Source organism: Electrona antarctica (assembly GCF_951216825.1).
Source record: "Electrona antarctica genome assembly, contig: scaffold_151, whole genome shotgun sequence".
Taxonomy (NCBI): domain Eukaryota; kingdom Metazoa; phylum Chordata; class Actinopteri; order Myctophiformes; family Myctophidae; genus Electrona; species Electrona antarctica.
Genome location: NW_027637735.1, coordinates 83646 through 210000, shown reverse-complemented (window position 1 = coordinate 210000; position 126355 = coordinate 83646). Strand labels below are relative to the sequence as shown.

Genomic DNA, 126355 nt, shown 5'->3' with positions numbered 1-126355 from the left:
TTTGTAACTCAAATTTGCCCCATTTCAGATGGGGGTCCGCAGCCAAATACAGATAATTCTGGGGGTCCTTGACATGAAAAAGGTTGAGCACCACTGACACATAGAAACATGGGTTTTTCAGACAACTGTTAGGATTTAGAAGACATTTTGTAGAATCTAGTGTCAGGTATACGAAACACCATGCGGATCAGCGTGGCAGGGACGCGGCAAGCGAGCGCTTGATGGAGAGACTGTCACGAGGAGGATGAAGTCGATAGCGGTCGACAGACACATAGAGATGATCTGACAGTAATTGGCTGCCCGGCCGGCTGGACCGTTGAGCCCCTTGGTGGGGCGTTAGAGCCCCTCTGTGTTATTCATACCATGCTAGAGGAGATTGAGGTGACTCGTTATATAGTTGGGGAAGTGGGCGGAACAGATGGAGGGATGGAGTGGATGGAGGAGGGGATGGATGGATGGACGGACGGATGGATGGAGTGGACGGAGGAGGGGATGGATGGATGGATGGATGGATGAGGGGGTGGATGGATGGATGGATGGATGGATGGATGGATGGGGGAACGACAGAGAGGGAAACGGACCCGGGGGTATAAGGGACACTCGGTCACGCTCACCGCGGCAGAGACCAGTGGGTGCTGCTGTGGCATTTAGACGCGCCGACCCGAAACACGCGCGGCGACACGATGTGACGTTGTTGTTTTTTTCAATTTCATTCCTTAGTATCATGAGCTCCTCCTGGTCACGGCAATGTAGCGGTGAAATGGAAAGTGGGAGAGGGGGAACGCAGGTGGCGGGCGCACGCGGTCGAGGATGGGATGGTTACATGAGGAGGGGAGACAATCAGGAGAGACAAATCTCAGAGGAGATGAAGCATAGAGGAGTATAAAGGAGATGAGCTGGGAGGTGACGCTGAGCCACGGATAATGAAAGAGAGGCCGACAGCCACAGACAGACAGACAGACGACTCACTGCTGAAATTGAGAAGACACACACACACACACACACACACACACACACACACACACACACACACACACACACACACACACACACACACACACACACACACACACACACACACACACACACACACACACACACACACACACACACACACACACACACACACACACACACAGCTGTTACCAGCAACAGGTCTGACTGGAGGGTTCAATACAAATGGCTCATTGCTATCTGTTCAGGAAGGCACCATGCCGATGCTCCTCAGTGCCAATATCTCTCTCTCTCTCTCTCTCTCTCTCTCTCTCTCTCTCTATTCAATTCCAATTCAAAGGAGCTTTATTTGGCATGAGAAAACGTACGTTTACATTGCCAAAGCAGAAGTGAAACAAGACAATCAAAATAAAAACAATGTATTTGCAAATAAATATTGGATATAAATATGAATTAAATAAAGGTGTAAACAGAGCTGTGTTACATTAACACTTTGGGTAATACTAAGTATCTTGTGAAACAGAGACAGAAAAAGATTGTGCATTTTCTGTCTCTCTCTCTCTCTCTCTCTCACAAACAAAACAAAACAGAACAGAACAAAACAGAATTATGCATCAGTAGCAGTGTCTGTCAAGCCATCACTCAATAGGACAGGCTCTGTACTGTAGAGTCTACTACACACACACACACACACACACAGTATAAAACAATATATATAAATTATCCATATTCACCTGCAACACAGATGTTGCATCTTACGGAGGAGTTACGACATCGGTCACTTAGTCTTAGACTAGACTGTGCTTCGGGAGAGAAGAAATAGAAAAGTTTCAAACAATCCTGATCTTCCATTACCAGAATACTAGCTTTCTCCTGGCTGAATGGTAGGGGGGGCTTCCTCCTACCTCATGCCTAATCTATGTTCTGTTGTTGTTGCACCAACAGTAGCAGATATACAAGCTCACAAGGCGCCGCACCAGCGTCTCGTTGTGAGCTTGTAGATCTGCTATTGTCAGCACGCGCGACACCGCCATAGGACTAAGTATGGAGCGATATAGCGTGGCTGCATGGCCAGGTGCCACAGGATGCTCCCCAGGCATCAGACAGTCTCTTTCTAGCCCACTACAAAGGCTCTGCCATGGCCACACCACCAGCACCAGCACCCGTGGACTGACAAAGGTCACATTTAATGATCTTAGTTACTTGGAATCATGCCATATAGCCAGCACTTATCTTACAGGAAATATTGGGGATGGTGTGCCATTATGCCTGTGCGTGCGTGCGTGCGTGCGTGCGTGCGTGCGTGCGTGCGTGCGTGTGTGTGTGTGTGACAGGGACGACCCATGGTCTCCGTTCCCTAATCATGGCAGGCTGAGCACCAGACAGAGCCAAGGCGAGCGAGGCCAGGTTGAGGACAGACCAACTGGTGGTTCCCAGGGCTTGGCCTGCGTTATGAATAAACATGTTTGGCTTCCCAAAACGCTCCCCAGAATTCTATTAATAATGCATTCTGACTGGCTGGCGATTCCCACTGAATAAATGAGGCAGGCAGCAAAGCGGGGGCAAAGATGTGCAAATGGGGAGTAATGCAGACTGAATTTAGCATTGTGTGTCTGTGTCTCTTTGTATAGGTCTCTCTCTATCTCTGTGTGTGTGCGCGTGCGTGCGTGCGTGCGTGCGTGCGTGTGTGCGTGCGTGTGTGCGTGCGTGAGAGTTTCTTATCCGTCTCCTCCGTCTTCCCGTCACTAGCGTCTACCTCTATAGTGTATAACTGTATATCTTCAATAGAAGCAGAGTCCCTGGAGGTACCTGCTGTATTCTACACACAATGGCAGATAACACAGTTCTCACCAGCTCACAGCGGGCCGGGCACCCCCTGACAGTCACCACACAGGGCGCCTTTCTTCTCTGTGCTTATTTGAACATCAGTGCGTCACAGATATCCTCCGTAATGCTCAGGTACGGGAGCACTTTACGGCCCCGAGCGATTATCTCAGAGTCTACTGGGTCGTCAGCCATTGTGCAAATTAATCACGCTCGATTGTAGAAGAAAAGCCGTATTTGAATTTCTGAATTTCGGTGAGTCGCGAACACAATGTTGTGGATGAGGATATTATTTGCAGGGGTTATATTAACAACTTCCCTGGATTTACATATTAAAATGTTTAGAAATAATTAGCCTGCAAATGCACATGCATTAATGACTCCCTGACTAATTTGTTTGGTGAATAGAGCAAAGAGGGTGAGCCCACTTGACCCTGATGAGGAAACAAATGGTCACAATTAGTGAAAGAGGATTAGCATGCATTCACCCACGCACACACGCACTTACAGGCGCACACACACATGCACACGCAAGCGCACGCGCACGCACACTCACACTCACACACAGAGAGAGCTATCTCAGTCACCACTTCCCTAGATAGTTACACAACAGAAATCCAAGTATGTATGCACAGTGTATAGGGACACACACAAGTATGTATGCACAGTGTACACACACAAGCCATCCTGCATAATATGCCATCTACATTATTTACACTACATATCTGCTGCATTTACTACTGCATATCCTGTGTGTGTTATGCAGTTTCTTTTACATACATGTTTGTATGTTTATTCCCGACGAGAAACTCCAGAGCGTTGTACCTGTCACTTACTACCTGCTCCCTAAAGAGAAACTCCAGAGTGTTGTAACTGTCACTTACTACCTGCTCCCTAAAGAGGAGAAACTCCAGAGCGTTGTACCTGTCACTTACTACCTGCTCCTTAAAGAGGAGAAACTCCAGAGTGTTGTACCTGTCACTTACTACCTGCTCCCTAAAGAGGAGAAACTCCAGAGTGTTGTACCTGTCACTTACTACCTGCTCCCTAAAGAGGAGAAACTCCAGAGTGTTGTACCTGTCACTTACTACCTGCTCCCTAAAGAGGAGAAACTCCAGAGTGTTGTACCTGTCACTTACTACCTGCTCCCTAAAGAGGAGAAAATCCAGAGCGTTGTACCCGTCACTTACTACCTGCTCCCTAAAGAGGAGAAACTCCAGAGTGTTGTACCTGTCACTTACTACCTGCTCCCTAAAGAGGAGAAACTCCAGAGTGTTGTACCTGTCACTTACTACCTGCTCCCTAAAGAGGAGAAACTCCAGAGCGTTGTACCTGTCACTTACTACCTGCTCCCTAAAGAGGAGAAACTCCAGAGTGTTGTACCTGTCACTTACTACCTGCTCCCTAAAGAGGAGAAACTCCAGAGTGTTGTACCTGTCACTTACTACCTGCTCCCTAAAGAGGAGAAACTCCAGAGTGTTGTACCTGTCACTTACTACCTGCTCCCTAAAGAGGAGAAACTCCAGAGTGTTGTACCTGTCACTTACTACCTGCTCCCTAAAGAGGAGAAACTCCAGAGCGTTGTACCTGTCACTTACTACCTGCTCCCTAAAGAGGAGAAACTCCAGAGTGTTGTACCTGTCACTTACTACCTGCTCCCTAAAGAGGAGAAACTCCAGAGTGTTGTACCTGTCACTTACTACCTGCTCCCTAAAGAGGAGAAACTCCAGAGTGTTGTACCTGTCACTTACTACCTGCTCCCTAAAGAGGAGAAACTCCAGAGTGTTGTACCTGTCACTTACTACCTGCTCCCTAAAGAGGAGAAACTCCAGAGTGTTGTACCTGTCACTTACTACCTGCTCCCTAAAGAGGAGAAACTCCAGAGTGTTGTACCTGTCACTTACTACCTGCTCCCTAAAGAGAAACTCCAGAACGTTGTACCTGTCACTTACTACCTGCTCCCTAAAGAGGAGAAACTCCAGAGCGTTGTACCTGTCACTTACTACCTGCTCCCTAAAGAGGAGAAACTCCAGAGTGTTGTACCTGTCACTTACTACCTGCTCCCTAAAGAGGAGAAACTCCAGAGTGTTGTACCCGTCACTTACTACCTGCTCCCTAAAGAGAAACTCCAGAGTGTTGTACCTGTCACTTACTACCTGCTCCCTAAAGAGGAGAAACTCCAGAGTGTTGTACCTGTCACTTACTACCTGCTCCCTAAAGAGGAGAAACTCCAGAGTGTTGTACCCGTCACTTACTACCTGCTCCCTAAAGAGAAACTCCAGAGTGTTGTACCTGTCACTTACTACCTGCTCCCTAAAGAGGAGAAACTCCAGAGTGTTGTACCTGTCACTTACTACCTGCTCCCTAAAGAGGAGAAACTCCAGAGCGTTGTACCTGTCACTTACTACCTGCTCCCTAAAGAGGAGAAACTCCAGAGTGTTGTACCTGTCACTTACTACCTGCTCCCTAAAGAGGAGAAACTCCAGAGCGTTGTATCTGTCACTTACTACCTGCTCCCTAAAGAGGAGAAACTCCAGAGCGTTGTACCTGTCACTTACTACCTGCTCCCTAAAGAGAAACTCCAGAGCGTTGTACCTGTCACTTACTACCTGCTCCCTAAAGAGGAGAAACTCCAGATCGTTGTACCCGTCACTTACTACCTGCTCCCTAAAGAGAAACTCCAGAGTGTTGTACCCGTCACTTACTACCTGCTCCCTAAAGAGGAGAAACTCCAGAGCGTTGTACCTGTCACTTACTACCTGCTCCCTAAAGAGGAGAAACTCCAGAGCGTTGTACCTGTCACTTACTACCTGCTCCCTAAAGAGGAGAAACTCCAGAGTGTTGTACCTGTCACTTACTACCTGCTCCCTAAAGAGGAGAAACTCCAGAGTGTTGTACCTGTCACTTACTACCTGTTCCCTAAAGAGAAGAAACTCCAGAGTGTTGTACCTGTCACTTACTACCTGCTCCCTAAAGAGAAACTCCAGAGTGTTGTACCTGTCACTTACTACCTGTTCCCTAAAGAGAAGAAACTCCAGAGTGTTGTACCTGTCACTTACTACCTGTTCCCTAAAGAGAAGAAACTCCAGAGTGTTGTACCTGTCACTTACTACCTGCTCCCTAAAGAGGAGAAACTCCAGAGCGTTGTACCTGTCACTTACTACCTGCTCCCTAAAGAGGAGAAACTCCAGAGTGTTGTACCTGTCACTTACTACCTGCTCCCTAAAGAGGAGAAACTCCAGAGCGTTGTACCTGTCACTTACTACCTGCTCCTTAAAGAGGAGAAACTCCAGAGTGTTGTACCTGTCACTTACTACCTGCTCCCTAAAGAGGAGAAACTCCAGAGTGTTGTACCTGTCACTTACTACCTGCTCCCTAAAGAGGAGAAACTCCAGAGTGTTGTACCTGTCACTTACTACCTGCTCCCTAAAGAGGAGAAACTCCAGAGTGTTGTACCTGTCACTTACTACCTGCTCCCTAAAGAGGAGAAACTCCAGAGTGTTGTACCTGTCACTTACTACCTGCACCCTAAAGAGGAGAAACTCCAGAGTGTTGTACCTGTCACTTACTACCTGCTCCCTAAAGAGGAGAAACTCCAGAGTGTTGTACCTGTCACTTACTACCTGCTCCCTAAAGAGGAGAAACTCCAGAGTGTTGTACCTGTCACTTACTACCTGCTCCCTAAAGAGGAGAAACTCCAGAGTGTTGTACCTGTCACTTACTACCTGCTCCCTAAAGAGGAGAAACTCCAGAGTGTTGTACCTGTCACTTACTACCTGCTCCCTAAAGAGATGCCACCAGTCCAGAACACTATTGACCCAGAGCAGCATTATGCATTCCGTTATGGATTATGAATATATTTATTGCGTCATGCTCCGAAACCACAATGGAGATCTGAATAAAGCGAGTGATGTATGCACGGCTAGACCTACTATATAGGCTGTCTCTATGGCTACCCATCGCAGTAACCTTGAATCTCCCCACTGGAATTAAATTAAGCCATTCCTTTGAGTGACTGCTTTGAAAATTAAATGTTCACTTTAACCCATTTTGGGCGGGAACCCCTTTTGGTGTTTTAAGCATTATGTTATAGTTGAAAAATCGTAAAAATGTGGCTCAAATCTTTGAATATATAATATTCTTTCAGAGTGAACGTTTTTAACTCCAATCTTCTGTTCTGAGGGGACCCTGGAACAACATATTATCAGATGGGGGTCGGTGGCCAAATACAGATAATTCTGAGAAAATGTTTGAGAACGACTGACATAGAAACATAGGTTTTTCAGAAAACTGTCAGAATTTAGAAGGCATTTGTAGAATTGTTCTCAGACCTAAATGGGTTAAAAGACTTCACTGCGGGGTCTATCCAGAAAAGGCTTATTATATTCTTGTTGACATCCCTGGTCTCTACGCTGCTAGTATAGCCTATAAGTCATGGAGTTTGTGGCTGAGAAAACAATCTTCTTGTAATAACTAATCATTTTAGTAATGTCCTCGAAATTTTGAGGACGGAATTGGCGCCCTTTGAGGAGCCGAGAAATGCCCATGTGTGGCGTCGAAATTGGCGCTGTGATTGGCTGGGAGGTGTTCCATTCTGCGCTGTGATTGGCCTAAGGGGTATAAGGGGTGTGTGGGGGGATATAATGGATATAATGGATTTTCCTTTTAATTGAGTGATTATGTACCGATTTTGAATATGTTAATTTAAGAATTTACTTTCTGGCCTATCAAGTCGTCTATCCTACAAACCCACCAACAATTGAGGGAGCACATTGCTCCTTTAAAGGGAAACTTCACCCTTTTTGCAAAAAAAATTAAATAAATGTTAACGACGTTTAGAAGATTTAGAACACTTTCCTGGGGGTCTTTGTGTGTGTAATATGTGGTTTTAGATATTTTACATTTTAGCAGTGAGCCCAGTGTCATCGACACTGGGCTCACTTCCTTCCTGGACTACATGTTGTCTCAGTAAGACAGCCCTCCCCCTATCCACAAGGAGGAGCAGTGCACCAAAGCATTATGGGAATTGTAGTATCTAAAACCAAATATTACACACTACATCTTCTAAATGTCATTAACATATATTCTGTGTCCCTTTAAGTTCAGTAAGGAGTAGAGTAACATGGGGCTATATCTTGCCCTTATCCCTACATTTATTTGCCATTTTTTACTATTTAAAAAAACCTTTTAAAATAGTTCAAATAGCTGATCTACAAGCTCACAACGTGTAGATGTAGATTGGCTAGTTGAACTATTTTAAAATGATTTTCAAAATAGTAAAAACAAAAAAAAGGCAAACAAGTTTAGGGATAAGGGATAAGGGTGGCGCAAAGATGGAGCCCATGGTCCCTGCTCAGGAACTGCACTGACAACACTGACACAATTAAAAAAGAAACCAATGGAGATAGAAAAGAGATAAATAGAGTGAGAGACAAAGAGAGAAAGAAGTAATGGATAAACCAGCCAATCCTCAGTAGTCCATTATAGGGCTGTGTTTGAGTGAATTGGCCATTATGTCCCAGATTGGTTATTGGGCAGCATTGATTTTTCCCATTGAGCTGCAGTGAGCTGCGGGGAGGGTGACCCATGCAAGCTGTCCACCCACTGCCCCGCTATAGAGCCTCTCGCCTGGGTATATACTCTCTCTCTCTCTCTCTCTCTCACAGCAGCACCACACCCACGCACAATGAATCCACATGCACACCACATGGACAACTTCATATATTTCAATCATAGGATGTCATAGAAACTTGCCACACGACTAGTCCAGTGGTATTGATTTCACATCGAGGCCAAAACGACAAAGATGTGTCAACGGCACGTATATCATTTAAAGATAAATAACCATGTGTTGTGACCCCTAGGAACCGGCGATAACAATGTGTGGATAAGTTTTGTCTTTAACTTTCTAAATGATCTTCAAATCAGCCTCTGTATCTCTCTCCATATCCTGGCTTAAACACATTCATCCTGGTGGCCCTATTTTGGGGCAATATTAAAAAAAAAAAAAAAAAAAAAAAAAAACGTTTTCTTTTCAAAAAGAGTGAAAATAGCAGATCTACAAGTTTGCTATTTGTTGGACGACAAGTAATGTATTGAGGGATGAAGTGGTTAAGAGAGAGTGGTTCAAGGATTCTAAACATTAGGCATTGGTTTGTGGCATTGATAACAGATTAGTGTAACTATCGCAATCTCATTTTCTCCCCAGTTTGGACTCCTGGAGTGAATCAATGCACCCTAAAGATCTTAGCGGCTGAAACAGGCTTCAGTTCTCACACTCAGAGATCTAGCAAATTATACTGTAGGGAATATGAAGCCGAATGATAAAGAGGCAGGCCTGTGTATATAATAAGTCCATCGGTCTGGACTTTGTTACACATCAGATAGGTTCTTCTCAAAGGATTCATTGTTCCTCTGCGCCTCTGCTCACTTTCTCATCGCCCCCCTATAGATGTGAGCAGTGAATACGCACCCAATCTGCACTCCATTAGAGCTTTGTGATGAGACAGAGGGAGGAGTGAGGTGTGAGTGTGGCACGGTTGAAATGAGAGAGACAGTAAACTAAACATTACTGATACAGCAACCACCAACCACCACTGTGATAAGCCGCTTATCGAGGGGGCCCACAATTTCAAAGGAAAGATGTGTTTGAGAAGGTGCGACCCCCTCCTCCCCCTCCTCCTCCTCCCCGACACGCTCATCATCACGCCTCCACAAGCGTTCATAGAATGAAGCGCGGCGCTTTTCCCCCAACGCTCAACCAGAGAGAGAGAGAGAGAGAGAGAGAGAGAGAGAGAGAGAGAGAGAGAGAGAGGAGAATGGAAAGAGAGAATTAAAGAAAGAAGATGGGAGATAAAGAAGGTGGACAGAAAGAAAGAAAGAAAGAAAGAAAGAAAGAAAGAAAGAAAAAGATTCCCAGGTCTCTCAGACAACCTTCAGATGTGACAACTCCAGACATCACATGAATATGTTCCATACACCTGACCATGATGTGTGTGTGTGTGTGTGTGTGTGTGTGTGTGTGTGTGTGTGTGTGTGTGTGTGTGTGTGTGTGTGTGTGTGTGTGTGTGTGTGTGTGTGTACTGTAGCCATGCACACCGTTCATTGGTATGCACTGACATGCAGACAAAGCTAGGGTTCTCATTAGGGGAGGCATCAAGGTGATCCCTTGACTTAACTCCACCCTACACACAATCACATGGCCGCGCACACACACACACACACACACACACACACACACACACACACACAGTACACACACATTCCTTCCTTACCCATGCCATTACCTCAACCAGACGTATAAGACACAGCAGGGACTCTCCCATTACATTCTGCGTTAATGAGCATCTCTATTCTCCAGCCACACATTAAAACTTCTACCCTGACGGAATACATTATGCATTCACACACACACACACACACACACACACACACACACACACACACACACACACACACACACACACACACACACACACACACACACACACACACACACACACACACACACACACACACACACACACACACACACACACACACACACACACACACACAAAACATGACTTATCACAAATAGACCACTGGCTTCAGGCAGGCTGAACTAAGCAGTGACAGGATGGAGTCAGGAGTCACAGAAGGGGAAAAGCACAGCAGCAAACAGACGTTAAGGAGATGTGGCGGCGCCGGGTCGCTCTCTGTGACAGCAGACCACTTCATTTAACACACCTAGCAGGCAGCTGGACGTGGTTCGTCTCCCTGGAAAGTTTCACTAGTCTCAACCTCGTTGATCAATCATTCATCATGATAGGATATTTCAAATGGACATTAGTTGATTTATTTCACACTTAAAGTACAAATAAGATGTTTTTTTTAAACGCTCAGTTGGATTAGTATTGTGGCCTTTCCTTCCTGCACACTAAGATCGTTCAAAATATGAGATTATTATCTGCATTTAATATTTATCTATTATCTACAGATTTGAAAATGTTTGTATGGTAAATTTGGTAATATGATTTTTTTTACTCTCAAAGTAAGTAATAAGTAAATACATTTTACTTTTGTCAAAGTGTTGTATAGTTAAATCTACATTTCCCCCCCAAAACCTTCTGTTGCCATAACATTTGGCACATTTCAAACGCTGCCTCTTCATCATAAGTCATGTCACGGAGGTTTTCTGAGGTTTTCTTGCTCTCGTGACAACTCCGATCCACTTTCCCTTTCAAGTCCTTCTCTGGCACAGTCCCACATTACCATTACAAAAGGCACCCCCGTTCTAAGTGGTTTCAAGTCCTTGCAAGGAACGTGTGTGCCTTGCATCGTGCTGTCAGAGGCAGACAATGATAAAGCGCAAAAGCCACAGAGATGAATTTGATCAAAAGAGGGGCTCAAAGCAGCAACAAAAAGAAACGAATAAAAAAGCGATTCGGCGACACACTCACCGTTGGCGCCGGTGAAGTTCCCCCAGTCGAGCAGGGAGCTGTTGAACGAAGGCAGGGACATGTTGAAGAACACATCGCTGCTGTTGGACGGACTGCGGATGGTGTCGGTGAACAGGTTCATCTGGAGCAGGGTCTTGATCAGATACCGCAGCATCTTGCCTCTCTGTCTGGCTGCTGCACAGAGGGTCCTGCAGTCCCTGTCAGCCTCTCTTCCCCTTCTCTCTCTCTCTCTCTGTCTATCTCTAGTAGAGTGAGTCTGTTCCCTGCTCAGAGTAACCTACCTCCGTCCTATCTGCGTCCTTGGTTGGTGGGTGTGTTAAATGAGCAATAGATGCTTCACCGATGAGCTGTTAGTCCTAAGTTGTTGGCTCAAAGACAGTTCATAGCATTTGAAGTACAAAAAAAAAAAACCCTCAAAACTCAAAAACTGTTTTTGGATGGGGGAGAAATTCCACCAAAGGCCTTGAATGGTAAAACATTTAATAAATAGAAAGCCGAGGAAAAGCGTTGAATAAAAAATTAAATGAAGAACAGCTTCATTGATTAATTGGTCAGGGAACTGTTCATTCCCTCCTGTTCCTGCCTTCCCAGCATCGGATCGTAGTGTTCATTCCTCCCGGGTCCTTTTGTTCTGGAATGACATAACTTCACACACACAGTCTGACACTACAAACACACAAAAAAAAAAGCCCAAACCTCTGGCCGGTGTGAAAGAATCCAGAGATCTGGTGACCCCTCCGGATTCGCTGTGCTATTTTTCGAACCCCTCCCTCTGCATGGCTCCTCCTGTGTCCCTCCCTCTCCTCCTCCTCCTCCTCCTCCTCTGTGTGTGTGATGGGGTCCCCAGGGGAGCAGGTCCTGGAGAGAGAGTGAGAGCAGGTGCTGTTGGCAATAAATGTTTAATTATTATATTAATAATCATCCCTGGAGGTTTTGAGTTTAACACCTTTTGGTGTTTTAAACATTGTTATAATTTAGCTATTTTCGAAAGATCGTGAAAATGTGGCACAAATCTTTATATATATTCTTTCTTTTTTAACTCATATATTTGCTTCTGGGGGGGGGGGGGGGGGGGGTCTCTGGAACAACATATTTTCAGATGGGGTCGGCGGCCAATTACACATAATTCTGGGGGTCCTTGACATGAAATATTGAGCACCACTGATATAGAAACACAGGTATTTCAGAAAACTTTTAGGATTTAGAAGACATTTTTAAAATGTCGCCGTCAGGCCTAAATGGGTTAACCGTACATACTGTACAACCACAATAACCAGAGAACTGTGCACACGTGTGGTAGTGACAGTGTGGACAACAAACACACACACACCAAAACTCCTGCTGTTTGATCTGCTTTGGTTCCAAAGCTGAAACCATTTTCTTTCCTGCAGCGTCAGCTTCTTCAACCTGAAGCCATTATTTGCTTCCTTCCTACACAGTAAAATCCTCTTAACTCTGAAGAATGTATAAATGGAACCAAATTATGGACCCATATTATAACACTAAAAGAACTAAACTTAAACTTAACATAATCTACACATGCACAACTTGCATCCGATTATTAAATTATGTATTATAGAAGTTATAACGTTTAAAAATGCTGCAGATGTGAAGTGGCATATAGACAAGATACAAATATACAAATGATACCGAAATGAATGGACATGCTATGATTTTGCACTCCCATTATGTGTCCGTGTACATGTTTGTGATGAATGTGTCAAGTCAACCCACATACCTTCAATATAATGTTGAAGCATGCATGTGATAATTTATAGTCTGCACATAAACAGTGGCATGCACGTGCATGTGTGGTACGGTGGTCCCATTTGCCGTCAGGAGGGACCCCCCCCCCACCCCCCCCGCTGACGGCCACAGTGTGATTCTTATTAGCGAAGCCCGTCCCCCCCATCAGGGCCGTGTCCTCCCGCTCGCTCACTGCTACAATGGGGGACAAAGTCGCCGTGACGACCCCCGCCCTGCACCCCATTCTTGGGGATCTTTCCGGACTTCCTCATTTTGGGGGGTCTTCCATTCATGGGGCATCTGTGCCAAGCCATTTCAGCACACTATAGTTAGTCACATACGGCCGCTAATGGGCGTACAATATGGGAGTGGTATGGAAGGAGGTGTTGGTGTTTATATCGACCGCCACTCCGGCTGTGATATACGCACGCATGTTATCATGCATGCCTCCAGGCCCCCAACCCTACTCCTGGCCTCCAGGCCCCAACCCTACGCCTGGCCTCCAGGCCCCCAACCCTACGCCTGGCCTCCGGGGCCCCAACCCTACGCCTGGCCTCCGGGGCCCCAACCCTACGCCTGGGCTCCGGGGCCCCAACCCTACGCCTGGCCTCCGGGGCCCCAACCCTACGCCTGGCCTCCGGGGCCCCAACCCTACTCCAGGCCCCAACCCTACGCCTGGGCTCCGGGGCCCCAACCCTACGCCTGGGCTCCGGGGCCCCAACCCTACGCCTGGCCTCCGGGGCCCCAACCCTACGCCTGGCCTCCGGGGCCCCAACCCTACTCCTGGCCTCCGGGGCCCCAACCCTACTCCTGGCCTCCGGGGCCCCAACCCTACGCCTGGCCTCCGGGGCCCCAACCCTACGCCTGGCCTCCGGGGCCCCAACCCTACGCCTGGCCTCCGGGGCCCCAACCCTACTCCTGGCCCCCAACCCTACGCCTGGCCTCCGGGGCCCCAACCCTACGCCTGGCCTCCGGGGCCCCAACCCTACTCCTGGCCTCCGGGGCCCCAACCCTACTCCTGGCCCCCAACCCTACGCCTGGCCTCCGGGGCCCCAACCCTACTCCTGGGTTGTGTGCTCCAGGCTATTTCACCTGTTTGCAACATGTGCTCTTAGTTGGAACCAGTGTTGATTTCGTCGACTACTAATACTATGACGAAAAATCTCAGTGAGAGGTAGATAATAAATCATGGCATATGGGCAGTATAGTGAGACAGAAGCTGTGTGAGGCCTCATTCACACCTACACAACAAATGTTCGGTCCGTGTGTGATGCCTGATTGCTGTTTGATTGCTGCTCCAATTCATTTTCAATGGGAGTCACATGGTTTGACCAAACATTTTTGTTTGATGAGGGGGGAGCAATCAGCAATCAAACACAAATGTTTGATCAAACCATGTGACGCCCATTGGAAAAGCATTGTAGTGGTCCAAAAAAACAAAAAAACGACCAAACATTGCTTGATTGGTGTTTGGTACGTGTGAATGAGGCCTCAGTGAGTGTGGGCATGCCGCAAACGACCGCACAGGGTGGGCGAGTGAGTACATCTGGTAGGCCAAGGGAGGAACCAGACGCCGAGGACAGGCCTACATACCATACATACAGTACCATACATACGCAGCCAACCACAGTACGTGCACGCTCTGCTTGTGCAAGTAAATAGAAAGAAGAATGACAGGCAGCCACAGTGATCTGTTGCAAAGCAACTCCCCATCGTGTTGCATCAGCATGTAAGTAAGTGATGTTCACGTTATCAAGGTTTCAGTATGCATCCTTGACAGGTGTACTGTACGTACGGTACGATTGAACAGGCAATTCTCCTCCTGCCTCCTAACTCCGGCGAGGCCTTGTCAGTGCCAAGCTGGCGGCCTGACAACAACAACAACAACTAGAAAAAGTGCCCTTCTGGGCACAGGTCTCCACCAGGAGGATAGGACTGTGTGAGATGTTTGGCAAAATGTTTAGTAGTAATATAAACATGTTTGCCTTGTATGGCAATTGGATGATTTGAGGCATTTTGTTCCAATCAACCTGTTTTGCAAAAATCAACCTGTTGGTGGCGCTATAACAGGCCAATGTGAAAAGGGTGGGATATATTCCTCAGCCTAGTAAGAAAATGTGTGAAAGATTTCACGTAAATTGCATGCTGTGTTCATGATTTGAGGCTTTTGTTCAAAACGGGGCAATCTTGCAAACTGTGAAAGGCAATTATAGCCAATTAGGGTGGAATATGAAATATCGGACAGATCCGACTTGAGCACATGACCATAGAGATACTGTGTAACGATTTGTGAGATTTTTGGACAGAATCTGGAGGAGTAATATCCAAAAATGTGTTTTACAAAAGTCGGCCTCCTGGTGGCGCTATAAAAGGCAGATGCGGAAAATGCAGGTCAAAGGTTTGTCCTTGGCCTCTAGGGAGTGTGCATGCAACGTTTCACGCATATCGGTGCAGTTTTAGGTAACAAATGTGAAAAGCTGCCTCATGGTGGCGCTATAACAGGCCGTTCTGGGAAATGCGGGGCAGAGGTTCATCGTTGGCATCTAGGGAGTGTGTGTGCAAAGTTTGGCATCGACCGGGTTAACGGTGCCGGAGATTAGCTGGTAACGGACGGACGGAAGGACACACGGACGGACACACACACGGACGGACACACACACACACGGACGGAGTGCAAAACATACTCTCTCACCATGCCTTCGGCCTGGTGGAGACAACAATGATATCAAAACTACATTCTGGCCTCGACAGCCCATACATCCAAACAGAAAAGTCCTGATCTGAATCTGATTGCATTAAATGACGTTAACCCATTTTGGGCGGGAACCCCTTTTGGTGTTAGCGTTATGTTATGCTTTTGCTATTGAAAAATAGCAGATCTACAAGCTCATAGCGCGCCACCGAGTGGCGCGCTACGAGCTTGTAGGTCTGCTATTTTTGAAAAATCAAAGAACGACTGACATAGAAATGTAGCTTTTTCAGAAAACTGTCAGGATGTAGAAGACATTTTTAGAATCTGATCTCAGGTCAAAATGGGTAATGACGTTAAACTCACTTTGTCACTCTATTTGCCACTCACTTTATGCATGCGCATACCCTCTATTGCTCTCTCTCTCTCTCTCTCTGACATGGTCTCTCTCTGACATGGTCTCTCTCTCTGACATGGTCCCTCTCTCTCTCTCTGACATGGTCTCTCTCTCTCTCTCTGACATGGTCTCTCTCTCTGACATGGTCTCTCTCTCTGACATGGTCTCTCTCTCTCTGACATGGTCAAGGCAGATGGACACCATCCTATAGAGGTTTCTTCAGGGGGGAGTTTTTCCTTTAGCCACGGTTGTTCCAGGGTGGGGGGGGGGACTGGTTGTAATGTCAGGTGGTCCCTGCTCTATATAAAGTGCCTTGAGACCAACTGGTTGTGATTCGGCATGAGAAAGACAATCAAATTGAATTGCCAATGAATAATACAAATGCATTCGTAACTCTGCTGCAAGCCTGGAAAACAACAAATCATAGCAGATGCCGTGTGATATTGTTATTTCCAACACAAATTGTGTTCCTTCGATCATAAAGCAGCAGTAATGAGGCAGATTGTGCCACTGCAGAGACGTATGCAGTTATCTTGAAATTAACGCGTGTGTGCCAGTTTCGCTCCTCAGCCACTCATAATTCTTAATTATGAATCTCCGTGGCCACATCATTTGCCATTAAATGAGGGTCATAGTCTCTTTATTGTATTTTTAACTGCATTACAAGTGTTATGACTTTCTCCCAACTGAGTCATTCTCATGTTGGGTATCCCAGGGAGCTGTACGTACTGTACTGTGAGCCAAACTCCTCATTGATAATTCAACACAGAGTGTGCTGGAACCAAATGGACCCGTGAGCGGAATTTGTTTCCATTTTTGGAGGGGCGCTATACAGCTTTTGTCCCCACAAAATGTCTGCAACACAAACATTATAAAAGCCATTGACAATGAAGGGAACATTTACGTCATTTTGTCCCCACACGTCTCATATTTTGCCATCGACAATGGAAGGAGAAATTAGGTCAAAAGTCTGCCAAATATGATGTAAAATGTCCGCAACACAAACATTAAATGCCTTTGACAATGAAGGGAAAATGTACGTCATCTTGAAGGAGAAATTAGGTAAAATGTCTGCAAAATATAACGTAAAAACAGGTAACAGGCATTCTGATTGGCCAGTATGAGATGAGATGATTCATGATGATGTATGATGATAAGAGCGCCCCTCACCCAAATCACACGGGTGTGATTTTTACACACTCTAAGTTACAAATGAACACAGATGTGTCTGTGTGCCTATACAGGTCAACTCTGACATACTGTACTGTAGGGAGAATCACAACACAAACAATCACAACACATTCTAGAAGGGACCAATGCTTTCTGAGAACCCAACCAAACACCACATATGTGACCAGATTTGCCAGATTTGCCATCGCGCAAAATCCAGCTTTTCACCAGAGGAGAAAAACTATATATATATATATATATATATTTTTTAAATGAGTTAATAGAACAGGCAGACTCTTCACATACTAGAGCATGTCTGAAATAAGTGTCAGGGCTGAAATGGACATATGAAATAAATGCTTAAACATGTAGCTAGGTGTAATGTTAGAGACCACAGAAGTGAACCTTTCAAGCCCGTTTTCTCAACTCGCTGTTTTCTGTAAGACATTACTCTAGTATAAGCCATATCTCCAAAACTGGTGGGTCAAACTGAACAACCAATATGTCAATTTGAAGCTATGATTCCCTGCTTTCAAATGACATGAAAAAAACGAAAATTAAAAAAAATCCAAAACGCAGTCCCTCAGTCAAATTTAGTCAGTTAGGGGGGGGGGGTGCATCGTTCCCAACTTGCATCATTCCCCAGTAGGCCAGAGCCTGTGGTAACTGTGGCAACTTGGATCGTTCCCAATTTACATCGTTACCGACTTGCGTTGGTTCCTGACTTGGCTGGTGCCCAGTCATTATAATCTCCATTGGCATTTGCAGTATAGTACAATGGTTTCATCTCATATTTAGATTTTGGACTGGTTTTCAAGACTCGGTATTACTTTATTTGTCCCTCAGGAAACCTTTCCGTTTGTGTATTTGGGCCATTTGTACTCGATATGTACGTATATGTTTTTTACCTTTTTCTATTTCATTGTTTTCCTCCTTTTAATAGGTATTAACCCATTTCGGGCGTGAACCCCTTTTGGTGTTTTTAAGCATTATGTTATGCTTTAGCTATTGAAAAATAGCAGATCTACAAGCTCATAGCGTGCCACCGAGTGGCGCGCTACGAGCTTGTAGGTCTGCTATTTTTGAAAAATCGTGAAAATGTGACGTAAATATATATATACTATATTCTTTCAGAGTGAACGTTTTTAACTCAAATCGTTGCTTCTGGGGGGTCCCGGCTGGAACTACATATTTTCAGATGGGGGTCCACGGCCAAATACAGATAATTCTGGGGATCCTTGACATGAAATAGTGAACTCCACGGATATAGAAACATAGGTATTTCAGAAAACTGTCATGATTTAGAAGACATAACATCTAAATGAGTTGCAAATCAACGCCTGCAAAGCCATGTCTACGACACCAGGACCTCTACTGGAAGCATGCATAACCAATTTCATGCAAATCCATCAAGGGAGGGCGGGGGGGGTTGGTTTAGTTTAGCCATTCATAGTAGTTATGAAGATGGATGCATAGGCCATGTAAGGTCAGAATCACTCTGGATGTCTTTTTCATTATGAAACTTGTTGTGAGTTTCACAACCAAAGCTTACAATAAAACGTTTGAGCCCTGAATACATATTGCAATTCTTTTTTTTTTGTGGCTTTCGCCTTTATTTTATATATTTTATGGAGGGACAGACAGTAGGCGGACAGGAAATGGGGAGAGAGATGGGGGGGGGGGGGGGGGGAAGACATGCAGTGAGGGCCGTCGGGATCGGGAGTCGAACCCGCGGCACACTGCCAGACTGGATTACCAGCCAAGGTGCCTTGTTTTCCGTTTAAATGACAAATACAAACTATTTAGCATTATCCTCTTTTAACTTGCTGTGTACAAAATGGACAAAGCGGAAAAAAAAAAACATTTTAAACAACCCAACAAGCCTTATCTTGGCCATCTTATTTATTGTAATGAAAATGACTGTAGAACCTTGATTTGTGTTATATTGTAATAATAATTGTAAAATGCAGACCACATGAACGCAGCATTTTGACATGGGACAAACGGTAACCATGTCCAAAACCTTACCAATTACAATTTACAATTTAGGCATTTAGCAGACGCTCTTAATCCAGAGCGATTTACAATAAGCAATAACAAAACGCATGGCATACATCACATATATAAAAAGTAGTTATCATGAAACATGCGTAAGCTAAGAACGTAACAGTGGAGTATCTATGTAAACTATACATACTATACTATATTATATATTATACATGTGTACTATAAAGTGCTATGACTACAAAAAATGCAATTCTAGTGCTGTCTACGTAACATGCTATAAGTCTGTTTAAAATACTATCCAAGTCTACATAAAGTGCTATATTTAAAATACTATCTAAGTCTACATAAAGTGCTATCTAAGGGGCTAGTGCTACGGGCCATGGTGGAGTCTGAAGAGGTGGTGGAATGAACTTCCCACTGATGTTAGGACAGCAGAGTCACTGCCCATATTTCGCCGCAGGTTGAAAACCCACCTCTTCAGGAAACACTACCCTTCCTCTCTGCCTGACCTACTTGTTGTTAACTAGTTGTACGAACGCTTGTTTTCTATTGTTGTAGTGTTTATTGGATCTTGTTTAGTCGATACACTTAATTGTTTTAGCTCATGCTCATTTGATTTAGCTATTTTGTCTCATCTGTTTAAGGAAATAGGTAGCTGATATATTGCACTTTTACCTTAGCGCTAGGTATACTCTTGGTTGCTTGTTTTTGCAGAAAATGCACTAAAGACTTCTGGTGATTAGTAGTTTTTGTTCCCTACCTATGTTGAATACACTTATTGTAAGTCGCTTTGGATAAAAGCGTCTGCTAAATGACTGTAATGTAATGTAATGTGGGTTTTCAGACTACGGCGGAAGATTGGGAGTGAGGCTGCAGTTCTGATTGTGATGGGGAGTGCATTCCATAGTTTAGATTGGGAGTGAGGCTGCAGTTCTGATTGTGATGGGGAGTGCATTCCATAGTTTAGATTGGGAGTGAGGCTGCAGTTCTGATTGTGATGGGGAGTGCATTCCATAGTTTAGATTGGGAGTGAGGCTGCAGTTCTGATTGTGATGGGGAGTGCATTCCATAGTTTAGATTGGGAGTGAGGCTGCAGTTCTGATTGTGATGGGGAGTGCATTCCATAGTTTAGATTGGGAGTGAGGCTGCGGTTCTGATTGTGATGGGGAGTGCATTCCATAGTTTAGATTGGGAGTGAGGCTGCGGTTCTGATTGTGATGGGGAGTGCATTCCATAGTTTAGATTGGGAGTGAGGCTGCGGTTCTGATTGTGATGGGGAGTGCATTCCATAGTTTAGATTGGGAGTGAGGCTGCGGTTCTGATTGTGATGGGGAGTGCGTTCCATAGTTTAGATTGGGAGTGAGGCTGCAGTTCTGATTGTGATGGGGAGTGCGTTCCATAGTTTAGATTGGGAGTGAGGCTGCGGTTCTGATTGTGATGGGGAGTGCATTCCATAGTTTAGATTGGGAGTGAGGCTGCAGTTCTGATTGTGATGGGGAGTGCATTCCATAGTTTAGATTGGGAGTGAGGCTGCAGTTCTGATTGTGATGGGGAGTGCATTCCATAGTTTAGATTGGGAGTGAGGCTGCAGTTCTGATTGTGATGGGGAGTGCATTCCATAGTTTAGATTGGGAGTGAGGCTGCAGTTCTGATTGTGATGGGGAGTGCGTTCCATAGTTTAGATTGGGAGTGAGGCTGCGGTTCTGATTGTGATGGGGAGTGCGTTCCATAGTTTAGATTGGGAGTGAGGCTGCAGTTCTGATTGTGATGGGGAGTGCATTCCATAGTTTAGATTGGGAGTGAGGCTGCAGTTCTGATTGTGATGGGGAGTGCGTTCCATAGTTTAGATTGGGAGTGAGGCTGCGGTTCTGATTGTGATGGGGAGTGCATTCCATAGTTTAGATTGGGAGTGAGGCTGCGGTTCTGATTGTGATGGGGAGTGCATTCCATAGTTTAGATTGGGAGTGAGGCTGCAGTTCTGATTGTGATGGGGAGTGCATTCCATAGTTTAGATTGGGAGTGAGGCTGCAGTTCTGATTGTGATGGGGAGTGCATTCCATAGTTTAGATTGGGAGTGAGGCTGCGGTTCTGATTGTGATGGGGAGTGCATTCCATAGTTTAGATTGGGAGTGAGGCTGCGGTTCTGATTGTGATGGGGAGTGCATTCCATAGTTTAGATTGGGAGTGAGGCTGCGGTTCTGATTGTGATGGGGAGTGCATTCCATAGTTTAGATTGGGAGTGAGGCTGCAGTTCTGACTGTGATGGGGAGTGCATTCCATAGTTTAGATTGGGAGTGAGGCTGCGGTTCTGATTGTGATGGGGAGTGCATTCCATAGTTTAGATTGGGAGTGAGGCTGCAGTTCTGACTGTGATGGGGAGTGCATTCCATAGTTTAGATTGGGAGTGAGGCTGCGGTTCTGACTGTGATGGGGAGTGCATTCCATAGTTTAGATTGGGAGTGAGGCTGCGGTTCTGACTGTGATGGGGAGTGCATTCCATAGTTTAGATTGGGAGTGAGGCTGCGGTTCTGACTGTGATGGGGAGTGCATTCCATAGTTTAGATTGGGAGTGAGGCTGCGGTTCTGACTGTGATGGGGAGTGCATTCCATAGTTTAGATTGGGAGTGAGGCTGCAGTTCTGATTGTGATGGGGAGTGCATTCCATAGTTTAGATTGGGAGTGAGGCTGCAGTTCTGATTGTGATGGGGAGTGCGTTCCATAGTTTAGATTGGGAGTGAGGCTGCAGTTCTGATTGTGATGGGGAGTGCGTTCCATAGTTTAGATTGGGAGTGAGGCTGCAGTTCTGATTGTGATGGGGAGTGCGTTCCATAGTTTAGATTGGGAGTGAGGCTGCAGTTCTGATTGTGATGGGGAGTGCGTTCCATAGTTTAGATTGGGAGTGAGGCTGCGGTTCTGATTGTGATGGGGAGTGCATTCCATAGTTTAGATTGGGAGTGAGGCTGCGGTTCTGATTGTGATGGGGAGTGCATTCCATAGTTTAGATTGGGAGTGAGGCTGCAGTTCTGATTGTGATGGGGAGTGCATTCCATAGTTTAGATTGGGAGTGAGGCTGCAGTTCTGATTGTGATGGGGAGTGCATTCCATAGTTTAGATTGGGAGTGAGGCTGCGGTTCTGATTGTGATGGGGAGTGCATTCCATAGTTTAGATTGGGAGTGAGGCTGCGGTTCTGATTGTGATGGGGAGTGCATTCCATAGTTTAGATTGGGAGTGAGGCTGCGGTTCTGATTGTGATGGGGAGTGCATTCCATAGTTTAGATTGGGAGTGAGGCTGCAGTTCTGACTGTGATGGGGAGTGCATTCCATAGTTTAGATTGGGAGTGAGGCTGCGGTTCTGATTGTGATGGGGAGTGCATTCCATAGTTTAGATTGGGAGTGAGGCTGCAGTTCTGACTGTGACGGGGAGTGCATTCCATAGTTTAGATTGGGAGTGAGGCTGCGGTTCTGACTGTGACGGGGAGTGCATTCCATAGTTTAGATTGGGAGTGAGGCTGCGGTTCTGACTGTGATGGGGAGTGCATTCCATAGTTTAGATTGGGAGTGAGGCTGCGGTTCTGACTGTGATGGGGAGTGCATTCCATAGTTTAGATTGGGAGTGAGGCTGCGGTTCTGACTGTGATGGGGAGTGCATTCCATAGTTTAGATTGGGAGTGAGGCTGCGGTTCTGATTGTGATGGGGAGTGCATTCCATAGTTTAGATTGGGAGTGAGGCTGCGGTTCTGATTGTGATGGGGAGTGCATTCCATAGTTTAGATTGGGAGTGAGGCTGCAGTTCTGATTGTGATGGGGAGTGCATTCCATAGTTTAGATTGGGAGTGAGGCTGCGGTTCTGATTGTGATGGGGAGTGCATTCCATAGTTTAGATTGGGAGTGAGGCTGCGGTTCTGATTGTGATGGGGAGTGCATTCCATAGTTTAGATTGGGAGTGAGGCTGCGGTTCTGATTGTGATGGGGAGTGCATTCCATAGTTTAGATTGGGAGTGAGGCTGCGGTTCTGATTGTGATGGGGAGTGCATTCCATAGTTTAGATTGGGAGTGAGGCTGCGGTTCTGATTGTGATGGGGAGTGCGTTCCATAGTTTTGGAGCCAGAAGGGAGAAGAGTGTGGAGCGTTGTCCCGGCGTTTTACCAGAAACGTAACCAAAATGTATCCCAACCCTAAAACAAACAACTTTAACTAACCTTAAAATAAAAAATAAAAAACACATTGTCAACATCATTGTTTTGATGAATTGAACATGGTGGACCCTCTTGTAAACAAAGACAGTGTAATGCTTTATTGGGTCGTCCACTCACAGCTTGAAATGTACTGTAATTCTGCAAACTGTTAATAAATATTTCAATCAATCAATCAATAACCTCACTCACTCAGACAAATCATGAATTATGTTCATGACTATGAAGATCAAATTCTTTAGTTTAATAAGAACAATGTTAACCACACATGAACTCTTTCGAATAATAATCATGTGTGAAATAAATTCCACGTGAAACGGAGGAAACACAACCACCTCCAAAGTCGATTAGGATTCTCTCCATGAGATGGACGTATTGTAGGCTGCGCCCATACCACTGGAAAACACAATATTTAAAAAATCCTTGAAGATTAGTTTTATATTCAGTGACAGCCGAGCACCACGTTGATAAGTCCTGCACGTTTTCTCCTCTTATTCTTTTTCTCCTTCCTCTAAAGCCTCACAATATGACAGCCTGACTGCTATTACCAATTCCTCTCCCACAGAGCCTTCCGACAATTAGCTGGACTCAATTAAAACGAGAAGCACAGAGAACTAATAAGGCTATACTGACAGAACTCTGCATGCAGAAAAGCTTGCAGACAAGAGCCATTCTTAGGGTATTTTCACATCAGGTGTAACAAACGAAGCCCAGCATTAACGGAGCTGGAAGGCAAACAATCAGCGAGATATTCAGAGGTTGCGAACTGCAGATCTACAATCTCACAATGCATCACGTTGTGATACTTGAGCCTAGTGTAGATCAGCTATTTTCATCAGAGATTTGATGTATAGAAACGAAGGGGCTAATGATAGACCCCTGGGGGAGCCAGGTCAACAAAGTATAAAACAATAGAGTTATATTGTTATTGACTCATGCTATGAAGATTAGGGATGTCCCGATACACTTTTTTCGTACCCGATCCGATCCCGATATTCCAATTTCTGTGTCAGCCGATACCAAATACCGATACCAATGTTGTGATCTCCTGTTGTGTTTACAGCTATCCAGCTATATATCTCGTGTTGTGTTTATAGCTATCTAGCTATATATCTCGTGTTGTGTTTATAGCTATCCAGCTATATATCTCGTGTTGTGTTTACAGCTATCTAGCTATATATCTCGTGTTGTGTTTATAGCTATCCAGCTATATATCTCGTGTTGTGTTTATAGCTATCCAGCTATATATATATATCTCGTGTTGTGTTTATAGCTATCCAGCTATATATATATATATCTCGTGTTGTGTTATTAGCAGACTCCTCACTCATATGTGCACTTGCAGTTTGGGCAACTCCAAAGAAAACTCCACATGATGCCCCAACATTTCATTTACCTCCCATAGTGTCAATCCCTTACGCCTGTGTCGGATCGGTGGTTAAATTGGCATATTCGCCGATACCGATACGACCCGATATGAACAAATAAGGGCCGATACAGTATCGCGACATCTCTCTCTAATGAATATGCATGTTATTAGAACATTTACATAAAAGCCGTGTTGATGTTTGCAATAAAAAATGCCCTTAGTAGCAGCCAGGCCAGTGCAGGATTGTATAATAACATTCAAAGAAAAGTTTCATACATTTGTTCTTTATGGGAGGATATTAACATTTAAGGCATATTTCAATGCTTTGAAACTTTCACTGTGCATCTCTAATGATACCGCCACTAATGACTCATTTCACTCCCATTAATAATGAATTGCATTTTTATAGAGCTTTTCCAAGTGCTCAAAGTGCTTTACAATGGTTCATTCATTCATACATTGGGAGGTGAAGCGGCGAACAGTCGACGCCAGCGTCCTCACTTCCCACATTCACACACCAATGGTGGCGAGCTCACACCGACCGACTCATTGGAGGCAATTTAGGGGTCGCCAAATTATTTTGGCGGGTCCCCACATTTTTGAAAATGGAAATGAAGAGTTTACATAGTACACATAGTACATGCATACACCTTCCCTAATGATTATATCTGGTTTCAGTATTCATTTAAGGTGTATTGTCTATTATTAAGGTTATTGTAGCAGTCAAGGGGTGGGGAGGGGGCGGGGCAGGGCGGGGGTCCCGAGACATTGCCAAAGCATTTCCGGGGGTCCCCGGCCAAAAGCGTTGAGAACCCCTGCTGTAGAGCTCTGATGATAATAATAAAGATAATATCCTCCGTTAATTTAACTCAGAGAAAGTAAAAAACCCTTATATGGTTCCATTTGTACAGAGTTAAATGAACTGCTTAAACCTGATGTACTTCACTGACCGGAGTCCCCCAGGGCTCTAAACTAGATCTGCTCTATATCTACAATACATTGTGAGCTTGTAGTGAATCTATTTTCACCAAATGTTCACCCCAGAATAAATTGTACATTTTACATAGATTGCGCATTACATTCACTAATTCACACACACACATTCATACACCAATGGCGGAGGAAAACCATGCAAGGCATCACCACCGTGCACATCGGGAGCACATCTACAAGCTCATAGCAGATCTACAAGCTCATAGCGCGCCACCGAGTGGCGCGCTATGAGCTTTTAGGTCTGCTATTTTTGAAAAATTGTGAAAATGTGGCGCAAACCTTTGAATATATATTCTTTTAGAGCCAACGTTTTTAACTCAAATCTTTGCTTCTGGGAGGTCCCTGGAACAACATATTTTCAGATGGGGGTCGGCGGCCAATTACATATAATTTTTGGTGTCCTTGACATGAAATCGTTTGAGAACCACTGATAGGAGGTTTTTCAGAAAACTGTCATGATTTAGAAGATTTCTTTTTAAATCGTTCCCAGGTCTAAATGGGTTTAATTGTAGCGTGGGCAAAGCGTTTCCGTTACATTACAAGTTGAAGCTGCGCACTAGCTCATAACAAAATAGAACCGATCCTATTTTTAGAGCATGCGTATCCCGGGGCCCGCGCTATCCGTGCGTCTGGTGATGTAGCAGTATCATTGACACACTGGATCTTTACAGACGCGCTGTACGCGCCCGTGCAGTCAATTCCACGCACAGACGCGCACACAAACGCGCTCGGTGTAGCAGCTCGGCCGTTAATCCATTTGGAGTTTTTAAACTGTTACTGTACTGCTGTACTCTTAAAGATGTCAATAAACTATTGAAGAATCAATCAAGCTGGTCATGCTTGATGCCTGGGTGTGAAATGAGGTGTGGTTTATGATGACTGAGTTGTCTTGAACAACGAGGATCTAACAGTACAGTAACTGGATCTACAGTACAGTATCTACAGTACAGTAACTGGCAGCACCTGCAGACAGAGCAGCATCAGAGAGGTAGTGATGTGTCACAGTCACTCCACACACCCACAATGCACCAGTTTGGAACATCTGGTCCAGGTCTGGCTGTGAGGTCTGCTCAGTTTACCCCTGTGGGAGCATCTAAAGCTCACACACACACACACACACACACACACACACACACACACACACACACACACACACACACACACACACACACACACACACACACACACACACACACACACACACACACACACACACACACACACACACACACACACACACACACACACACACACACACACACACACACACACACACACACACACACACACACACACACACGCACGCACACACGCACACACGCACACACGCACACACAGAGAGAGAGCTGGGTAAAGTGGGGCCAACTAGGCAGGCAATCTCCGGCCAGGGACCCTACCAGGCTGCAGGTGTATGAGCTCAACCCCCCCCCCCCCTCTCACAGCTACATCCACAACTGCCACAGGGGGAGGGGGTGTCAGTAATTGGGAGTGTTTTTTGGCAACAAACAGTTGGCACAGTCCATCATTAGACCTGGGCATCCGCCACTGCCCATATGCCAACGTGGCGTAATTGGTGGTTCCTTCCCCACATTCAAGTCGACGTGTAGGGCTGTGACAGGCAGCCCCTCTTCAGCGGGACCAGCCACTGTCTCTGTCTCCCCATGGGCAGCTGTGTGTCCAACTGTACCTCACAAAACTAGCACTCCAGGAAACCCTCACTGACCCCCCCCCATTCCCTCCCAATGAACTAAGGTAACTCAACCCAACAAAACACACATGCATTGAGCGGCGGTGGCTCAGGGGTAGAGTGGCCGGATGGTAACCGCAAGGTTCCCGCAGTTCGAACCCTGTGGGCTCCCCCTGATATGAGTTAGTGTCGAAGTGTCCTTGAGCAAGACACTGAACCCCTAATTTCTCCCGATGTGCTGGTTGGTGCCTTGCATGGTTTCCGCCGCCATCGGCGTATGAATGTGTGTGAAAGGGGGAATGTGATGCACAATCTATGTAAAGCGCCTTGGATAAAGGCGCTATATCCATTTACCATTTTACCATTGAAATCTGGTGGCCAGAGCCGGTCAAAGGCTCACGCAATGATTGGTCAGGAGGTATTTCCGATCACATCTGCAGTCTGATAGTGAGCGGGGTAACTGGGAAGGACGGGGCCAATATGCTTTTAGTCAGGGGGATTAGCTGATCTTCAGAGAGGCCCAGCGGATAATAGTCAGGGGAGAAGAAGTCAAACAAAGCACTAACTGCACCCCTCAGCCCAACACAAAACCCAAAGCAAACTTGGAATAATTGCTTAACAATTACACAATTAGCCACAACCTCATGGATATTAAGCAGGACATAATTTGCCCCCCATCAGACATTTGCATCTCATGAATTCCTCTTTACGCTTCCTCTCCTACTCACTTCAACATCTCCTTATTTTAATAAAATGTTATATACAGATAAAATGCAGATGCATGCAAAGTATTCATTTAAATATGCATTAGAATCTCCTTCCCCAATTCAAATCAGAGGGGTTAATTTTGCAAGGTCCATATGTGTATGTGTGTATGCGTGTGTGTGTGTGTGTGTGTGTGTGTGTGTGTGTGTGTGTGTGTGTGTGTGTGTGTGTGTGTGTGTGTGTGTGTTTGCGTGCGTGCGTGCGTGAATGCCTGTGTGCGTATGTTTGCGTGCGTGCGTGCGTGCGTGCGTGCGTGCGTGCGTGAATGCCTGTGTGTGTGTGTGTGTGTGTGCGTTGGGTCAGTATTATCCAGTCCTACGGCAAATCTGTGCAAGTTTCAAGTACCACTCCAACACTGACCCTTTGTACCTCACTACAGAGAGACATTGCTGTGACTTGCCTGTGAAAAAGAGCTCATCATATCCCACTCAATGGGATGGGTTCGCATTCTCACAATCAATGCATGGGGACCTTCACAAGACTAGCCCATTTTGGGCGGGAACCCCTTTTGGTGTTAGCATCATGTCATGCTTTAGCTATTGAAAAATAGCAGATCTACAAGGCTCATAGCGCGCCACCGAGTGGCGCGCTATGAGCTTGTAGGTCTGCTATTTTTGAAAAATCGTACAACTGACATAGAAACATGGCTTTTTCCGAAAACTGTCAGGATTTAGAAGACATTTTTAGAATCTGATCTCAGGTCAGAATGGGCTAGAGTTCATTCCAATCAGTGCTTCAGAGAGAAAATATTGCAGTTCAAGAGCGAAGAGGACTGTGTTATATTGATTGGGGGTGGGGGGGAAAGATGGGTTATTTGTCAGCCTTGATATTTGAGGGAGGGGAGAACTTGATTGCTTTCCCACTGTGCAGTTTGCCGTGCAGCAAACTTCAAAGTGCCGGCCAACCCATTCCAGGTGGAGGGAGGGAGTCTGGGAGAGAAATCAATGACAAGCTCCAATCACAGCTTATCACCTGCAGAGATTTGGCCTGTTTTCCATTCAGACTTCACAATTAACTATGCAATAATAAACTTGCCAAAATGTCATGCAAATAAGACGGAAACTATTTTGAACTAAACTGTTGATAAATAGAATATCTGCACACCGTGATGCCTTAGGAAGGTTGTAGTGACTGAAACGTTGCTTCCTGAAGTCTTGCTTCTGTACCGTGCAGGCTGGCAGTATTTTTATTTTTATTATTAACGTTCACTGTACAGAGGATCTTGCCTACGCACGTGCTAAAGACCGTGTGAACTAAACAATAGATAAAATTGCAAGCAAACTATATTTATAAAACTGCAATTTGTTCCATTTTTGCAGGTGAAACCAGGTAAACATGGATGGGTGAAAGAAACCCCAGGTGTTTGTATGTGTGCTGTGCATACGCACTGAGGTGTGTCATGCGTCAAACATCTGCAGATGTTGCTAAACCAACGTGGCATCGTGCGCCAGCGGCCACGGGCCCCGCCCCATCCCTAACCAGCCAGCTGGGTACCTCTCCCCATCCCCTACGCGCCCCCCCTCTTCTCCCTCTGCAGGGTTTGATGAGCCAGGCACAGTAACAGGTAGTCTCCCCAGGTGCTGGGGGCGTCCTCCCAGCTCACTAAGCTATCACACACTGGCCTGACAAAGCTGTGCTTAATTAGCCAAAAGGGGGGGGGGGTTACCGTTGGCCAATGAGGGGTCAGTATGAGAGCGATGTATGGAGGGATGTTAAGGTGGGGGTCTGGATGGGGGCCGCTGAATTATGGATTTAACCATCTGGCCGCGCAGGGAGGAGTGGGGAGAGGGAAATGATACGTCTGACGGATGCCTTTAACAAAGATGTGGGGATGTGGGGGGGCGTGTCTGCGATCACAAGCTGAATTACAGCTAGCGTGACTGAGCTATTGTGTGGCGTGATGGGCTGGCTATTCACAGCTGGGGCAGCCCAAATTGTTCTTTTATACTCTTTTATTCTTCTTTATTGAAGCCGGAGGGGCTTGAGGAATGATTAACAGATATCTGAACAAGATGGACTCACTGTTAACCTCTTCCCTCTTCATTTAGTCCAGTCCACTGTCTCTCTCTCCACACAACACTGGGCACGGCTATAAGGCCTCGCTTGGTTAACTGTGTCAACAGTGGGCAGGCTGAGGGGAATTAGTTGGGATAACATAGGTTGGTCCTCCTGTATGCCTGGTTATGTTGTCGAGCCAACAGAGGATTGTATGGACGGTCTGCTTTCACACCCGTTTCCACTGTTATCAATAGACGAGACGCAGTTATCAGTTCGGATCAGTACGATTGTTTTCGACGAGTATGGGCATGCTCTGCCGACTGATAAAAAAACCCGACAGGATTAAGGTTGGCGAACATGCGTTAATATTAGGACCACGCTGCGACATGCTTGTGGTTATATGTTTAGGTGAGGGTATGAGGAGGCTTGTCATTTTCAGTAGGCTCCCAGCATGTCCAGTAGACCTGAGTAGACCGATAAGATCGGTTAACGTGTCATCAACGGCAATCGCAGCCAGTAGGCTCCAGACGAGCCGATCGGCTAGATAAGATCGGCGTAATAAGTAACCTACTGGGAATTATCGGTTGATTTTCGGTGGAAACAGCTGGCTTTCGCAGTGAAAGGTAAAGGACAAGCAGAACACAGTGGCAGTGCCAACAGCATCCTAAACTTCCTGAAAATTCTTCAGTAACTTTAAAGCAATCCATAAGGGGGGGAAACAAGATTGATAGGGTATAATAATAATAATGGCCTGCATGGCTCCCACGTGATCTCTGACTTCAGGTTCTCAGCCCATTTAGGCCTGACGTCGAAATTTAAAAGAAATTCTTCTAAATCCTCCAGTTTTCTGAAATAAATATTTTTCACGATTTTTCAAAAATAGCAGACCTACAAGATATTTTCAATAGCTAAATTACAACATAATGTTTAAAACACCAAAAGGGGTTCCCGCCCAAAATGGGATAACTATGAAGTATATCTGATGTATGAGGAAGAGCCTGCAGTGGCTTGAAACGTTACCAATACATTCAGCAAATGAGAGTATTATACTGGTGTGCGCCGCAGATTTCATTTTTTTATATATCTACAGTATTATGTATGATATATGACACCAAATGTGGACAACATTTCGGCCTGATCCGACCAACCTTCACTTCCACTATAAAAATGTAAGATAATGTTTTTGTAAAAAATATAAAACATATGTGGAAGGAAATACAGTGCCGATCGGTCCAGCCGTTTGCGAGATTAGCCCTATAGACAAACAACTAAACAGACCCTCTTCTAGATGGCTCGGAGCCAGCTACAGAGACACGCCTTTTAAAATGTATCAACCCTTGCTTTTCTTTATCCTACTGACATCTCCGACAGTGCAGCAGCGCTGTTAGCCCAATCGACTGACGGAACAAAAAAGAAAAAGTTGAGCGAGCCAAATCTCTCACCACATTCAGCCCACCAAATCGCCACTGTGCTCAGCCTGTGTTATTCTTTCTCCATCTGGTGTCGATTTTGCGGCCTGCCGCGCTTCTCCCCCTCGGGGAGGCAGGGGGCAAGAGAAACCAGGGCCTGCTTAACAAAGCCTCTCAAAAGGGGCACCAGTCCCTTGCCTATACTGCCTTTCCATAAACTCAACGTGAGGGCGTTTGCATAGCAATTAGGGCCGAGAGATGAGTGAGTCTTTTGCAGCCGCCCCGCTGGCCTTCCTGTGGGCGAAGGCTGAGCGGCAGCTACTACTCTCTAAGATCTCTCAGACTGGAGTCATTACCTCGGCCAGGCCGCTGGCAGAGGACTAATCGTTTGTCAGGAAATGACAGTAGTAAATTGGCGGTGAAAAGCACTCTTTTTGATGCTCCTGAGATCAGAGACAGACAATTCACAGCAAACCGGAGGTGTTTTCAGGTTTAAGAAGGCAGATGGCCAAATGCAAAGAATTTTACGAGGTGATGTAAAGATGATGTCATTACATGTTTGTTGTTTGTTCAACTAATAAGTAGACACTTTGATATTGTTAAATAGAATATGGCCTGAACTGCTTTAGGTTAACCAGTGCAGGCCAAATAATGGCTTTCACTATTCGATCAGTAGTTCTCAAAGTGGGGTCCCGCCAGGGGGTCCTTGGTGAGGTTCCAGGGGGTCCTTGGTGAGGTTCCAGGGGGTCCTCAGCTAAATGTATTTAACCAGTCACTGTAATCATCGTTTTATACTTTGGCAACTCAGAAGAATGCACATAAAGTGCACAAAGACCCTCACACCGTCTGCACTTGCAATACGAACTTTATTTTTAGGCAACGTTTTGGTCAAAGACCTTCTTCAGGCGTCTGGCTGATGCCTGAAGAAGGTCTTTGACCGAAACGTTGGCTATGCACTTTATGTGCATTCTTCTGCCTCAGAGCATACAGGTGTGTATAAGACTTTGTTTGCCTATACTAAAGCCCACAACGCGTTGCATTGCGACATGGTGTGGGAAAACAATTTAATGAAATCCAATTATGGATAATAATATATTGCACCTCAACTTCTATACCCAAGAAAATCTTTGCTACATCTTTCACCGATATTGTATTTCACTTCTTCCAAGTTCCACTTCAGCAAAAGCTTGATTTCACTGAAAAGAAGCTGCTAGGTTTGCATTGCTGTAGCGCTCAGTTCAATATACCACGGTAAAAAAAGTTTAATTCTGAACCAAAATGTAATAATGTGTTTTCTACACATTCCGCTAGTTCTGTGCATCCAGACTTGAGTTCAACGGACAGGCGCGCGCGCGCGCGCGCACGCACGCACGCACGCACGCACGCACGCACGCACGCACGCACGCACACACACACACACACACACACACACACACACACGCACGCACGCACACACACACACACACACACACACACACACACACACACACACACACACACACACACACACACACACACACACACACACACACACACACACACACACACACACACACACACACACACACACACACACACACGATGGCATTTGATACACTCATTATAGAACAAAGAGAATGAAGATCCCCCCCCTTTAGTGACCCTTCCCAACAAGCGCCCCATATCTTCCCAGCATGCACAACACTAACTCTCCCTGACACAATGCAAGGCGCAAAACCTAATTAAGCTGCAGAGCGTTTCATTGAGATCATTATGACACCCTTGTTAACCCATTCTGGGCGGGAACCCCTATTTTTAAGCCTTATGTTATACTTTAGCTATTGAAAAATAGCAGATCTACAAGCTCGTAGTGCGGCACCGAGTGCCGCGCTACGAGCTTGTAGGTCTGCTATCGCGAAAATGTGGCGCAAATCTTTGAATATATATTATTTCACAGCGAACGTTTTTACGTCAAATCTTTGCTTCTGGGGGGGTCCCTGGAACAACGTATTTTCAGATGGGGGTCCGTGGCCAAATACATATTTCTGGGGGGCCTTGACATGAAAATGTTTGAGAACCACTGACATAGAAACATGAGGTTTTCAGAAAACTGTCAGAATTTAGAAGCCAATTGTAGAATCGTCCTAAGGTCTAAATGAGTTAAGATTTGATGCTCGATCAGCTCTCAGGCATGCGTGTGGTGGTAATCCTCTCAGAGCATACAGATTAGAGAAGCAGAAGTATAGGGATGCATGATATTGAAATTTTTGCCCAACATAATGATGATGACTGATTAATATCGCATGGTGAAATTGAATGATGATCCATATTGAAATACAAAATTGAATAAGTTTCCAAATATACATTTGCTACGTAGTAACTGTGATTCTGGGTGTAGACTTTTAAAAGACAGTATAGGCCTAAATTCTTTATAGTATAATTTAGTAGGTATTTTTACTTAACATTTTTCCAACTTCCAACTTAGAAAACACTGATTGAATCATACACTGCCTTCATTATCACAAAAGTATTTTTCTTTTTTTTAATGTTTTTTTTTTTGTGGCTTTCGCCTTTATTTTATATTTTTTTATGGAGGGACAGACAGTAGGCTGACAGGAAATGGGGAGAGAGATGGGGGGAAGACATGCAGTAAAGGCCGTCGGGATCGGGAGTCGAACCTGCGGCACACTGCCAGACTGGATTACCAGCCAAGGTGCCTGGACCACTGAGCCATGGCCCAGGCCCACTGCCAGACTGGATTACCAGCCAAGGTGCCTGGACCACTGAGCCATGGCCCAGGCACACTGCCAGACTGGACTACCAGCCAAGGTGCCTGGACCACTGAGCCATGGCCCAGGCACACTGCCAGACTGGATTACCAGCCACGGTGCCTGGACCACTGAGCCATGGCCCAGGCACACTGCCAGACTGGATTACCAGCCACGGTGCCTGGACCACTGAGTCATGGCCCAGGCACACTGCCCAGACTGGACTACCAGCCACGGTGCCTGGACCACTGAGCCATGGCCCAGGCACACTGCCAGACTGGATTACCAGCCAAGGTGCCTGGACCACTGAGCCATGGCCCAGCCACACTGCCAGACTGGATTACCAGCCAAGGTGCCTGGACCACTGAGCCATGGCCCAGGCACACTGCCAGACTGGATTACCAGCCACGGTGCCTGGACCACTGAGCCATGGCCCAGGCACACTGCCAGACTGGATTACCAGCCAAGGTGCCTGGACCACTGAGCCATGGCCCAGGCACACTGCCAGACTGGGTTACCAGCCACGGTGCCTGGACCACTGAGCCATGGCCCAGGCACACTGCCCAGACTGGACTACCAGCCAAGGTGCCTGGACCACTGAGCCATGGCCCAGGCACACTGCCAGACTGGACTACCAGCCAAGGTGCCTGGACCACTGAGCCATGGCCCAGGCACACTGCCAGACTGGGTTACCAGCCAAGGTGCCTGGACCACTGAGCCATGGCCCAGGCACACTGCCAGACTGGATTACCAGCCAAGGTGCCTGGACCACTGAGCCATGGCCCAGGCACACTGCCAGACTGGGTTACCAGCCACGGTGCCTGGACCACTGAGCCATGGCCCAGGCACACTGCCAGACTGGGTTACCAGCCACGGTGCCTGGACCACTGAGCCATGGCCCAGGCACACTGCCAGACTGGGTTACCAGCCACGGTGCCTGGACCACTGAGCCATGGCCCAGGCACAAAAGTATTTTTCAGCTTCACATTCCAACAGAAATGTTGATATTTTAATATTGGTTTGATACAGATACAGTATAGCAGTTTTAAGGTCTACCGATATGACAGATTAATTGTGCACCAGTGTCGATTTCGTCGACTAATACTATGACGAAAAATGTTCGTCGACTACCCTTTTTCACTGACGAAAACTAGATGGAAACTAAATGAAAACTAAGCTATGATGACTAAAAGTAAGACTAAATATAGACAAAAAGTAAGACACAAGTCATTTTACACTTGGTTGCATGCTGAAAATAGCCGATCTACAAGCTCACAATTTAGATTTAGTCGACTAAAATCTTATGATATTTAGTCGACTAAAACTAGACCAACACTAAAACATTCCAGGTGACAAAAATATGACTAAAACTAAATGAAGTTTCATTTCAAAGACTATGACTAAACTAAAGCCAAAAACAACAATATTGTACATCCCTAATTAGAAGTAATAATGTGTACCAGCTTCAACCTCTTGTAGAGAATACAGATGGATAATAGTGGCCAAGTCCAACTTTTAGCATTCTATGTCTATGTTTTAATTAAAGGTAAGCTCCCCCTTTTATGCGTTTTAATTTATAGGCCTCCTAAACTTTCTGGTTTTATAGATGAATTCTCAGAGCTTTTATCAGTTATTATGGCCCAGCATGACAGGGTGCAGATCCTGGGTGACTTCAACATTCACAGTACCTGTTGTCCGTCCTCCTCGGTTTTAGCTAGAGATTTTATTAATCTTTATGAGTCTTTTAACCTTGTACAATCAGTTAAAGGTCCTACCCACATAAAGGGACATACCTTAGATCTTGTGCTCTCTGCTGGTGTCTCCTTAAACAACCTAGAGCTAGAATCATTTCCACCCTCCGACCATAAGGCTGTGCTATTTAAGACCCTGATCCCTCTCCCAGATCCTAGGCCTCGTACCTCTATCCGCTCCCGTGTGTTCAACTCTAGTTCCGGTCAGCGTTTCTCCCAGGCTTTTCTAGACCCCCAGCCCCATGCGAACACTTCCTCCCTCCCCCTTCACTCTGTGAATGACCTAGTTGACGACTTTAATAAAACATGCACGAATATCCTAGACTCCATCGCACCATACAAAGTTAAATTCCCCAAAACAACTGGCCTGCACTGGCTCAACGACCATACCAGGGCAATCAAAAAGCAGTGCAGGAGAGCAGAACGGAGGTGGAAAAAAGACAAGTTAACTTCTTCCTTAACCTACCTAAAAGATCTCATGTCCAACTATGAATCAGCTGTGAAAGATGCCAGAAACCAATATTTCTCAAAGCTCATTGCTTCACAATCACATAACCCTAGAATACTATTCCAGACAATTGAGTCCGCAATGGGCCCTCCTCCAAGTCAGCCCTTAGAAGCCTCCCCAGAAATGGTCAACAACTTTGTCTCCCACTTCGTGGAAAAAATAGAGGGCATCAGGCTGAAAATCTCCTCTGCACCCACAGTCTCCTCGGATTGTCCCCTATTAACAACCAAATTCCCCCAGTTTCAACAGATCTCCATGACAATCCTAGAAGATATAGTCTCTCACATGAGCGCCACCTCCTGCCCACTCGACACCATTCCCACCAGATTCCTCAAAGAGATTCTCCATACGGTTGGTCCAGACATATTATCCATCATGAACTGCTCTCTGTCCACTGGCTCTTTCCCAGCAAGTTTCAAGAAGGCCTTGGTCCAACCACTACTGAAGAAACCCTCCCTTGATCCCCTGGTCCTGAATAATTATAGACCAATTTCTAAACTCCCATTTTTATCTAAATTGTTGGAGAAGATCATGTCCATTCAATTGCTTGATTTTATGACTTTTAACAGTACGTTTGAGGTTTTCCAGTCTGGTTTCCGAGCACTCCACAGCACAGAGACAGCGCTTTTAAAGGTCACCAATGATTTACTGCTCACTGCGGACTCCGGTAACTGCTCCTTGTTAATTCTTCTTGATCTTAGCTCTGCGTTTGACACTGTTGATCACTCCATTTTAATTGACCGCCTAGAAACCTGGGTTGGCATTGAGAGCGTAGCACTGAATTTATTCCGCTCCTATCTAACGGACAGATCATTCTCAGTGGTGATCGGAGAAGCCTCTTCCTCTCCAGTCCCCCTCACCTGTGGTGTACCACAGGGATCGATACTTGGCCCCCTCCTTTTTTCTATTTACATGCTCCCCCTTGGCAATATAATCCGTAACCATAATATTCAGTTCCATTGCTATGCAGATGACACGCAACTATACATTCCTCTACAACCCGGTGTCTCAGGTAATCTGTCCAGTCTCCTATCATGCCTTTCCGATATTAAAAACTGGATGTCAAATAACTTCTTACAACTGAATGAAACCAAGTCAGAAATCATATTCTTCGGTCCCCCTAATTCCACTCAGCCATTCATCTCAGAACTCGGTAGCCTATCCCCTAACGTAAAAGAGGTCGCCCGTAACCTGGGTGTGCTTTTTGACTCCGGCCTCACTTTTAACCCCCAAGTAACACGAGTAGTGCAGACCTGCTACTTTCAATTGAGGAACATAGCCAGGATCAAAAGCTTCCTGACACCCGCAGATCTAGAAAAGGTAATCCACGCTTTTATCTCGTCTCGTTTGGATTACTGTAACTCGATTTATTCTGGCCTGTGTAAGAAGGCCATATCCCGTCTCCAACTCGTTCAGAATTCTGCTGCCAGACTGCTAACTAATTCAAAAAGACGGGACCACATCACCCCCATTTTAGCCACCCTTCACTGGTTACCGGTTAGCTATAGAATTGATTTTAAGATTTTACTTTTTACTTTTAAAGCTGTAAATGGTCAGGCCCCCCAGTATGTCTCTGACATGCTGGCTCCTTATAAGCCTATATGTTCACTCAGGTCCTCTGACAAAGCGCTCCTTGAGACCCCCACAGCCCATCGTATCACAAAAGGTGGCAGGGCATTTGCAGTCCGGGCTCCCAAACTATGGAACGCCCTACCTATTCATTTAAGACTTGCAACATCTGTGTCATGTTTTAAATCCCTTTTAAAAACCCACCTTTACGTTAAGGCCTTTTCTTAATTTCTTTTTATATATCTTATTCTATTTTTGTGTGTATGTTATCGTGTTGTAGCTGTGACTACGTTGTTGTTTATTTTTTACCCTGTTTTGTAAAGCACTTTGTGACTATGTCTTGAAATGTGCTATACAAATAAATTCATTATCATTCATTATCATTATCATTATGTCGTGTTAACACTCCCATCGCCCAGGACGAAGTTCTTTGTCCTTTCTATTAGTAACGCCCGACGCTCAGGACGAAGTATTGTCCAAAAGACGAAGTTTATTGATACGAGAACAGATCGCATGGGCTCTCCTCGGTGACGCGCAAGAGTGAGGCGTCATCGAAAAACTCCCTCCCCTGTTTAGCTGATGAAAACTAAAATCTTAAAACGTTCATAAATCGCGATCTAAATCATCCCGTCTTTTTCTGAAAAAAGATCCTGTGTTAGACGGCGCTCCGCGGTCCAGTCGCTAGTCTCGATAGATTTATTCTTGTCTCCCGTTGTTGTCGATCGACTCTATAGTGCTGTGGCTATTGTTAGCTGCTACACAACATCATGAACTTCCGGCCGGTCCGTCCGGAAAAGGCGTCCGTGTTTATAAATCGACTGGGCGCATTAATGTAATGGATTAAATAGTTCCGGGCAATTAAAGTGTTTTAATATGTCGTCTCTGTCGGGTGGAAACCTCATATATATGTCCATAAAACCCAGTTATAATATGAAGTTAAGAGGTTTCTGCCAGACAGCAACGATGTGTTTTACACATACTGTACATGCCAACCACATATTTACAGCAGTGGTTCCCAAAGTGGGGTCCGGGGACCCCCAGGGGTCCTTGAGGGAGTTCCAGGGGGGTCCCCAGCTAAATGATAAGTTTGGAACCAAATGGACCCCTATGGCTCTGTAACTCTTGAGAGTGTACACATGTTTAAGGAAATAGGTAGCTGATATATTGCACTTTTACCTTAGCACTAGGTATACTCTTGGTTGCTTGTTTTTGCAGAAAATGCACTAAAGACTTCTGGTGATTAGTAGTTTTTGTTCCCTACCTATGTTGAATACACTTATTGTAAGTCGCTTTGGATAAAAGCGTCTGCTAAATGACTGTAATGTAATGTAATGTAATGTAATGGAACCAAATGGACCCGTACACTCTCAGAGTTAAATTAACATTGATTTTACAATATAAATTGGGGGTCCTAGAGATAGAAATGCCATTAAATGGGGGTCTGAATAGACTAATATGCATGTCAAACTGGGGGGTCCTTGGAATTAAAATGGTTGAGAATCACTGCTAGAGCCGTAAGAATCTTCTCTTATGGGGGTCCCTGGCATATGTTTTTAAATGGGGGTCCACATGGGGGTCCGCGGGCTAATTAGTGTTAATGTGGGGGTCCTTGACATGAAAAGGTTTGGGAACCACATATTTCGAGGATATACTACAAGGTTATACAGAGATCATTGTTTTGCAATGCAGGCACAGCAGCCAGACGTTATAATATTTGATTAATCGTCCATCACCCGTGGTTTTGTACCAGGAAAAAAGGTTTTTGTTTTCAGAAACAAAATGCTGTCTGTAGCCTATTCCCCAGAATTAAAATGGATATATGATAAATTAATGATAAAAGTTTGTCTTCAAAATAAAATAAAAAAAGTTTCTTTTAAAAAAAGCCTATTTGGAACCATTCTCAGAACATTGCAATCTGAAGCAGCATTCTATAAAGCATACAGTCATACATACATATTTGTCTGGTCTAAGCAATGAGTGACTCCTGTTCATTGGACGGGGCAGGCCTTTAATTACCCAGGAATCCTCAGGGGAGCCATTTACTGCGGGGAATCTCGCCCCCTCTTTATTAGCCCATTTTAATATTGGCTGAGAATAGGGATACATAGGGCTGTTGGGGCAATTTGGTTCCCTCAGTAGGGGCACTTTTATCTAAGCATAGCACCCACCAGCATGGTGAACATGCATGCTGGGCTAGCTGTGGGTTGTGGGCTGGTCCCAGAGTGTGTGGACGTGTGACAGGGGGTGATGTGGGTTGTGGGCTGGTCCTCCCAGAGTGTGTGGACGTTGTGACAGGGGGCTGTGGGTTGTGGGCTGGTCCCAGTCAGTGTGTGGACATTGTGACAGGGGGTGATGTACGACCCAGGCCGGCCGGCTGGCCAGCCCGCCCGGGCATCATCTGTGGTTCCTCACAGGCGACAAAAGAGACTGAAAGGTCCATAGAGGGTTTAATGATCAGAATGTGGCAACATAGCAATGGAAGATGGAGAAAGCTTTTGTTGACGAGGAGTGGACCACAATGCACATGAATCCTAGTTGACTTCATTAAAAGTTTGAAGTTATGTCACTGTTCACGCCACATGTATATATATTGGAACAGTATGATGGATGGTATATATATATATAATGTGGTATATAATGTTGTGGGGAAAGTCTATGCACATTATTAAGACCAGCCTGTAATCTTTGCCTCCACGGTTTTCAGAGGGAATGATTGTCTATAACTTTAAACCTACACATACCGACTATAATTATTTTAACAACAATGTGCTCTTTCCCAGGAGTCACTAATACAATGGGCATATTAAAATCTAATTTGAATGTGACATTGGAAGTACGATTTATGTTATCCTATTTTTATTTTTTTAATTCATTTCATCTTCTCAAAATGAATAATGGATCATTTCTATCAAAGTCACTTAATTCTCTCCATACTGTACCTATACTGTATGTTGGTGAAGGGTGAACAGTAACACACGTCAAAGTAATCCCTCCAAGGACAAACCTGATCTCGCCAAATCTCCCCACACGCCATTTTAAAAGCCATTTAAATTAAAAGTGACACAGGAAGGAGCTGGGAGGGCATTTCACTCCAAAACTTCTCTATCCCTCTATATCCGCCTTTATCCCAGCAAACATTTACAACGTGGCTTCAGTTGGACCATCTTTTTTTGTGTGACTCAGCTGTTCATTTGAAAACAAGCCAAAAATCTTTTGACAAGAATTGGCTCATTATTACCAGCCCTGATTAATGTATCTCAGCGATCCACGTTGTGGATAGTGTGGATTAAGTGTGGATTGGAAAGACTGTGGCGTAACCTTGTGGAGATGCTTCCTCTGGTTGTTAACCCATTTATACCTGAGGACCATTCTAACAAATACCTTCTAAAATCCTGACAGTATTCTGAAAACCCTGTGTTTCTATGTCAGTCAAGGACCCGCAGAGATATATGTAATTGGTCGCAGACCCCCCCCCCCCCATCTGAAAATATGTTGTTCCAGTGACCCCCCCAGAAGCAAAGATTTGAGTTAAAAACATTCACTCTACAACGATATGCCTGGGAGTATATGATGTAACATGCAAAGTTTTTAAACGCAATGTCGACTATATTTTAATTTATTTTCTTTTTTTCATGTTTGTTTGTACTGTATGTGTTTTTCTTCTTTTTGTTATTGTTCAGAAAATATATAAAAATGTAAGTGACAAAAAAACAAAAAAAAAGGTTCGCTCTAAAAGAATATATTCAAACATTTGGGCCACATTTTCACGATTTTTCAAAAATAGCAGATCTACAAGCTCGTAGCGCGGCACTGTGCCGCGCTATGAGCTTGTAGATCTGTTATTTTTCAATAGCTAAAGTATAACGCTATAAAGTATAATGCTTAAAACACCAAAAAGGGGTTCCTGTTCAGAATGGCTTAAAGTGTCTTCCGGAGGGCTATCCACTCAGATACACAGTAGCCTAACGTCTCCCAAATGCAATTACATCAGGGGATTATATTCTTACCGGCTACCCGGATATAAGCTTGAGATTCCCCTTATTTTCTTCTCTCCCCCCCCCCTCCCCCCCTATTTTGTGCAGAAGAAGTGGGAAATTATTGATAGCTGGTTACGCTGTTCACTGGGGCTCTGTTTTGTTTCATCTCACATGCCTGGTTGGTACCGTTTCCCGTGTTTCAGAGGCATAATAGCATGCTTTAAGGAATATGGGAATCTGTTTTTGTCGAGAGGATCTACTTTGTTCGCATTGCAGGGTGTTTGTTTGGTGATGATGTGTAATCTCTCAAAACAGATTCAAGTAATTCAAAGGAGAGGGGGGAAAAAGTTTTTTTTTTTGCTGATGTTTGTGTTCCCAGATTGGGTGACGTGAGACATGGTTTCAAATAACTGTGCTGCAGCAGGATGGTACAATGTTAAAGCCCCCCTGTAGCAAATAATATTGAAAATCATGGTGATGACAGTTGAGTTTAAGGCAGCGGTGGCCGAACGGTTTGCGGAGCGGTCTTGATACCGGTCGCCAGTTTGAATCCCCGGACCGGCACGTTAAAATTACCACCGCTGAAGTGCCCTTGAGCAAGGCATTGAACCCCTACCATGAAATGTTCTATGAGCAGGGTGTGGCTGTAAACAAGCATCTCGAGCTTAGTCCACTTCCCTGGGTAAACAAAGAACTTTGCTTTGCTTTGCTGAGTTAACTCTCTGCAAGCAAGTTCTGGCGCAGAGAACAAAAGATGACAAAACAAGGTAGTGCCACACGGCATGTTCTGATGTTCCTTAAGGACAATTAAGGCCAGACTAAAATAACATATAGCCTTTTTTTCCTATACTTATATTGATCTCAAATGACTGACTGGCCATGGGGTCTATTTGTGGAATTGCCCCCGTCTTCCAGTTTCCCCAGCAGACCCCATAGCATTGAGTGGAGCCCATTCTTATTGCTACTTACTTTCGAATTGCAGCCGTCCGTAGGTGCCCTTTGAGAGCGGTTTTGAAGGAGTCAAGGGATGCGCATGTCTTAATGACTGTTGGTAGGGCGTTCCACATTTTGGTGGCATATGAGCGAAAATAATTTAGGACCACTTCACCACTTTTCAACATCTCATTAGGCAGATTTTTTTTTAAACAAGATTTGTATTATCGTGAGAACGATGGCTTCAACCTTTGCATTGCAACTTTTCAGGAAAAGAAAGCCTGTCGTTTCTATTAGCTTGGATTCACCATCGATGATGTCACTGGTGGATGGGTTTCTGAACTGCCCACAGCCTTCCTATGAGACACAGACTGAGTAGGAAAAAATGGTGGTATTTTATCATGAACATTAGTTAGGACCAATTATAGGAAGAGAAGTTGAAAAGTGGTGAAGTGGTCCTTTAACCAAAAACATGATTTACAAGACGGCTCGTGTGAGACAACCAAGGCATGGATGTGTGTGTAATGACAACTAATAACAGAAAAAAAATAATAAAAAAATAAAAAAAAACACATTTGACCGCAACAAATAGCGTAAGTAGCGATATGCTTATGGGCTCCACTGTGCTATGGGGTCTGCTGCTGGGGGAACCGGACGACAGGTGCAATTCTGCAGATCTATAGACCCCTGCACGGCCAGTCATTAGGGATCAATATCAGTAGAAAAATCACACTTCTCGTCATGGTGCACAGCAAATTACTGATATTGAGAGAACATGTTGGACAGACGGACATTACAGATGGAAGATGGTCAGACAGACAGACAGACAGACAGACAGACAGACAGAGTAAATGAGCAACCTTCAGAACTTCTGATTTAAAGTCTACCTGTGTACCAAAGCTAGAATCCATTCCAGCATTTATCCTGGAATACCCGACAGCACCTACACACAGCTTGACCATAATGGGAAAGGTGCTCCTATTCCTCCTTCCACTTCTCTGTCCACATGCAGTGAGTAAAGGGGAGAGGAGGACACATGTGTGGCTGCATTTGAGGGGGCATTAAGAGACCCGCGTTAATCAAAGGCAGAGGCTAGAGCAGGATGAGGGGGCAACACAAAGGAACTCCGCTGGGCGCCACAGAAGCCCCTCTGCTCCTAACCCCTTTTAATTAGGCTCACAGCGGGGACACGGCCCCCGACACCCGTGTGCTGCTCATCACTCAACAGAGACACACAAGCACTTATATGCATGCACAGATACTCATAAATTGACAATCGCGCACATTGTCTACTTCATTACCCTGATGTATAAATAGGCCGATTTTATTTCCATGTCCTTTGGCTTTGAGGTGCGCTCCCCTGTAGTCAGACCCTGTAAGTCTCCCCTGTAGTCAGACCCTGTACGTCTCCACCAGCCAGCACAGTGCAGGGTATAAGATGTGCCACAGTGTTGTTTTTTGGCAGCAAATCTTTATTTCAGTTTTAGTCGTAGTCTCTTGAATAGTTTATTTAGTTTTAGTCACATTTTAGTCACCTGGAATGTTTTAGTTCTAGTTTTTTTTTGTGTGGCTTTTGCCTTTATTTTATATTTTTATGGAGGGACAGACAGTAGGCTGACAGGAAATGGGGAGAGAGATGGGGGGGGAAGACATGCAGTAAAGGCCGTCGGGATCGGGAGTCGAACCCGCGGCACACTGCCATTACCAGCCAAGGTGCCTGGACCACTGAGCCATGGCCCAGGCCTGTTAGTCTAGTTTTAGTCGACTAAATATCATAAGATTTTAGTCGACTAAATCTACAGTTGATTTAGTCGAACAAAATGTATTTTGGCGGGCCTTGATGCCGTCGTAATGACAGGTTTTTTTCACTTGCTGAAAATAGACGATCTACAAGCTCACAACGTGTCGCGCTGCGACGTGTTGTGAGCTTGTAGATCGTCTATTTTCAGCATGCAACTAATTGTAAAATGACTTATACTGGATTGTCCACTAGTCCCTTCTTAACATTTTAGTTTAGTTTTTATTTGTTGACGAAATTGTCAGTATATTTAGTCTTAGTTTTAGTCATCATAACGTTTTCGTCAGTGAAAAAAGGTAGTCGACGAACATTTTTATTTTAGTCGACGAATGAAAAGCAGCTCACCATCTGACTTGACTGTTGTGAAGGCTAACATTTGGTCAGTGACCCGACCTTTAAGCCGACAAAAGCCCAACACTATTTTCGCCTTTTTTTCTCTCTTTAAAAAAAATAAATAATGACATGTCAAAAGGTTGAAAGGTTAACGGTTTCCCTCCTTGGAACTGAGATGATCTGACCAGTCACACAGTACACAGATAAAGGACTGCAGTTTGGAACAGTTCATGCTGATTCCCTGGACGGGGGTTCCGGTCATTACTGCGGTTATCAATCAAGGATGCAAAAAGTGAGAGGACGAAGACGGCGAGCGTTCAAATTTCTATTTTCTCCACGTCAGGTGCTGTCCCGACACGACACAGCTGAGGGACGCTGACAGCTGATTACTATGCAGCAGGAGGGGCTTCTCAAGGCTGAGGGGTGAAGGTCATAATCAAATCGGCACATTTTTTATCCAACCTCATTTCAATCACATTGGGGGGCTTAAAAGAGTGATGTTTATTTGGACGGTGTAGGAACTTTTCCTAACAAGTCTTCCTTTTTCCTTTTACTCTAGAATAGCCCAATTATTATTTTTTTTACCACTCTCTTTTCCCCAATGTAGTCATTATGCCAATTAAGCATCCAGTCCCCACATTAATGCATATGAGAATTTTAAGCAGGCGCTAAATTGCTACTCTGCAAAAAGACTGCAGCGGAGGGGCGGCGGTGGCTCAGCGGTAGAGTGCCTGGATCGGTATCCGCAAGGTTGCCAGTTCAAACCCGGGCTCCCCCAGAGTTAGTGTCGAAGTGTCCTTGAGCAAGACACTGAACCCCTAATTGCTCCCGATGTGCTGGTTGGTGCCTTGCATGGTTTCCGTTGCCATCGGTGTATGAATGTGTGTGTGAATCAGGGTGAATGTAATGCACAATCTATGTAAAGCGCCTTGGATAAAGGCGCTATATAAATGCACCATTTACCATTTTATTTACCAATTAAAACTTTAGTCATCAACATTTGTCTCAGTTCAGGTGCAGAAGTGACGATCGTCGTCAGTGACAATAATGTGACGATCTCTGTCTCACTCTGCCACTTGATAAAACTGAATGGGAATGGCAAGGGGTTCAGATGTGGTCCGACTGGTCTGAAATAAATGGCTTGTTTGACTAATCTATGGCGGCAGTGGCTCAGGGGTAGAGTGGCCGGTAGAGCAGCCGGTTGGGAACCGTGAGTTGGGCCAACGTTAGCTTGTTCTTACCAATCCATCCAGTGTGAGCCTACCAACAGTCATTAAGACATGTGAATCCCTTGACTCATCAAAACCCCGTAAAATCTGAATCCCCCCTCACTGTATATGTTACTTTTCCCCTTTTACCTCCTTTATGATGAATTCCTGTTCTGTTCTTTGGCTATATAGAAGTGTCTATTTGTACGTCTCTAAATGTTTTGATGATAAAGTGTAATGCTTTATTGGGTCGTCCACTCACAGTTAACTCACAGTTGAACTGTACTGTAATTCTGCAAACTGTTAATACATATTTCAATCAATCAATCAAAAAGCCCATTGCTGGCAAAACAAAGGAAACAAGTTCTTAAAATACACGTATGCGCTGTGTATACACTACAAATGTCTCGTTTTTCTTGTTTTGTTCAATATTATACACCGAACGTCTTTCATTATGTTGATGTAAGTATGTGTGCTGCTTGTTTATGTTTTGGATACCATGCAAGATTGTAAACAAAGAGGATTGAAATTGATCGAACATTTAGTTTTACAATTATGTAGACTGGGTACATTTAAAAGGAAAGCACAAGTCAATAAAAAAAACTGCTACTTTGAGGACGAAACCATGATAAATAAAGCACTATAAGACTTGTTTACATCAGGGTCCTTCATTTTCAATTCTACGATCAGAACATTTAAAGATGTAGGCCTACAAATATACACTTCTATGAAACAATCAGGAAATTATCATATAAAGAAAGTAAAAAATGGAAAAACATATGGCCGGGACACACGTCCCAAACTCTTCTCCCTTCTGGCCCCAAAACTGTGGAATGCACTTCCCGTTGCAGTCAGAACTGCAGCCTCACTCCCAATCTTCCGCCGTAGTCTGAAAACCCACCTTTTCAGACTCCATCATGGCCCATAGCACTTACCCTACCCCCTTAGATAGCACTTTTTAGACTTAGATAGCATTCGAAACAGACTTATAGCATGTCATGTAGACAGCACAATAATTGCATTGTATGTAGTCATAGCACTTCATAGTGCATATATGTATAGTTTATATATAGTGTCATTATATAGTCATGTTCTAGTTACGTTCTTACTCTTAGCTTACGCATGTTTCATGATAAATGCATTTTATATATGTGATGTATTCCCATGCTTTTTTGTTCTTGCCTAATGTAAATCGCTCTGGATTAAGAGCGTCTGCTAAATGCCTAAATTGTAAAATTGTAATTGTAAATTGCGAGGCTCCCAGTTCGATCTCGGGCTACGCCAGACCAGAGTTAATGTCGAAGTGTCCTTGAGTAAGATGTGCAGGTTGGTGCCATGCATGGTTTCCTCCACCATTGGGGTGTCAATGGGCAAATGTAATGCATAATCTATGTATAGCGCTTTGGATAAAAAGCGCTATATAGAGTATATGCGCTTGCATAAAGTGAATGGTAAATCGAGTGGCAAAGTGAGTTTAACATTGTTTATCGTCGTTTAATGCAATCATATTGGACTTTTCTGTTTGGATGTATGGGCTGTGGAGGCCAGAAAGTCGTTTTTTGCCACTCAGTAGGTGTTCCCTCATAACATCCGGGTTTGATGATGATGTCACACGCATACCCTCTATACAAATGCACCATTTACCACTATAGGCTATATTCTCTATCTCTAAATTAACACATTTTGAGCCCAAGACATCCACAGACGTCCTGGGAATTACCGCTATGCAATGTCCAAAAAAGTCAAAAAAATTAATGTAAAAAGTGGGCACCCTGGGTCACTATTTTGAAAGTGTTGTGTGGGCACACAATGTGTTTTAACACTGCTGAGTCTGCACAGTAAAATCATTAGTGTTAATTTAACTCTGAAGAGTATGCGAAAGGAACCAAATAGACTATTTGCTTCCATTTGTACACTCTACTTAATGTCAAATGTCATCAAAGACAAGCAAAGTGCTTGGCAGAAACGCACACGCCCCTAATGGTCATCCTTCTTTAAAACGTGGTCCCAGTGCCGAGGCACTGGAATGAGCTCTGTCATGTATGAGGCATGGCAGGCTGGAGAAGCAGAGATTTGATAAAGAATGAGCTCTGTCATGTATGAGGCATGGCAGTCTGGAGAAGCAGAGATTTGAAAAAGAATGAGGGGACCTAGTCATCAGTGTGGCTGGTTGGAGAGAGAGAGAGAGAACCCCCACAGGACCCCAGGTGTTCAGCAGCTGAACCACTGAGGCCTTTCTGACCCATCCTGTCCACAGCTCAATACACCATTACCCTGGGCAGATGACCTGCTCTGACACCTCACACTCACACTGCCCTGCACGGCAACATACTGCAGTCGGTAGACTGAGTCAAAGATGAGGGAAAAGTTGTCGCAGGATGTAAACAAAGGCTGTCTGGAGCGGCGTACGATCGTCTTGTTTTAATTTTCCACCCGGAAAATAACATTTGTAAATGTGATCATCGGTTCTTTAGTTAATGGGTGCATGTGAATATAGCTTGTTGTGACCAAAAACACATTGTATCTAAGTATTCTAAATCTGATCTGAGGCGGACAGATTTTTCCGGGGGGTCTATGTGGGGGTTCCCGGGGGTCCATGTGGGGGTCCCCGGGGGGTCCATGTGGGGGTCCCTGGGGGGTCCCCGGGGGTCCATGTGGGGGTCCCCGGAACATCCAGAGCCCCAGGAACGGCCCAGGGCTCGTACTGTAGTGTAGTCTGTGCCACTTTACTCTGTGCTGTATTCTACTGGCCACTTTAGATGTTGCAGCTTTACATACGGACATACATACGGACATACGATCATACATACGGACATACATACGGACATACGATCATACATACGGACATACATATGGACATAGGGACATACATACGGACATAGGGGCATACATACGGACATACATACGGACATACGGACATACATACGGACATAGGGACATACATACGGACATAGGGACATACATACAGACATTGGGACATACATACGGACATACCTACGGACATACCTACGGACATACCTACGGACATACCTACGGACATACATACGGACATACCTACGGACATACCTACGGACATACCTACGGACATACATACAGACATTGGGACATACATACGGACATACATACGGACATACCTACGGACATACCTACGGACATACATACGGACATACATACGGACATACGGACATACATACGGACATACGGACATACATACGGACATAGGGACATACATACGGACATAGGGACATACATACAGACATTGGGACATACATACGGACATACCTACGGACATAAATACGGACATAAATACGGACATAAATACGGACATACCTACGGACATAAATACGGACATACGGACATACATACGGACATACCTACGGACATACCTACGGACATAAATACGGACATAAATACGGACATACCTACGGACATAAATACGGACATACGGACATACCTACGGACATACCTACGGACATACCTACGGACATAAATACGGACATACGGACATACCTACGGACATACCTACGGACATACATACGGACATACCTACGGACATACATAGGGACATACATACGGACATACATAGGGACATACATACGGACATACCTACGGACATACATAGGGACATACATACGGACATACATAGGGACATACATACATACGGAAATAGGGACATACATACGGACATACATACGGACATACCTACGGACATACATACGGACATACCTACGGACATACATAGGGACATACATACATACGGACATACATACGGACATAGGGACATACATACGGACATACATACGGACATACATACGGACATAGGGACATAAATACGGACATACATACGGACATAGGGACATACATACGGACATAGGGACATACATACGGACGGACATAGCTCCGTAATGGATCGGAGGCACCGCTCAAAAAGTGCTACATAAAGCTGATATGGTCCAAGTTCCTAGGAGCAGTATACTGATTATGGAAGTGGGATTTGAGTTCCTAGGAGCAGTATACTGATTATGGAAGTGGGATTTGAGTTCCTAGGAGCAGTATACTGATTATGGAAGTGGGATTTGAGAAAGAGCATAAATTGTAGAAGCAAAAATGTGTTATCTACCACATGAATAAATATTTATATACTTATACAAGATTTTTGCATTTTTTTGTGGTGTCTGTAAACTAAATTATCAAGCAATTATTGTCTTCTAATTTTAAATTCATAAGATGATAATGAGCTGAGAATTCTGCCTAATTCAAAAAGCTGTCTGTGATATTTAGATGTAATTGGGTAATGGTACCCAGCTGGTGACCATTTTGGAGGTCCCAAGAACTTAAAGCTGCGCAGAACTCGTTAGAAATATGTTCGCATTATTTTTTACCATGCCGCATAAAAGAACAATATATTTTTTTATGTTGTTTTGATGTAAATAAATTAATTTGCAGCAGCTTATATCAAGCAATGTACAGTTTATAGCCAAAAGGAGACACGTTGCACACTTTGTCTTTGCAGTATACAGTAATACCCTCCCCAAAAGATGACACTTCAAAATGCATCTTTTATGTACAATACAGTACATCAGCAAATTTAAAATTATGTTAATGTGTATAAGCAAGTATAGTCAACTAACCAGCTTATAAAACACAGGCTTTGCAGAAAATCCAGAGACAAAAACAACAAATATCATCACTTCTCGACATCTAAACGTCTCGCGCGTCTTAAATCCTGTCTGCGCGAGTGTGCTTGAACTTGGATTCCCTCACTTCTTCCCCCTCCCTCCCTCCCTCCCTGATCCATCTCTTTCCAGGGGCACAGAGGCGTGACATGACTTTGGCCCTGACCCTGGAGGGCTCTCTCTCTCTCTCTAGTCTCTACCTGGAGGATGTTTTGTTTCCAGCGGGTGGAGATCAGATGTTTTTGGTCATTACGCCTCCTTTCATTACGTCTCCTCGCCTCGTCCACACATGAAGCTAATGAGACAGTGTTTAATGTCCAGAGTCCTGGATCTGCCCCTGGTGTAAAGGAGTGGGTGTGTTGGGGCAAGACGAGCCAAATTACCCCCATGTCTCGCTCAGGGATGGCACCTGGACCCCACTGTCGCTGGGGGGAGGTTAACCCAGGCGAGAGCATTCCACTGGGGCTGCTGGACCCCAGCTGGAGGAAGTTAAGGAGCTAAATACTGATTGGGATAGCATGGATATAGATCTGTGAGTGAGGGGCTCCAGCATCAGAAAATGGAAGAGCTTAACAGCAAGGGAGGGATGCTTTTTTAAGAACTTGCAAGGAAACTCAAAATGAATGGCCTTAGCATATTAATGGCAAGTCAGACAGTAGAAGAACTGATTCGACATTTGCCATGTCTTTTGTAATTAAAGGGTAACAAACGCAAGTCCATTTTGTAGTTTGTTGCAAACTACAAAACTTAACATGGCAATGTGGTATCGCAATCTTAATGTAAAAGGAAGAAGCAAAGCAAAGCAAAGCAAAGCAAAGCAAAGTTACTATATTTACCCAGGGTAACTGGACTAAGCATCAGATACTTGTTTACAGCCAGGCCCTGCTCATAGAACAGTTCATGGTAGTGGTTCAATGCCTTGCTCAAGGGCACTTCAGCGGTGGTAATTTTAACGTGCCGGTCCGGGGATACGAACTGGTGACCTTCCGGTATCAAGACGCAAACCGTTCGGCCACCGCTGCCGCAAGCTGCAGCGAATGGTGAACCTAGCCTCAAAAATCATTGGGAAGAGACAGAAACAATTAAGTATGTATCTACAAGGAAGTACGAAAAAAAAAGCTGTCAAGATAGCAAATGACCTCCTCTCATCCACTCTGCAGGGAGTTCCAACTACTCCCCTCTGGTAGACGGTACAAAGTACCAAAAGCTAACCGTAACATCTTTAAAAATTCCTTCATTCCTAATGCCATTAAAGCACTAAATGATACCATGTCTCGCTAGATTTGTTTTTTAATGTATTTGCCACTGTTGTACTGCATTATTGCCATGAAAATAATTGTGTAAGTGTTGTTACTGTTGTTGTTGCCGTTTGTTTTTTACTGTTGTTGAGACCGAAGACAAGTTTCCACACGTGGACAATAAATTAAACTAACTAACTAACTAAGTTACAAACTACAGAAGCCTAAAACCATGGAAGGCTGACCTTAGTAGCTGTGCTGTAAACATGTGCAGCTAATACACTCATTTAAAAAGGAAAATATTAATACAATTAATAATAATTAATAAGAATTGTCAATAGTTACACATTTTCACTACCTAAATATAAGACGCCTCGCAACACTTGGATCAGCTTGTTCAGGGTCAATACACAACGTTGCCTATAGGTTATTGTGTGGGTGAAAAATAATAATCTCTCTCCCCCTCCCTCCCTCCCTCCCCCACTCTTCTCTATCTCTCTCTCTACACTGATCTGACACGGGAACACCTACTGAGAGACACAGACAGACAGACAGACAGACAGACAGACAGACAGACACACACGAGGCTGTAGTACAGTTGACATCGGCAGTCAAACAGACAAGCCTAGCAGAAGTGCAGGGCAGGAGAAGCACTGACAGTCAAACGCACAAACCAGGGCAGAGCACAGCAAAGGAGAAACACAAGAGGCTGCACAAGGATGCCGATAGTCAAACAGAAGAAACACAAGTGGGTCAGTCTGTGTTGCACATAGTAGCTCGAGGACCGTCAGTCAGTCAGTCCGATCGTCTGCTAACTTCTCGTCTGTCTGTTGGTCTGTGTCACTGTCACTCTGTTTCCTCTGTTCCCTGATCTATTCTACAGTACACTACTCCATAATGTGCGTCCCATGACGCTAATGATTATACTACTTTATATTTAAATTGGCCAATGGGAGGGCAGGAGGATGGGCGGATCACTATGACACAGACATAAGCATAAACAAACCAGTTCAGTCCAGAGCCAGAGACCCGACTGCTATGCCCATATATGGTAATATGCATACTGTACATGGGGCTGACTTACTTCAAACTTGGAAAGCACGGGAGGGAGTGTATTGCCCGCCATTGAGGTCGTTTGGATAAGCGGTTGTCCAGAACCGCCGATCCAATCAATGCAAAGCACACATTACAGCTGTCATGTCAACCGGCATGCGCACATAAGCCTCTCCAATTGATCCAAAATGCCACAGCTCGCTTGGTCTTCAACCAGCCAAAATTATCACATGTCTCCGCTCCCTCCATTGGCTCCCAGTCCCACTCCAAACTCTGATGATGGCATTCAAAGCAACCAAAGGCATGGCAACCCCATATCTTACACGTCTGATCGACCCCTACAAACCCTCCCGCGCACTCAGATCAGCCAACGCAGGGAAGCTGGAAGTACGCCGGGACAAAAAAAGCTGTCAAGATAGCAAATGACCTCCTCTCATCCACTCTGCAGGGAGTTCCAACTACTCCCCTCTGGTAGACGGTACAAAGTACCAAAAGCTAACCGTAACATCTTTAAAAATTCCTTCATTCCTAATGCCATTAAAGCACTAAATGATACCATGTCTCGCTAGATTTGTTTTTTAATGTATTTGCCACTGTTGTACTGCATTATTGCCATGAAAATAATTGTGTAAGTGTTGTTACTGTTGTTGTTGCCGTTTGTTTTTTACTGTTGTTGAGACCGAAGACAAGTTTCCACACGTGGACAATAAATTAAACTAACTAACTAACTAAGTTACAAACTACAGAAGCCTAAAACCATGGAAGGCTGACCTTAGTAGCTGTGCTGTAAACATGTGCAGCTAATACACTCATTTAAAAAGGAAAATATTAATACAATTAATAATAATTAATAAGAATTGTCAATAGTTACACATTTTCACTACCTAAATATAAGACGCCTCGCAACACTTGGATCAGCTTGTTCAGGGTCAATACACAACGTTGCCTATAGGTTATTGTGTGGGTGAAAAATAATAATCTCTCTCCCCCTCCCTCCCTCCCTCCCCCACTCTTCTCTATCTCTCTCTCTACACTGATCTGACACGGGAACACCTACTGAGAGACACAGACAGACAGACAGACAGACAGACAGACAGACAGACACACACGAGGCTGTAGTACAGTTGACATCGGCAGTCAAACAGACAAGCCTAGCAGAAGTGCAGGGCAGGAGAAGCACTGACAGTCAAACGCACAAACCAGGGCAGAGCACAGCAAAGGAGAAACACAAGAGGCTGCACAAGGATGCCGATAGTCAAACAGAAGAAACACAAGTGGGTCAGTCTGTGTTGCACATAGTAGCTCGAGGACCGTCAGTCAGTCAGTCCGATCGTCTGCTAACTTCTCGTCTGTCTGTTGGTCTGTGTCACTGTCACTCTGTTTCCTCTGTTCCCTGATCTATTCTACAGTACACTACTCCATAATGTGCGTCCCATGACGCTAATGATTATACTACTTTATATTTAAATTGGCCAATGGGAGGGCAGGAGGATGGGCGGATCACTATGACACAGACATAAGCATAAACAAACCAGTTCAGTCCAGAGCCAGAGACCCGACTGCTATGCCCATATATGGTAATATGCATACTGTACATGGGGCTGACTTACTTCAAACTTGGAAAGCACGGGAGGGAGTGTATTGCCCGCCATTGAGGTCGTTTGGATAAGCGGTTGTCCAGAACCGCCGATCCAATCAATGCAAAGCACACATTACAGCTGTCATGTCAACCGGCATGCGCACATAAGCCTCTCCAATTGATCCAAAATGCCACAGCTCGCTTGGTCTTCAACCAGCCAAAATTATCACATGTCTCCGCTCCCTCCATTGGCTCCCAGTCCCACTCCAAACTCTGATGATGGCATTCAAAGCAACCAAAGGCATGGCAACCCCATATCTTACACGTCTGATCGACCCCTACAAACCCTCCCGCGCACTCAGATCAGCCAACGCAGGGAAGCTGGAAGTACGCCGGGACAACGCTCCACACGTCCCAAACTCTGCTCCAAAACTATATGGAATGCACTTCCCATCACAATCAGAACTGCAGACTCACTCCCAATCTTCCGCCGTAGTCTGAAAACCCACCTCTTCAGACTCCATCTTGGCCCGTAGAACTTGCTGTAGCACTCGCCCTAGCCCAACGACCTTACAAGCGAATGCAAAGGCTCAACTTGTGTAACTTAGATAGCATTAAATGCCTAAATTGTAAATTGTAACATGGGCAGAGATCATCATATATGGACACAAAAGGGACACAGATGGGTACAACCAGTGTTGTTTTCATTTAGTTTTAGTCACATTTTAGTCACCTGGAATGTCTTAGTGTTAGTCTAGTTTTAGTCGACTAAACATCATAAGATTTTAGTCGACTAAATCTACGGTTGATTTAATCGACTAAAATGTATTTTGGCGGGGCTTGATGCCGTCGCAATGACATATTTCACACTTGCTGAAAATAGCCGATTGACACGTTGTGAGCTTGTAGATCGGCTATTTTCAGCATGAAACCAAGTGTAAAATGACTTGTGTCTTATACTCTTGTCCACTAGTCCCTTCCTAACATTTTAGTCTAGTTTTTATGTGTTGACGAAATTGTCAATATATTTAGTCTTAGTTTTAGTCATCATAGCTTAGTTTTCATTTAGTTACCATTTAGTTTTCGCCAGTGAAAAAAGGTAGTCGACGAACATTTTTCGTCTTAGTTTTAGTCGACGAAAACAACACTGGGTACAACGGGTACTCTGACAAAGCCCCGACACTATGACTCAGACAGTCAGATCGGCGGTGTAACGCAGGTGTGTCGGGGACGCACACGCAGATTAGACACACCAAACGGACCGACATGTGGAAACAACGGTCAGACATGCGGTCGGACATGCGCTGCTTCCGTGCTGTTGTCGAACTAAAGCCTGTACCCGGTGAGATGTGAGGGTGGAACTTCTAGTAGGCCTAGCTATATATAAACTGTTCCTGGTTTTTGTAATGTACTGCATCATGAGTCATTAAGTTGGGGGCTGGAGCTGTGTTGTTGTTGTCATCAGAAATGTGCATTGCGCTTCAGAGGAATTCACGCCTAAAAGAAAAGGGAAAAAAAGTGTTTCCATAGTTTTGTCCATATCGGTGATGTTTCTTAAGCAGTATACATGCCTGTCTCTTCAACACATAGCACTAACAGACATACGAGTATACATACACCGCAGAGAGGGAGAGAGACAGAGAGAGAGAGAGCAGGAGAGAAACAGAGTGAGAGAGAAGCAGAGCGAGCGTGTGACAGAAAGAGACATGCAGTGTGCTGTCACTCCGTCAGACAGACAGTCTGAGCTTGCTTTCATGTGTGTACTAGCTCAGCCAATTTGTGTTTGTCACGGAGCAGCTGCTCATTTTCCCCTCCACGAGCTCATTAAACAGGCAGTGCCACAGGCCTATTACCCCTAGATAATGATCATTGGGCATTATTGTTGTATCCTGTATGGTTTTTTTCTTCCAAAAGCGCATGTAAATGCATGAAAAGGGTGTACTTATGTGTAGTCAGTCACACAACAGCTCTTTAAGAATTAGGAGCCTTGGGACTGGGAAAAGCAATCTCGCTACCCGTCTGCTTAGCTTGTTTTCGTCAACACTTCAACACAACAACTCACTCTTCCCTTCACAGTACATTTCCTTATTGTAGAGGGTGCATAAACATTCGGTGCGACACATTATCTTGGATTGCGAGCATGCAATCCTCTTGGCGTTTTGAGTAAATGGTCATGGTAAGTAGGGGCTAAAGTACGGTTTTAGAACGCGACGGAGGGGCGCCGTCTCAAGCGAACTTGAAGCCACGAGAGATGCCACCGAGCGAGTTGCTGTGTCAAACGTTTGCGAAGTTCGCTTATAGCCGACTCAGCCCCGTTCGTGTTGCGACCCGACATGGACAGAGTAGTAAATCATGTTCTCCAATCTGGCGAGAGCATTTTCCCCGACTGCCACTCAAAGTGGCTAGTGGCCAATCACAGGCTAGCGTGTCCTTGTACAAGTATACGCACTGGCCAATCACAGGCTAGCGTGTCCTTGTCTTTACTCAAACGGAAGAGGATTGCATGCTCGCTTTTGGATTAAATATTAATATAAATGTGACCATGGCTGGGAGATATGGTCTTTCTATTTGAATGTTTGCCACAGAAGGTTGCAGCTTACAAAAAGAAAATACTCAGGCAAGAGAACCTTGCACATTTTAAACCAGACTCGATGAGTGATCATTCATGCTCATGCATCATGGCCGGTATATGTTGTCCTAAAAAGACATAAATCTATGTTGGTGTGACATCATGTGATTTAGATGAACGGCGTTTATCTCTTTCTCTCTCTGTGTGGAAGAGACAGATCTTTATAAACTTTACCAATGAGCACAACACGCACGCACGCACGCAAACAAGCTCTGTGATGTATAAAAACTTGGAATACTTGTTTTTACCACTTTACTACTTTTTCTGCAAGGAGAAAAGAAAAGTACAAACTACTTTAAAAAATAATGCGCCCAAGATATGTCTACAGTATCTAATTCACATTTTGAAGATAACACCCCTGAAATAGCAGTACAAAAGAGTGAAATCAGTAATCCCTGTGATTAGTTTACTTTAGGGGTGTAAAGCAACAGAGCAAAGTCATATCCTTTCTCTCCAGTCTCTCCAGACGGACTGTTGGCTCACGCAACTTTCAACAGTCCGTGCAACAGAAGTGTGAAGAAACTACCGCGGATGACCCCACCCACACACACTTTCATCTTTGCAGTCACGTGACAAGGTCCAATACTCTTAAATCAATCCTTAGCCGAAATGGAAATTAAAAAATATATTTCAAACCTATTTTAACTCTTTTTTTCCCAAGTCCATATATACGTACGTCGACGCTAGGTGGCGTCATATCCCAGGTCCGTATATATATATATATATATATATATATATATATATATATATATATATATATACGTACCCCAACGTATGCTCCATCTATTTGGTTGATGCCTATGGAAGCCTTTAACATTGGTCCGGTTCCTATAGCAACGCCCCACCGTTCCAACTATGGGATTGCAAATATATTCACAGCGCAAAGCAGTTGAAAGGAGGATTTTCAAACCGCCATAAGTCGGATTCTTGGATCGCTGTCCTTGGTGGATAAAGAGTGTGTGCGTGTTCCAATGATACTAGAGTGTGTGTGTAGCGAGTGTGTGGGGGGCGGGCAAACTCCGACTTTTTAACTGGGGGGGGGGGGGGGGGGGGCAGTTCCGGCGAGCCTTCCCCCGTCCAAAACGGTTGAGAAATGACAGAGTTACTGTGTTGCAGCTTTCCGTGCTCGGACACAGAGACAGACACACATACATGTACAGTATAGGGACACACATAGCTGTGTAATGGAGCGGAGGCAGCGCTCACTTGCTTGCACAAGTAATAATAAGTATAGCTTGATTCTAGGCTTAAAATAAATTATATAAATATTTTTTTCAAATCTCTATTTGGAAAAGGATATTGTGTGGCACCACAAAATTGCATTCGAGGATTGTGGAAGAGTCGTCTTGCATGAGAGAATATCTTGTTTTCGTATCACCTCAAAGTAATGTTGGGGCTGAAATGAAATAGACTTCAAAGAGATCAGGCATTTAATCATCAGCACTCTTCTTCAGTGAGTCCGGTGTTATTGAGCTGAAATCTGAGTGTACAAATCCAAACAAAAGGACCACTACGGTGTTTTGGTGTTTTAAGCATTATGTTATACTTTAGCTATTGAAAAATAGCAGACCTACAAGCTTGTAGCGCGGCACTCAGTGCCGCGCTACAAGCTTGTAGGTCTGCTATTTTTGAAAAATCGTGAAAATGTGACACAAATCTATCTAATTTATATTCTTTCAGAGCGAATGTTTTTTAACTTTGCTTCTGGGGAGGTCCCTGGAACATCATATTTTCAGATGGGGGTCTGCGGCCAATTACATATATATTATAATAGATATTTTTTGGGCTCCTTGACATGTAATAGTGTGAGCACCACTGACACAGAAACATAGGGTTTTTCAGAAAACTGTCAGGATTTAGAAGACCTTTTGTAGAATCGACTCAAGCTCAGGTCTAAAATGGGTTAACAGTGATTCATGGCTTCTAGAATCAGCACAGAGAGAGTACTGTAATCATACTTTGATAGTTGATACTAAATAGTTGATACTCCCTCACAAAGCAACATGAAGAATACTCTTGAAGCTTGTTTCGGGGAAACATAGGATGACTTCAAAGTTCAAAATAAATGAAATATTCTGTCATAGTTGTGTTTAGCTCATTACATCTTCTAGGCCAGTGGTTCTCAAACTTTTTTATGTCAAGGACCCCCAAATTGCCACTAATTAGCCCTGCGGACCCCTGTTTGAAAAGATATGCCAGGGATAAGAGAAGATTCTTACGGCTCTAGCAGTGATTCTCAACCCGTTTCATTTCAAGGACCCCCCAGTTTGACATGAATTAGGCTACGGACTCCCATTTAATGGCATTTCTCTCTCTGGGACCCCAATTTCTATTGTAAAATCAATGTTAATTTAACTCTGAGAGTGTACAAATGGAACCGTTAGGGTACATTTGTACACTCTCAGAGTTACAAACCCATATGTGTCCATTTGGTTCCTAACTATCATTTAGCTTGCTATTTTTTTTAAATCGTGAAAATGTGGCACAGATCTTTGAATATATTCTTTCAGAGCTTGTGTACTTTTAACTCAAATCTTTGCTTCTGGGTGGTCACTGGAACTACATATTTTCAGATGGGGGTCGGCGGCCAATTTATAATTTTTGGGGTCCTTGACATGAAATAGTTTGAGAACCACTGACATAGAAACATAGGGTTTTTTCAGAAAACTGTCAGGATTTAGAAGACATTCATTTTGTAGAATCTGGTGTCAGGTCGAAATGGGCTAGAGTGTCACACAAAGGTAGCAAAAATAGCCAATCTTCAAGCTGGCTATTCTAGTGATGTGATGCATTGCGAGCTTGTAGATCTGCTACATTTTAAGTCTAAGTAGTTAAAGGAGCATTCAGTGATTTGGGTGATTTGGAAAACCACCCAGTCCGCCCCGGTAACAAAATGTGCACATGCACGCTCTACAGTGGGGGGAAGTGCAACAGGCCAACAGCATGTGCACCAAGGCCCGCCCCCAGTTGATCATGATTGGAGGAAGGCCCCTCTCATCCTGATTGGATGAAGGCTTTGCCACCCGCCACCAAAACTGAAACTAGGGGTTTTTGACCCCAGGGGCTCACTGGGGACAGGGAGGAACTCCTTATATGGTCAGCACACTCTATAGTAGGGAGGATTATCCAGAAAATTTGAATTAACTAAAATCACTGAATATACCTTTAAGTGTGTCTGTGGGTTTTTGTATTTGCCAAGTTAAAATTATTAACAAGAGCTTGTGACTAAATAATAACTTACTGGTTCTATCGTAACAAAGGCTCTTTTTTCCATTTCCTGAGAGTAACATTCGGACATAAAAGGTTTCCGCCCAACAACGACGATATTATCCCATTTAGGCCTAACGTCAAAATAAAAAAAACGAATAAAAAAAGAATATATATATTCAAACATTTGTGCCGCATTTTTACGATTTTTCAAAAATAGCAGACCTACAAGCTCGTAGCGCGCCACTCGGTGGCGTGCTACGAGCTTGTAGATCTGTTATTTTTCAATAGCTAAAGTATAACATAATGCTTAGTTAAAACACCAAAACGTCCTTGTCCTACTGGCAGCATTATGCACAAGAAATGCGGTGGTGATCGCTCTGTATGGCTCTCCTCCAGAGGCACATAATAAACATGGTGCTGATCGCTCTGTATGGCTCTCCTCCAGAGGCACATAATAAACATGGTGCTGATCGCTCTGTATGGCTCTCCTCCAGAGGCTCTGTATGGCTCTCCTCCAGAGGCTCTGTATGGCTCTCCTCCAGAGGCTCTGTATGGCTCTCCTCCAGAGGCTCTGTATGGCTCTCCTCCAGAGGCTCTGTATGGCTCTCCTCCAGAGGCTCTGTATGGCTCTCCTCCAGAGGCACATAATAAACATGGTGCTGATCGCTCTGTATGGCTCTCCTCCAGAGGCACATAATAAACATGGTGCTGATCGCTCTGTATGGCTCTCCTCCAGAGGCTCTGTATGGCTCTCCTCCAGAGGCACATAATAAACATGGTGCTGATCGCTCTGTATGGCTCTCCTCCAGAGGCACATAATAAACATGGTGCTGATCGCTCTGTATGGCTCTCCTCCAGAGGCACATAATAAACATTTAGCAACATTAGTTCATTTTAAGCCATTTAGACCTGAGCTCGATTCTACAAAATGTCTTCTAAATCATGACAGTTTTCAGAAAAACACGTGTTTCTATATCAGTGGTTCTCAAACTATGTCATGTCAAGTAGTCCCAAAAATATATGTATTTGGCCGCCAACCCCCATCTGAAAATATGTTGTTCCAGGGACCCTCCAGAAGCATAGATTTGAGTTAAAAACATTTGTTCTGAAAGAATATATATTCAAAGATTTGAAAAAATAGCAGATCTACAAGCTCGTAGTGCGGCACTCGGTGCCGCGCTACGAGCTTAGTAGATCTGCTATTTTTCAATAGCTAAAGTAGAACAGAATGCTTAAAACACCAAATAAATGGGTTAAGCTATCAAATTGTCACCCTTAAACATGAGGGACGTGCAAAAAGACTGCAGCTCTGATCACCCGACGGTTGAAAAGAAATCATTCAATTTTATCCGACACTCTGCGGTTTAGCTTCATAGTCATTGTGTCATTCTGACAATTCGAGAGTTTGGTTCTTGAATTGTGACAATGCAAAACGATAGCATTGGGGATGATGTGCCTATAAGTGAATTCACTCCAGGGCATTATTTCCTGGCACTGTCCTCTGTGCTGTGGCTCAAAGGGAACAGATGTGGCCCATTCAAATACTAACACTAGTGAAGATAAATCCATCACCCAAATAAAGGACCAAATTGTTCACGACTACTGTACCTTTTGGTTGCACAAGACTGCAATTGAATCCATCTATATGGGTAACTATGAATCAATATATACATACTGGCTGGGCTGTAAAAAATATAGCCATCCTTTTTGATGTTTGATGAAGGAAATTGATCAAGCATTTCAAACATGTAAGTAAGCCCTCTGGCAAATACCATGCCCTAGAAATATTTTATAATAAAACAACCTTGTCTTATTTATCATCACATATTTTAAACAATTACAATTAAACAATTCACGTGTTCAGCCCCGGGTCCTGAAAATGTACAAATAAACCTACACCTCATTCATTTTAAGTTATGTCCGCACATGTTCACACAATGATTCATAGATAGATTAACACAAATCCCCACTATTTTGTTCTAATTTGCATTCTGAAATATTCTGTCAAATTAGTAATAATTGACCTTATCATTCTTTCTACTTTCTGGATATTTCTCAGAGATTCAACCAGGAAACAAATTCTCAATAAAGTGTTTTAGTATTTTTTGGAAGGATACTGCATGGACAACCCAGACCCCACACAGTAAAATCATCAGTGTTCAGTTGTAACTAGGATTTTACTGTGCTCCACCACCACCCTTATATCCTCATAGTTGCGATGGGAGATTAATTGGCAAACACATCGGTATCGGCCGATTCTAGTTGTTTTTAGATTTAGATTAATCGGCATCAGTTCTATTAATCAATCAGACCAATTAATTAATCGGTCCGATTAATCGGTCTGTCTTTTTCCATACAGAATGAGATCACACCGACATCAGTAATATCGGTTATCGGCCATAACAGCAATTCATTATATCGGATATCGATATCGACCAAAATGTCTCATCGGCACATAGTGCTCATAGTTGTGTCTTTGTTCTGGCAGTAAAAACGTGACGGGCGAGTAGAGAAGCGACAGGAGATAGGAGGTAGTGGGACGATTTTACATAATTTCATCATCGTGGTTCAGGATCTAAACAACTGCACAATCTCCGGGCACACCGCAACACAAATGTAACAAATATTTCCCAAAATAAACATCAAAAGTAAGCATTTGGGTCATATTCCTTCTGCTGCTCTGACTGACAGCAGTGTCTGACAACTCACAGACAGCCACAATATTGAAATGTTACGGCCGGGGCCTCGTTTATTTTTCCCCCTGTCCTTGACCTTTCCCCAGCCAGCCTATTGCATAGACTTTGTCAAAAACAGATTTTACTGTCCCTTCGGCCAGGTCAGGACCCCGCTGACCACAAACAGACTGAAAGCCAAACGCTGGACAGCTGGCAAAGCCGGCTGAATTGACTTTTGGTCCCTGAAGGAAAGCCAATCAAACACTGTCATGGAGGAGATGAGCTAACAATGACACAATCCATCAATCGGTCCATCGAGTGACCAATTATATACTCGCCGTCCAATAAAATGTCCCTTTCATCCACCAGTAATAAAGGTGTCCTTTTGGACTCTGCTCCCGTGATCCCAGAAAGTGGCACAACAACACTGACATTTTGGTAGCAGGCAGCAGGTCCAAACAGAGAAATGATTGGGCCCCTGAAAACCTCCATTAAGTATAGGGGCCTCGACATGCTATCTTATTTCACATGAAGGCATGTGCGTGCTTTCTCTCTGGAACACAGCATGCAAACTGAGAGACTTACCCAGTGATAGTGGTGTTAGGTAGGCACTCAATCAATCAATCAGTCAATCAGTCACTCTCACACACACACACACACACACACAGACACACACACACGGTGCATTTATATAGCGCCTTTATCCAAGGCGCTTTACAGAGATTGTGCATTACATTCACCCATTCACACACACATTCATACACCGATGGCAGCAGGAACCATGCAAGGCACAAACTAGCACATCGGGAACAATTTGGGGTTCAGTGTCTTGCTCAAGGACACTTCGACAGTAACTCTGGGGGAGCCCGGGTTCGAACTGGTAACCTCACGGTTACCATCCAGGCACTCTACCCCTGAGCCACCGCCGCCACACACACACACACACACACACACACACACACACACACACACACACACACACACACACACACACACACACACACACACACACACACACACACACACACACACACACACACACACACACACACACACACACACACACACACACACACACAGTACAAGTTGGAAACCCTAAGCTGGCTTTGTGGCTTGTCCTCCAGTTCAGGCCCAAAACCACAAAAAACAAGACAGGCTGCATAACACTCACCTACAGTACAGTACAGTACAGTACAGTACAGTACAGTACAGTACAGTACAGTACAGTACAGTACAGTACAGTACAGTACAGTACAGTACAGTACAGTACAGTACAGTGATGAGTGACATAAGCCACCAGGCTGCATCTAATGGAATCAATAGAATAGGTTGGTGGTGCATCCCTCTACAACAGGGGTTCCCAAACTGTGGTGCGTGCCCCCCTTGTGGTGCGCGAACACCCTCTAGGGGAGTGCGTGACATGAAAAGGGTAATGGCGGTTTTATGGTGTTATTTAACACAAGCGGCAAAATCCGGTAAACCACTGTTGTAAGGAGATGTATAGAGCAGCTGTGGGAGTATACAGCAGCTGCGTGTCTCTCAGTGCAGTGACATAATCATATTAAAAAAATATATAATTTTTGGCCAAATACAACGAGACTTAGTGTTGCACGGCAAAGAAACTTTGGGGGCCGCTGCTCTACAATACACTTTACTAACAGAAACTTTAAGACATTGTCAATTAGCCCCTGATCCTGCCAACAATATGCACTAAATCAGGCTACCTAAATATTGTACTGTTCATTTACAATGTGTCTCAAAACAATTAGCTACAACAACTTCTTTAGAATGTACCAATAAGACCTGGGGCCCGTTTATGACATTCTACCACAACACACAGACTGCATAGTGTGCCGTACCTATGCCTCGGCCAACGCCAAACCACAACAGAAACAAAATCTGCTCTGCTATGAAAAATCTGCTTTTTATTTTATTATATTTTTATTTTTTGTAATTATGTATGCATGTATTTTTGTGTATGTGTGTATATATATATTTATTTATTTTATTTCATCCAGACTGTTTTTCTGACTATCCTTTGGATTGTGGGTGGGGGGAGGGTGGGATAGGGGATTGAGTTTTATTTTTATATGTTATATGTCTGTTTAATACTTGCCCCTGGGCTACTGTTACAAAAACCTGAATAAAAAGATTTTGAAAATAAAGAATGTACCAATATACAGTGCATCATGTCACTTAGCTCAGGGCAGGGCTGTATCCAAATGCTTAATGTCACTTATCCCCAAACAGACTTTCATTAGTCCGTGGACCCCTATTTTAAATGATTTTGTCCTATGAACCCTCATATTAAAATAGGTTTTGGTTTGTTGATGTTGACTTGGGACCCCCTGCAACCTCCTTAATGACCACTGGGGGTCTCCAGACTACATCTGATTCTGTTGTGAGCTCAGACTGTTACCTCTCACAATCTTCAAACATATCCATCACACTTATATTAGTGATGTAAAGTAGTATACACTTAAGTAGGCTACTGTACTGTACAATTTTGAGGTATTTGTACTTTACTCCACTACATCTCAGGGGCAAATATTGTACTTTTACTCCACTACATTTATTTGAAAACTTAGTTACTAGTCTACTTTTGTAGATTTGTGATTATCATTAAGTGTGAGCTACAAGCTCACAATGTGTCGCATTGCAAGTTAACACAGTCACATTGTGAGCTTGTAGATCTGCAATTTTCAAAAGATGTTTAAGTGAAACATGTGAGTACTACGTTCCACCACTACACTTCCAGCAGTGGTTCCCAAAGTGGGGTCCGGGGACCCCCAGGGGTCCTTGAGGGAGTTCCAGGGGGTCCCCAGCTAAATGATAGTTTGGAACCAAATGGACCCTTATGGGTCTGCAACTCTGAGTGTACAAATGTATGTACATTTGTACACTCTCAGAGTTAAATTAACATTGATTTTACAATATAAATGGGGGGTCCCAGAGATAGAAATGTCATTAAATGGGGGGTCTGTAGCCTAATGCATGTAAAACTGGGGGTCCTTACCTTGAAATTAAACGGGTTGAGAATCTATATCTCTAATGGGGGTCCGTGGGCTAATTATAGTGTCAATTTGGGGGTCCTTGTTGACATGAAAAAGTTTGGAAACCACTGCTTAATGGAGCTCACCTCCATCAGTATTTCTTCACTCACACATCCTTGGGAGCCTTGGGACTTTGGGAGGGAGATGGCGGGAGGGCTGCAGCTGCATCACACTCTGTCTGCATCTGGTCTGCACCTAAAGGCAGTGTGTGTTGTTTACTTTCACATGACTTTAGTTTGGTGTTCAAAATGTAACACTCATGTCTTTGTGTAAACAATGACCTATATTGCACTGCTATAGCTTTTGATTGATTGATTGAAAATTGTATTAACAGTTTGCAGAATTACAGTACATTTCAAGCACAAACTCAATACAAAGGCTGTTAACTGTGAGTGGACGACCCAATTAAGCATTACACTTGTTTACAACAGGGTCCACCATGTTCAATTCATCAAAACATTTAGAGACGTACAAATAGACACTTCTATATAGACAAAGAACAGTACAGGAATTCATCATAATAGAGGTAAAAAGGGAAAAGAAACATATACAGTGAGGGGAAAGGGGGGGGGCGGATTCAGATTTTACGGGGGCCAGTTTCAAATTGCAGCCATCCGTAGGTGCCCTTTGAGAGCGGTTTTGAAGGAGTCAAGGGATTTGCATGTCTTAATGACTGTTGGTAGGGCGTTCCACATTTTGGTGGCATAGGAACGAAAAGAATGTAGTCCCTTGTTTGTGCCGAATCTGGGTTGAACATGGTTCGTTGCACTCCCTCTGGTGTTGTGGGTGTGGACTTCGTTAACATTAAGGAAGTATCTACACAGGTACATGGGTATCTTGGTGGAGTATCGAATCTTGTGGACCAGACCCAGCTACTACACACAACAATAATTAATTTAGGTTAGTTACCGTAGTTTGCCTCACGCACTCCTATGGCTTTCCTAATATTGCCATTGCCAATATGCGTTATACTCTATGAAAGTTTCCGCATTACTCCTGCTCAACACTGTTAGCTTAAATATCAATTAGCATAAGTTGAGTTCACCTGGCTGTCTTTGGAGACGTTTGTTTCTTTTTCTTTGACTTTTTTTTGTGTCTCAGCTGTCTCTACTTCCGTGTCCTTCTTCTTCACCAACCTGACCGAAATAACTATACCTGAATCAGAGGAATCTAGTAAGAGAGCACGCTTTGATCTCGCCGCAAAGCGGGTACCTATGGGCTATAGTTCCAAACATTGCTCCTATGGCTGGAACTATTCCATTGAGATAGAATGAGCACTTCCGCATTCCATTGTTACAATGAGAGTGTCATTACTCTTTTACTAGATTACTCTGACCTGAACTGCGAACGTGTGTGTTTTTTCAGACACTCTTGTCTCCTCCCATCCATCCCATCATGTGTGTTGAATGACTGGGCAGCTACGTGATTATGCATTACTTCCACCCGAGAGAAAACAAAGTTTGTCCCGTTTCTCCAGTTCAGTTCAGCGAGCAGCAGCACAACGCAGCAGTGTTTTTTAGTTTTCCCCAGCAAGCATCCATTAAAAGGTAAGTAATATGATCTGTTGTGATTCATGCCATGTACAGCTATAAGTAAGTCTGTGTACTGAACTTGAGGTACTGACAGTACAGCTTGCATTGCGATATGTTTCTGTCTGCATTGTACTTTTCCGTCCTACACAAACATCATCATGCCACGTTCGTAATGTCGCATCTCTTCATATCTTGCTGTCTCATTTCTACGATCCAGCACTACATATTCCCTGTCTGTCTTTTAAACAGTTTGTGCTCGTCTCCGTTGTACCAACAGAAGTACTTCAACTGGATCATCATCATCATCATCATCATCATCACACCACCACCACCCAGCCGAATACACTGTCAAAGGCAGAACCGAGGGTCCATTTAGAGATCACAACAATATCGTTTCTGGTTGTAACCTATTGCAAGTAAGTTATTTATGTTATTCTTTGTTTTATATGTAAACAAGCCTTTGGCACTTTTCTTTGGTTTAAATTCCAATAGTAGGCCTGTCTGAGTTGGATTTATGTAGATGTGAGCTGGTGGAATTTTAGATGTGTTTTGGTTTATTGTAATTTCCGTGCTTTTGTTTGTGTTATACTTTTGCATGTTTGTTTGAAAAGATTTTCTTTAATTTGCTTAAGAGTTTGATGGAGTGAGATTTATTGTCCTGTGATTTTACTTTATTGTTTTGCTTATTTTGTGTTTAGTTGCATGATATTTTATATGAACCTTTTATTTTTCCACTGACTGAACCTAACCCTGGCTGATGGTAATCAAGGACCTTCAGCTTCAAGGACCTGCACCTGGGTTGGGTGTGGTCAACCAGGAGCTCATATTTAAGACTGCAGAAAGTGGAGTGGAGGAGAGAGGTTGGAGCTGTGTTTGAGAAGAGCTGAGGAGAGCAGACCATATAGCTCTCACGGACTATAGATGGGCTGTAACTGAGGAGAGAGCCAGGCCCTTCAACAAGCTCTGTAAGTGCCACGGCCACGTCCCCCGGCTGCTGTGTGCCCGGCCTGGTCCGGCCGTCCTACACAAACATCATCATGCCACGTTCCTTTCCTATGTCGCATCTCTTCATATCTTGCTGTCTCATTTCTACGATCCAGCACTACATATTCCCTGTCTGTCTTTAAACAGTTTGGGCTCGTCTCCGTTGTACCAACAGAAGTATACTTCAAGTTCAACTGGACCACCATCATCATCACACCACCACCACCACCACCACCCAGCCGAATACACACACTACCTGGCTCGGCGAGACGAGTATCTATTGGGTCTCACGGTATACATGCACACGTGCTTTAATCGGTGCACTTTAATATATATTACTGTGTTGCTTATGACGTTTATTGAGACAGTTTCTGTGACTGAGTCGGCCACGGGTCACACATAGGCCTAAGTTTGATATTAGCTACGATACAGTACATTCTGTCTGGAATGCTCCATGCAGTGCCTTGCCTCCCACTGAATATTTTATTATAGGCCTACCAGTGGTCAAAAGAAACACAGTTTTGACCCATGTATGCCTTTGTCATGTATACGGTAGGCTACATGTGGTTGTATTTTTGTTTTCTCAGGTAGCCTGCTGCTGTTGTGAGTTGACTGGTCATCATATTTCTTCCGGTCAGAGGACGATATCCTGTAGGCCACACTGTGTCCAGGCTCTTTGTACTGGTAAGAATGCATTTTCATACCAAAGAGAGAGACCAAAATGTGATTGCTATACATACAGTACCCGTGGTCTCTTCTGTGTCAATAAACAAAAGGAGAAGGTCTTGAATGCTCCCAGTGCCTCCCAGGCTCCCACTAAATATTATTCCAGCAGTCAAAATAAAAATCACACCCGTGTGAACCGAGTGGTGCAAGGTCTTATATAGCCTGATCAGCTGACGTCACATACTAACCATAGCAACCATGCTCGTTTTTTTGGTACGAACACGGTTACACGGGTACAAAGCCAGTTGTTGGAGTGGTTTGCACCACTCAACAAAAACAATCACACTGTGTGGGGAGCTCTTATCATCGTACGTCATCATGTTGCTTAGAGACACATGACGTAAATCCTCCATTAAATGTCAATGGGAATTTAACAAAAATACTGATTTGCTCACTGCTCAGACACATGACGTACATTCTCCATCATTCATTGTCAATGGGAATTGAATGTTTGTGTAGGACGGAAATAGCCGCTTTGCTCGTCCACATATGAAGTGTAAATTCTCCATTCATTGCAATGGCATTTAATGTTTGTTAGGACAAAAATCTACACTAGCTGAATATAGGAGGGGCTAGCGCCCATTACGGCCTACAGTATGTGTGCCTTCGTCAGGTATAGGCTACTATGTGAATAACGCAACATGTGGTTGTATTTTTGTTCTCTCAGGTAGCCTGCTGCTGTTGTGAGTTGACAGGTCATCATATTTCTTCCGGTCAGAGGAGGATGTCCTGTAGGCCACACAGTGTCCAGGATCTTTGTACTGGTGAGAATGCATTTTCACATCAGAGTGAATGAATGAGAGACCAAATGTGATTGTTACGTACTGGTAATGCATTTTCATATCAATGATAATGAATGATTGAAAGAAAGAGACCAAATTTGAATGTTACTTTGTTTGACATTATGGTGTGAGATGGAGGATGACTGATTTAAGCAGTCACACCTGGCCTGAGTCAAACTAGAACGGGACCCAGAGCTGGGCGTGGCTGCGCACCTGTTGTGCATCATGGACTTGATCAAGGCACAACAGGATAAATCGGTCATCTCCACAAACACTCAAGAGAGAGCCTCTGCCCGGACAGTGGAGAGCTATCTGCTTTCCTGTGTAAACTAATATTGTGGTGCTTTCAAATTGTTTGTTCCCTCGACTTTGAGGAATAAAGCTACAAACTTAAGGTAGCTGCTCTGTGTTGTGTCCTTCCTTGCCCTGGGCGGTGATAGTCGGTCACATATGGTTACCATTTCTTAGCAGACCCATTTTTATTTACTCTTTAGTTATATAACCACTCAGGGCAAGGGATACGATAAGTCTGTTTTCTTTTGGTGGATGAGACACAGACCTGCCCTTGGTAACGCCCCGGCCTGTCCTGTACATCCGCTGTCCATCGCTGCTTGGATGTCTGTGCCCTGATCTCCATGGCTACCGTGGGTGTCTGTCTGGACCCTGCTCTTCATCGCTTGCCTGTGCAGCCTGGATCCTGCTCTCCATGGCCAGAGTGGAAGTCTGGACCCTGCTATTGTTAGTCACCTTTACAAAGAGGTATCATTTGTTAGAAGCGTGCAAATGTAATGTAAATGTAATTTTTTTTCTTTTTTATTATGTTTTTCTTTTTTGAGGCTTTCGCCTTTATGTTATATTTTTTTATAGAGGGACAGACAGTAGGCTGACAAGAAATGTATGTAGTGCCCCCCTCCCCAATATGCTTCTCACTCAGTCCTTATAGCCAATGGTCTCCTTCAGAAGGAGTGAAGAATCTTCAGGCTGCAGTAGAAAAAAGGACTACTGTTCAAGGTTGTACTTTATTGTTACATCTTGTGTACAGGTAGTCGGTACATAAGAGTAAAACTTTATTTGTTTGGCTACCTTCAGACAATGCAGCAGCATATAATAATCAAACGGGGAAAAAAAGGATAGAATATAGTGCAGAGTAAAAAAGTATTATATGTATTGATTTTATTTCACAGTACCGATATGTAGAATACATTTTCTTTTTTACTTTTCTTTTTTTTGTGTTTTTGAGAATAAGCAGGTTCTCTCTTAACCTGACTCAGCCAGATTGCGGCAGTATTGAGTTCACCAGTTCCCTCCTCCTGCCTGCATCTGGGATCTCTCAAGCAGAAACGATGAACCTGGAAGCAGCGGGACAAAGATCTGATATCTCTATAATCATTTTGAGTTGTAGTCTTGTTAGGTTGAGTTTACATTTGCGCTGTGGCACAGCTTCAATATGTCATAAGTCTCTCGTTGATCCCGCCTCTAGCGGCCTCATACAGCCGCATATCGCTCTGGCCAGAATTGGACCGGAGTACATGTCTCTGCTTGAGAGATCCCAGTCTCTCCCTTCTGGCAGAATGCAAATGTTGTCCAGCAGGGGGAGTGGTTCCACCAGGCTAGTTCTCTTGGGCATCACAGTACAATATAATTGTTACATTTATTTTAAATTATTAACATTCAGTATGCAACGAGTCATCCAGTCCAAATAGAATTAGAACGTACATTTTCAAACGAAAGCACAATCAATACAAAAACTTACTTTGTGGATGAAACCATGAAAAGCACACTACTTGTTTACATCAGAGTCCACCATTTTCAATTCATCAGAATATTTCAAGAGTACAAATATACACTTCTATAAAAAAAAAAACAGGAAATCATGTAATAAAGGGAACTTGTGCATTTTGTCACAGTCAGACTTTTAGTTGGGGACAAAATGTTGTGCAACATTAATGTTTCTGAGGAATTTACAATTCTAAGAAGAATAGGAATTCCATAAGAATGGCATATGATGCTACCTGCCTCTCTGGTTAGGAATAATGGTGCCTCAATTCAAAAGTATTATAACACTGCAGGTTCAGCCCATGTTGAGGCACAATTCAACGAGGGCACAGCCTTTTTGGGTTAGGAGCCGGACGGAGACAGCATTTGGCAACAGAGTGTAGATTTACAACAGAGATAAGTGTTGGGATGTGTTTTGCAGGTGGTAGTTTTGTTTATCGTTGGAGCAAATCCCTTAGCGGCCGGCACCGTTAGGGTGTCGGCTGTTTGTTCTTTTCTTTGATTTACTCTTAGTAGAGTTTTGGTCAGCGGTGGATCTTGGGGGTCACACTAGGTGGCTGGAGGGGAGAAATCCTCATGCCCGGGTGCCGACTGTAGGTTAAGATAGTTAAGTTAGTTAGGAATATTAGGTAAGTTAGGGGGGGGGGGGTTTGTTCCATTTTGATTCAAGTTACTCTACTGCACCTTGTAATACACAGCCCCAACACTTAGGTGTTTTTTTTGTTTGTTGTAACCTGCTAACAGAAATGAGTTCAGCTATGAATACGTTTATCAAGTCTCCGTCAGTGGAGTACCTTGATCATTGTTAGAAGGACCAACTATTGTTTATTGCTACACATTATGACATCACAGTGACAGAAAAGCTCAAGCCAGCAATAAAGGCAAGCCTGGTCAGAGGTCTGGTGGATAAGGGCATTCTGCAGCTTGTTGAGGAAGATGAGGCCAAGTCAGAGGTTGATTACAAATGGAAACGAGAGCTTGTCCTGAGCTTGTCCCTCATGTGATCAGAATGTCATATGATGCTACCTGCCTCTGGTTAGGAATAATGGTGCATATGATGCTACCTGCCTCTGGTTAGGAAGAATGGGGCCTCAATTCAAAAGTATTATAACACTGCAGGTTCAGCCCATGTTGATGCAGAATTCAACGAGGGCACAGTTTTTACAGTCGGTCACAGATCTTATCCGTTCAATTGTAATTGTTGCTTCGAGTGAATCCGAGGGGAATGATGACAGGGGCCTGCCTGTTAACTCGTACGTCTCTATATCTAGATCTCATATATGGCAGAGTGCGAGATGGCTGGAGGCAGAGGTAACCGCAATTTGCAACTCTAGATTTTATTTTAAATAGAAAATGAATCTAGAGTTGGCATACCCTCCATTGACTCTCCACTCATCCAGTTTGCGTTTGCGATCTGCTTGTATTAAACGACGGCACTGTGAGGGATTCAAAGACAGCGCTGATGTTACTGAGGCAGAGGCAGTCGGTATGGAGGCCCCCACTAGGAAGCAGCACACATCTGGTACCTGGTACAAGGCACGACAGGGGAGAATAACTGCCTCAAATATGCAGTTTTTGTTACCAGTCCAGCATTGAGAGTCCTGCTGCAACCGAGGAGGTATATTCATCCATTGTAAGCGAGAAACGAGCACCCGCGCTGCGTACCATCATTTTAAAGGCATTGACTAGATTACTCTGTTGCTCCGCCGCATAGCCCTGCACCATCTTTGCTATCTCGTTTGGGTTTTCTGGCAACTTGTGGCCGTCATTCTCCAGGGCATGTCGGAGATATTCACTCTTTGTTCAATGGAATTGTAAGAAAATCCATCTACCGCGGCCAGCATCGCCTTGAGTGGTTTCTTTAGTTTGCTTGCTAGTGGAAGGCCCGTCTTCGTTCTCAGCAGCGGCTCCGCTGCTCGACTTGTGGGTGGCCAAGTGTCGAGCCAAACCACTAGTTGACCCTTCTGTGCATTTATAGATATTTTTTTTGCAGGTCTTGCATTTAGCTTGACTATCATTTTATCATTAAACCCTAGTCAGGAGTGGCTTGACCGTACAATGTCATTAAGATGTAGTTGCTTCTAAAGTTTGATTCTAAGATTGAGATTTACAGAGCCAGTTAGGAGAGACTGGTAATCTGAGACCTTGAATGTGTGTGCTCATTTTGGACCTCAGTCAGTAGCTTGACTGAGACAATGAATAATACCATGCTTTTTAATAGTGCATACCAAAGGAACCGAGAACTGATTCTACAAATGTCTCCTGAAAAACCTGTTTCTATATCAGTTGTTCTCAAGCTTTCATGTCAAACTCAAGGACCCCAAAAATATATATGAATTTGGCCACCGACCCCCATCTGAAAATATGTTGTTCCAGGGACCTCCCAGAAGCAAACGTTTTCTGTGAACGAATATATATATTCAAAGATTTGTGCCATATTATCAAAAATAGATCTACAAGCTCATAGCGCAGATCTGCTATTTTCAATAGCTAAAGCATAACATAATACTTAAAACACCAGTGTTCTTCTGGACCCACATTTAAATCCTCAATATGTATTTAACTTTTTTTTTTAATTACTTTGAGTCAATCACATGTACAATTCTTTGTAGCAAATACATTTTCTTTTCACATTTGTTTCTACATGTCACTGTTAGCTGACTTTGACCTTTTTTTTCCCGTGCATATCCATTTAACTCTTGAGTTACAAATGTAAAATGAACACTGCTGCATTAGTGCATGCTTAAGTCAATGAAATGACATACACAGAGCTTAGTTAGTTTTGACACACCCTGAATATAACTTCAAGCTCTTTAATTGTGTATCCAACCAAATAGAAAACTCTCCTGTCTTTTAATTGACCATACGGTATTTTTTGTCCCCGACTTTGGTAGAAATATGACAGCCTGAGTTCTTTCTGTGTACATTTACAATGTCTGTGAAAGTGTGGGATTAAGAATAATTTCTGTATTATAATCTGTATGTAAGGTGATGGATGTACACAGACATGTACTAAACATTTGTCTGACTGATGGTTGTTTGTCCACATGGTATGTCACACACATAACGTTAACACCTTTAAAAGTAAATAATTATTGGGAGCTGATTTTTTTTTATTAAAATAAAGGTACAAAAGGATGTACAAATACAAAACTTGGTCCACACTCCACACCATGTCTCCTGTAGCAAAAAGCAAAAGAAGATACAATCAACCTTTATAGATCACAGTGGGGAAATTCAGGGGTCATAGGTCAACAGCATGAAACACTGTGTGTGTGTGTGTGTGTGTGTGTGTGTGTGTGTGTGTGTGTGTGTGTGTGTGTGTGTGTGAGAGAAGTGTCAAGACGTGTACGACGTGAGACCAGCTATGTTGTATCGTTTAGAGACAGTCGCACTGAGGAAAAGAACAGGAAGCAGAGACTAAAATGTTGAGGTTCTCTCTGGGAGGAACGAGGAACCAGTACATCGGAGGGACAGCACATGTCAGATATTGTGGAGATGAAGCCAGAGAGGCCAAACTGCAGCAGCTGAATGGCAGCTGGCGCCGCTATACTGTATAATATAAATATTTTCTATTGATATACAGTATAGCCAATTTAAGCTTGGTAGACTTTTAGTATGTTATTTAGCATGCCCAATACTACCAGCATCCACTGAAAACTTTCCATTCTTAGGGGTTAAACCATAAATTGACTCACTCAAGTGAAGACCAGTTCCAAGACGTCACCGTGTTGGATGGCAGTGGCGATCATTAGGAGAAAAGGAATCGCTCCTTTCTGATAAAGACCAATGATCCGGTAGTTAGCCGTGCCCCTATAGAGGATGTACCCACCCGTTAGCCGTGCCCCTATAGAGGATATGCATAAAGTGAGTGGCAAAGTGAGTTTAACATTGTTTAATGCAATAATATAGGACATTTCTGTTTGGATGTATGGGCTGTCAAGGCCAGGAAGTAGTTTTTGCCACTCATGATCTCATGCACTTACCTATTTACGCGAATGTAAAATCCTGTAGCCTCTTCTAGTGCTTTGTCCCAACAAAAATGTACTACCCTATTGCAGAAGGGCACGGGTGCCCTTCAGGTAGGTAGGCAGGTAGAGCATCACTGTTGCATGTCTAGCAGACACCCCCAGCCTATGCCACAATATAACATGAATGTACACATACTGTACACGTGGCAAAAATAAATAACACAGAAAACCATCTTTCACCCTCACAAAAAACATGCAGTACTCCTGGTCTCTAAACTACCTCCCCCTGGCCAGCCGGGGCGCCTGATGGAGGGGAAAGGAACTGGTCGGAATAGTGTGTTCCTTCCACACGCTACGTCCGGCCGGGGAAACTCCCCCTGTCAGGTGAAAGCAGCTTGGACTCCTCATGCATAGAAGGAAGCATGGGGCGACTGTGGCTCAGGAGGTAGAGCAGGTCGTCCAATGATCCATGGGTCGGCGGTTCGAATCCCGGCTCCTCCTGTCTACATGTCGAAGTGTCCTTGGGCAAGACACTGAACCCCAAATTGCTCCCGATGTGCTGGTTGGTACCTTGCATGGCTTCCGCCACAATCGGTGTATGAATGTGTGTGTGAATGGGTGAATGTAATGCACAATCTATGTAAAGCGCCTTGGATAAAGGCGCTATATAAATGCACCATTTACCATTTATGAGGTCAGTCCGCTGCCCCCCCAGGTTGGCAGAGGAAGTGTAGCGCCCAGGATTACATTAGATAATTAAAGGAGAATTCCATGCTAGAAGGCTTTCTTACCGTGATTTGCAGTTGTTTAATATCCAAATAAGTGGTCCAGTTGTTGTTTTGTGAAAAAACGCATTATTGGCTATTCCCCCTACCATCCCCTTCCCCACCATAAGCCCTGCATGGGGCATATGGGGTGTTGTGCAAATTTGCTTATTTCCATCGCTCGAAAATGCATTTTTTTGGTATATATCAACTCTCCATAGTGTCAACAGTGTGCTAATGTTTACATTTTGCTGCATAGTGACGGCGTTGTTGTGTTGGAGACGGTTTAGCCGTAAAGCCTGAGATCTCGTCCATCTCGCGAGATATCCGCGAGACTTCCCCAGGAGCGCACCAGGAAGTGGTCCGCTGCCTTGTTTATTATAGGGTTTATTCCCAGCGCCACTGTTGTCCGAGTAACGTTTCCTCACTCTGCAGTCTGTAGTTACTGTTGCCACAGTGCACACTTTATTAGCCACGAGAGTACTTTTGATTTGTTTGTATCATCTTATATTAGTTCTGAATATGAAGGAATGCGCTTTTCCTGGCTGTTCAAACAAGACTATTAACAGTATTGGAGCGCATTGACATTGCCCCGCCTACCCTGGAGTATCTCACTGCTCTCCAGAGTTTCAAAGCGTATCAATCAATAGTTCAGCAATCAGCATATAATTCGGATCTAGCGTGTGCATATTGGACAAAAGATGGCGGAAGGTTATGATGCTGAAGATATGGCAGAGGGCTTTGAATATGGTAGCGCCCCGTACATGTTCGAACCTGAGTACACAGACGCAGAGCTGTCTGAAATGGAAGAGGCGATGTTATCACAAGAACACGAACAGGTGGATGCCGACACCAACCTAGCACAACCACAAACACGGAGGAGACACTTGGAAGAGCCTCACGAGTGGTGTAAGTGTGGCTACAACTGCGTCAAAATGCCAGGAGATGAGGAGTGCCTATGTTGCTCCGAGTTTTTTTTGTGGAATCCATATGGCATCTCCGAGTCCGACAATGATGATGCCCTACCCTGTATCACATCATCTGAAGATTTCGCTTCCATGATAAATAGAGCTGTACTGGAAACCTTTTTTCTAACAAAGAAAATAAACTGGGCCGAAAGACCAGAGCCTGAAGGAGAGAATGGTCACTTATCCAATGAGTAAGTAGGCTACATTTACCGTTATACTGACATTATTTTATGGACTGTTTACATAAACATTGATACAAACCTTGGCAATGTTATTAAAATAAATACAATATAGGCCTACGTATGAAATAGCGTTATAGTTACATCACATGAATACATAAATTAGGAATAATGTGAAATTGTTTCGTGTCATGCCACTTTGGCCCATCCCATATGGGATTATATGAAACATTTCACAAAGTATTTTGAATATTCAATTGAATATTGAATATATATGTATACACATACATACACAAAGTTAGAGTACATACATCAAATACAATCTGATTGTTATTACTCATGTCCTAATAATATGCTCATGTGCTTCTTCTCCACTAGTCAGTGCAGACTGGCGTCCTATAGGATCATTCTAGAGTGGCAGCTCAGAGGGGAAACACTTGGTGCTGGAAATCGAATTGTTATGCCATGCTGTGTCGTTGCTGCAGTCAGAAGAAAATACCCTTCAGAATCTGGACTATACAGTGGTTTTTTGGAGGAAGCAGGCAATCTCAGAGCGAAATACACTTGGCCTGTACAATAATCCACAATACTGACCATTTGATGCATGTTGTTGGACCATTGATTACATTTTCTGTTATACCCCCACAATCAGTTATTGCACTAGACATAGTCTGCCATCTCCCCTTTGTATCTATTGTAATTCGATCTTTCCATAGTCATTAGCCATTGTAATTATTTGTATCATGTCACACGGTACACCCTACTCTATTCAGTCACTGATGGCCGGTGTCTAGCTATTCACACAGAACATTCCAACAGCAACCAACAGCTAAATGAATAACTTTGTTTTTGTTTTATCTTTTATGTGACTGTGACATCAGAACCACATGTTATTCAATCAAGAAAATAAATAAGTCATGTGTTAATTATTCACTTGTCGTTCATAAATAAGTAGGAAACATTCATTTTAGCCAATGTAGTTTTTCATAAGGTATCCTAAAGTTCATAGTAGTACTTCATAATGAATACAGATATTTACTTTTCAGGTCAGAAAAAAATATCCTTTATTTACAATACCTATACCAATATTTGTAGTGGGTGTACTTTACCAACACATTAAAAAAAAAAAAAAGATTGAATGATTTAAATTCTGTGAAGGCAGTGAACATAACAAGAACGTGATTCAACATTCTTGTCTGAAATAGCATCATCATGTAAATGTATTTATCAATACATACCAGGGGATGGCTAAAAAAACAAAACAATACTTTGTTCCTATTATTTTAAACAGTATTGCAGATAGGCATAGCTGAAGATATACACACATTTAGTATTGACTGGTTCAGTTTGTGTGTATCTATTTCTTCTGATGACTGAATCGATGTGAAACCTGTGACATTAGTACATCCAGGTCTGGCCTAGGCTCTTTGGCTATATTACCCCTGGGGAATTTCTTTTTCCCCATCTCTTCCTGCCGTACTAACGGCTCCTCTTTACTCAACTCCTTCACACGATCCAGAAGTTCTAGACGGAACGGCAGTTGTTGTGTGTCCTCAAACTGGTACTTTACAACATATCTGTGTGAGGCCTTCGAAAATTGGATTTTCAGCTTCTCCTTTCCTACAAATTTTCAAAGAAAAATATCAAAAATATAATCCAAACGTTGTCAGCAATGTGTCATTACAAAGACTTGTCCTCTTATTTGTATTTCATATAGCATATCACTCCAATTGTAGTTTGAACTTGACATCAAATTAACACTTTAATTATTTGGTTACAGGAGGATAAATCTTTACAATGACACTATTCCACATCAGAATTCCACCCTGTATTTCTTTTTTTTTTATCCCACGATTTTGCAACACAGTTTTTTCACCCAGTGCCAATTATCTAATGTAATCCTGGGCGCTACACATCCTCTGTCAACCTGGGGGGCAGAGGACTGACCTCATGCCTCCTTCTATGCATGCGGAGTCCAAGCTGCTTCTTTTCACCTGACGGGGGAATTTCCCTGGCCGGACGTAGCGCGTGGAAGGAAAACGTTATTCCAACCAGTTCCTTTCCCCTCCATCAGGCGCCCCGGCTGGCCAGGGGGAGGTAGTTTTAGAGACCAGGATTACTGCATGTTTTTGTGAGGGTACCTACCCTAGGGTACACAGGGAGAACATGCAAACTCCACACAGAAAGGCCCTTTCGCCAACCCCACCTCGGGTATGGGCACTGATGACGCGGAGGAGGGAATCGAACCCAGGACATTCTAGCTGTGAGGCGACAGCACTACCGACTGTGCCACCATGCCCCTACCACCCTGTATTTCAACAGTTAGTACTATAGTACTATAGAAGCCATATGCTGACTTTTTACAAAAGGAAAAAACTAACGATAAAAACAAGCAACCCTAAATGCATTTTTTTTTTTTTTACATATGTATAGAGAGATGACTTCCGCACACCCGGTAGGTTTGGAGCAGGTGCGATGATGACGAGGCATATACAATGTAAACACAACAAGAGACTAGGTGCATTTATAGTTAGATTGTTACCTGTCTTTGTAGTGCCCTTCTCCCGTCCAACATTGAGGTTGTGGTCGATGACTGCGAGCATGGTCCGCGCCAGCATAGAGTCGTAAAAAAAGTGAATTCGTTTCGGGGTGTACTTCAGCATGGTGGAATGGAACACTTCCAATGACCCTGAAATTAAAGAAGGGAATGTATCACTCTAAGTTTCAGAGAATTGGAGGCACAGTTTTCAATCATAATATGTGTAAATACAGCATAATAGATACTTTTAGGTAAATATTCCAGTGTTATTGACACAGCTAGTTTTGAAATAGACAATTTACAGACCGGTATGAAGTACTTAGAGTGATACTGATACATGCTAGTCAGAGTCCACAATTTCTCAAGGAAAAGTTTTCTATAGTGGAGAATTATTAACAATACATAATCCTCCAGTAATACACATACCTGTATGTTTGAAATGTGACATTTGTTTGATGTCACGGAGAATGTTGGGGTCTAAAACAATGCTCTGGACTACACGGAAGGCAGAGGAATCAGTAGTCAGCCACTTTTTTTTACGTTGCTCTTCAGCAGTGTATTCACGGTGCTGGCAGGTATGCTCAACATTGCCCTCCTCCCATCGATGAACACCGCAGATATGGTGAACCAACGACTTCCACTGATTCACACACTTCTGTAAAACATAGATGAGTTTCCAATGGTAAAATCTGCAATCACTGCAAATCACTGCAATTTAAAATACATATATTACAGTACAATTTCCAAATACATTACTGTTTAGCTTTGATCTAAAAAATACCTACAAGTTACCACACAACATAATAGTTACAGTTGTGTCAATGTCAGAAGCAATACGGCTCCATACTTCCACATTCTACAATGACAATTGTCTTACGCTAAAAGGATTTTCTTATTACAAAAGTAGTGGAGAAATAGCAGCAATTACAACACTCTGTTTACCTCTGGATCACCAGCACTCATCTCACATGACCAATATAAGTGGTTATTGATGGCTTTAATCCAGGGCTGAAGTGGTCTGTTACTGGCCTTGATCCCTTCAGCCAATAACTTCTTCTTCACATCTGCAAAAGAAAAGATTATACAAATGAGATTTGAGATCAATGACATCCAAGTCTGATGTGATTAGACATTGTCAACTTTTTAAATATAATGTAGTAATTTGTGTGGACTCATACTTTTGCCAACATGCCATGCGTCAAATTCATGGAGCACACCGTGGTACTTTTCACTCTTCATCAATTTCTTGATGGAAGGTGATCGGTCAGTGGCAATGAGTCCAACTTTCACACCCAGGTAATCAAGTTTCTCGAGGCCCCTTTGGAATCCAATCAGCTCCATTGCTGCTGAGCTGGTTGACTCTGAAACCTACAAAGCCAAAAAAATACATATTAAAAAGAAATGGAGACACAAGTATCCACAAAAATGACATTAGAAACAAACATTTCAATGTTAGGTTTTACATAATTTACCTGCACCAACTCAAAGTGGACAACCTCTTTGGTGACATCATCCTGAAACGAGTATGTCGTGTACTTTGCACTGTAACCTAGAACACATTAGAGTGTGTGTGTAAAAAACAAAAATACTTCACATAGTTGCACCTGGGACGTATCCTCAGTGATGTATCCCAAAGTCATCAGGGTTTCGGGTCTCCCAACATCATACCCCTCACTCAGGTAACCCAGCCGGGGTGATCAAGTCCCGATTTACGTCCCAGTGGCTACCCTTGATCAGTACCATTAGGGATAAACCAGGGCCACACAATCCGTTCCTCCTGAACTACTCTGCCGGGTCTGGGAGGTACTATTCTGGCACGTGGAAGGACTAGGTGGTCCGCTCCTGCTCTCACTAGGTCCTGCCCCTGTGCATTGCACCAGATTATGAAGTGCCTGGTGTTGGGAGTCTGGTGCACCCCACAGGTGCTGGGCCTGGTGTGAGCAGGAGTGGACCTAGTGAGACGCGCCAGATTGATGCGATCCTCCCACATACCCAGTCAAGGCAGAGTAGTTCAGGAGGAGCGGATTGTGTCCCTAGTTTTTCCTTAGGATACATCACTGAGGACAGGTGTGTGTGTATATATATATACATATATAGATATATATATAGATATATAGATATATATATATATATATATATATATATATATATATATATATATATATATATAAACAAAAATACATCATGTGTGTGTATACAGTATAACACATTTACTTTAGCTTACCTGGACTATCTGATCGGCCATCACCACACAGATCTATCCTTTCACCTGCTGCAGATCTCTGTTTCAGCCGTTCTATGATTTCCTTATTGTAGTCTTTATAGGCAGCATGGATGACCGGGATAAGATATTTCTTTTGAATGCTGTAGAACAATGTCTTTTGGGGAATTTGTAGGTTCAACAGTTGTGCCCATTCAAAAATGTCTGTGTAGGTTGATCCGGTGAAAAATATTGCTGCACTGCAAAGTATGTTGTTGTCTGCAACACGTTTATGGATTTGAGGGCTAGAACTCCAAGATCCAGAGCATCCACCTTCGCATTCCCATTTCACAACCAGTCGGCTGCCTCCGACTATATGGGGAGTTTTCATCATTGTTTTATTTCCACATTGTGAACAGAAATCAAACAGCTGCATAAGGTGTGACTCGTCCACTATCCACCGCCTCGTTGGATCCCAGCAAGGAGGTTCTTCTGCATCAGCAGATTCTGAACCAGAACTAGCTTGGCTTGGTGGACAGAACGACAAATCAGAATCTTTCTTTTCTGGTTCCTGTCCATCATCAGAAGACTCTAAATCATCTTCAATGTCCATGCTCCCGTAAGACTCATTCAGGATTCTCATTTGCTTATCCAAGCCAGCCTCTGCTGCAGACTAAGGAAATACAAAGACATATATTTCAGCTTAGTAATAAACATAATTAAGTATTTTAGTAATAAACTGTTTGAGATTGAGACAGTTTTTAGGTTAAATTTGGAGGTCTCGTTTGGAAATCAAAGTTTCAGGTTTTATAGATTGACATGAACCAACGTCAATAATCGTATCGTTATGGTTTGAATCAAGTGACTTTACATAAAAGATTATGTAAGTATAACATAAATTGTAAGACTACTTACCTCAAGGAAAAATGTAGGAGTTCGAGCCAAATATTTCCCAGACAATGATGTCCTGGGGCGAGGTTCCGGCTGTTGATGAGGAGGGGTGCTCAGATATAAATGGTGCTGCATCTTGTAACGACAGCCGCCAACAACAGCCTCTGAGACATTACCTCCCTCAGCACCCTATAAGAGAGAATAAAGACGATTAACCTAAATATGTTTATTGAAAAACTAATAAAGTAAACTGCAGCAAAGGTCTTCTATTCATTCAAGGCCTGACCACCGTAAATAACATTCAGAACAGATTTTTTTCAAAAGTTTTAGGCACAATTAGACAGTTTATTTTATAAGACCATAGTTAGTTGTTTGCCATGAACAAACATATGAATGTCCTCACCTCTACTGCCTCGCCAAATTCAGAAATCATTTGTGCTGGCAATATTGGACTGGCAGGCTGTGATGACCCCCCTCCTTGGATTGGCATAGACTTAGCAGGTGTGGAGCTTTGGGCACCTCTAAAGTCTGGGATGTCCTCATCCGTTTCAACTGCTTCCCCTCCCTATCATTGATAACATAATAAATCATGCTGTTATTTTTGAGTGGTGCAAACCACTCCAACAACTGGCTTTGTACCCGTGTTTGTTCGTACCAAAAAAACGAGCATGGTTGCTATGGTTAGCAACCAAAAAAACGAGCATGGTTGCTATGGTTAGTATGTGACGTCACTGACATCACAGATATCACGTCAGAGTGAATGTACAGTAACTATAACAATAAATGTGTAGTTGCACCACTCAGTTCACACGGGTGTGATTTTTTTAATACAAAGTGGCAGAAATTATAAAGGGACATGCAAGAATTAATGAAGGTGTTATGGCAGTAGAACACATAGGTGTATATAAACTAAAATAGACTAATGACAATCAAGGGGAATGTAGTTTATCCATGGAATAAAACAATATGAAAAATACCCTAATCATCAATTGTTTGCTCCTCACCTGTGCACCAGCAGCCTTTTTGGGGGTCTGCGTTTTTGAAGACCATGATGAAGACCATGACGAAGAAGAAGGCCATTCCTTGAGAATAAATAAATCAAATTTAGAATACATATATTACACTAGTAAACATTATTTGGTGTGTGAACATATTGTGTAGTTCTATTATAAATAGAACTATACTCTGTCATGGCTACCACTTACAAGTGTACAAATGGAACCAAATGGACCCGTTAAGGCACATTTTGTTCCATTTGTACACTCAGAGTTACATTGTGAATTAGTGACATTGAATTAGCAATATTAATTGGGTTCTCAGAGATAGAAATGTCATTAAATTAGGGACCGTAGCCTAATTCATGTCAAACTGGGGGTCCTTGAAAGTAAACAGGTTGACAATCACCACTAGAGCTGCAAACATAGCCTATTCTCTTATGGGGATCATTTGCATATATTTTAAAATGATTTTATTTTCAAACAGATATTCAACCACGAATACTAATAATATTATTTAAATAAAAAACGTTCTTAGGTTTAAAACTTCTACTTGAATAGCAGTTGTAAAAACTCCACTGGAGCAGTAGTGTTGAGAAGTAGCCTACTTTGTATTGTCTGTCCTAAACGGTAAAGGTGAGAACGGGGGAGGGTTTACCACCATTCTCAACCAGTCGTTTGTTTCATAATACTATTCATCGTAAAAAATAAAGTGCAAATGACGTCGAAATCAACCCATAAACCTTCACAACTATAAAAACAGTAGCCTCTACACATCGATACATAAATAAATAAATACATATATAGGGGCAAAAAAGAATGCTTGGTAAAGAATAACTTATAAATCTCCCGAAATGTACCTGTAATGTAGTAGTCCTTGGAACAGCGTGTGGCTTTAGAACGATGCGCTCTTTCCTTGGATTTCTTTTAGTTTTTGATTTTCTCTTTGATGGTCTCTTCTCTGGCGTTGCATCCTTTGGTTGTTCTTTTGGGTAGAAATCCTCCGGTTCGAAATGGTCACTGCACACTGTCCAATTCCTGGTTTTATCAGGTGGAGTATTGATATCCAATTTGAGAGCTGTGAGCCAAAGTTTCCGCTGATCAAGATCCAATGGTATGCTATGAAAGCTTTTCAACTTTCGAGTGGCACAGCTTCTTTTGTTTGAACAGCCAGGAAAGGCGCATTCCTTCATTTTCAGAACTAATATTCTCGGACAACAGTGGCGCTGGGAATAAACCTTATAATAAACAAGGCAGCGGACCACTTCCTGGTGCGCTCCTGGGGAAGTCTCGCGGATATCTCGCGATATGGACGAGATCTCAGGCTTTACAGCTAAACCGTCTCCAACACAACAACGCCGTCACTATGCAGCAAAATGTAAACATTAGCACACTGTTGACACTATGGAGAGTTGATATATACCAAAAAAATGCATTTTCGAGCGATGGAAATAAGCGAATTTGCACAACACCCCATATGCCCCATGCAGGGCTTATGGTGGGGAAGGGGATGGTAGGGGGAATAGCCAATAATGCGTTTTTTCACAAAACAACAACTGGACCACTTATTTGGATATTAAACAACTGCAAATCACGGTAAGAAAGCCTTCTAGCATGGAATTCTCCTTTAACACTGGGTGAAAAAATGGGTTGCAAAATCGTGGGTAAAAAAAAGAGAAAAGAAAACGATTCTTTCAAAAGTCCCAGGTGTAGGCTACTAGGTTGGTTTGCTCTTGGGTTGCTCCTCCGCTTCATCTGAAAGTAAGCCGGGCAAGTGTTCAAAAAGACGCTTCTCCAGCTGTTCATCAACGTCCGAATTTGGTCGCAGCGCACACCACAGCAAGAAGCCAATACAAAGTAGACTGAGGGGAAGAACCTTCCACCAGGGTCGCTGATACTGCACTCCCAAGGAGCACTCCACCTTCCAGGTCTTGTGGCTGCCTTTGCTGGTAGAGAACTTGATGGGCTCATTGTTCACGTCTTCACCATCTGCTAGTTTCCCGGATGGAGCCAACCTCTGGGAGGTCAAGGTGAAGAAGGGTCTGACATGATTCAGTGTCCTCAGACCTGCTGTGCTGCCAACGTATATGCCACGACACACGGAAAGGTGTACCACGAGACCACCCATAACACGCATTTTGGTTGTATTGACGGAGTGAATGAGTATTACAATTTACAATTTACAATTTAGGCATTTAGCAGACGCTCTTAATCCAGAGCGACTTACATTAAGCAATAACAAAAGCATGGCATACATCACATATATAAAAAGTAGTTATCATGAATCATAAACTAAGAACGTAACAGTGGAGTATCTATGTTAACTATACATACTATACTATATAATATATTATACATGTGTACTATAAAGTGCTATGACTACATAAAGTGCAATTCTAGAGCTGTCTACGTAACAAGCTATAGGTCTGTTTAAAATACTATCTAAGTCTACATAATGTGCTATCTAAGGGGCTAGTTAATATTTAATATCATATTGTCTGTCCCTCAAAGTTATTTCTAATGGTTTGAGCCTCAATCACCACTCTGATATAACCAGGCCTTGTCATTTCTTTCTGGACTTTGAAAGCAGTTTTAGCTGCAGTACCACAATGTCCTGAGGTGGCGGGGGTGCTGATATGCAGATTTAATATTTGAGTCATTATAATACTGATGCTAGATAAAACCAGGCTTGTTTCCATTCCATGCCAGCTTGAAAAATCAACAAATGGTGGACATTGATGACATCACGATGAGGACAAAATCAGTTGAGCTGTTCCTGAGAGCAACTTCCATTAAAGCACCCATATGATATGAAAGCCTGATTGGTCAAAATTGTGGGGGATAGAAAACACATATGGGAGCCCCAAAAACAAATTGAAAAAGTTTAATTTTATGTTATACCGGTAGGTCCTTTAAATGTTATCTATTTTAGAAACAAATTCCCATTGATGAATGGAGAATGTACGTCATATGTGGACGAGCAAATCAGCTATTGTCCTACACAAATATTCAATTCCCATTGACAATGAATGTACGATAAGAGCGCCCCTCACTTCACATTTGAAAACTTGACATGGGACATTCTGTACAATGTGACAGGCCTAAACATTATCCCCTTCCTCCCCACACACACACACAGGACGTTTTAATAATTTTGGACATATTCACATTTTCACCTTACGCACTAGATCGGTATCGGACAATCGTGAGAAAAATTATCGGTGATCGGGATAGGTCCCAAAACCAGATCGGAGCACCTGTACTTCAAACGATTACATCCTGAATCAGGTCGCGGGTTCAGGGTCTGTGGAGATGTAATCCCCCTCCTCACCCGTCCTTGGTCTGCCAGTGGGTCTCCTTCCAGTGGGACGTGCATTCGTGCAACGAGGACCTCTCTAGGGAGACGATGCCCGGACCACCTAAACTGGCTCCTTTCCAAGTTAATCCAATGAATAATCAGGGGATTCGAGTCAAAATCAACTGATAATTCCCAGCAGGAATTGACATATTGTAGGATACTGCTTCCTGTATTTGGAAGCTCTCAGGTTTAATACCCTGCAATCATTTTTGCTTTAGTCTATAATATAATCACAACACACCATTGTATATAAATTACACAGCATTTATTTTTTTAACGTGATGCCAACCGTTCTTTCACATCATCAATACAATACACATTTTTTCTATACAGTTTGTCATATTTGGATCTGGGCTAGAGTCACAATGTTTTCTGGATCACAACGTGAGCTCTGGGATTGTGTAGAAATGGAACCAAATGGACCCTTACAGGTCTGTAACTCTGAGAGTCAAATGGACCCTTACAGGTCTGTAACTCAGAGAGTCAAATGGACCCTTACAGGTCTGTAACTCAGAGAGTCAAATGGACCCTTACAGGTCTGTAACTCAGAGTCAAATGGACCCTTACAGGTCTGTAACTCAGAGTCAAATGGACCCTTACAGGTCTGTAACTCAGAGAGTCAAATGGACCCTTACAGGTCTGTAACTCAGAGAGTCAAATGGACCCTTACAGGTCTGTAACTCAGAGAGTCAAATGGACCCTTACAGGTCTGTAACTCAGAGTCAAATGGACCCTTACAGGTCTGTAACTCAGAGTCAAATGGACCCTTACAGGTCTGTAACTCAGAGTCAAATGGACCCTTACAGGTCTGTAACTCAGAGTGTACAAATGGAACCAAATGGACCCTTACAGGTCTGTAACTCAGAGTACAAATGGAACCAAATGGACCCTTACAGGTCTGTAACTCAGAGTGTACAAATGGAACCAAATGGACCCTTACAGGTCTAACTCAGAGAGTACAAATGGAACCAAATGGACCCTTACAGGTCTGTAACTCTGAGAGTACAACAGTGGTTCTCAAACATTCTTGAATCGGGCCACCCCAAACCAGTAAATAACTTCATCCACGACAAGATTGGGAAAACAATGTTATACTTGTACATCCATAGAGGGTATGGGCTGTCAGGGTATAGGGGGGGGGGGGGGGTATAGGGGGGCTGTCAGGGTATAGGACTGTACATCCATAGAGGGTATGGGCTGTCAGGGTATAGGACTGTACATCCATAGAGGGTATGGGCTGTCAGGGTATAGGACTGTACATCCATAGAGGGTATGGGCTGTCAGGGTATAGGGGGGGGGGGGGGGGGGGGGTATAGGGGGGCTGTCAGGGTATAGGACTTTAGAGGGTATGGGCTGTCAGGGTATAGGACTGTACATCCATAGAGGGTATGGGCTGTCGGGGTATAGGACTGTACATCCATAGAGGGTATGGGCTGTCAGGGTATAGGACTGTACATCCATAGAGGGTATGGGCTGTCAGGGTATAGGACTGTACATCCATAGAGGGTATGGGCTGTCAGGGTATAGGGGGGGGGGGGGGTATAGGGGGGCTGTCAGGGTATAGGACTTTAGAGGGTATGGGCTGTCAGGGTATAGGACTGTACATCCATAGAGGGTATGGGCTGTCAGGGTATAGGACTGTACATCCATAGAGGGTATGGGCTGTCAGGGTATAGGACTGTACATCCATAGAGGGTATGGGCTGTCAGGGTATAGGACTGTACATCCATAGAGGGTATGGGCTGTCAGGGTATAGGACTGTACATCCATAGAGGGTATGGGCTGTCAGGGTATAGGACTTTTCTGTTTGGATGCATGTTCTGTCAAGGTCAGAAAGTCGTTTTTGCCACTTAGTAGACGTTCCTGCATAACTTCCGGGTATGATGATAGCAGATCTACAAGCTCTATGAGCTTGTAGATCTGCTATTTTTCAATAGCTAAAGTGTAACATAATGCTTCAAACACCAAAAGGGTTCCCGTCCAGAATGGGTTAAACCTGTGCCCCTCAAAAAGCAAACAGTTATGAAGTCTGTGGTCTTATGCGTATCAAATAGAGGGAGGGGGTCCACGAGGTCTACTTGTGTCCTCGGGGGGGGGGGGGTATCCAGCAGTCTTAACTCAGTTCTGTGGGGTCTCTTTGGGGGTCTTGTTCTGGGACCCGTCCCCCAGCAGCCCCAGCAGGACCCCCTCGGCCTCCAGCAGGGTGGTGTCCGTGGAGGCCCCCAGGAACCTGGAGGTGAGCTCCAGGTCGCTGAGCCTCAGGCGGACCCTGGCTCCTCTCTGGTAGCGCTGTGCCTCCTCGGCATCGGGACGCTTCACCACGCAGTGGAACTTCCCCCCGAAGTCCACGTACAGGTCATCCCCCACCACGTGGAAGATACGACCCAGGACCACCTTGTCCTGTGCTGGACCCATCTGGACGAGAGGAGAGCTGCGGAGCATGGCGGAGAAGGAAACAGGTCTGGAGCTGCTTCTACCGGTTCTGCTGCCCGTTCTACCGCTCTGGTTCTGAGGGTCCTGCTGCTGCTGGAGGGCCTGCTGCTCAGTCTTCAGGTCAGTGTGCAGGTCATACGCCTCTGCGAAGCCGCTTCTGAGAGCTGGAGCTGATGGTGTGATGTTTACTCCTCCATCTTCTGCCTCCTTCTCCTCCGTCCCTCCATCCTTAATGGCGTCGCTGCTGCTGAACCACCTCCTTACACTGTTGTTATTATTATGAGTGTAATAAAGGCTTCTCTGGTGGAGCAGCAGCCTCTGTAATGTTGTTGTTGTCATCATTCTGTACACAGCAGTGCTCTTCTTCTGGCACAAGGAGGCCGCCATCTTGGTATCTTAGGTAAAATGTCATCGTATAAGGTCACGGTGCGTCAGCCATGCCCAAATATGGACTCCATGAGTCAGAGTTATAACAGCCACAATGGTTAAACGGGACACACTCAAACATATTGAGGTACCATGTGACGACCTAATATACATACTTTTTGTCCCCCTATAATGTTTATCCCACGATTTTGGAACCCACTCCCATGTCCCTCAAGATGGCCAGCTTTTCGCCAAATGCCTGCAATAAACATGTTATGTTAGCACAGCAGGTGACTCTTCTTTTTCACGCTCTGTACATAGTCTTATATTTTGTGATATTGAATGGAGCTATGAATCAGTATCTGTATCATAGCTAGCTGTATCTAACACTGGTGTGAACACTTTGTGTGTGTGTGTGAAGGTGAAACTGTCCCATACTCACACCCACAGATCTTTTTGATGAAGCACTTTATGCAAATGTGCCTTGGGTCAATCTCGATATCCATTGGTGTATTCACCACAAGGAACTGTAGTGCATTATTAGGGGCTGCATTGTGTGGCTGTAGTGTAACCTGGCAGGTTATGGTAGCCATGTCTGTGGATTCATAAAATGGACAAAACACACATTTCAAATTGTTAGAATACATTGATATATTGTTAATTTAGGCTTTAATTTCAACCCACTGGTCAAACGTCTTGTGTAACTGGAACATATACAACATCATAACAGAACATTTTATCAGAATGATTGTATTAACGTCAAGCACCTCTAACGTGGTCAAACCTTGCAATACCTTATGCGTCAAACTCTTTGTAATGCATGCAATCTCATCTAATCTAACCCAATCAAAAGTAAGTAAAGTAAGTAAGTATTTCATTTATAAAGCACCTATGTTGCAAAGTGCTGTACAACGGACACGATATAAACAATCAAGTTAAAACAAGCACCCCATTTTCCCCAAGTGAGCCTCTGGCTCCCATACTGACTTATCAGGTGTGGAGATGTACTTCTCCTCCTGGAAACTCTTCTCCAGGCCCATGAGCTGCAGCTCCGTGAAGATGGTGCGCTTGCTCTGCGGCTTCTTCGGTCGGGGGCGCTGTGCTCCGTGTCCGACTCGCTGCTGACGGTCCATTTTTAGGGGTTAAACCATAAATTGACTCACTCAAGTGTAGCTCAGGTCCAAGACGTCACCGTGTTGGATGGGAGTGCTGGAGATTTGTACTTTCGTAGCTTTCGGATAGGGACCAAGTACCCACCCGTTAGCCGTGCCCCTATAGAGGATATGCACATGCATAAAGTGAGTGACAAATCGAGTGGCAAAGTGAGTTTAACATTGTTTAATGCAATAATATAGGACATTTCTGTTTGGATGTATGGGCTGTCAAGGCCAGGAAGTAGTTTTTGCCACTCATGATCTCATGCACTTACCTATTTACGCGAATGTAAAATCCTGTAGCCTCTTCTAGTGCTTTGTCCCAACAAAAATGTACTACCCTATTGCAGAAGGGCACGGGTGCCCTTCAGGTAGGTAGGCAGGTAGAGGGCATGGGCTGTCAGGGTATAGGACTGTACATCCATAGAGGGTATGGGCTGTCAGGGTATAGGACTGTACATCCATAGAGGGTATGGGCTGTCAGGGTATAGGGGGGGGGGGGGGGGGGGTATAGGGGGGCTGTCAGGGTATAGGACTTTAGAGGGTATGGGCTGTCAGGGTATAGGACTGTACATCCATAGAGGGTATGGGCTGTCGGGGTATAGGACTGTACATCCATAGAGGGTATGGGCTGTCAGGGTATAGGACTGTACATCCATAGAGGGTATGGGCTGTCAGGGTATAGGACTGTACATCCATAGAGGGTATGGGCTGTCAGGGTATAGGGGGGGGGGGGGTATAGGGGGGCTGTCAGGGTATAGGACTTTAGAGGGTATGGGCTGTCAGGGTATAGGACTGTACATCCATAGAGGGTATGGGCTGTCAGGGTATAGGACTGTACATCCATAGAGGGTATGGGCTGTCAGGGTATAGGACTGTACATCCATAGAGGGTATGGGCTGTCAGGGTATAGGACTGTACATCCATAGAGGGTATGGGCTGTCAGGGTATAGGACTGTACATCCATAGAGGGTATGGGCTGTCAGGGTATAGGACTTTTCTGTTTGGATGCATGTTCTGTCAAGGTCAGAAAGTCGTTTTTGCCACTTAGTAGACGTTCCTGCATAACTTCCGGGTATGATGATAGCAGATCTACAAGCTCTATGAGCTTGTAGATCTGCTATTTTTCAATAGCTAAAGTGTAACATAATGCTTCAAACACCAAAAGGGTTCCCGTCCAGAATGGGTTAAACCTGTGCCCCTCAAAAAGCAAACAGTTATGAAGTCTGTGGTCTTATGCGTATCAAATAGAGGGAGGGGGTCCACGAGGTCTACTTGTGTCCTCGGGGGGGGGGGGGGGGGGGGTATCCAGCAGTCTTAACTCAGTTCTGTGGGGTCTCTTTGGGGGTCTTGTTCTGGGACCCGTCCCCCAGCAGCCCCAGCAGGACCCCCTCGGCCTCCAGCAGGGTGGTGTCCGTGGAGGCCCCCAGGAACCTGGAGGTGAGCTCCAGGTCGCTGAGCCTCAGGCGGACCCTGGCTCCTCTCTGGTAGCGCTGTGCCTCCTCGGCATCGGGACGCTTCACCACGCAGTGGAACTTCCCCCCGAAGTCCACGTACAGGTCATCCCCCACCACGTGGAAGATACGACCCAGGACCACCTCTCCTGTGCTGGACCCATCTGGACGAGAGGAGAGCTGCGGAGCATGGCGGAGAAGGAAACAGGTCTGGAGCTGCTTCTACCGGTTCTGCTGCCCGTTCTACCGCTCTGGTTCTGAGGGTCCTGCTGCTGCTGGAGGGCCTGCTGCTCAGTCTTCAGGTCAGTGTGCAGGTCATACGCCTCTGCGAAGCCGCTTCTGAGAGCTGGAGCTGATGGTGTGATGTTTACTCCTCCATCTTCTGCCTCCTTCTCCTCCGTCCCTCCATCCTTAATGGCGTCGCTGCTGCTGAACCACCTCCTTACACTGTTGTTATTATTATGAGTGTAATAAAGGCTTCTCTGGTGGAGCAGCAGCCTCTGTAATGTTGTTGTTGTCATCATTCTGTACACAGCAGTGCTCTTCTTCTGGCACAAGGAGGCCGCCATCTTGGTATCTTAGGTAAAATGTCATCGTATAAGGTCACGGTGCGTCAGCCATGCCCAAATATGGACTCCATGAGTCAGAGTTATAACAGCCACAATGGTTAAACGGGACACACTCAAACATATTGAGGTACCATGTGACGACCTAATATACATACTTTTTGTCCCCCTATAATGTTTATCCCACGATTTTGGAACCCACTCCCATGTCCCTCAAGATGGCCAGCTTTTCGCCAAATGCCTGCAATAAACATGTTATGTTAGCACAGCAGGTGACTCTTCTTTTTCACGCTCTGTACATAGTCTTATATTTTGTGATATTGAATGGAGCTATGAATCAGTATCTGTATCATAGCTAGCTGTATCTAACACTGGTGTGAACACTTTGTGTGTGTGTGTGAAGGTGAAACTGTCCCATACTCACACCCACAGATCTTTTTGATGAAGCACTTTATGCAAATGTGCCTTGGGTCAATCTCGATATCCATTGGTGTATTCACCACAAGGAACTGTAGTGCATTATTAGGGGCTGCATTGTGTGGCTGTAGTGTAACCTGGCAGGTTATGGTAGCCATGTCTGTGGATTCATAAAATGGACAAAACACACATTTCAAATTGTTAGAATACATTGATATATTGTTAATTTAGGCTTTAATTTCAACCCACTGGTCAAACGTCTTGTGTAACTGGAACATATACAACATCATAACAGAACATTTTATCAGAATGATTGTATTAACGTCAAGCACCTCTAACGTGGTCAAACCTTGCAATACCTTATGCGTCAAACTCTTTGTAATGCATGCAATCTCATCTAATCTAACCCAATCAAAAGTAAGTAAAGTAAGTAAGTATTTCATTTATAAAGCACCTATGTTGCAAAGTGCTGTACAACGGACACGATATAAACAATCAAGTTAAAACAAGCACCCCATTTTCCCCAAGTGAGCCTCTGGCTCCCATACTGACTTATCAGGTGTGGAGATGTACTTCTCCTCCTGGAAACTCTTCTCCAGGCCCATGAGCTGCAGCTCCGTGAAGATGGTGCGCTTGCTCTGCGGCTTCTTCGGTCGGGGGCGCTGTGCTCCGTGTCCGACTCGCTGCTGACGGTCCATTTTTAGGGGTTAAACCATAAATTGACTCACTCAAGTGTAGCTCAGGTCCAAGACGTCACCGTGTTGGATGGGAGTGCTGGAGATTTGTACTTTCGTAGCTTTCGGATAGGGACCAAGTACCCACCCGTTAGCCGTGCCCCTATAGAGGATATGCACATGCATAAAGTGAGTGACAAATCGAGTGGCAAAGTGAGTTTAACATTGTTTAATGCAATAATATAGGACATTTCTGTTTGGATGTATGGGCTGTCAAGGCCAGGAAGTAGTTTTTGCCACTCATGATCTCATGCACTTACCTATTTACGCGAATGTAAAATCCTGTAGCCTCTTCTAGTGCTTTGTCCCAACAAAAATGTACTACCCTATTGCAGAAAGGCACGGGTGCCCTTCAGGTAGGTAGGCAGGTAGAGCATCACTGTTGCATGTCTAGCAGACACCCCCAGCCTATGCCACAATATAACATGAATGTACACATACTGTACACGTGGCAAAAATAAATAAACACAGAAAACCATCTTTCACGCGCCCAGGATTACATTAGATAATTAACACTGGGTGAAAAAATGGGTTGCAAAATCGTGGGTAAAAAAAAGAGAGAAAACGATTCTTTCAAAAGTCCCAGATGTAGGCTACTAGGTTGGTTTGCTCTTGGGTTGCTCCTCCGCTTCATCTGAAAGTAAGCCGGGCAAGTGTTCAAAAAGACGCTTCTCCAGCTGTTCATCAACGTCCGAATTTGGTCGCAGCGCACACCACAGCAAGAAGCCAATACAAAGTAGACTGAGGGGAAGAACCTTCCACCAGGGTCGCTGATACTGCACTCCCAAGGAGCACTCCACCTTCCAGGTCTTGTGGCTGCCTTTGCTGGTAGAGAACTTGATGGGCTCATTGTTCACGTCTTCACCATCTGCTAGTTTCCCGGATGGAGCCAACCTCTGGGAGGTCAAGGTGAAGAAGGGTCTGACATGATTCAGTGTCCTCAGACCTGCTGTGCTGCCAACGTATATGCCACGACACACGGAAAGGTGTACCACGAGACCACCCATAACACGCATTTTGGTTGTATTGACGGAGTGAATGAGTATCTTAGGTAAAATGTCATCGTATAAGGTCACGGTGCGTCAGCCATGCCCAAATATGGACTCCATGAGTCAGAGTTATAACAGCCACAATGGTTAAACGGGACACACTCAAACATATTGAGGTACCATGTGACGACCTAATATACATACTTTTTGTCCCCCTATAATGTTTATCCCACGATTTTGGAACCCACTCCCATGTCCCTCAAGATGGCCAGCTTTTCGCCAAATGCCTGCAATAAACAATAAACATGTTATGTTAGCACAGCAGGTGACTCTTCTTTTTCACGCTCTGTACATAGTCTTATATTTTGTGATATTGAATGGAGCTATGAATCAGTATCTGTATCATAGCTAGCTGTATCTAACACTGGTGTGAACACTTTGTGTGTGTGTGTGAAGGTGAAACTGTCCCATACTCACACACCCACAGATCTTTTTGATGAAGCACTTTATGCAAATGTGCCTTGGGTCAATCTCGATATCCATTGGTGTATTCACCACAAGGAACTGTAGTGCATTATTAGGGGCTGCATTGTGTGGCTGTAGTGTAACCTGGCAGGTTATGGTAGCCATGTCTGTGGATTCATAAAATGGACAAAACACACATTTCAAATTGTTAGAATACATTGATATATTGTTAATTTAGGCTTTAATTTCAACCCACTGGTCAAACGTCTTGTGTAACTGGAACATATACAACATCATAACAGAACATTTTATCAGAATGATTGTATTAACGTCAAGCACCTCTAACGTGGTCAAACCTTGCAATACCTTATGCGTCAAACTCTTTGTAATGCATGCAATCTCATCTAATCTAACCCAATCAAAAGTAAGTAAAGTAAGTAAGTATTTCATTTATAAAGCACCTATGTTGCAAAGTGCTGTACAACGGACACGATATAAACAATCAAGTTAAAACAAGCACCCCATTTTCCCCAAGTGAGCCTCTGGCTCCCATACTGACTTATCAGGTGTGGAGATGTACTTCTCCTCCTGGAAACTCTTCTCCAGGCCCATGAGCTGCAGCTCTGTGAAGATGGTGCGCTTGCTCTGCGGCTTCTTCGGTCGGGGGCGCTGTGCTCCGTGTCCGACTCGCTGCTGACGGTCCATTTTTAGGGGTTAAACCATAAATTGACTCACTCAAGTGTAGCTCAGGTCCAAGACGTCACCGTGTTGGATGGGAGTGCTGGAGATTTGTACTTTCGTAGCTTTCGGATAGGGACCAAGTACCCACCCGTTAGCCGTGCCCCTATAGAGGATATGCACATGCATAAAGTGAGTGACAAATCGAGTGGCAAAGTGAGTTTAACATTGTTTAATGCAATAATATAGGACATTTCTGTTTGGATGTATGGGCTGTCAAGGCCAGGAAGTAGTTTTTGCCACTCATGATCTCATGCACTTACCTATTTACGCGAATGTAAAATCCTGTAGCCTCTTCTAGTGCTTTGTCCCAACAAAAATGTACTACCCTATTGCAGAAGGGCACGGGTGCCCTTCAGGTAGGTAGGCAGGTAGAGCATCACTGTTGCATGTCTAGCAGACACCCCCAGCCTATGCCACAATATAACATGAATGTACACATACTGTACACGTGGCAAAAATAAATAACACAGAAAACCATCTTTCACCCTCACAAAAAACATGCAGTACTCCTGGTCTCTAAACTACCTCCCCCTGGCCAGCCGGGGCGCCTGATGGAGGGGAAAGGAACTGGTCGGAATAGTGTGTTCCTTCCACACGCTACGTCCGGCCGGGGAAACTCCCCCTGTCAGGTGAAAGCAGCTTGGACTCCTCATGCATAGAAGGAAGCATGAGGTCAGTCCGCTGCCCCCCCAGGTTGGCAGAGGAAGTGTAGCGCCCAGGATTACATTAGATAATTAACACTGGGTGAAAAAATGGGTTGCAAAATCGTGGGTAAAAAAAAGAGAAAAGAAAACGATTCTTTCAAAAGTCCCAGGTGTAGGCTACTAGGTTGGTTTGCTCTTGGGTTGCTCCTCCGCTTCATCTGAAAGTAAGCCGGGCAAGTGTTCAAAAAGACGCTTCTCCAGCTGTTCATCAACGTCCGAATTTGGTCGCAGCGCACACCACAGCAAGAAGCCAATACAAAGTAGACTGAGGGGAAGAACCTTCCACCAGGGTCGCTGATACTGCACTCCCAAGGAGCACTCCACCTTCCAGGTCTTGTGGCTGCCTTTGCTGGTAGAGAACTTGATGGGCTCATTGTTCACGTCTTCACCATCTGCTAGTTTCCCGGATGGAGCCAACCTCTGGGAGGTCAAGGTGAAGAAGGGTCTGACATGATTCAGTGTCCTCAGACCTGCTGTGCTGCCAACGTATATGCCACGACACACGGAAAGGTGTACCACGAGACCACCCATAACACGCATTTTGGTTGTATTGACGGAGTGAATGAGTATCTTAGGTAAAATGTCATCGTATAAGGTCACGGTGCGTCAGCCATGCCCAAATATGGACTCCATGAGTCAGAGTTATAACAGCCACAATGGTTAAACGGGACACACTCAAACATATTGAGGTACCATGTGACGACCTAATATACATACTTTTTGTCCCCCTATAATGTTTATCCCACGATTTTGGAACCCACTCCCATGTCCCTCAAGATGGCCAGCTTTTCGCCAAATGCCTGCAATAAACAATAAACATGTTATGTTAGCACAGCAGGTGACTCTTCTTTTTCACGCTCTGTACATAGTCTTATATTTTGTGATATTGAATGGAGCTATGAATCAGTATCTGTATCATAGCTAGCTGTATCTAACACTGGTGTGAACACTTTGTGTGTGTGTGTGAAGGTGAAACTGTCCCATACTCACACACCCACAGATCTTTTTGATGAAGCACTTTATGCAAATGTGCCTTGGGTCAATCTCGATATCCATTGGTGTATTCACCACAAGGAACTGTAGTGCATTATTAGGGGCTGCATTGTGTGGCTGTAGTGTAACCTGGCAGGTTATGGTAGCCATGTCTGTGGATTCATAAAATGGACAAAACACACATTTCAAATTGTTAGAATACATTGATATATTGTTAATTTAGGCTTTAATTTCAACCCACTGGTCAAACGTCTTGTGTAACTGGAACATATACAACATCATAACAGAACATTTTATCAGAATGATTGTATTAACGTCAAGCACCTCTAACGTGGTCAAACCTTGCAATACCTTATGCGTCAAACTCTTTGTAATGCATGCAATCTCATCTAATCTAACCCAATCAAAAGTAAGTAAAGTAAGTAAGTATTTCATTTATAAAGCACCTATGTTGCAAAGTGCTGTACAACGGACACGATATAAACAATCAAGTTAAAACAAGCACCCCATTTTCCCCAAGTGAGCCTCTGGCTCCCATACTGACTTATCAGGTGTGGAGATGTACTTCTCCTCCTGGAAACTCTTCTCCAGGCCCATGAGCTGCAGCTCCGTGAAGATGGTGCGCTTGCTCTGCGGCTTCTTCGGTCGGGGGGCGCTGTGCTCCGTGTCCGACTCGCTGCTGACGGTCCATTTTTAGGGGTTAAACCATAAATTGACTCACTCAAGTGTAGCTCAGGTCCAAGACGTCACCGTGTTGGATGGCAGTGCTGGAGATTTGTACTTTCGTAGCTTTCGGATAGGGACCAAGTACCCACCCGTTAGCCGTGCCCCTATAGAGGATATGCACATGCATAAAGTGAGTGGCAAAGTGAGTTTAACATTGTTTAATGCAATAATATAGGACATTTCTGTTTGGATGTATGGGCTGTCAAGGCCAGGAAGTCTTTTTTTTCTTCCACAGTGGTACATTTGTGAGTCAATAAAAATAATAAATATGATTTGTCAACTCGTTCGTTATCGGAATCAACCAGACTATCAATCTGTCAAATTAAGCCGCAGGCTCCCATACACTCCAGCACCTCCATGTCATCGTTGCGTCTCCTGCAGCTCCTGAAGCAGCACTTCATCTTGCAGATCAGGTACAGCATCTCGATGACGTTGAGGAACACAGAGAAACCGGCCACACCCACCATGTACCTGAGGGTCCAGGTCAAATAATAAATATGATTTGTCAACTCGTTCGTTATCGGAATCAACCACAGACTATCAATCTGTCAATCCTTTCCGTGTCCGGGCCGGGTGAGCTTCCCTGTGTTGAGTCAAATTAAGCCGCAGGCTCCCATACTCTAATGTAGATTCACATGTTGAATCTCTCTCTCTCTCTCCCTCTTTGCACGGACGCACGCATCTGTATCATAGCTAGCTGTATCTCTCTCTCTCTCTCTCTCACACGCAAACGCACGCACACACACACATGTACGCGCACACTCTGGTGTGAAACATTTTGTGTGTGTGTGTGTGTGTGTGTGTGTGTGTGTGTGTGTGAGAAACTGAAACTGCCCCATACTCGCATGTCCATTCACCAGGTCGATGAGGTCATAGATGCTCGTAGTATTTGGATCAAAAGTGATCTCCATTTGGTGCAAGTGGCGCATTCGAATGATGTGACAGTAGCCTGACGTAGCAGGTTATGATGATGTGACAGTAGCCTGACGTAGCAGGTTATGATGATGTGACAGTAGCCTGACGTAGCAGGTTATGGATGATGTGACAGTAGCCTGACGTAGCAGGTTATGATGATGTGACAGTAGCCTGACGTAGCAGGTTATGGATGATGTGACAGTAGCCTGACGTAGCAGGTTATGATGATGTGACAGTAGCCTGACGTAGCAGGTTATGGATGATGTGACAGTAGCCTGACGTAGCAGGTTATGATGATGTGACAGTAGCCTGACGTAGCAGGTTATGATGATGTGACAGTAGCCTGACGTAGCAGGTTATGATGATGTGACAGTAGCCTGACGTAGCAGGTTATGATGATGTGACAGTAGCCTGGTTAGGGTTAGGCATAAATGGAGCTGTGGATGCATAAGATGGACAAAACGGTAGAAATAAAGTTAAGCCATAGGTATTGTATTTAATTATTAGTATTAGCAACAGGCGATGCAGTGTTTATTTTTGAGGGGCGCTAACCCCACCTATATACAGGTTTAATGTTTGTTTTTAGTTCAATGTTTGTTTTAAAAATGCCATTGACAATGAAGGGAAAATGTGTCATTGTCCCTCATTACGTCATATTGTCTTTATTGTTAATGGCATTTAATGTTTGTTGGCACGGTTTGTTTTACATAACCTAATCAACATGAGTTAGACTTTAATATATTCGCGCCCCTCACTTCACACGGGTGTGATTTTAGATTAGAGACTATTGCTCATGACTGGTACCAGTTATCATTCATAAACCTGGAATGGTAACTATAGAATTATCGTGCGTTTTCAATTTCATTTCAAAATGGTGTTTTCTAATAATCAACAAAGTAACTGAGGTATTTTTGATACATCGGTTCTTTGTGAATGAGGTTCATGTTATGTCCAGAAACCATATCTTTTCATGTCATGTTGACTTGAGTGCTTGTCCCTGTGCGCTCTCTGCCCAGTTAGATATCTCCTCTTGTCCCCGTGCTCTCTGCCCAGTTAGATATCTCCTTTGTTTTTATTTGTCCGCCTTCACTGTCGCCCCATTATCTATTCCCTCTGTGAATGACATGTTTTGGGACTCGGGCTCCCCATTATCTATTCCCTCTGTGAATAACATGTTTTGGGACTCGGGCTCCCCATTATCTATTCCCTCTGTGAATAACATGTTTTGGGACTCGGGCTCCGTTAATCTTTGCCTTTCTCATAACGGCTGTGACACTCACTCCATTTGTAAATCTCCCATCCTGCAGATGTCGTTATTAGTCACTTTTGTAAACCTCTCTGACCTCAGAAAGGAATACTTCCTGATGTACTTGGCTTTTGTTTAGATTGATCTTGTGTTCACATTCAATGTTCTGTTAAGATTTTCCTTACCATTTTTTCTTTTTGTATTGCTATTTTTATTTGCTAATTTGTATATATTTTGTCTTGTATTGACCTGCTTTTGTTTTCTGGCATTCCGCTGCTCGTTTGTTTTATGTGAAGCACTTTGGGTTGCGTTTTATGTATGAAAGGTGCTATATAAATAAAGTTTATTATTATGTACGATTGTTTTCCTGTACTATATAACGCTTCCACTGATGTGTCAGTGGGAGTACTCTCCCACTGATGTGTCAGTGGGAGTACTCTTCCACTGATGTGTCAGTGGGAGTACTCTTCCACTGATGTGTCAGTGGGAGTACTCTTCCACTGATGTGTCAGTGGGAGTGCTCTTCCACTGATGTGTCAGTGGGAGTGCTCTTCCACTGATGTGTCAGTGGGAGTGCTCTTCCACTGATGTGGGAGTGCTCTTCCACTGATGTGGGAGTGCTCTTCCACTGATGTGGGAGTGCTCTTCCACTGATGTGTCAGTGGGAGTGCTCTTCCACTGATGTGGGAGTGCTCTTCCACTGATGTGTCAGTGGGAGTGCTCTTCCACTGATGTGTCAGTGGGAGTACTCTTCCACTGATGTGTCAGTGGGAGTACTCTTCCACTGATGTGTCAGTGGGAGTACTCTTCCACTGATGTGTCAGTGGGAGTGCTCTTCCACTGATGTGTCAGTGGGAGTGCTCTTCCACTGATGTGTCAGTGGGAGTGCTCTTCCACTGATGTGTCAGTGGGAGTGCTCTTCCACTGATGTGTCAGTGGGAGTGCTCTTCCACTGATGTGTCAGTGGGAGTGCTCTTCCACTGATGTGTCAGTGGGAGTGCTCTTCCACTGATGTGTCAGTGGGAGTGCTCTTCCACTGATGTGTCAGTGGGAGTGCTCTTCCACTGATGTGTCAGTGGAAGAGTACTCCCACTGATGTGTCAGTGGGAGTGCTCTTCCACTGATGTGTCAGTGGGAGTACTCTTCCACTGATGTGTCAGTGGGAGTGCTCTTCCACTGATGTGTCAGTGGGAGTGCTCTTCCACTGATGTGTCAGTGGGAGTGCTCTTCCACTGATGTGTCAGTGGGAGTGCTCTTCCACTGATGTGTCAGTGGGAGTGCTCTTCCACTGATGTGTCAGTGGGAGTACTCTTCCACTGATGTGTCAGTGGGAGTGCTCTTCCACTGATGTGTCAGTGGGAGTGCTCTTCCACTGATGTGTCAGTGGGAGTACTCTTCCACTGATGTGTCAGTGGGAGTACTCTTCCACTGATGTGTCAGTGGGAGTGCTCTTCCACTGATGTGTCAGTGGGAGTACTCTTCCATGCTGTTTTGGACGTACATTCCTTCTCCCCAGAATATAATGGAATATAATATCATTTTAAAACGTATGCTGCGTGTCGACTCCTTTCATTGCATCGTGTCAAAGCTTCTTGGTTTTTCATTAAGGTGATTGTACTCTGGTACTCTTCATATTGTCTCTAAAAGTATTTCCTTCCTTTTAAAAAGGTTTATTAGTATAGTATACATTTTTCTATAAAGGTTAACACAATGCCATAAAGTTAAGCTCATAGCGTGCCACCGAGTGGCGCGCTACGAGCTTGTAGGTCTGCTATTTTTGAAAAATCGTGAAAATGCGGCACAAATCTTTGAATATATATTCTTTCAGAAGACTTTTATTTATTTCGACGTCAGGGCTAAAGGGATTAAAGCTGGGACATTTCAAAAAGTATTTATTTAAAGACGGACAAAGCCAACTCGAGTTGTGACAAATCATGACAAACACTATTTTGGACCAAACAAATGATTACAAAGAAGAAAAACAAAGTGTTGTAACCTGCCTTTAAATAAATACTTTTTGAAAAGTCTGAGAAATGAATGGAGAATCATTTCCTGGGCCCTGGTAGGGGGGCGGGACTGCGACGCTCTAAGCAATAATGTCAACATTTTTTTTTGGGTATTCAGACAGCCAGCAATGGGTAGAACGCTCCCAAAAAAACTGGTCTCTATGACACATCTAGGGGCCGCAATATGCATTCAAAGATGTTCCTATAGAAGCTTTGTCATTGGTTGAAAAAAAACTGGTCGCAATGACTAACCAATCAGGAAGCTGACGGGCAAATCGACCAATGACAAAGCTTCTAGGAACATCTTTGAATGCAGATTGCGGACCCTAGATGTGTCACTGAGACTACATTTCCTTTGGGAGAGTTCTACCCATTGTTGGCTGTCTGAATACCAAAAGAATCAGACCATTCTGAAGCGAGTGGTGCAACAGCACCCCCTATTGGTACTCTAAACATAGTCACATTTGGTACTCTAAACATAGTCCCATTGGAGTGGTTGCACCACTCAAAGGAAAAGTCATTAAAATGTTTACATATTATTGCTTATAGCAGCTTTAATGGGTGAACTCACATATACTCAAAGGTTATCTCAATGGTTTATGACGTGGAACGCCGAAATGGTCTGAGTATAATACTCTAATTACTTCCAGGGGATATTCTACATGTTGGCTTTCCGCCTGCAGGTGATCGTCCTTATTAAATACAGTCTTTTATTAAATAGCCTACAGTCATTATTTCGAAGATTAATAATAATATACATAATTTACTTATCAGTAACTAATTCATAATTGTAGTAGTAGTAAAAACTATCTCGCACTCATTAACAGAACTAGAAGGTAACTGCATCGCGGAAAAATAAGGAGACTGAAGCCCTCATTGAAATGAGGACGAATACATTAATCAATTGCTTAAGGAAAGACAAAAACACTGTAGTGTACAGAATATTCAGTCCGTCTGTGTAAACATGGAGTGGTGTGTCACTGCTGGCCTGTCACTGTGTGGGGACTTTCTTCATCTCTAAGATAAACTCGGAGGTCGGATTAATGTTGTGCTGTTGTCTGCGCTGCGGCTGCGCAGACAACACGTGCCCAAAAGAACAGTGCGTGCGCGGCGCGCTAGGCCTGATTGCACACTGGACGCGTTTTTCGGAAAACCGATGGAGAAACGCCGCTAAAAATCCGAAAAACGCGCTCCTCTGTGAGCAGGGACCTTTAAAGTTGAGTTCTTTAAACCACTCCATTTCATTTGATCATGTGATGGTTTTTCATAGTTTATATTATTTGTGTGGCGACGTTGACATGAGTTAAAACGTCTTAAATCTCCTCTCTCTCTGCACGGGCGCACGTGTCTATCTCTCTCAAACTCACACACACACACACACATGCGCACACACTCAGGTGTGAAACACTTTGCGTGTGAGAGTGAGAGAAAGTGACTGTACTCTGTACAGTTTACATTTCTGTCTAATCAATCAATCCGTGTGTGAGAATCTGCCGCAGTGATACATTTGTGAGAGTCAATAAAAAAAAGATGTGTCAATATCTTACTGTCCCATACATACATACTCAGTACTCACACGTTGATACACACGGTCGACGAAGTCCTGGACGCTGATTTGAGCCGGATCCAATGTCGAGTGGTTGTGATCCAGTGATCCACGGGGGGTCATCCGCTGCCCACGTGGAATACCAAACGACTCGCCCCTTTACCAACTCGCCCCGGGCGTATAGCCGGCGTAAATTATGCTAAAACGGTTACACCTAACCTTATTCCTAACCTTAACCTCAGTAAAACTATATGTCTAAACCTAACCCTATAAACTTAACCCCAGTAAAACTATGCCTAACCCTAAACTTATTTCTAACCTTATTCTCAGTAAAACAAAAATAAAGAATATAAGAACCGTCGGACTGAGCGGTCGGCGTGAGGTCGGCGGAAAAATCGAGGGACGAGATGGTTTAGGGTGGCCGTTACCCTGTAGGTCTACGTCTACTGCTTGACGTTGCACCGAATACGAGCCAGTTGGAGCTGGTGGGGTTGCAAAATATGGACAAAAGAGTAGAAAAGTTGAGCCATAAGTATTAGTATTTAATTATTAGTAACAGGTGTTGCAATGTTTATTTTAAGATTAGATACTATTGGTCATGAGTCATGACTCGACTGGCCCCATGAAGTGAATCAAACTCTGTCTCACTCTCTGCCGCCCCAACCTAGGCCTGATTAGGGGAATTCCATACACCTGCTAAATCATCCACACCTGTATCTTCATTAAAGTAGTCTCCTATCTCCCCACTCACCCTCTCCAGCAACACACACACACACACACACACACACACACACAAAAAGTCAAAATTTCATCATGCTTTATGTAGCATGTGACATGTCAATCTAGGGGGTTTTCATGATGCTGAATGCATTCCAAGCATTAGTTTTGCACAAAAAACACTCCTTTGGCTAAAATGGCCATAGCCGTCATCACAAATGTGATGAGATAGCACATTTGGGCTATGCCTATATGGCTATGGCCGTTTTAGCCCAATGAGTGTTTTTTTTTTTTATAACTTTTTTGCCTTCTATAGGTTGTTATTGGTATGGTCACATATTATGCCAATTATGAAAATTGCTCAACATATACAAGTTAGTATTCGGCAGTTTCTACGTGCTGGGGACCCATACTCAACACTTCTAACATAAACCGTTGGTGTACTCAACATGTCCGGGTTCACAATGGGGCTCTATGGGCTGCAGCCAGCTGGCTACTAGACTATTATTGATGCTCTATTAAAATATCACTTACACTACCCTACATTATTACAACATACATTTAATACATACAAAACCTCCTGAGCTTCTGCTGCTTACGGATATTTTCAAATTTAAAGTGTCTCAAAACAAAACGGCACTGATGGTGAATGTTATTATGAAATGACCCCTACAGGTAATGTTACAATAGGTGTCCTTTTGTAGGAACCTTGGTTATAATAATAATAATAATACAACTTTATTTGTATAGCACCTTTCATGACATGCAGCTCAAAATGCTTTACAGAGCAATGGAGAGAGAAAAAAAAACATTTCTATGTTACAATATTGATACTTTTTCCTTTTTCATGGATATTACGAAATTATCCATTCCAATTTCCAGGTACAAGAAGAGAAAATGAAAGTGGCTTTGTGTTATGAGTAACAAAGCAAAACTAGAGGCCAGCTGTCGTAAATACTTTAAGACGGCTGGCCACGCCTTAAACACTGAAGTTACAAAGCAAGCACAGATAGAAAACCATTATCTTTTCACATGCCAAACTGTTAAAACACATGCTTGAATTTGTTCAATCATTTGGTTAATTTATAGAATTGCTGCGTTCAATCTTCTTTAATGCAATTGAATCCTCACATTTGTCATCCACACAGGGGGTGTCTTGTGGATTATTAATATAGGTCCTTTGAGTCTGTCTTGAGGACTGACGGGATGCGGTCATGACGTGAAACAGTTTACATGGAGAACTGTTTATCAACTTAAGGAGATTCCTCCTGAACCTCCCTCCTACACAGAAATACAGGAGGGGGTTGAGACAGCCGTGAGAGTAAGCAATGGCCTCTGTGATTTGTAAAGTCAATCTGATTGCCTTGCTGCTGTTACATTCTGTATAAACATCAAGCAACTCCAAAGCTTTGAAGAACGAAGCAATATTATAGGGCGTCCAGCAGCAGAAAAATGCAGCTACAAGAACAAGAGCCAAGCGGATTGCGGTTTGTCTCATGGGTGTTTGGCTCCGTCGGACTCGGAGCACACAAATTGTCCTGGTGTAGCAAAAACACATGATGGCTATCGGAATCAGCAAGCCTAGAATGTTCATTTTGAAAAGGCCGAAGACAGCCCAGAAGTGCCTTGGTACCTTTTCATAGGTGTATAAGGGAGCACAGAATGAACGAGTTTTGCTCGAATATGGTAACGTCTGTACCTCAAGAAAAATCAGTTCTGGAAAAGAGGCGAGAAATCCAGCAAACCATGTAACAGCAGCTACAATCTTTCCAACAGAACGTGTTCGTGTTTCTAGTGAAGAAAATACATGCACTATAGCCAGATACCAGTCGACACTCATCACGGTGATGAAAAAGATCCCGCAGTAAAAGCCAATAAGGTAAACACCGAGTACCACTTTGCACATAGCTTCCCCAAACAGCCACTGGTCCCATGCTTGGTGGGCTAGGAAGGGAAGGGAGCACACAAGGAGAAAGTCAGCAAAGGCCAGGTTGAGGAGGCACACATCAGTCATGGTACGGATCCGCTCCCCAAATATTTTGACCCAGAGGACAAACAGATTCCCTAGAATTCCCAGGACAAAGAATAGAGAATAGAGCACTGGAAGAAAGTAGGATCCATGATTTCCATATTCACACGGCCCATAGTTGTCCTCCAAGCCATCAGGGTAGTCGATGGTAGAGGATTCTTCGGGTGCCGGTGCCATACAGTAGGTGATCTAAAGAGTAATTGCAGGAAAAGAGAAGGGATTAGGTGCATTTCATAATTAAGTATATTAAGTATACTGTAACCATATAGGCTTGCATCACACCAGCTGTCAAACAAAAGTTATTACAAGTTTTGTAGCTAAGCAATATTTCAAAAAATATAAAGAAAAGGTGAAAAAGACACAATTTGGTCAAATCAGACAAGACTAGCTCCACCTCCATTCAACCTACAGTAGGTTTCACATAAACAAATACACAGATAGTTATTTAGCAGAGAGAGACAGAGAGAGAATTGAGAGACGCACGCACGCACGCACGCACGCACGCACGCACGCACACACACACACACACACACACAGTGGGGTCAGGAGACCACCAGGCTTCCGCGAGGGGGTTCCAATTCCAAATGGACCCTTACAGGTCTACACATCCTAGAATGACAGGGTCCTTTAAGTCCTTAAAAATAAGAAGACAGCTTTACCCGTTAAAAACAGCAAAAATCCATAATACTTCTCAAGTTCCCGTCAACTTGTACGGTCTAAATACAGTGATACACAAACAGAAATTAGCCCATTCAATTAGGAGTGTCTGGCATGAACGGTTTTTTCGACGGAGCAGTTATAGTTATATAGGGCACACACACCCTAAAACTTACGGACGGGAAAAACCATATCAGTTATAAGAAGAATGAAGACCATGACAGTTATAAGAAGAATGAAGACCATGACAGTTATAAGAAGAATGAAGACCACGACAGTTATAAGAAGAATGAAGACCATGACAGTTATAAGAAGAATGAAGACCATGACAGTTATAAGAAGTATTCGCCTCTGGCTATGTGTGTGTCATGTGACTCTGAGGTGACAGAGCTAGCCTATAACTCACACTCTCAACAGTAGGCCTATAGGCTCCATGAGTGAAAATTAGAAACCCACACCCTTTTTCACTAGCTGTTGTAGCCTACTTGCAACCTCCCTCCCTGTCCAGAAGAATTAAACTATCTACGTCGTAGATTCTACGTCAAAAGGTCAATGGTTCAGCACCACTGACGGTGGACAGCGACAGGCCAGCCGCAGTGCGCTCTGAACCATGAGTGAACCATGAGTGGCGGTTTTGACAAACTTTTAAAGTGAAAGCGAAAGTGCAGTGTGTGTGTGTGTGTGTGTGTGTGTGTGTGTGTGTGTGTGAGAGTGAGTGAGTGAGTGAGTGAGTGAGTGAGTGAGTGAGTGAGTGAGTGAGTGAGTGAGTGAGTGAGTGAGAGAGAGAGAGAGAGAGAACAAAAACAAACTAGATAAAGTGCCCCTCGGGGCTCTTTATTTTACTTTCACTTTACTTTCACTTTACTTTAACTTTACTTTCACTTTACTTTACTTTCTCCTGGTGGTGCTATAATAGGCCAATGTGAAAAGGGTGCCATTTCTTCTCACGCCTTGGATGGCAATTGGATAATTTTGTTCCAAAATGTGTTTTGCTAAAACCACCTGTTGGTGGCGCTATAACAGGTCACACTGGGTAAAAACACTGAAATGTTTCAGGGGGGTTGCAGGGGGGTTGCTTGCCCAGGTAAGAGGTGTGAATACATGTAAATTCTCTCTCAAGATGGTACATTTACCTGATAATACCTGCTGCATACTTCTGTATGTTATCGGAAATATACCTGAGGTATTCCCTCCCACAAACAAGGTTTTTCACGCAGTGCCAATGTGAAAAGGGTGGCATATGTTCCTCAGCCTAGTAGGAAAGTATGTGAAAGATTTACTACTATATTAAATTGCACGCTGTGTTCCTGATTTGAGGCATTTTGTTCCAAAAAAGTGTTTAGCAAAAATCCACCTGTTGGTGGCGCTCTAACAGGCCAATGTGAAAAGGGTGGGATATATTCCTCAGCCTAGTAGGAAGGTCCGTGAAAGATTTCACGTAAATTGCACGCTGCGTTCATGATTTGAGGCTTTTTGTTCAAAACGGGCCAATCCTGCCAACTTTGAAAGCCAATTTTAGCCAATTAGGATGGAATATGAAATATCGGACAGATCCAGCTTGAACACATGACTATAGAGATAGTGTGTAACGATTTGCGGGATTTCTGGACAGAATCTGGAGGAGTAATATAATAAAAACAATTTTTTTTCAAAAGTCGGCCTCCTGGTGGTGCTATAACAGGCCGTTGTGGAAGATTTGGCGCAGAGGTTCATCGTTGGCATCCAGGGAGTGTGTGTGCAAAATTTGGCATCGACCGGGTTAACGGTGCCGGAGATTAGCTGGTAACAGACGAACACACGGACGGACACACGGACGGAGTGCAAAACATACTCTTTCCCCATGCCTTCTTCGGCCTGGTGGAGACAAAAATCCCGGTTCCGAATTGTCCCGAAAATCAGTAATGGGTTATCCTATTACTATCCTATCTAGCTTATCCTACCATGAAGTCTATAGCAGATCTGAGAATTAAGTAATTTAACCAAATCACTATTATCTAATATCTATAGAATTCAGTTGAGTTGAGTTGAGTTGAGTTGAGTTGAGTTGAGTTGAGTTGAGTTGAGTTGAGTTGAGTTGAGTTGAGTTGAGTTGAGTTGAGTTGAGTTGAGTTGAGTGTTGATACATTAGTCGGAATCGGATTAGTTTTCTCAGGCAGCTGTTTACAATGAATTCCTCAGTCACTGTGACTAGGAGACAGGGTTGCGCTAGCTATATAGAGACAGACAGACAAGCAGGAATCAGTAAACACACCCCACATGCTCTCACAGCCACTCAAAACACTCCACATTACCTGCCTAACATGTTCCACTGGCACTTCCAGGCAAGACTATATATTTTTCCCCCCTGCTGACCCGACTTAAAACCACATACTGTTCTGTACTACTATGGTCGACAAGCCTATACTGGCAGGCGAGGGAGAGATAGATGAACTGGGAGCCTGAGGCAAAGTGGAGCCAGATGCCCCATATGGAATGCATTGAAGAGTGCAGTCAACACACTACAGGGCGTGACGTATACAAGGACATCCTCCGAGAGTCTATGGACCATTGCCCACATTTCCTGTAAATTACATTAAACGACATTTCCTGGAGCCATTTCTGTTGAAATTGATTCCAAACAAACCAGATGAAACTTGAAAGCATCACCTCTCTCTCGCACCCCTCAAGTAGTAGCCTGACTAGTTTGTTTTGGGAAGTTTGGAGACTTGTTTTAAGGGCCTTTGAGGTGCTGTGGTACCAAGAGGTGCATATAAGTCGAAGAAACTTTGTACGAGGGCTCCTGTAAGGGTCTTCAAGGTGTTTTTGTTGACCAGTGAGGAGATTCTTTATAGGAAATAGGAATGTTGTTAATTTTATCACCGGAAAGATTTGGCTCCAGGATGGAACCTATGTATGGGTAATTTCATCTTTTTGTGTGATAATATTGTCACCCAGTTCACACGGGTGTGATTTCATTACGTCAGACATTACGTCAGACCACAGCTGATCAGTCTAAGACCTTACACCACTCAGTTCACACGGGTGTGATTTTTAATGTTTGTTCAGACAACAGGCCCAAGGCGGAGATCTCCATCCTATTAACAGCTACAGTATGTGATTTTTGTAAAGAATAATTTCCCACCATTATGGATACAGCAACTCCAATAACATAAGTGGTCTAGGGTCTATAGGCCCGGGTATATGGGCAATTTGGACTTTTTTTTTGTAAACATAACTTTTGGACTGTGGGTTAACCGTCAATGACATCATACTTATCAATCAATAAATTGAACATGCAGGGTTGAAGTATGTTTTGTAATAATACAAATCTTAAGTTGCTCGTTTCAGTATTTATAGATTTGATATTCCTTATGGATATAATAATAATAAAGAAATGTACGAACCCGAGTCCTGTAGACCTTGTTATTCCACATGTTGGACATGGTGTAGGTTTCCATGAACTCCGACTTAATCCTGTGATGTTGTGCATTGAACCTTTGCACCAGGAGGTGCAGGTAGGCATGGATTACCTGGGAACAATGTTAAAAAGTATTGTGAAAAATTATGCTTCTATAATTGGCATATCTAATAAATACTTATATTAATACATTATATTAATAATCCACTGTAGACAAAGAAGCTAATGACTGACACTCAAGCCACCTTCCTGGGGCTAGGCCATAATACAGATCAGCAAAGAATGGGTTGTATTTCCCAATATGGCTCAGGAGCACACATTCACCCCTGGTCCAAGCCTGCTTCACCGCTGCAAGATTTAACATTACGTAATTTATATCTATTTATAGGGTAATTAATATCTATATTTTATAGGATAACTAAATGCATTGCCTTCTACTAAGAAGATAAAATAAACATCAATGTTCACTGTACATTTAAAAGAAACTTTAATTTGCAGAGCAGAAAGTCTGCGGTCGCATTGGAAAAATGAAAAATAAAGGACAGACTTCTACATAGACTCTTTTTCATTTGTGAAAAGCATATTCACAAAAGAGTCTCTTAACACATTGGCTCCCATGTCACAAGTTAATTGATGAAGAACAGCTTCGGTCCCCTTACCATTGACAATGTGGCCCACCCAGTTTATGTCAAATGCTCATTGCTCAACAACAACTAGCCCTTCTCTACTCCTCCTTTCACCAAGCCATCAGCCCATCACATCAAGTGTAGTGGAATATTGCCGTCAACCAGACCTACTTTTAACACAAACTCCACAGGAACTTAAATCCGGCTGATTTGTTGGTACGGACCTAGCAGACCACCTGGAGACACCCTGGTGTGGCACCCCTGCTGTCTCATAAAGGTTCTGAAAGAATGTAAAATATTGATAGCATTAATATTTTTGCCAATGCCTTTTGGTTTTTTGGCAACAGAGGGCTGCCGCAGAGAAGCGAGAGCAGCAGAGGCTCCTGGCTGCTAAGGAGGAGCAACAGAGGGCTGCCGCAGAGAAGAGAGAGCAGCAGAGGCTCCTGGCTGCTACGGAGGAGCAGGAGCAACAGAGGAGACTCTTTGCAGTCAGAGAGGAGCAACATAAGGAGATCCACCCGACACAACAGCCAGACCCGGGTGCGCCGGATGGAGAGAAAGAAATGGGTGTCAAGAAACTGCTGGAGATGGAGGGAGCAGCAGCGGTGAGGCCCAAAGACTCAGCCCAGCAGTGTGCAGCTGCCCTGCACTTAGATCCCGAGGCACCAGGGGGTTCAGTGGGAGCTGGTGCTCTACAGGTCAGAGGGGCCTTACAAGGGTGGCTTACAAGGTGGCTGCCAAGGAAGACTCCTCGGCTGCAGTGGAACTGTGTCCTATAGAGCGTCGCAGTCCCGCCTCCTACCCTGGACCAGGAAATGAAACCCAATGCATTTTCCTCATAGACATTTCTTAAAGTATTTATTTAAAGACGGTTACGCCGCGGACAAAGCCAACTCGAGTCGTGACAACTCATGACAACACAAACAATATTTTGGACCAAACAAATAATTAGAAAGAAGAAAAAAACGGCAGGTTACAACACCTTTTTTGTTGTTTTTCTTCTTTGTAATTATTTGTTTGGTCCAAAATATTGTTTGTGTTGTCATGAGTTGTCACGACTCGAGTTGGCTTTGTCCGCGGCGTAACCGTCTTTAAATAAATATTTTAAGAAATGTTTATGGGAAAAATGCATTGGGTTTCATTTCCTGGTCCAGGGTAGGAGGCGGGACTGCGACGCTCTATAGGAGTGCCACTGCGACGAGGACAACCAGGTGAAACACAGGCATCCCTGCCCAAGGTGGGAGGACGACTCATGGTGGGAGAAGGATGGCACAGGTCATTGCTACCGATTGTAAAAGTTTTAAATTTGTCTGGGGTTACATGATTTCTTGATGAAAAAATAATTTGTAATTTTATACTTGGCGTAAACAGTTTAAAATCACTGTATTATTGGTGGGAGTGTAACGGACCCCGAGAAGGCTGAACTTTTATTTTGAAGGTTATGGCCGGAAGCGGAAGCCAGATCCTTCCAGCTTTTTAATTTGAAATGATTTGTAGTTTCTGAGTTTTTTAACTTAAACGCCCAATGCATTCTCAATGGCAATAGCACAAACTTTGGCATGCTACTAGTCCTACATACTTACACCTAGAAACCCCATTCAAACCTATTTAGGTTAATCTTATGGTGGACATGTTTGCCTGAAAATAAATCTTTGAAATGTTTCATAGTTTTAGATATATAGTGCTTTCAAATTTGAGAAATTCACAATGGGGCTCAATGGCATATATTGGCACGTCAAAAAAGCACTTTCACCTAGAAACTCCATTCACACTTTTTATAATTCAGCTTACTGTGGAGACAAATGCTGGCACTTTTTACTTTGAAATGATTTGTAGTTTCGGAGTTATTTAACTTAAACGCCCAATGCATTCTCAATGGCAATAGCACAAACTTTGGCATGCTACTAGTCCTACATACATGTAAAAGTGCTTCCTCATGGGGTCATTTTAGGGCCTAGGACCTCCAGTAAAGGGTAAAATACTCTTCTCGGTTGTGGGAACAACATATCCAATGATGAGGACCCCAGGCCCAAATATGTCCCCCTGGCAACTGTTTCAACTTTGGGTCAGCCTACATGTAAAAGTGCCCAAAGTTGAAAGAAGGTTGTCAAATGAACTGAAACTGATCGCAATGGTGTAATTATGCCCACATCTGAAGTTAGGTGGTCAAATGAACTGAAACTGAAGCAATTCAGTAAAGGTCAACGCTTCCTCATGGGGTCATTTTAGGGCCTAGGACCTCTAGTAAAGGGTAAAATACTCTTCTTGGTTGTGGGAACAACATATCCAATGATGAGGACCCCATGCCCAAAGATGTCCCCCTTGTAACTGTTTCAACTTTGGGTCAGCCTACATGTAAAAGTGCCCAAAGTTGAAGGGCAGAGCTTCAACTTCAGCTACCCAGTACCCAAGGTTGAAGCCCTTCAACTTTGGGCAGATCTACAAGCTCGTAGTGCGGCACCGAGTGCCACGCTACGAGCTTGTAGATCTGCTATTTTTCAGTGGGGTACATTTAATCACTGGTCCTGGGTCAATCCAAGGGCCTACCACTCCACTCTCTTGATATGTTGTTCCCCAACTCTTGGAGAGTATTTAGGCCTTTTACTGGAGGTCCCAGCCCCTAAATCACCTATAGAAACTTTGGCATGCTACTAGTCCTACATACTTACACCTAGAAACCCCATTGAAACCTAGTTAGGTTCATCTTACGGTGGACATGTTTGCCTGAAATGGAATCTTTGAAATGTTTCATAGTTTTGGAAATATAGTGCTTTCAAATTTGAGAAATTTATAATGGGGCTCAATGGCACGTAAAAAATCACTTTCACCTAGAAACTCCATTCACACATTTTATAATTCAGCTTACTGTGAAGACAAATGCTGGAACTTTTTACTTTGAAATGATTTGTAGTTTCTGAGTTATTTAACTTAAACGCCCAATGCATTCTCAATGGCAATAGCACAAACTTTGGCATGCTACTAGTCCTACAATGTAGGACTTTCCCTGGACCTGGCTAGAAGGTCCAGGGAAAGGCCTACAGGGGTGCCCACACTTTTTGACTTGAGAGCTACTTTCAAAATGACCAGCTCAGCAAGATCTACCCACCAAATCAATTATTATACCATTGCTGAAAATAGTTTAAATATGTACCTGAGGGGGCTTCGGAATAGTAGAGTTCGTGTTACATTCTGTACAGTATAAGACAAATGCACTTGGAATGGGACATAGAGGGGGAGAAATGTTTTTTTTTTTTAATCGTTTTTTTCCTTCAATATATTTAAATGAAATACTCTTTAGGGGCATGTCATGTGATCTACCTGCAAAGCCTTTGTGATCTACTGGTAGATCGCGATCTACCTTTTGGGCACCCCTGGCCTACATACTCTCCAATAGTTGGGAAAGAACATATCAAGAGAGTGGAGTGGTAGGCCATTGGATTGACCAGTGGATGCAATGTACCCCACTTTGAGGTGTCACGTCTTAGGCCTAGATTTAGGGTAGGATTGAACCAGTCGCACTGTAGCCATACAAAGGCCTAGGGTTCCCAGATTGTAAAATGTTGTTCCTCCATCTTGGGAGAGTATGTAGGCCTTTCACTGGACCTCCTAGCCACTAAGATGACCACAGGCCCACCACTTAAAGACCACATGTTAGGGTGCCCAAATCTGAAGTTAGGTGGTCAAATTACCTGAAACTGAAGCAATTCAGTAAAGGTCAACGCTTCCTTATGGGGTCATTTTAGGGCCTAGGACCTCCAGTAAAGGGTAAAATACTCTTCTCGGTTGTGGGAACAACATATCCAATGATGAGGACCCCAGGCCCAAAGATGTCCCCCTGGCAACTGTTTCAACTTTGGGTCAGCCTACATGTAAAAGTGCCCAAAGTTGAAAGAAGGTTGTCAAATGAACTGAAACTGAAGCAATGGTGTAATTATTAAGGCTGTCATGATTCTCGATACGAATCGAAATCGAATCGAAATTCACGTTCGATTCAGTGTATCAAAATCACCAGCCGACTCGCGATATTTCATTGCATGCGCGGCCGTCCGTTTATTCAAGCTAAGAAACAATGTAACTGCCATGACCAAATCAGCTAAAAGTAACTTCATTAATGATAAAGCTCAGGAAAACAAAAACAATCCTCATGAGCTCTGGAAGCTACTAAACAATCAACTAGGCTATGGTCAGAAACTAAAAACCAGATTTTCAAACATAAACATCAAATCGGACAACACTCTCATCACTGACAACCTTGATGTGGCCAACTACTTGAATATCTTCTTTACAAACATAGCAACAACTCTGGTTAACAAACTGCCCTCCCACTCTGGGCTCTTTGGTGTAGAGCACATTACAACCTTCTACAGAAACCTAGGTGTTTGTAAAGACGATTTTAAACTAGTTATGGTAACAACTGATGAGGTAATTAAGAAACTGAGTGCCCTCCAACCCCACAAGGCCACAGGCCATGACAACATTCCCTCCAAATTTCTCAGAGACTCAGCCATCTCTATAGCTCCAATCATCACCCACATAGTAAACCTCTCCATCAAACAGGGACAGGTCCCCCAAGATTTCAAACTGGCCAAAGTAACCCCCTTGCACAAGAAAGGGAGTAAATTAGACCCCGGCAACTACCGCCCTATTTCTATTCTTAGTTCCATCTCGAAAGTGATGGAAAAAATAGTCTATGAACAGGTTGAAAAGTATCTTGCCACTAATAAATTATTGTACGAGTTCCAATCTGGCTTCAGAACATCCCACTCCACTGACACATGCCTTCTCTATTTGAGCGACCACATCAAACAAGAGGTGGACGCCGGCAAATACTGCGGCATGGTCATGCTGGACCTCCAAAAGGCTTTTGACACCGTGAACCACTCCATACTGGTTAACAAGCTAAAAGCAATTGGTTTCGATAGCACATCAGTGAGCTGGATGCAATCCTACCTGGAGGGGAGAGAACAGATGGTGGAAGTGAACGGAACACTGTCCCCCCCCCCTCCCAGTGAGCTGTGGCGTTCCACAAGGAAGCATACTAGGGCCTCTACTGTTCCTAATATATGTAAACGACATGACTTCAGCTTGTGACTGCAACTTGTTCCTGTTCGCAGATGACTCAGCACTGCTGGTCTCGGACAGGGACAAACTGCAGGTTGAAAATGCCCTCAGCTCTGAACTCGGTAGAATCTGCACCTGGCTCGCTGATAACAAACTATCTTTACACCTGGGAAAAACTGAATCCATTCTCTTTGGCTCTATTAGTAATCTCAGCAAGGCAAATGGCTTCTTGGTTAGAGTGGGTGACAATGTTATCACACGTAAAGATGAAATTACCTACCTAGGTTCCATCCTGGAGGCTAATCTTTCCGGTGATAAAATGGCCACCAACGTAATCAAAAAAGTCAACCATAGAACAAGATTCCTCTACAGGATCTCCTCACTGGTCAACAAAAACACCTTGAAGACCTTAACAGGAGCCCTTGTACAGGGTTTCTTTGACTATGCATGCACCTCCTGGTACCACAGCACCTCAAAGGCCCTTAACTCTTTGAGCGTTTCAAGGATTTCTATATAGTAGGTAGACTTCTCTATGGCCAGAATGGCGTTTTTGAATGATTTATTGAAAATTCTCTGTTGTGAATGTGTGACAACGAAAGACCTTCAGAGAAAGCTTGACTTGTCTGCTTCCAGGAAAAAAATTAACTGAGTTGATAAAATGTTTAGTTCTTGTGTTGGAAACCATTTAAAAGAGCCTGCATTTACACTGTTTCTGTTTCTAGGACAACCAAAAAAAGTTATGCCCGGTTGAAGTTTTATTTTCTAAATAACTTTTTTTCTGCTGGGCATACATAGCCATGCAATATCTCATTTTAAAGGGTGAGTTGTCTAGTTCAATTAAAATAAAATAAAAAGTTTCTCACATGTACCACTGTAGATATTTTGCCATCTATAAATAGCATGGTCAGTCATGATCAATCTGACCTATCCAGCTAAAAGTCCCCATAGCTCTGAAATTGGAACATCATATAAACTCAATTCTTTTTTGGGGTAAAATTAGACATTCTAACGCACATTTTGATATATACCATGTTTACATAGTCTTACCAGTACCTTGTCTATTCATGCATGTATCTCAAAAACCTGTTATGAAGAAACACAGTTTTGATAAAAAACACATCCAAGGACATTGTTTTGATATGACTTGGTGCCCATGATATGTATCAAAATATAGACTTGAATGTATACTGTATTATAAAAAAGAAATTGAGTTATTACCATCTACCGTTACAGAGTAAATCACAGTTGAAACTTGCTTAGTCATATACAATAAACCTCACAATAGTGAACAAAATAGTCATGACAGGTCTAACTCATTGTAAAAGCGTCTTTTATTTTTTACGACTACTAACATAATAAAATGATAAATATTACAGAAAATAAATAGGCCTACATACAAAACAGTTACTCCTCCCCTAGCTCTGATCCATAGCTCTAAATGCGCATTTAGAGCTATGGATCAGAGCTACTCCTCCCAAATGTCCCCAAACCCAGTCCTTGACGGTGTGTGTGTGTGTGTGAGTTAACCTGACTCCGCCATATGGGGCAGCAGAGTGTACACTGTGTTCCCCCCTCCTGCTCCCATCTGGGAACTCTCAGGCAGACTTGATGCCCGGCCACAAAACGGCCTGGCCAATCAGCAGCAGCTTCTAGCAACTTCTAGCAGCAGCTTCTAGCTTCTACTAGCTGCTGCTGATTGGCCAGGCCGTTTTGTGAGCAACTTCGCTTCTAGCTGCTGCTGATTGGCCAGGCCGTTTTGTGGCCGGGCATCAAGTCTGCCTGAGAGTTCCCAGATGGGAGCAGGAGGGGGGAACCCAGTGTACTCTCTGCTGCCCCATCTGGCGGAGTCAGGTTATGTGTGAGTAGGCTAAATAAAAAAAACACCCAAAAACTGCCCCCCCCTGAAATGAATGAATGAATGAATCCGGTTCAGTGTCGGAGAACGCCATCGCAGTCTTGACTCTTCATCCTCCTCCTCCTCCTCATCTGATGCCAGTTCTAAATATATAAAAAGAAATAAACATTTTAGCTGTAGTCAGTGCACGCTACTATTACATGGCGTTTTACCCGGCTGCTGGCGATCAATGATTTTATTGTGCAGTGTCTTTGTGGGCCGAGTCGTGGCATGACAAATACAAATAGATGCTTGTATAAGTAGTATCACGATAAAATAATATGGCAACGTTAGAATGAAACACCAATGAGTGATCGGTGGTAATGTAGCTAGCTGCCCAGGGTATATCCAGCACCATTGCGTCGCAATCATCCAGCAACATTGGTACTGGCTATTGCCCGGGCTTGTGGCCCGGCCAATAGCCAGTACCATTTGTGCAGTGTTTGTTAGCAACTACTACTAGCCAACAGCCAGTGGAATGTGGTGACGTGATGGTGCTGGATATACGCTGGGCAGCTACATTACACGCGATCACTCATTGGTGGTGTCATTCTAACGTCGCCATATTATTTTATCGTGATACTAATTATACAAACATCTATTTGTATGCCACGATGCCACGATTCGGCCCACAAAGACACAGTACAATACATTCATTTGATCAGATGTTTTTGTTAGCTACGTCGATCACCTATAGTACCGACCCTTGTTATATATTCTCCGACTATGCATGTCACGATGACTAAACCAGTTAGATCTATCCATATATGGTTCTACCACATCTATCTGATATCAGCACTAGGTCGGCTCGGGCCAAATATAGGGATCGTCTTACTAGACATGTCATATTAGGGCATTTTCGAATACAATAAAATTACCTTTTAGCGAAGGCATCAGCCTTGGTGGTAACTCCGGTGGGGAGAAGAAAAAACATTGCACACGTGTAATCCGCGAGGGTGGATGTTGCAGCCCGGCCAACGGTCTGGGACTGGAGAATGCCACTGGACACGGATGGATCATTTTTCAGATTGTTTTTTTTGCGGCGACTGCAAACCTGGCTGAAAAACTCTTCCTCCAGTGCCCACCTCGGAGGAGTCAACCAACCCCCCTGTTCACTGGGGGCTGGGCGTCAGTTTCCAATAGGAAAGCATACACGTGTGTCACGTGACACGGGAATTCTGGGAAATGTAGTTGATATTTATGCTCAATACTATATACAGAGGTGCGGACCGAATTAATATATTGGTATTAATAAAAAAAGAGAACTACGGAAAATCACGTACAGGGCAGAAAAGACTAATGCAAAACTCCACGTGTTTTCCAGTAGTAATCTGTCTAAGGGTTAAAACCAGGCTCCAGACTTCCCAAAACAAACTGGTCAGGCTCCTACTTGATCTAGCCCCCCGAACCCACCTCACCCCTGCCCACTTCGACAGGCTGGAATGGCTTAGGGTCGACGACAGAGTACAGCATCTTGCAATGGGTCTGGTCCACAAGATTCGATACACCACCAAGATACCCATGTACCTGTCTAGATACTTCCTTAATGTTAACGAAGTCCACACCCACAACACCAGAGGGAGTGCAACGAACCATGTACAACCCAGATTCGGCACAAACAAGGGACTAAATTCTTTTCGCTCCTATGCCACCAAAATGTGGAACACCCTACCAACTGTCATTAAGACATGCGAATCCCTTGACTCCTTCAAAACCGCTCTCAAAGGGCACCTACGGATGGCTGCAATTCGAAACTGGCCCCCGTAAAATCTGAATCCCCCCCCACCGCCCCCCCCTTTTTCCCCTCACTGTATATATTTCTTTTCCCTTTTTACCTCCTTTATGATGAATTCCTGTTCTGTCTATAGAAGTGTCTATTTGTACGTCTCTAAATGTTTTGATGATTTGAACATGGTGGACCCTATTGGAAACAAGTGTAATGCTTAATTGGGTCGTCCACTCACAGTTAACAGCCTTTGTATTGAGTTTGTGCTTGAAATGTACTGTAATTCTGCAAACTGTTAATAAATTCTTCAATCAATCAATCAATCACCCCGGAACGTTTCTCACAGGACGAGTTTCAGCCTGTCAGCGTCGGACATTATATGCCGGGGCACACCCCAGCTTGTTGCTCAATGCGTTGCTATCATCAGAGCAGACGGCTCCGTCTTTTTGGCAAATCTAGAACTTCCTGCCAGAGAGCTAGCAAATTTAAGACATCCGGTTGCTTTCAGAATAAAAGCGTAGTTAATTAAATAATTATTACATTACATTATTAGTATTGTTATTACATTACAGTTATTGTGAAGACACACATTATGTTTCTGTGTAAAAATAAGTAATTAAAAAACGTAAAAAAGTTATCTAAATGGATAAATGCCCAAGTCCATGCACTGGAGTGCCCAAGTCCATTCACTGGAGTGCATGGACTTAATAAAGTGGATGCTGGACAAAATCCCTGCTATGTTTCGACTAGTGTGACATATGCACGCGTCCGGGGAGACCTCCTCTACAACACCACACTGTCCGCTAAGCAGCAGAGGTGTAAAACAAAAATTGGCACCAGGTCACAGGTCAAAAAACATAAAAAAACTTCCCATTTCCAGACTACAGTGGACTAAAGTGGACGCTGGACAGAAATCCCTGCTATGTTTCGACTAGTGTGACATACGCACGCGTCCGGGGAGACCTCCTCTACAACACCACACTGTCCGCTAAGCAGCAGAGGTGTAAAACAAAAATTGGCACCAGGTCACAGGTCAAAAAACATAAAAAAACTTCCCATTTCCAGACTACAGTGGACTAAAGTGGACGCTGGACAGAAATCCCTGCTATGTTTCGACTAGTGTGACATACGCACGCGTCCGGGGAGACCTCCTCTACAACACCACACTGTCCGCTAAGCAGCAGAGGTGTAAAACAAAAATTGGCACCAGGTCACAGGTCAAAAAACATAAAAAAACTTCCCATTTCCAGACAAACAACACACCCAAATTCACCCAAAGGAAGAAGCCGTTTATATCGCTGTTTATATAGTATGGTTGTGTACAATTGCGGAGTGAAAGGTTCCATATGGGGCTGCCTGGTGTCTGGACTGGCGCTGGCCTCCACGTTACGGCTGCTTAGACATGTTTCGCACTGGTTTCGCATCGCAACAAGGACCGGAGGCTAACGCCAGTGCTTACAGCGAGTCTCTCTCTGACTCGCTGTAAGCACTGGACCAGGGCTAACGCCAGTCCAGTCCATGGAACCTCTCCCTGAAGCTGCTACATTTAGAACGCTGGCACGCCGGATTGAGCTCCTTTAGTGGGGCTTAATGTGAACCATGACTGTGAACCATGGCTAATATAGGAGTTACCAGCTAGCGCCCCTCAAAAACAACTAGAGGCAAAAACAAAAGCTAGTGGCTAGCGCCCAGCCGCCCCTCAAAAACAATGTTTTATTGCTTAATCTTTTGTAGTCACTATTCATTGATTCACTGGCATACCTTTGAAAAAAATGTTTCTCACTGTTATATTGAATATTGATATGCGATTAAAATGTGATTCATTGAGATTAATTAATTATAAGGCCTCTAATTAGATTAACATGTCCCAGCCCTATTATTTACTTTTTATTTTATTTAGTTACTTAGAGTAGAGCTTAACAATAATGTCATCTATCTCATCTTAAAGAAACATCTCAAAATGATGTGAGGACATACAATCCAAAGTTTATATTGTTGATGCTATTCTCATTCTCATTTGTTATTAGTCAAATAAAAGTGACTTATTGCAGAGAAACAAGTGTTTTTCTTTACAAATCAAGATATTGGCCTAAATTATAATTATATAGCCCTCAATGCTGAAAAAATTAGGTTTTTAAAAAATAGATTGAAAAAAATCGAACATCGAATCGAATCGTGAGCTTCAAATCGAAAATGTAATTGAATCGTGGACTAGGCGAATCGTGCGACATCGAATCGAATCGTGAGCTTCAAATCGAAAATTGAATTGAATCGTGGACTAGGCGAATCGTGACAGCCTTAGTAATTATGCCCAAATCTGAAGTTAGGTGGTCAAATTAACTGAAACTGAAGCAATTCAGTAAAGGTCAACGCTTCCTCATGTGGTCATTTTAGGGCCTAGGACCTCCAGTAAAGGGTAAAATACTCTTCTTGGTTGTGGGAACAACATATCCAACGATGAGGACCCCATGCCCAAAGATGTCCCCCTTGCAACTGTTTCAACTTTGGGTCAGCCTACATGTAAAAGTGCCCAAAGTTGAAGGGCAGAGCTTCAACTTCAGCTACCCAGTACCCAAGGTTGAAGCCCTTCAACTTTGGGCATATCTACAAGCTCGTAGTGCGGCACCGAGTGGGGTACATTTAATCACTGGTCCTGGGTCAATCCAAGGGCCTACCACTCCACTCTCTTGATATGTTGTTCCCCAACTCTTGGAGAGTATTTAGGCCTTTTACTGGAGGTCCCAGCCCCTAAAATGACCCCAGGAGGAAGTGTTGACCTTTACTGAATTGCTTCAGTTTGAGTTCATTTGAGCACCTAACTTCAGATTTGGGCACCCTAACATGTGGTCTTTAAGTGGTGGGCCTCGGGTCATCCTAGGGGCTAGAACAGGGGTGCCCACACATTTATGACGTGAGATCTACTTTCAAAATGACCAGCTCAACAAGATCTACCCTAGTTGTTTGATCCAAGCTGTGACCAGTACAGTAGAGGGACCCCCACAACATTTCTCAACCGCTTCGGACACGGAGCGGCACTGCCGGAACCGGCCTAGCCCCCTGGGCACGTTCCTGGGGGTCTGGATGTTCCGGGGACCCCCCGAGGACCCCCGCATGGTAACTCTGTCATTTCTCTACCGTTTTGGACGTGGGGCGGCTCACCGGAACCGGGCCGGCACCCTGGGTGCATTCCTGTGGGTCTGGGGACCCCCACACGGAGTTGCACCACTCACTTCACACGGGTGTGATTTTTATGTTTGTTCAGACAACACAACATTAACACGTTGGAGGTCCAAGGCGGAGATAAGATCTCCATTCTATTAACACATTCCAGACCGTAGGACGTGTACAAACGTCATTTCTAATCCAACCGTGGGTTCCCTTGGACGTGTAGGCCTACACACGTGACGTCTTCGAGTTTTTTTTATTGATATCAAACAAATCTCTTCGTATGGTCTCTTCTGCAACATACTCCTTGCGGTTTGTGTTGCTGCCGTTCACTTACTTCTTTACAGCTCAGAAATAATGCCTCCTATCTATCTATCTCCTAATCTAGATTATATTCTTTTAACCCAAAGAGCCCTGCTGATTTTAACTTTAACATTTTACTTCAATGTCCGCAATAAGGCCTGGATGTCAAACAACTACCTCCAGTTAAATGAGGCCAAAACTGAAGTCATTATTGTTGCCCCTGACAGCATTATTCCCACAGTGGTTGAAGGGATTGGGTCTCTGACAGCATTATTCCCACAGGTTGAAGGGATTGGGTCTCTCAAGGACAGTGCGTCCCAACCTCAGAAACCTGGGTGTAAACTTTGACCATACCATGCATCTCGACTCATCTCACAAGTCACCCGTACATGTTTCTTCCACCTCAGGAATATTGCAAAACTTCGCTCACTGGTCTCTTTCCCCGAATTGGAAATGATCATTCATGCCTTTGTTTCGTCACGTTTGGACTACTGTAATTCACTTTTCACCTGCCTTAGTAAAACAACCACGGATCGCTTTCAGATCATTCAAAATGCTGCAGCCAGACTCCTTACCAGGACCAGTAGAAGGTGCCACATCACCCCAGTCCTAGCCCAATTACACTGGCTTCCTGTACATTTCAGGGTTCATTTTAAGGTCCTGGTCCTCACCTATAGAGCTCTATATGGTCAGGCTCTACAATATTTAACTGACCTTGTCCAGCGTTATGTGCCAGAGAGGGCCCTAAGGTCTGCGGAACAGGGTGTGATGTCATATCATCACTGTATGTCTGTGTGTGATGTCATATCATCACCGTGTGTCTGTGTGTGATGTCATATCACTGTGTGTCTGTGTGTGATGTCATATCATCACTGTGTCTCTGTGTGTGATGTCATATCATCACTGTGTGTCTGTGTGTGATGTCATATCATCACTGTGTGTCTGTGTGGGATGTCATATCATCACTGTGTGTGATGTCATCATCACCGTGTGTCTGTGTGTGATGTCATATCATCACCGTGTGTGATGTCATATCATCACTGTGTCTGTGTGTGATGTCATATCATCACTGTGTGTCTG

At 43.9% G+C, this 126355-nt stretch overlaps 4 protein-coding genes, 1 long non-coding RNA gene and 1 pseudogene across 7 annotated transcripts; all 6 read right to left on the bottom strand.

Annotated features, from left to right (window-relative positions):
* Positions 1-11953: 11953 nt before the first annotated feature.
* LOC306918697 lies at positions 11954-68121 on the bottom strand. 2 transcript variants are annotated; one of them, XR_013789376.1, is made up of 3 exons: positions 67490-68121; positions 66667-66775; positions 11954-12077 (listed from the first exon to the last, which is right to left on the bottom strand). It is a non-coding gene; the product is annotated as an uncharacterized lncRNA (long non-coding RNA). The 2 variants fall into 2 exon arrangements; XR_013789377.1 differs by having other exon boundaries at positions 11966-12101.
* Positions 68122-79619: 11498 nt separating this feature from the next.
* On the bottom strand, positions 79620-83046 carry LOC306918696 (uncharacterized protein; the record flags this gene model as incomplete). Its single annotated transcript, XM_079531575.1, has 6 exons — positions 79620-79882; positions 80805-80951; positions 81228-81456; positions 81744-81865; positions 81980-82169; positions 83026-83046. The coding sequence occupies 6 exons, from the start codon at positions 83044-83046 to the stop codon at positions 79620-79622; spliced, it is 972 nt and encodes a 323-aa protein (XP_079387701.1).
* A 3558-nt stretch (positions 83047-86604) lies between these two features.
* Positions 86605-87024, bottom strand: LOC306918695 (ubiquinol-cytochrome-c reductase complex assembly factor 4-like; the record flags this gene model as incomplete). The annotated part of the gene is made up of 1 exon (XM_079531574.1): positions 86605-87024. The coding sequence occupies one exon, from the start codon at positions 87022-87024 to the stop codon at positions 86605-86607; it is 420 nt and encodes a 139-aa protein (XP_079387700.1).
* Positions 87025-90034: 3010 nt separating this feature from the next.
* LOC306918690 (small ribosomal subunit protein bS1m-like) lies at positions 90035-91064 on the bottom strand. The gene has a single exon (XM_079531569.1). It carries the CDS (start codon positions 91018-91020, stop codon positions 90364-90366), a length of 657 nt encoding a protein of 218 aa, XP_079387695.1. The 5' UTR covers positions 91021-91064; the 3' UTR covers positions 90035-90363.
* A 2120-nt stretch (positions 91065-93184) lies between these two features.
* LOC306918699 (small ribosomal subunit protein bS1m-like) lies at positions 93185-94220 on the bottom strand (annotated as a pseudogene). Its single transcript has one exon. The product of its transcript is annotated as a small ribosomal subunit protein bS1m-like (transcript).
* Positions 94221-98388: 4168 nt separating this feature from the next.
* Positions 98389-108446, bottom strand: LOC306918694 (C-C chemokine receptor type 4-like; the record flags this gene model as incomplete). The annotated part of the gene is made up of 4 exons (XM_079531573.1): positions 107671-108446; positions 100333-100458; positions 99806-99940; positions 98389-98746 (listed from the first exon to the last, which is right to left on the bottom strand). Exons 1-4 carry the CDS (start codon positions 108429-108431, stop codon positions 98389-98391), a joined length of 1380 nt encoding a protein of 459 aa, XP_079387699.1. The 5' UTR covers positions 108432-108446.
* Positions 108447-126355: the final 17909 nt, after the last annotated feature.

Excerpts from the sequence above, each read along its gene's own strand:
- LOC306918690 (XM_079531569.1), bottom strand. The coding sequence starts at position 91,020 with ATGATGACAACAACAACATTACAGAGGCTGCTGCTCCACCAGAGAAGC.